Here is a 135,384-nt window from a genome sequence, read left to right as displayed (position 1 = left end):
AAGCCTGCTGAGGACTCAGCCCGCAGCTCTGTATCGTTTCGCCCACAGATCTTTTAAAAGATAATATTTTTGTGTCCATTTAAAGAAAAAGAAAAGCGAAATAGTCCCTGCTCACCCTCCCAGCGCCACGTCCCAGCCCCGGGGAGCAGTGTCTGCCCGCGCTCCCCAGCACAGCTCAGAACAGCGGGGTTGTGCGAGATGGGATGCGAATGGGCGCACAGGAGGGAGCTGAGGCAAAAGGGCAGCCCATGAATAACCGAACCCTTTCCTTGTACTTTTCTGGTGCCTAAAATAAAAGTCAAAGAGGCAGGCCGGCACCCATCGTGCTGGAGGAAATGCATTTACTTCCAGTCTTTGCTGCTTTTAGTTTTTTCATAAAATCTCTGTTCTCTCAGACCTCTGTTGTCACACACATCTCTCCTTCCATATGAGCTGTGCCCGGCAGGACGAGGGCTGCAGAGGACTCCCTGTCAGCACCAGCACATCCCCAGCTCTGCCCGTGTGGTTGTGCAGGTGGGCGTCTCTGGGGTTGCGTGTGCTCAAACACCACCGAGGACCCTCGGGAGATGCTGCCACAAACAAAATGCTCCATTCAGCTGCTGGAGCAGAGTTACTCCTTCCCAAACAGCTCAGCACGCTGCTGGCTCCGTGCAAGACATGTTACCCCATCTATGAATGACAGCGTTAAGTTTATCTCATCTCCCACAATGCCTAAATGCTGATGGATGCTCCACAATTCATTCTCTACTCCCACAGCCCTCCTCCCACACTCCACCTTTCCATTTCTCTCCTCCTACTCCTGCTCCCATTTTCTACTCCTCTACAATGCATTTTCTCCTCTCATCGTTTGCATCCACGTGTGTTTTTCCAAATGAAAGACCCGAAGATTGCCTTTTATCTTCAGTGGAAAATAGCAGAGCCTCTTATTCATACGCCGGGTTTGAGACAGCCAAAATAAAGGATCTGCTCTGCCTTTTTACTACTGTATGTCTAATTCACTTTCAGAGGTTTTGATCACGTTCAGCAGGGGATTGCATGAAGTTGCAGGCAGTGCTGTTCTGTGCAGAGCTCCTTTTGCTGTGCGTGTGTGCACGGTGAGCGAACACACGTGTAACACAGCAGTAAACCATGATGAAGGATCAGTTTTGTGCCAGGTATGACAGAAGCTGTTGTGCTGGGAGGAAGATGACTGCGGATGAAGACTAGGGGAGATCAGCACCCCCGTTTTCTTCCCTCCTCTCTCAGTGGGGTCTGACTTTACAGAACGTTTGATTGCATATGGGAAATGAATGAGGCCATTACCTCTCATGTTATCACTAGCTACCTATACTACTAAATTGTGTTATTTGAAGGAATCAGAATTTAATTTTTTTGTCTAAGATGAAAGTACTTGGATGCTTTTCCTGATGAAGAATGAAGAATAGAAATAATAATATGCTGTTATTGGCTTGTGTGTTTAATGTGGCTCAGATTCTCACCTAGCATGGTTAATAGGAGTCGGGCAAAATCATATTCCCTGAATAAGTCCCAGTGAGACGTACATAGAATCATAAAACCATAGAATCACAGAATGGCCCACGTTGGAAGGGACCTCAAGAATCATCAAGCTCCAACTCCCCCTGCTGCAGGCAGGGCCACCAATCTCCACACTGGGGCTGCCCAGGGCCCCATCCAACCTGGCCTTGAACACCTCCAGGGATGGGGCATCAACAACCTTTCTGGGCAGCCTGTTCCAGCACCTCACCACTCTCATAGTAAAGAATTTCCCCTGACATCAAACCTAAATCTTCCCTTCCTCAACTTAAAACCATTCCCTCTCGTTCTGCTGTTATCTACCCTTTCAAAAAGTTGGCTCCTCTCCTGTTTGTAGGCTCCCTTTAAGTACTGGAAGGCTGCAGTGAGGTCATTCACAGCCTTCTCTTCTCCAGGCTGAACAAGCCCAGCTCCCTCAGCCTGTCTCCATAAGGGAGGTGCTCCAGCCCCCTGATCATCTTTATGCCTCTTCTCTGGACCCTCTCCAATAGCTCTCTGTCTTTCTTGTACTGGGGGCTCCACACTTGGACACAGTACTGAGGATGGGGACTCATGAGGGCAGAGAAGAGAGGGACGATTATTGGGACCCACAAGTTGCCATCACACTCCCCAAGCAGAAAAGGAAGACGAGCCAAAGGAAATCCATAGCACAGCCCCTTATCTTAGGTAATCTGTCCAGGCTGAGCCCCAGCATTTCACCATGCCCAGCTCACACCCACGTGCAGCCATGCCGAGGTGAAAGACTGAAGTGCAGCGTGCCCAAGAAGTGATCCTCACTGGGATCAATACAATAAATACCAAAGGTAGTGCCCCAGCAGCTCTATCTGCTCCCACTGTGTCATGTGCAAGCACCGAGCGTGATGTAAAAACAGAAGGCAAGAGTTTATCGGGTTTCAGATTCAGCTGAATCACCCGACCCACCCCTATGCAAAGGCCAATGTGCCTGGAAGTAAACACAGTTCGAGCAGCACGTATGTTTTCCAGGGTGTTGGGTTTCTGTTTTGTCGTAAATACGATCCATTACAATATTCTCCCACATCCTCCAGTCAGCGGCTCGGCGCTTTCAGGTGCCTTTCTCGGTGGTTGTTTTCCTTTCTGTATCGCTTGAGGAAAAACTGACTGGCTCCGTCTGATAGCTTTTGTATATTAAATAATTTGATTGTGTTTGAGCAACAAACTAAAAACAGGATGTTTGACAGTTACGGTGTAATGCAGTGGTTTCTCTTGAACCCGCGTGAGGGAAAATTCATGGCGCAGCACAACGCGGTGCCTGACAACCAGAATCATAGAGCTGCTTCATCTCCTTCCCCTTTATTTCCCCAGAACAGTGATAGCTACCTGTCATCACCGAGAAGAATCACGTACACCCAAAATGGGCACAGAGGCGGTGGCACAAGGAAGGCTCACTTTTAAAAACAAACATATTTCTCCGTTGTTTGAATTCGTGCTTGAAAAGCATATTTATATCTGCATAAAAATGCATTTGCATACAAATGAGCGCATTATGCATACACTACACATATGCACGGTATCATTATATACATTCTACTCTAGATTTATATAGATGGAGACGTGGTTAGGCAATAATAGTAAGGCGGTGTTTTGACATATATGTATATATTCCTACTCTGCTGGTAAGTAAGGCATTAAAGAAGGCGGTGTTGGGACAGGATGCTCAGTAGGTAAGGTACATCCCACGCACGGATATGCTTATGGTAGGGCCACACCAGAAATGCAGCGAGGCCAAGGGGCTGCACCAGAAGGAAGACAACCCAGCTGTACTCTCCTGCTGCCATACCCGGTAGCTCTGTGCTTCTGTTTACCTCTCTGTAAAATGGGTATAAGTAATGCTTGTCTGCTGGGACCATGTTCATTAACAGTTTAAACACAGCCCTGCTCTGTGAGGAGGCTGGTTTCAAACCAGCTAGGTGCCAGCCTAGGATCTTCCTAAGAACAGAAGCACGCTTTGTAGCAGCATGGAAGCAGGTAAGAAGAGCCACCAGCAGTTGCAATTTTGCATTTGCCAAGCTCTGAAGACTGAACCTCGTCTAGGATCAGATGGAAGTAACCTCATTTCCATAGCCTCTGAGCTTACCCACGGTGCTCTCAGCAAAGCCAAGGGTCAGCCTTTACTTCTGAGGAAACGAGGAGGAAGCCAGGGACTCTGGGCAAGGTGAGGGGTTGGGCAGACAGCTGCTCTCCCATGACCCACAGAATGAAATGCCAAGGCCCCACTGCACCCCTTGCTAGTACTTTGCCTAGGAGCACTCAGGAAAGATGATGGCTATCGATGGCTACATTCAAACATGGCCTTGGGAGTCAAAAGAAAAACAAATTATATGTAATTCCTTAATGTACGTGGGTTTGTTAACAATTTGAGCCTTGTGCGGTTTGGTTGCAAAATGGCAACGTACATTTGAAATCTGGTGCAGAAAAGCAGGACAGATTGTTGTTTTTCTACATCTGCCAAATGTGTTTTCCTTTCAGTCAATATCTTCCTATACTTTTTTTTTTTTTTTTCAGTGAAACCTTTCTCACTACTTTTTGTTTCACTCTTACTTATTATCTTAGTCTTGGTAAAAGCTCTACAGTATACTGAAAATCCACTCTGAAAACTAGCAAGAAACGCACTTTTGTCACAAAACCCAACAGCAGTCTTCTCTCTGTGCATGAAACTTACTGCAAATTAAGACAGTAGACCCCTGTAACAGAAGACAAGAAAGGTAGCTCTGGATGCTGGAAGTGCTGTGTTAAGGCTTCAGTACAGCCAGTCAGAGCTGCCGTCACCACTGCTCCTGAACAAGTCTTTTCAGCCCCTCGTGATGTCAGGAGGCACTATTCAGGCAGATAACAGCAATCTGCATATCTCTGGATTCTCCTTAACCTCCATAAATAGGCACTTTCTTTGCTGCTTCATCATGTGAATCTAATGAGTTTGAGTTTCTTCATATTCAGACTAAATCAGGAGTGTAAAAGCAGACAACAGACAGACCTTATATAGACCCTTTCTCCTCAGTGTCCCCATAAGCAGTGGATTACCCATGATGTAAAGCCTCCTTGAAACCCGAAGCCCGGCACAGCAGCAGGCAACCCGCTCAGCCCATCCCTGAGGTTTTGTGCCTCAGCCCATCAAAAAGCAAGGAAGGGACTCATCCTTTCCAGAGGAACCAGCTCCAGGCTAAGAGATGACTGAGTTCATCTGGGTTTACCTCCTTGGAGACTGAATGATGGGCAATATACCTCTTTATACATCTTATCATAGAATCATTCAGGTTGGGTTAAGACCACTGAGATCATCTATTCTAGTCATCAACCCATCCCCCATGCCAATTAAACCATGCTCCTCAAATGTCACCCATGTTATCTTACAGTGTTGGCTCCTGCTTCAATCAGATCTCTCAAAGCACTGATTTTAACCCGTGCTGATCACTTGGAAGCTGGAGAAAGAGCAAAGGTGATGTTCAGTCATCCTATGGAGGTCACTGTGAAGGATGGAAGGGTGGCTCTGGGGATAACTGCTGAGATAAGAAGAGGAGAAGGACTTAGAAGACCAAAAATAGACCATCCCATTCCTCAAAAATGATCAAAGTTTGCAAGCAGAGATCATGCATCTTACCGGGAGCACAATGGATTTCGTAGCAGCTGACTGATCATCACAAATTGTAGTTTCCAGTGATCATCCAGTATTTCTGACCCACCAAAACACTTCCCATTTTTGTTCGTTCATTCTTCTGACAGATCTTCAGGAATGCACCTCCATTCTACTGCAGCTTGGCAGCATCCAGTGAGTTTGCATTAGAATCTATCCCCTCGAATCTTATTTCTCCAGGTACAGGAAAGTACTCTGCAGCCTGACACAACCCAGAGGAAAGTCCTGAAAGTCCCTTCAAGAGGAGCTGCCCAGATTGCCTCATCCTCACTTCAGCTTTCAGCATGAACTGGTTGCTGTGAAAGAAAGAAAGGTAAGAAAGGAGACTCGGCAGTCGCTGGTGCTGTGAAAGCAGTGGCCAAAGCAGTTCAGCAGCCAGATGGGTGGCTTGCAAAACATCAATTGTGGAGCACTGGCACACTGATTTCACAACCCTTAATCCCAAACCCCAGTGTTGCAGCACGAGTAGCAGTGACTCCTTCATGATCAAACAGAATTTTCCTACAGTGGTCAGAGAAAAACATCTATCTGACAAACTTCTCTGAAGTCGTGCAAACGGGCCTTCAAAAACATCTACGTCAATGGATTCTGTCTTTGATATTTTAAGCGAATTCATGTGCCAATGTCAGATGAAATCAGCACATCTCTTCCTCAGTGAGGTTACTGTCTTGCTGCCAGATTGCGTCTTGTGCAGCAGCATCGGAGCCAGCCAACGAGGTCTGCAGCTGAGCAAGGAAGTGGTAAGTGCCATGGGGGTAAATGCAAGGTCAAGGACGTGCCAAAGGTAAAAATGCTAAGCAGAGAAGTGACAAGCATCCAGAAGGGATTTTTTCACAAGCATGCTGGCACGCTGTCTCACACAGCTTGTGACGCTCCCATAGATTTCAAGCAATTGCAGTCTGTGACAAATATTTTGAGAGTGCTTCACAGGAATCGAAGCTGCGAGATGTTGAATCCTCAGTGGTGGAGCCAAGCACCAAAAGTGGTGAGTGAACTTCTTCCTCTGCAGACTGCATCACAGAACGACAGCTTCCTCATTTGCAGAAGCTTTTACACATCTTGTCATAGGCGACACTGCTATAAAAAAAGTACATGGAAAACTTGCAGGACTTGAGTGTCATATCTTTGAATCCATCTGGGGGCAGGGAAGATGGAAGGCAGAATTACTGAAGTGGCAGAAATGACCCAAGAACGCTGCAGAATGCTCACATTGGGCATCATCTTGTAGCAGGCACCATGAGCAGCCTGGCAGCTGCTGCGCTCAGCACGGTAGCAGCGCCGTATTGCTGCCTCGTAGATGATTCACGAGGGCTTGGTGAGGGAAAGAGGCAATTCGCAACAGGAATTTCTTCTAATGAAGCAAGTTTAGTTAGAAACCAAAAGAACAATCCAGGCCATTGGAAACAATTCAGGAGTACAATTTCCCTTCTGAAAAGACAGCTGCTTTCCTTAGCCCTATCACTGTAGGCACAGCAAGAACATGGGAGAAAAGCTCTATTTCTCAACATAGTGCATGTGGCTCACACAGTCTTTGCTCACCTTCACTGTGGGAAAATGGAGTTAATTAACTCATTATGGCAGTAAAACGGGCCTTTGCTGCCTTATAACAACATCCCCAGGCAGAGGGGAAAGTACCTGCAATCTTCAGTCATGAAGTGGAAGAGTGGCTTTCAAGCCATTTTTGTGCTGGCTGAGTCTTCTGGGGAGATGGGCACTGAGGAGCCTGCAAGCTGTTCCATTCAGCAGTTCAGTGTAGGCAAGGTTCACCAGCCATGACTCAGGCATCTGAAACTTAGTGTTTAGTTCCCTACTAATCACCCTCAGCTCCATTTGTACTTGAGGAAGAATAACCAGCAGAGAAAATTCACTTAAACAAATCCAGGAGACCCAAAGGATACCCTGATGGTGCCTCTGTCTGTTTTGACTTGAAGGGAACACAAAGAAAAGCTGGATCTGACCTGGACATGAATTACCTTCAAACCTCCACTGTTGGATGCAAAAATTACCAAAATGTTATTTGACTAAAAATACGTGCAGCTGCTTCAATAGCCAGTGATTTTTCTCCAAGGGCAATCCCAGTTCTCTCCATCTACACAAAATCAGATATCAGAGCACATCAAGGAGCGTGTTGGTAAGCCTTGGCTCTGGCTCAAACTTGAGAGCCACACAACTGCCAGGACAATGACCAAGAAAGATCTTCCTCAAAGCATTATTAAAAAAAAATTAACTGCCTTCACAGTTGTCAGTCAAGTGGCATTTCCTTAAAGGCCTGATGAATGCTGAATCCAGCCTATATCAATTGATAGTTTTGGGGCAACTTCTGTGCTTGAAGGCAACATGTTGGGTAGTGCCATCACCTCAGTTTCAGGTGAAAAGCCTTCACATATTGCTAAGTTTTGAGATTATTTGCTGGCGTCCGACAGCAATGAAGACAGAGAGAGCATTTGCTTTGTGCAAAGGTGAATTGTGATTCCAGGGAAGAAATGGCCCTTTCAGTACCTAAAGGGGGCCTACAAGAAAGCTGGGGAGAGACTTTTTATTAGGGAATTCAGTGGTAGGACAAGTCTTTAAATTAAAAGGGGATAGAGATTCAGGCTAGACATTGGGAAGAAATTCGTCACCATGAGGGTAATGAAGCACTGGCACAGGCTGCCCAGAGAAGCTGTGGGTGCCTCATTCCCACAGGAGTTAATGGCCAGAATGGATGGGGCCCTGAGCAACCAGGTACAGTGGGAGGTGTCTCTGCCAATTGCAGGGGACTTGGAACTGGATGGTCATAAAGGCCCCTTCCAACCCATGCCATTCCATAATTCTGTGAAATCAAAACCACGCCAAATACAACACCATTCTTTAACCAAGTAGATCTTTAGCTTCGACTGCAAACCATCTTCTTTTCTGTAAAATAAATTCACAGCTAAACTTAAAATTGCATGTTTGGTAGTGCTATGTAATAGCAGTATAGATGGTATTAACAAAAGACACTATTATTTAAAAGCATCTGTGCATGCTGCTGTGGCAAAACCTATGCTAATTAGAAACCTGCGAATATTGTTCAACCTCTGCTATTAATTTTACTTCAAAATACCATACCACTGTAACAGCCTTAATAGTGACTTAAAAACAGAAGCACGAACCTTGACTCGTCTGGTGTTCCTGAAAAGAGTGGGAAGATTGTAGTAATTTAGTCATCAGTAATAAATTATTAATCGTTCAACCTCTGCTACTAAATTTACTTTGAAATGCCATGTCAGTGTGGTAAGCCTAACAGCAACCTAAAAATAAAGGAGCTGACCTGAAAGTGGATTGATGTCAGTGAAAAGGGAGAGAAGACAGATTGATTTTAAAGCGTGATCCTCCTGCATAGGTTATAGTTAGAGTCACTGATGGCCTTAGGAGACCATACTGCTCCTGCCTGGAAGAGCTGCAGGTGCAGCCAGCTGGCCTCCATCTCTACAGAGTAAAGTAGGTTTTTCTCCCTCTCGAATTGCTCCTTTAACCTGTTATTATAATGATGATTAATCTACATCAGAAGCTCTGTCACAGAGCTCCCCTTACCTACCAGCTGAGAATGGTGACTTCTTCCAGCCACAGGACAAAAAACAGCCATGCAGCCAGTGGTGAGGAGTGAGAGCAACAGGCCGAGAGGGAATCTCACCCAGAAGGAAACAGAACCAAAGTATCCCAGAGATGTACTGCTCTGATGGCTGTGAGAGGATTGCTTTTGTCCTCTCATGAAGACAGGAAGAACTGCTTTGAAGTACTGTGCACAGAAAAGGGAAGCAGACTGAGGATTTGGGGAGACACCTGCGAGAAGCACCAAAAATGAACTTAAGGAAACTGTAAGAGATGGAAAGAAGCGCACATGCTAGCAGAGTCTGCCTCTTCAAAGAGCTATTTCATTTAAAAGCAGCAATATTTTTTGCAAGAATCTTCACACTGAGAACTAGAGCACGCAGAAACTGCACAGTCAAAAAGGGGAAGATTCAATAGGAGAAAGTGGGCTTTTCAGAAGATGGCTATGCTTAGTGCCTGAAGCACCACCTTGACTATAGCTGATCATCACTAGAAGCTGATTCACCAGGAGGCAGCAGGAAAGATTTTGAAGCACAAACTCAGTTTCGCGGAAAACAGCTTCTCGTGATCAGCTGAGTGAGAGGATCGTTCTGCCAGAGAATATTCATAAACTCAAATAGAAAGGGAGAACACAACCCCAAACATGCTAACAGTTATACTGTCTGTGGACATGGAGGAGTGATACCAGGATCAGACATCATAATTCCCATAGAGAACCTATGGGACAAGGGCTCAGAGGAGTAAGAACAAGCAAGTCAGGAAGTCTCTGTCATGAAGGAATATCTCTGGCATGAAGGGGTGAATATCTTCTGCAAGCCCATTCCCTCAGTTGGGTAACACCTCCTGACTGTAAAAATATGGAATTCCTACAAACATTATGAAAAATGAAGCAAAAATATTTGATGACAACACATGAACTGAAATTCTGGTATACACAGGACTGTGTGCATGCTTGTAGGGATGCGCCATGGACTCACAAAAGCATTAGGTGCTGGTGGAGGTGGTCTTGATTGCTTTCAGGTCAATATTAAATCTGAGGAAGCATATGTGGCTGTTCCACATTTACAGAAGGTCTTTTGCCACACAGAAACACTCCAGCTTGAAACAGTTCCAGCACACATCATCCTGCTAGTTCAGCTCCAAAACAGTAACAAATACAGGTAGATCTGCCCTCACTAGTTTCTTCCTCCTCAAGTATTTGCTCATTTATCGTTATAAAAAAAAAAAAGATGCAATTATCAGTTCAGCTGATCAATTTCCACACCACCAGCAGCATCACCAGCAGGAGGGCTTCTGGTGACAGATGGAACTGAAACTGGCAGGGAATGTGAAAAACAACAGGAAGGGATTCTACAGGTACATTACTCACAAAATAGAGTCCAAGGAGAGTATACCCCCTCTGATAAATGAGAAGGGAGAGCTGGCAACAACAGGCATGGAGAAGGCTGAGGTCCTCAAAGGGTTCTTTGACTCAAAACAGAAGTGTTCATGGACAGAAGGACAGTACTCTGGGCAGACTGATCTAGTGGGTGTACACCTTGTCCACAGAAAGGAAGTTGGAAATAGATGACCCTTAAGGGACCTTCCAACCCAAGCCATTCTATGGTTCCATGACTTCTGGCCAGAGCCACAGGAATGATGCTGCAGCAGATGGGACCAGAGGGAGAGTGGGGTGAACCATCCCACAGCAGAGCCAGCCACCCATATGGACACACTCCACTGAATCACATTTACCTCATTCCTGCTGCTGAGAAGCAACTGCATCAAGAAGCACCACTTTGCAGCAGCATCCTTCATGGAGATGTGCTGCACTGGACCCAGTCCTCTCTGGCCTTTGAGAGATGCTCTTACTGTATCGGGATATGGGAGCATCCTAACAAAGGCACTAATAATTCTTCCTGGCTGTGCAGCTGTGAAACCCCACTGTGATACTGCTGCTTGCCATGCTCCAGATGCAATTTACCATGACACAGCAGCTGGAGGAGGTGGCAACAGGCAGCTCAGAGGGTGGGCAAATTTTGTGCAGCACAGGTTTTCTTTCACTGAGCACCCTCATTCTGTGCAGAGGAGAGCTGCACAGTGCTCTCTTGCTACAAGGATACTGATGGGCTGAGTTAACCTCCTTTCTAAGAAGAAAAGAAAACATAGAATCATAGAATCACAGAATGGCCTGGGTTGAAAATGACCACAATGCTCATCCAGTTTCAACCCCCTGCTATGTGCAGGGTCACCAACCACCAGACCAGGCTGCCCAGAGCCACATCCAGCCTGGCCTTGAATGCCTCCAGGGATGGGGCATCCACAGCCTCCTTGGGCAACCTGTTCCAGTGCATCACCACCCTCTGGGTGGAAAACTTCCTCCTCATATCTAACCTAAACCTCCCCTGCATCAGTTTAAAATCATTCCCCTTTGTCCAGTCACTATCCATCTTCGTAAACAGCCGTTCCCCCTCCTGGTTATACACTCCCTTCAAGTACTGAAAGGCCACAATGAGGTCTCCCTGGAGCCTTCTAATGTGAGTTGGGGATAGATCCTAAAAAAACTTGTATTCACTGAACAATAACGTAATGGCCCTCAGGCTTGTGCATAGACATCTATGCTCATGCCTCCCTCCACACTCATCCATGCCTAGGGGAGATGCTATGTTCCATCTTCTGAGCATAACCCACCAGCTCTGTCAGCCACTCCTGGGTCCTAAGAAGATGGATATTACACATTATGCTTTATGGGAGCTTCCTCAGATGCTATCAGCCACAAATGCACCCCAGCAGCATGCGTTTCCTTCTGCTCCCACTCAGCACTGGCTGATGGTGGAACTTTGGCACCCCATTGCTCCTCTCTGCAGTTCCACGCCAGTAGGCTCTGTCCTGCCTCCTGAAACTTACTCTGAAGTTTGGTTCTCACCTTCTCCCAGCAAAGAGAAAGCAGCCTCAGGAAATGATGCATGGGAGACCCATGGTTTTATGGCTCCTGTACTCCATGTGAAATAAACACTGAGGTGGAGGAACAAGTAAATCATCACGGACAGGAAAGAACAATCCTTTGCTCGCAAAGGATTATAGGAGGTTATTGAAATACCAAACAGATGCCATCAGAGGAACTTTAAGAGCCTCAAAATACTTTAGTGAAGTATTCAAGAAAAGTTAAATATACACTGGATCACTTTATTCACAACTCGGTGGGAAGGAATAGCTCCTTGGCTGTGCACAGCAATAAGAGCACCAGCAGTTAGGCGCAGGAAGTTAAGAAGAATACCACAGACATATTACATGTGAAGAGATAAGTTAACTGCTCTGACAGCAGTTTTACCTGAGTCTGACAGACTTTACCTGAGTTGGGGTGTGACTGGTATACAAGGGACAGCTTCTAGAATCACAGAATTGCTCAGGTAGGAAAAGACCTTAAAGATCATTGAGTCCAACCACAAGCTGACCATCCTACCCTGACTAACAATCCTCTGCTAAATCATGTCCCTGAGCACCACATCCAAATGGTTTTTAAACATATCCAGGGATGGTGACTCAACCACTTCCCTGGGGAGCCTATTCCAGTGCTTAACAACAGACTTGACTGTCCATTCTTTCCCAGATAATTTTCCCTGTCTCCAGTCCTTCTGAGGAAACTTCCCCTGGGAAGGAAAAGTCATTTCTTGGGACACCAGCTTGAAGGAAAGCCTCCAAACACACTGGGTGAGCGGCTGGAACTGAGAACCACAACATAATTTTAAGACAATTTATAATTCATTAATGGAACTTCAAGAGAGATTTCAGGCCTTTAATCATGCAGGTCGATCACGAGTAGTAACAATCTGTTGCAGTGGTTTGTGGTGTGTTTCCTGATAATTCAGTTCAAGTACAAATCTGCCTTGACAGTTTCTGAATAAGGCAGATATCCTGTAAGAACTGTTCCTGTGAGAGCAACAGTCTGGATACTGTAACACTAATTCCCATTGTAAGAAGATTTTAAATAAATCAAAACCAACTGTTCGCACACAGGTTCTTGCATTGAGAAGGTAACTTCTTGCCCAGCTGCCAAGAAACTCCGGCCTCATTTCTAAACAGGCTGCTGGGCCAACAGAATTGCTACACAGGCTCTAAAGGAATGAGTGGTGACCAGCTTGTTGTAACACAACATTCATAACACCTCCAGGGAGCAGAGCAAACGGTTAAAAGGAAAGTTAGCTGACTCATTCCATAAGTAGCTGGTGTCAGTCGTAGCAGCTTGGAAGTTAACAGATAAAAATGTTATCACAGCCAGCAGTAATATAGCCCTAACAACGGCACAGACTTGTGTATGAACGAATCCCAATTAACTGCCTTAAATACGTGCCCAATTTGTACTTGGTAGTAATGTTTCAGTAATATACTGGAGGCCAACTGACAGCTGCTTTAGAAGAAGTGTCTTGCATTTCCATGCCTTCTGCAGGAGAGTAATTTTATTTGAAGACATGCAGAGACTTCAAAGTGCTACTCCCTTCTGGTAAGTAGGCCAAATTCTGTATTCAGTCACACTGGTGGTATAAACTGAGTTTACAGTAACTCCATTGACTTCATCAGCATAATTAGCCACTGGAACAACTTATCCAGCGATGCCACGGACTCTCCATCACTGGAAATTATTAAGTCCCAAATGTCTGGCTTGCTTGTTTGTTTTTCCGGAGGAAAAAAAATAGAATAAAAACTAAAAAATGATGTTCTAGTTGGAACTAATAAGCCAACTGGCTTGTGCTGTACGTGATATCAGATGAGTGGGCTGTACTTTGACTTCACACTTTGACTTCACAAGCCACAAACGAAAGGTCTCAGAACAGGAGCTCCGTGGTAGCACAGTGTGGTGTGAAAAGCCTTTCTCCCAGCACAGGCACCTTCTCACAGCATCACCAAGTCTTTTCAGGGCAATATTAACAGACAGTGAAGGAGATCCCTCTTGTAGACAAGCCCTTGGCAGGGACCTTTGAACCAACCTGAATCGGTCTGAGATGGCCTGAACTCAGCACTTCATCTCTGCTTCTGCTGAAAGCCAAAGCACGCAGCCCGATACTCACAGTTCATTTGTCACCAGCAAAAAAAACCAACCAACCAAGCAACCAAAAAAAAAAAAAAAAAACATTTGAGTGTCTTCCTACAAGTTTCTAAGCAATTATACACATGCGTCACCTGAATTATCAGATACCACGGGTTATTTGTTGATTTGTTATGTTTGGCTTCTGTGCAGTAAAAAATCATATGTCACCATTTGTGGGGGTGAGTAGGTCTCTCAAATGGTTCAGAAGGGTGTAATGTCTTTCCATAGCCCAATTAAAATATGTAACTGCTGCAAAGACGGTCTAAAGGGAGCCACAGAAACTATTCAAATTAGCAGCTGCTCTATATGGGCTAATTACGAGAATCTGAGTGAGGAGAGACATGTTAAGAGCCAGATTTAATTTTTTATCAGAGCCATTTCATCCTGGGCAGTGTCACCACGCTGGAGCAGGCTGCATGCAACCAATCCCACACCACACTGTTACACCAGATCCAGCAAATTAGGGAGGTTTTGCTGATAACAGGATAGGTCTGGAGCCAAAAGCCTAAGCTAAAGGCTTGCTGAAAGCCCCCAGGCCTCTGAGCTTCTCTTAGTATAAGGAGGGCAAAAGCAAGAGGGAAAATTTGCTTTGGGATTTTAATTTCTTCCCATGTTTCACATTTGATGGTTTTGCCTCCTCTTCCAGCAGCAACAATTCCTCCTGAGTGTATGTGATGTTGGCACAAAAAGGGAAGAAAACTGATCCAAGTACAACCACAGGCCATAGGTTACCTCCTCCACCACCAGCCCCAGTGTGGCATCCAGCACTGCCGCCATCGGCCACCTCCTCTACCACTAAGCTCCAAGAGGCACTTGCCTTGCTCCAGGCACTTCTGACACCACAAAATTAATATTTGGAGGTTTGGAGCTTTTTTAGATTTGGCAAGGATTCATCCATTCTCATCTCCACTTGTCCTCCACTCTGCCTTTCCCCTTCTTTTTAACAGCCATGTTCAGCTCTCAACTAAATCTTCTACATGCTGTCTTATCAACACCTCTGACGACCACCAGGTGGGACAGATTTTTCTCTGCGTCACCTTTCAGATTTGCCCTGCACAGTTCAGTCCACAACTGAATATCCAAGTTTTGGGTGCCACGCTGCAGGCTGCTGAACCTTGCGTGCCAGTTTCACGTTTCGGTGGAGCCCAGTGTGCTCATCAGTGGGAACAGCCTATGCCCTGAACTTCTCCTTTCTCCCTTTCCACATCCTCCTTTCTCCTCCTCCTCCTGGTTACATGGCAATGGAAAGTAAATACTGCTTCTCTTTCCCATCATAGACACATGAGGAGTGAAGCAGGCTTTCCCTTCTCCGTTTCCATGTGGTAGTGAGACCTGATGAATAGAACTTTCCCAGGGCACAGTGAGAGGGAAAGCAGAGGCACGTACTGTGCTGCTGGGTCTCAAGGTATGCCACTGGACCCTGGCGAGGACCACAGACACCCTCATCAGCCTCTGACCAAACATTACTCCAACTTTGGTATCTACAGAGCACGTCCCACCATGCTCACCCCCAAAATGATGTAACCTTATTAAAAAAAGTTCCAAATTACAGCCACATCAACTGCGTTTTAAGGTGGTAAGAGACTCCGGGTGGCCACCAGCCCTTCTCCAAATTGGCCATCTTTTCCTCATCTATTATTTCTCTCATGTCAGACTCCTCCACTATCATGACATTTGCCACCATGGCCTGCTGAAAGGAGTGGAATGCTGTGGGGTCATGCTTTGGGAATGGAAATATTCAACATGGAGAGAAGTTGTAAGCCAAAGTATCCCAGAGACAGAAAGATTTGGCCATTCCCAAACCTGCTTCCATCACCAAAGAAGCACCTGAATGAGTCCCAAAGGTGGTCCAGGGAGGGATGCAGAACCCCTTTTTAAACCACAGCGTGGTTTAAATATTTCAGGGCAGAGAATAGCACTGGTGAAAGCTGTCTGCTTGCTACATGTGCATCTAATTAAATGCCCATTTGAGGAAAGCCTTGCAGAAGGAGAAAAAGAACAAGTTATTGCCAACAGCTGGGGGGAATCAAAGCAAGCCTCACACAGCCTGCTTCAAACTCCAAGTGACGCTACTGCCAAAGAGAAACCCAATTTCCTTTCAAAATCTTGTGAAAAGCCAGGGCTGTGACTCAAGGAGCTGCATCTGCAAACCCACCTCACATGCACTCGGTGCCAGACTCAAACATGTTCCCTTCAACAGGTCAGAGACTTTTTATCGAAGCCTGGTTCAGTGCTCAGGGCTTGGTGTGCGCTCTGGACTTCATGACATCCCCCTCTCCTCAAGTGAACAACTGGGCAGCCCAGCCCAGGCAGAGGCTTCAGCAAGCCCGCCATCTGCAGCCCTTCATTTGGTAACGGCAAAACGTAAGAGCTGGGTATTTTAGCTACAGTTTTAGTCAGTCCTATTATCATCGCACTGCAGAAAAACTGCCTCAAGTGGCAGTTACCCTAAAACCAAACCTCTGCATTATATGGTATACATGTAGTAGAGAATCAATGCCTGTATGGAGGAGGCTCACCCCCTCCAACGCTTCTTTTTGTCGGATGTACAACCACAAGCTGTCCCAGACAAGCTGGCCACCACAGATGCTGCAAGTCGCCCAGACATTTCCTACAGCCCTGGTGAGCTTCCTATTATGTGAACTCAACTGAAACCTCTTCCAGCAGGAGCACAATAGCTGGGATACCCAAGCCTGAAATCCCCAGAGCTGGTATTGGTTATTTCTAGTCTTGGGACCGTTGCTGGGACCAACAACATCGGTGGCAAAGATCCTGTTAGAAGTAACCCAGGCCTCAGATGCCACCTCCAATACTTCACCAAGTAAGTAACAACCTATAGGGTTGGACTTCAGAGGAACAGAGAAGGCACACCAAGCACCTGGAAAGACCACCAGAGTGCTCTTGTAATACCAGGTCTTTAAAGATCACCAGATAAAGAAAGGAATCTGGCTTCATTTGTTAAAAATTTTCATACTTACAATCACCGTAGCGTGAGGATACAAGCTGTTCAGCCTCCAAAGCAGCATCTAAAGCTTGCAAAACAGTCCTAGGACATCTACAGGAATCACTCATTAAGGAGGAGACATTTGGGAACTGGGGAAGTAGACCACAGGTGGGTCCACTGCCTCCTGCAGCACACCAGAAGCCTCCTCACATCCCTGCTGCATCTTGGTGAGGTGCAGGGCAGCAGGACCACATCCCTCTGTACCAGCACACCAGATTGTGCCCCTTGGCTGGCTTTGGGCAGTCCTCATCCCTCTGGTTAGTAAGTTATAAAGCTTGTAACAACAGCAGAGACAACTCCACTGCAGCCACGGTTAATTCAGACAATTGACCTTTCACATGCCTGGCATACCATCTAGCCTGGCAACCCCTTTGGCTCTCAAAGCAATCTGAAACCCTAATTTACGCCCTAACAAGGCAGATACTGGCACAATCCGGGTCTGGATAGTGCTGCTCAGCATCACTGCCAATCTGAGTTAGCACTGCCACACTCTGGCCTGTGTATCTTGTGACTGTCCTAAAACAACCCCATAAAAGAAGTTGCAATATCAAATTCCTTTCAGGAGAGGAAAAAAAAAAGCAACTTCCAATAATTTCATCGCAGCCGTATTTCAGGTGAAACATCCAGAAATTGAGTTGGAAGTGATGTTGCTGTGATGTTCATTTACACCTTAAAACTGAGCTAAACTTAAAGCATTCGTTCCTTTTAGTTTCCTTCTTGCCTGATCATTTGTAGGAAGTGTGCATGATCAGATTTCTACATTTGTGTATCTGCTGATATCTTGTGGATTTCATATCTAACATTCATAGAGTGGAATAGCCCTGATCCAAGAGACTGGGAGAATTTTACAACCAGCTTTTGGTACGGGCTGTGAGCTCTGCTCTCCTCCTTGGAAAGCAGCCAGCAAACTTCCCCTCTCCAGGGAGGCTTAGACTGAGATCACAGTAAAATCTTCATATATCCAAAATGGCAATCTGCTTGAGCAATCGCTAATTTCAGCAAGCCCCTGGCTTTGCTCTAAAATCAGGACATCTGTACTGTTTGAACCTTTTCCCTCATACAGTGAGCTGCATATCAGGAGTTGTTCTATTGTTCTATTTAAAGATCAGCTCCAAAGATAAGATTATGCTTATCAGTGAACATCTCCAGGCTTTGCAGAGCATTCTCCATCCCAGGAGCACATCTCACTGGATCCCCCAAAAGTCCTAGCAGCCCACAAGGAGAACTTACACATCATACATGGAGGGGAGAGGGAGCTTCCACTCTGTCTCTAGCTGAGTGGCATCAAACCAACAGCAACAGGTAGACTGTGATGGACACTTAGCTGGCCATCAGAGATGGGCCCTAGAAGGACAGTGAGGCACTGCTTTTACAGTAGGTTTTCCACCCTCGCTGCGAGGTTGGGGAAGAGCACTGCTCTCCCTCCCACTGTCTCTCTGCTTGCCCACTGGAATCCAAAAGGCAGCTATTTCTGACCCTGCTGACAAATACTGTCCTCTTTTGCTGCTTCCCTCCCTGGTGGGTGATAGGGTGCAGCACTGGGGCCATAAATGAATCATCGCCACCCACAGCCAGGCAGCAACACGGGGCAGGAGCTGGTTGGGAAGGCAGCTCTAAAATTGCAAGGGATGCAAGTGAGGGTAGGTTTCCTGGCAGAGTCCCAGCTCATCGCTCACACTGCGAGGCCACTTGTTGTGTGGAACAGAATCACAGAATGGCCAGGGTTGGAAGGGACCTCGAGGATCATGGATCTTCAACCCCCTGCCACATGCAGGGCCACCAGCCTCCACATTTAATACCAGACCAGGCTGCTCAGAGCCCCATCCAACCTGGCCTTGAACACCTCCAGGGATGGGGCATCAACAACCTCTCTGTGCAGCCTGTTCCAGCACCTCACCACTCTCTCTGTAAAGAATTTCCCCCTGACATTCAACTTAAATCTCCCCTCCCTCAACTTGAAACCATTTCCTCTTGTCCTGCTGTTATCAACCTTTTCAAAGAGTTGATTCCCCTGCTGTTCATAGGCTCCCTTTAGGTACTGAAAGGCTGCAATGAGGTCACCCCACAGCCTTCTTTTCTCCAGGCTGAACAAGCCCAGCTCCCTCAGCCTGTCTTCATAGGGGAGGTGCTCCAGTCCCCTGATCATCTTTGTGGCTCTCCTCTGGACCCTCTCCAACAGCTCCCTGTCTTTCTTGTACTGGGGGCTCCACACCTGGACACAGTACTGCGGATGGGGCCTCACAAGAGCAGAGTAGAGGGGGACAATCACCTCCCTGTCCCTGCTGGCCACCCCTCTTCTGATGGAGCCAAGGACACCATTTGCCTTCTGAGCCGCAAGGTCACACTGCTGGCTTATGTTAAGTTTTTCATCCATCAAGACTCCCAGGTCCCTCTCCAGAGAGCTGCTCTCAAGGACCGCTCCTTCCAGTCTGTATGGATGCCTGGGATTCCCAATGAATCCCAACAAACCCAATGAGCTCTGGTGACCACGCACAGCTGTGCTCCTCCAACAAGCACCTTGATCCAATTGACCTTGGATCCTTCCTTTCACCCAAGCTGCCCTGCTTTTTTGCTCCCTCTTCCAGCTTTTCTTCAAAAACAGACTCATCCCCATTCAGCATTAGCCCAGTACGGCTCTGGCACCACAAATTTTGTGGAGTCCTTCTCCCAGTTTGGGGTGCCATTCACACTTCTCCCTGTAGGACAGTGCTGCCTCGCTCCTCCCCAGGCAATGCATTCCCGAGCACAATCAAACCGACTGTGTCTCCCTAAAACAAGTTCGGGCTTTAATTCGTCGAGGGAACAGCACAAGGATTTGCTATCTAATCCCATAAATCTACACTGACATCTTGTGGAGATCACGAGACCAGAATGGCTGTAGCCACCGAGAGACTGACTGACACGGCAGCTGAGACCAAGAGGAACCCGTGTCTGTCAGGCTGACATGTTGGGCACCCAGACTTCACCTTATGGGCAGCCAGGCTGCCCGGAGGGCCTCCAGTCTGTCTGCAGGGAAAACCAGTCCCCTCAACCTCAATCACCATCCTCTGTCTAAATCAGGAAAACAACTTTAGCCAAGAGATCCTTACAGTCCCACCTAAGATGAGACTATTTACTTTCAAATCATTACTGAAAGCAATGGTGTGGCTCCTCTTTCATAAAAGCCGCAATGCTTCAGGCTTCTCATCAAAGCACAAGCTCCTGAGGAGGAGCTATTTTCATGCTGGAATTTTATTATCTCTGTAAGCACTGGAAGAAAATGGACCTGAGTAGCGCTCCAGGACTCCTTTAATGCTCCTCTTTGTCTTAAAAATATATGGTTTAAGTACTCAGGGAAGTGTTTGTCTCTGTAGTCAAGGAGTACAGACTCCCATTAGGCACACAGCACACCAATGCCACGGTATGACTGGCCGGTATAGTAAGAGCTGAAGCTCCACCACAAAGTCCTGCAACCAAAGCATCATTCCTCCAGCTTCCTCTTAATACCACACTGGGGAGAAAGCGTTACATAGGTGGTAAAAATAAAAAATAAATAATAAAAATCCAATTTCTACCAAATCATTCATATAAAGTAAGTTTAAAAAGGCATGGCATGCCATCCAATGTCAAAGACAAGATTGGGGTGGCATCAACACCCCACTGCCATCTTCTGCGTTAAAACAGTCATCTGGCCTGTCATGGGTCTTTCATCCCCTCCCTTCAGGCATGGAACCATCCCTGAGAAGTTTGTTTTTTCCCAGCCCAACGTCTGACACATCAGCTGAAGTTGGAGAGACCCAGCACCAGGCTCCCAAGTACTGTAAGCAGATGGATGGCACCAAGAGCACAGCCACCCGACAGACCCACAAGTGCTCAGATGAAGGGATGCCTGATGAGAGGGAATACAAGTCTGTACAATGAAGTCAGCACCGCGCCGCTGCAACCCGGGCAGTCTGAGGTTCTGAACAAAGCAAGGCTTGTCAGGAGAAGGAATGTCTGATATTTCTGGAAAAATGAGGCAAACAAACCACCACAGAGTATCCATTTGGTACGCTACCCCCAAACCAGAGCAGCAAATTCAGCTAAGGACAACTTAAAAAAACAGCTAACCCTGAGTTGCAAACATATTGCTTTGCCTTTAAGCTCATTATGATTATCAATAAGACCACTGAGGGGGGCAGGGCAAGATCAGCATTTGGAAAGCAGAGATAAGGAAATTACAAGGGCAGAAAGAGAGTGTTAAGAAATTGTACGTGTTCAACCTTTTTCCACCTTCAATCCGTGGTTTCTGGAGGGGGTCGGGGGTGTTTGTGTTTGTTTTGTTTGGGGTTTTTTGTTTGTTTTGTCTTTGTGGTATCCACATCAAAATACAGAAGGGAACTGCCACACAACCCAAAATGCTTGCACCACCGACATCACACCTCATTTTCTGGCCAAAGGCCAGTTCACCAGCCCCAGCATGGGTTTGGTTCAGGGCTGGGAACAGGCACAGAGGGGAACAAGCTGTCCTGTTCTGAGCACTCACTGATCTGCTCTGCTCAGCCAGGCACATCTCAGAGCACCTCAGCCTGCCTCTGTCTCAGTTCTTGTGACACCAAACCATAACAGCAGTCTCCATTTCCTGTGAGGTGGCCAGAACCCTTCTGAAATCCTGCTAGAAAGTCCAACCACTCTATTTTACATCTGGATACAAGTTCCTGTAGCTCAGCCATCTCCTCTCAATAAGATGGCTTTGTTCCATTGCACAACCATTGCAGCTATAGCTGTGTACGATATATCACAGGAGTATTAGCACTACATTAAGTCCTCAGCTTCAGGCATAAAGAAGGAAATCTAAGCCTGCAGTATATAACAGATGCTATTTCTGTTTTTTATATGCTGAATATATTATGCTACACGTAATACTACCTAGCCAGTTACAAGAGGGAAAAACCACCATCATAAGAAATCCCCAAATGACCACAGTGAGGGAACCCATAGCTCCAGCACCAGCTGCATTCTGCTGCATCCACCAGCAGCCAGCGTTTGCCCTTTGGGCCACAAAAGAATGCTTATGCTTGCTTCTAAATGACTGATCTTAGCAACACTTTAAATTCCTCCGAGACCACTCCTCTGGGATGAACAAGAAGTGTGTGCACCCCTCTCCAATACATGTCCTCACCCCAAAAACAACAAGAAGAGGAAAAAAAAAAAGGAAAAAAACCACCATTAAATCCCTGCTGCTTAGGTTGTTAATGTACACTGAACAGCCCCACTAAGTGTATATACATACGTGTAGCTAGATCTGATTATTCAAATCCTGTTGTCTTGTATTAACTCCCAAATCTATATTTAAGCACCTAAGAAGGAATTACTGCAGCTTTCCAAAGATGCTAAGCACCAAGAGCTCTTGTTAAGAGCTTGTCGAAGTAGTGACCTCCTAATAAATAACTTTAAATGACAACATGCACCTCTGGTTCAAATGCTGTGAAGTTCACTGCTCAGATACACAACTGAGGCTCCTGAACCTCTTTTGTTGAGGGCACAACATGTGAGGGCACTCTATCTTTCATGCCAAAACACAGATTCACTGCAAAGAACATACATTCATGGGCAAACTTGAAATACAGCAACATGCAGGCTTTCAGGAGGGCCTCTTCAAGCAATTCCCAGCATCATTAGCATTTAGGAAGAATGGCATTTATTAAGCAAAATGCATCCAGGCATTAAACTGAAAGTTAAAACCGTTTTGGTATCGAATGGATAGACTTAGATATTGTTCTTGCTTTCTACTTTCCAAAGCCAGGAATTCTCTGAACAACTCTGCAGAAATCTGAACCTTGCTGCTCTTATAGCTAGAAAGTTGAAGAGCAGCTTATCCCTTCCACAAAATGTTTAAGTCATAGAAAAAGGCCACCTCTTATTTTTCATTTGTTTTGTGCGGTTCTGATTAAAAATCAGTTTGCATGTGAAGCCAGTGCTTCATCTTCATTACAAAACCTCCTGCGCTGACTACAAGGAAATAGGAATAACCCTCATAGGGTTATTAACTGCTGAAGTGGTTGTTGTAAATTGCAGAAAGCAAGCAAGAATTCAATGCATGAGGCTGGAAATGCCCTAGAGATCTAAGCAGTGAGATGTAATCCAGAATTCTCAACATCTGAGAAAATTCAACAAAAGACAACTGAGGACAAGTAAATATACTGCATTGCTTAAGAGATACAAAGAACCACATGCATTTAATTAGAGTAAGGCTCATATAGTTACTTCAGCATCACAGGACTAGACAGAAAATAGTAGCACAGTGCAGCCACAATCAGAGGGCAACAGCTCTCCTTGTGAGAGAACCAAGTCCTCTTTCTTGTCCAGCAGATACAGGAGATAAAGCCTCAGCTCCAGACTTCGCAGCAATCATAAGGAAGCTTGCTCTAATCATACATAATTTTGTGGACTTCTCAACAACCAGGCTATTCTTAAGCATTCTCTGATGAGAAGTTGGTCAAAGGCTTCAGAATTGCTGAAGGAATAGTAGAAGAGACTTGTGTTATTTTATGCAACTCACCACTATTATGCTGCACATACATCTCAAGAATACGATAGCATTTCACTGAGAAGGTGAACTAAGGATTCATTTCATATGACCTAATCAGTACCTACGTTTTAAAATGAACCAAGAGAGATGATTAATGAAAGGTGGAAAGTGAAAGGATTAATGAGATGGTATTCCAAGTATCATCCAAATACCTCTGTATTTAATGAACTAGCAAAATGAAGCGTTTGTTACTGTCTCAGTAACAGGTTTTAACAAATAAGGCTGCATTAGGAATTTTTAAAAATGAAAGCACTGCAAGTTGTCAAGAATGGGAAAGATGAACAAACCTGTCAAGATACACCAAACATGAATGCAGTAGGAACTGGAATCAGATTTAATATTTCCTATGGACAAAAGATTAAGTTTCAAGTTTAAAAGACAACGATTTTGATAAATTAAATCTTAAATGCACATTCTACAAAACCTAGACTTTTCAGTTCCTTCTTTTGTTGCTAAAAGAGATCTACACATACATGACATACACACACAGAAGTACAGCCTTTATTATTAAAAATGCAACTTTCAGATCACATGACTACTGCACATTTTCTTCACTTCAAGGTTAAGCACTTTCCCAAGTCTCAAATCTCTTGAAGAAATTCCTTCTTTTCCTCAAAATAATTCCGAAACCACTCAATATGTTCAATCTTCTGCTTAACACTGAGGTATGGGTTTTTTGAAAGCCCACAGATGACCAGTTCCATGAAGTGGCGAATAGGTCCTTGCTTGGGAAAGTCTTTGAGGTGTTTCTCCAGAAAGATATGTTCATGGAATTCAGCATCATCATCCATCCCTACCGGAAGGGACACAAAAAGGCAGGTCATTATCATCACGTAACAGAGAATTTAACAAAATAAAAAAGGGTAAAGCTTGTAAACAGACCTTTAATCAGAAAAATTAATGGTTATTGCTAAAGAATTAAAAAGCCCATAAACAAACAACGAAGAAGTGGAAGAAACTGCAGAACTCTAAGATATTAATTTCTCCCTCCATACAGAAAAGTCAGCATATATCCTACTCATCTGCCATGTTACCTTCATTTTATGCCCTACAAGAATATCTGAAGTAAACCTGCTGAAGGCTCATGCCAAAAATCTCCTAAAAAAAAAAGAAAAAGCTCAATACATGAAACCTTTATTGACTGTGTGAATTACATTTTAGATTCTCAACATTTTTAACACTTGAGGAAAACACTGACTGCCTAATTCTACACAGAATTAAGGAACACAAAGTAGTCTTGAATGAAGCAAAATCTTGAAGTATCTAATACAGAATAGTTAAGAAATACTTGCATGTTCATTACAAGTCACAGTTTTAGCACCCCTCTGCTATCAAATGGGCATGGGAATTTGTTTTTCTAATGTTTTTCAAATCTGTGGATGTATTCTGATGTAAAAACGTTGTCTGTCACAACAGCTGCTACTTGTAAGTAGTGACCAATGCACAAGACTTTGCATTCAAAAGCATTCAGCTGCACAGGAAAATGGCATAAGGGATTGTTTAGGTCTCTAACCAAATACAGCTCAGATCCTATAGTAGTTTTTGTCCTCCATCCCATGGATTTCATTTACAGTTGGTTCATATTTTAACACCACTGTACACAAGTTAGATTCAGAACACAAATTCCTATCTAAAGGAGAAAAAAAAAAGAGCTGATTTGCAGTTCCTAAATCTGAGATAAATTGTTTGCCAACATGAAATCTGCAATATTTAAAAACGAGCCATCTCAGTCCTAGGCTTCGTCCCATGTTACAGCTTCTTCAATTTCATATGCATAATACTGGGACAGTGAACACTCTCAGCCAGTATATTTGTTGAGTTTGTATTCTTTCCTTCCTATGTTAGGTAATGCAAAGCCTGAAGGAGATGGGAGATGCATCTATTTTTCCCTATGCATTTTTCCAAGAAATGTGTGCAGGGTCTATCAGTGCCAGCTACTTATCTCCCTTGTCTCTGAAATAGAAAGCCTATTTTCTTCTTCCATAAGCTCTCCTTTTCTGTTAAGTCAAAAAAGGAAAAAAAAAAAAAAAAAAAGACCTCACTCTAGAATGAGAATGCTTGAAAAACTACATCCACTTAGAGAAACACAGGGTTGGTATCTTACCATGCCATCTACACTGGCTTTTCTCTCCCCCATGAGCAAGTGGAATCTCACTGTACCTAGATGCTGACAGTTGACTTCAGAAGTTAACATCATTTCTAGATTTCATACTTCTGTTGGTCACAAAAATCCAAAAGAAATAAACCAATGAACCCACTACTGATAGAATCTGGATAGTGCTGCCAGGAAGTCTCGTCTTTTTGATGCTTCTCTTTTGGTGATAAAGGAAGAGAGTATGTCTATTAATAATTTCTCCAATTTTCATTTCTATCCTAAAAGAAATTGAATCATTTTTAGCCTTATGCAAAAATTCAGGCCAGGAGGAACAATTGAGTCATCTGTTTTGATCTCCCATTTGTAAAAGACAGGATGAGTGGTTTCAGGATGAAGTGCTAAGTCGAAATATCTCAGTTAGATCACATATTTCAGTCCTCAAAAAAGTAAAGCGTGCATCACAAGAAGAGACCAAAGCATCAGGGGCTGTAACTTCTGGCAGAAACCATGCATGATTCCTCCTCTCCCAGCAAGTCACACCTTCTGCTGCAGAGAAGGATCAAGCCTGTCCCTCACTCTCTCTCTCACCGTCATAAGAAACCTCTTCTGAAAGAACTGGCACAGCAGGAGCCTGAAGCAGAGCATTTTCTTTATCAACCTCAAAGCAAGGTCATCTACTCTCAATATCTTACCTCCAATCTGCTGCGTTCTACAAAAGCCTGGAAGAATTTCTCTAGCTAACACACTAACTCTTAAAGACGACCAGTCTACCCTTAAAGACAACATCTCAAATGTAGATGTCTATCCTTATAGTTTTGAAAGAGAGAATTTGAGCCCTTACAGTAGGTCCCTAAAAGAGATCAAAAATTAACAGAAGCCCTCCCTTCAAATGGCTGCATTAGATCTGTCAGCTCTCTTGGTAAACCTACCCAACATTAGGAACAGCACTACAACAGAACAACCAGAACAGGACTTTGTGCTCTTCTGCCTACAGAAGCCTTTGGAAGGAACTGGGACCTCAATTTGCTGAGTCTTCCACTAAGCCTATTGCTTATGCTGTAACAACCTCTGACATACTTGAAGCATCTGCTCCTCTGGATTGGAGTCATCAAGGTACAAATGCACAAAAATAATTTTAGGAAGTCACAAATGGACGTCTTCCTCAACTTTCTGCTATGGCAAATCATGGAGTAGAAGTAACACTACAAGAAGAAAAGACAAGCAGATGGAAGAGTGAGAATGATGTCACCTGAGCTATACTAATGGCTTGCTAATCTGGTAAAAATTAGAGGCAGGAGAGAAGGAAAAAAAAAGGTTTTCTTTTCTGCCTAGCAGTGACTTCAGCCGCATTTGAGAAGGGAAAGAACATCAAGAACATGCATGCAGGAACCAACAACAGGAAAAGGGGGTAGACTGCTACCAGCACTGCAGCAAGCCATTAAGTCTGGCCACATCTTCAGATGTCCCCATTAGGGCCAGACAAGTTTAAAAGTCATGTCCCTGCCTTGATGCCTCAAAGCAAGCACAGCGCCTCAGTAAAGCACTCAAACAAGAACACTGAAGATGCTCTGAAGCCAAGAAAAACAGTGACAAACTGTCTTCTTTATTTTCCATATTTTATTTACAACTTTAAAGGCTCCCATGATGCTAAAAGTTGAGCACACATGCTTCCTCTGTAGAAAATTTAATTACATAGATGTTTGTAAAACCACGTGCTTGTACATAAAAGATCTCTCATTTCTTGATACAAAACAAGGCGAGGAATGACTGTTGCCAAACAGCAAAATTAACAGTGGGAACAGGCATCTTTCTTTTGAAATTGGAGTATGCTGAAATAATTGGAGTGAGGTTCTGAAGTTTTTAAGTGTACTTTGACACACCTGGTCTGATTAACAGCCTGTGATAGAACTGGCAGTTCGAGAGGGCTGAATTTCCCGACCTGATATTTTAACCTGAGAGCTGATAGATTTTGGAACGCTCCACTGGAATTTTCCACACCACCAGTCATTGTAGACAAATCAATAAAGATTCTTGTTTAACTACATGTAAAGACTCTTTGTCCATCCGTCGTCGCATCCCAGACAGCACGGTTCCAGCCGCGCTGCCACAACAGAAAAACCATTGGCTGCCAAAGACACCTGGTCCACTAACAGCCCCAGACAGCAGGGTTCCAGCCACATTACAACAACAGAAAAACCACTGGCTGTGGTGTTAAGTTTGCAAAAACATGAGTAGAGTACACTTGGGATTTCTACCTGAACAGATAAATTCTGGGACCAGGGATTAAATTCTGTGAAGAAACTGTCAAAATAGGATGAGAATAAATATCAAGAAACAATGAACCAGATCACGCAATTTGCAATTCTGTAAAGGACAGCTTTTCAAAGACTCCCAGCTTCAGATACTAACCTGTTTTGCTTTCAGAATGATTTAAAAGTAATTCTGTTTGATGTCTTCAAATAAAAAAATCCACATTCAAGCCCTCCCTGAAGTTATGAATCTCTATTCCTAAAGCGTATGCTTGCTTCCTGTACTTCCTCTTCCCTTAACATTCTCTCCCTGTTGGCCTACCTTCACACAGAGTTTTGTTGTTGTTTGCTGCTGTTGTTTTAATAAATGGAAATAGGAGCAAATAGAAGCACAAAGATGTCAAGATAGATGCCCAGGATGAGTGAATACTGTGACTGTTTTTGCTGGGAAACTGATAGAGCAAAGGAAGCAAGTGACTGCTCAACGCCCAGCCAGTGCAGACAGGGAACTGGCAAATAGCTAGCAACTGTGCCTATGAACCACACCAAAGAACAGTATAGGCATTATAAAACACTCAGCAGTTTCAAGAGTCTCCTTCTTCTGCTAGAAGCTTTACTTAAAAGACATTTCCTAGTAAAAGATATTACGTAATAAGGCTCAAACAGCCTTACGGTGTCGAAAGCATCAGGACTGGGAGGCAGGGAGGGAGAGCATCCCTTTCCAGCAGAAGCCAACTGCCAGATCAGATCAGCCAAATCACTGGCAGGACTTCACCTGAAGAGAACCAGAATGAGTTCATCTGAAGAATCTCTCATTTGGTACAGTTGGAAAGTGACACTTGTTTGCTATCCTAATCCGAAACGCTATGTTTTAAAACAGTCCAAGTGTTACAGCACACCACAATTCTCAAAAATGATAAACACAAATAAATAATCAAAGTTAAAATGCACGTACCTGCTTCATTGTCAATTGGAAACTCCCACAGTATTCCTTCTTTTGTCCACTGGATCATCTCTTCAAAACCATTCCGGGGAGGCTGCTCAGTTACTGCTGCAATCTCCTTTGCAAATTCCACATCCCAAATTGTTGGTGAAGATACTAAATAAGAAATAGATACTAAATAAGAATACTTTTTTTTTTTTAATAAGATCTATCAGTATGGCAGATTTCTCCTTGGCTAAAACTATATACATATATACCCTTCAACACTGACCTTTACAGAGACTAGTACTTGAGTTGCGCAAGCTTTTCTATCTTAGATGCCATCATCATCTTTCTTCAGTGAGAATTCTGTTGAAGTGAAAATTCACTCTACGATCAAATATCCACTGAAAACAAATCTGAACTTTCAGAGGTCAGTTTATTTTTAAGTCTGTCAGAGCATGATTTTTTCATATTTTTTTTTCCCCCCTTTTTGTCTTTCACAAATTGTACACATGACAAACTCTGAACTTGGCTGGTACACTATACTAAAGCAATTTAGGAGTTGCTAACTAAAGCAACTAAAGGAGTTGTCAGGCACTTTACAACTGTGCTCTCTCCTTCAAGGGGCATCTCTTATTTACAAACTATAGCAACCCCTCTCCTGATCCTCTTAAGAGACCTGATTTTTTGCCTCTTGGGCTTGAGAAATCCTGGTCCTCTATTCTTCTCCCAAAGTCCAGCAGTTCCTTTAGGGATGCATTTATCCTGATGTTTACAAATTTGAATTTATTTATGTTTTAAATCCAAGTGCACTCATACAGCAGGAGCTACTCTCAATGAGTTCCTGCCCCTCTGCCCCAGGAGAATCAGTCATGAGCCCAGACTGAACCACATCACTGAAATGAAGGGAAAATGAAGGAAGCAAGCTGTTAACCTTCATGAACTGGTTCTTCCTCCTGTGGTTATCAATTCACCCTGAACTTCCTGGGACAGAAATTCTGGTGTGAATTCAAATGTTACACTTGATGTAGATCATGGTCAACCAGCTACTATATTACTACTCATAATTTTGAAACTAAGATACAATTTAATCTTTGGCTCAATGACTTACAATTCGAATTTAAAAGAGTCTCCCCCACCTTTTTAGGAAATGAAAGTGCAAACAGCATTTTATTCTGTGATTTACATGCTGAAAAGTGTTTTTAATTTTGCATTAAATCAGAAGATACTTTTTCAAATTATATCTGCAAATTTTCCTGCTAAGAACTATATTCCCCAGCTGCCCACCTTGATTTGAGGGCTAGAGGTAGTAAGAAGCAGATAAAAGACAACACAGAAAAATAGTGCTATAAGTATTATCCACATCTTAAAGAAGACCTTCTAATTATGTGCTAACACATCTTCTAATAGAATAGAAGTCATATTTTCAAGCTTACAATAAAGATTATGTATTTTCACCTCTGTGCAACTGTAAATAATGCTGATATTCTATGCTCTGATTTTTTTTTCCCAATTTGCTTTAAAGTTGATGGTTGTGTTTCAAAATAAATACTCAATACTTAACACAGAACTTGCTTCTCTGTCACCTATAAATAATATTTTAACTCATGATCTCCAGCAGCATGAGCCAAGAAAGTGAAAATGCAAGCCAATGGAACAAGGTATCAAGTAGCACCTTGGTATTTCCTAAGGCTTAGACTTTTAATTTTTGATTTATGATCATTAAGCTTAGTCAGTAAACCATTTCACAAGCCTTCTCTCTTAGAAGATATTATAGATTTTCTCAAGGCAACCTGGAATCAAAGAAGAAAATGCCATCTAAGCTGAAAGAACCTTATTTCTTTGTATCTGATACAAATGTGGTAACGTCCACTTGCTGCCTTACACCACTTTTGGCAAAACTTATGCATCCTAATTTCATATTTGGTGTGACTACCATTTTTGCCACCACATCTCTCCTGTGCCATCCAAGAAATACATAACTAAAAGCTGATTGTTTCACCTGAAGTAAGCGTTGCAACTCAAACATTCAACAAAACTTGAACATCCTTTTGGTTAAGATAGCTTAACCAAACAAAAAAAACCCCATCTTGCAGCATGCACTGTGGCTTCATACAAAAAACTGATGGACTTTGAAGTCAACTGCCTTAAAAATAGCAAATTCAATTCTATTTTAAAAAGCAACTTTCATAATTCAACATGGAGATAGCTGCATTCAGAAAGCTCACAGTTGCTTGAATCTACGCAAAGAGCACTGTCTGACATTTGACTGGAGAAAATAAACTCACTATTTTATCCCTGGAGTTTCAAGTGTTAAACAACAACAACAAAAAAATAGAAAACTACTACTAGTCTTGAAACAAAAAGAAATCAGTACCATTTTCTAAGATGCCAGAGAGGAATCATCTTTCTTCTATGGATGCTACCTTTAGGTACAGTTTTAAGTCATTACACTGCAATAACCCATTTTTTCCAAAGCAGCTCAGGAGAGTTTAGTGATATCAGTACACTAAGGATTAGTGCTAGGAATGGAGTTTCACTGTTCAGAAAGCAAAAGCAAGTGAGACTACTTTAAATGACCTGCCCATATTCACACACCCTCAGTCTGTAGTAAAGCTAAGTCATAATTCAATGCTAGTCTTCTTGTGTGAAATTCATCCTGTTTACATTGAAACTGAGGCTCTTCCTGCAGAACTGTGCCCTTCAGTGAATACAAAGGTGGATCATATCTGATCATATCCATTCCTCCACTTTTTGAGTTTAACTTGGTGTGTATTTTAAGTGTACACACATGAAGAATGAGCTACAGCAGGTAAAGCAAAGCATCTGTCAGGCACTACAGGATCTTTCAACACAAAGCAGCAGATGAAAGAAGCCCCCAGAGGAACAAAACATTCTATATAAACTATAAGACTATAGTTTGTTTCCACTGTGCTCTGGCCTAGCTATCTGTAGAGCAAACTTTTTGCTCTGAGATCACAGCTTTGAGTTTCTGTGTCATTAAATGAATGCAAGACGTCTTCGAAATAAATCCACCAGCAGAACCCACAAAACCATTCTCCAAAGTGGTTTAATACTGTCAAAAGGAGCCCAATCTAGTGACAAAAAGTCCGTTTTAGCCATCAAATCATAGAACCACAGAATGGCTTGGGTTGGAAGGGACCCTGAGGATCATCACGTTCCAACTCCCCTACCAAAGGCCACCAACCTCCAGATCTGGTACTAAACTCCGGAGGTCTGGTACTAAACCAGGTTGCCCAAGCTCAGTAACAGGCCATTCCAACTAGTACAGAAAACACTAACCCATGATACAGCGTGCTAAAAAGTAGAGTAATGTTAAAATTATTATTTCTCTTTTTACAGATCCAAAAGCAGGAAGTGAACAGGTCAGAGTCTCACTGAATTTCCACTAACCTGTTTTCAGCGCATTTTCCGTTTCTGGAGAAGCCTTGGTGAATATATTAAGCCTTTTTCCTGCTTTAAGACTTCTATAAACAAAAAAGAAAAGTGATATTCGGTATTTCACAACACTTCACAATATTGCCAGATAAAAAAAAATCTAAAAGCACAAAATATTCTCATGAACTAACAGATCTCTGGAGAAAAAAAATGAGATAGTGACTCTCACGAAATCCTCAGGCTTTTAACAGAGTGTTTATGACTGAATTATTACTCTGTAACAGAGCTTCCCAAAACACTTCGGCGTAAAAGAATAAGCATAAATCAAATATTATATTTGCAATCATTTTTTACTGAAATATTTAGGAATTGAATGCAGTTCAACAGTATCAAACTACAGTACTCAGTAACTTCACAAAGTTGTAACTAAAAAGAGAATTTGGTGATTGTTTTATTTTTAATGTAAATATTATTACACAATTTGGGAAGAGAAAAGGCAACAGTTTAATCAAACAATTCCTGCTTTCTGACATAAATAGCCTTTTTGGAAGATCACACAGCCACCTCCTGTGCCATATGGCAAACATATAAAGCATATCTGTATGATATATTTTAAACAGCATCACCCTGGTGCTCTCCCTTCTGAGTATGAAAATATTTTATTCTATCTATTTTTAAACAGGCAAGAGCCTATGCTAAAAAATATATATAAATTCCAAGAGCTCAATGACTAATCCAAATAAATTTTCATATAAACAGAAACTAAGGAAAACCAATGCCTTTACTGTAGAGCACACTGAACCTTAGGACAAATGATTCTTTTAATCATGCAGTTGTCCTTGGTTTTGTAGGCTCCCACTGAAATCTAACAGTTCCCACATAACGTTAATACATATCCACAGCTGCCCTGGCAACATCTGCTTTTCTTGACCTTAGAATTTCACCTCTTTGGTTTTACTGCAGATTTCTAATGCCAACAACTACTTCTGCAAACCTGCTCTTGTCATATCACATTTTACTGATGTAACTACCCTGGATCCACTTCAGCACAGAGCAATCTAATTACAAAGCCTTAAAAGAATGTTGATTTAGGATTATATTTTCCTACCTGTGTTAACTCCCCAAAACATTGGCTGAAGATAGAAGAATGACTTGGAAGAACAAGATGACTAGTTCAAATTACTAGTTCAAATTACTACAAAGCAAATCAGCCATGTCACTGAAATCTCCTAACCCAGTAAGTCTATTCTTCCTAATCCATTCTTTGCATATTATCAAACAATAAGTACACCTGTTAGACATTCAGGGATGCAGAAGGAAACCTACGACTGAAACTGGAGACAGTTACAGATATGTTAAAAATTATTTCAAGGTATTGTTCCTCAAGTTTTAAAGCACGTAAAATTTCATCATACAAAGAAGGCAAGAAGGGCTTCTCACAACCCTGCTGAGAAGGACCTGGGGTTCCTGATGGATGAAAAAACGAACACGAGCCAGCAGTGAGCTCTTGCAGCTTGGAAAGCAAATGGTATCCTGGGCTCCATCAGAAGAGGGGTGGCCAGCAGGGACAGGGAGGTGATTGTCCCCCTCTACTCTGCCCTCATGAGGTCCCATCTGGAGTACTGTGTCCAGGTCTGGGCACCCAATACAAGAAAGATAGGGAGCTGTTGGAGAGGGTCCAGAGGAGGGCCCAAGATGATCAGAGGGTTGGAGCACCTCCCCTGCAAAGACAGGATGAGGGAGCTGAGCTTTGTTCAGCCTGCAGAAGAGAAGGCTGCGGGGTGACCTCATTGCTGCCTGCCAGTACTTAAAAAGGATCCTACAAACAGGAGTGGAGTCAACTCTTAACAAAGGTAGATAACAGCAGGATGAGGGGAAATGGTTTTAAGTTGAGGGAGGGAAGATATAGGTTGGAGTCAGAGGAAAATTTTTTTTTTTTACAGAGTGGTGAGGTGCTGGAACAGCTGCCCAGAGAGGTTGTGGATGCCCCGTCCCTGGAGGTGTTCAAGGCCAGGTTGGATGGGGCCCTGGGCAGCCTGGAGGTTGGTGGCCCTGCATGTGGCAGGGGGTTGGATGATCCTTGAGGTCCCTCCCAACCTGGGCTGTTCTGTGTGATTCTGTGATACCATAAGTTTAGTAAACGTTCTTCAAATTTGCTTTACTTTGCCGTATATTAATAAATAAAAAAACACACACCATGTAAGCACGTAATAGCTCAGGTTTTTGGTATATTCTTATAGCTCACATTATTTCCATTCTTAAACTTTGAAAAACTTCTAATCCAACACCTTAAGACAAGTATTCCATCCAATTACCTAAGAATCATAGCCTAATAACAAAATCACTATCATCTGACTACCAACTCATCCGATAATTACCCCCAGATTAAAGATATCTTTTAAGCTATTATTCAGCAAGTGATAAGGAAGGCTGTTTCCTCACTCTGTAGGCTGACAGCTCGTGGCTGAATGAAAATTCCAAGAGAAAAACAGCAGAGCTGTGAAGGGCTTGGTCTAGAACCTCATTCCACTTCTCTTCAGCTCCCAACACAAGAACTCTTGCACTTTTACATGCTTTTTTATCAAGAAAGGCAAACACTGCTTGCCGGTCTTAAAACAAGTCCCAAGAGATAATTCCCTAACCTTAATGGCTTGGCATCTCAAGAAAAAAGAAGTTACATAGGAACATTTCAACTAGCAGGCCAAGTTATTCTAATGACTGGCTATAGAATCTTCTCTGAGGTTTTTGCATTATCTACATGGCCCAGTGCTTACGTTCCACTTTGTTCCTTGTGGAAGTCAGAACTCTGTTTACAAAATACTCAAATAGATGTCTCAGCCAAAGAGGGCAGAACAATGTACACCTACTCAGCTACAACTTTATGCTCATGCTGTTCTTAGGTCTCCACGTTTTTTCTCCAGCATTATCCACCTTTGCTCCCTTCCAATACCTGAAAGGTGCTTACAGCAAGAGTGGGGCTGGTCTGTTTTCGAGGGGAAATGACCTCAAGTTGTGCCAGGGTAAGCTTAGGTTGGATATTGGGAAACACTTCTTCACAGAAAGGGTTGTTAAGCAGTGGAATAGGCTGCCCAGGGAAGCGGTTGAGTCACCATCCCTGGGTGTGTTTAAAAACCATTTGGATGTGGTGCTCAGGGACATGATTTAGCAGAGGGTTGTTAGAGTTAGGGTAGGATGGTCAGGTTGTGGTTGGACTCAATGATCTTTAAGGTCTTTCCCCACCTGAGTGATTCCATGATTCTATGATTCTAAACACAAATGAATTCCTCAACTTCCAGATCTCCAAGAAAGTGAGGTTAATTTGCAAGGCCATGACTAAAGAAGTTAATCTTACTAAAAACAGAACTGCCACAGAAAGAATGTGCTGAAAAGAAATGCAATCATGAGTTACGATGGGAAAATAAAAAGAATGCAGGCACGGACTGAGAGATAGACTGGCCAGGTAAAAGAGCAGCAAGAGCTTACAGAGTAACCTGAAATCATCATGTAAATTGAGAAGTTCACTCTACAGACAATTACCATGTCATGGGCAATAAAGAAATTATCCACAGAATGACTTGCCAGTTGCAACATGGTAGTAAACATTGAAAACAAACAAAACAACAGCAACAAAAAAAACCCCACAACTCTAAAAAAAATATCTTTAAAACACAAACAGCTCATATCCAATCTGAACCTTCCTTCCTTGAGCTTAAAACCACTCCCCGTTGTCCTATCATTGTCTATCTGAGTAAAAAGTTGATTCCCCTATGTTATCCGTTAGTAATTTTTCACACGTTCCTCCTCTGAGAGATGGAAAGTAACACTACAAAAGTACCTTCCGGAGTCAAAGGAGAGAGATCTTCCAGGCTTGATTCTTTGACCATCTTCATCCATCTCCAAGGAGATGCGACTGGATATCCTCACACCTCTCTGAGCTGGGGATTGCCTCTTAACTGCCATTTCCGAAATAACATTGCTGAAATTAAAAATGTAAACATAAAAACCTCAACAAACTGACAGGGAAAAGAAGCTTATCACATTTATTAAGCAGAAAGTCTACTCTCCATTGGTTTAAAAGCCTCTGTAGGACAGAATTAATACATTCCTCACAAAATGCACCTATTTTTAAGTCATCCTAATATCGAGCATTACTTTTTAAACCATCTACATATAGAATGTAAGAACTGAAAGCGGTATTTTAGCCTACAATTAATACTTTCTTTGAAATTATCTCATTTCCAACTGCAAGAAAACTACCATTTCATAATCTGCATATCTGTTTTCACAGAGTGTACTAGGTACATTTTGCTCAAGTACATGAGAACGTTCTCAAGATACAAGGAATCTGCTGAAGCAGGGAGGTAAAAAAAAAAACTGGAGAGGAATCAACTCTGCCCAGGGACAGTGCTGTGCTGTTACACACTGAAAGGAAGCCTGCTTTCACACATCAGCTGACATGGGTCAATCATGCCACCCTAATAAGTAGGTCACCTTTCCTGATCCACTGCAATCTGCTGCATTGCATAATCACATTACAGCACTTGCAAACCTCATCTTCCTTTGTAATCCTGCAGCCAAGATCATATACGAAGAACAAACACTCTTATCTTTGCCAGTGCAGTTTGCAGTTTATAGTGAACATAAAGGCTAAAACATACAACATACCTGCCCCTGTCAAATAAGTCCCTTAACTGCTATGGCTGTTGGTTGGGAAAGACCAAGGAGATTATTCCTCACAGCTATCCCTTTCTCCCAACTGCTTCCAATAACGTGCAGGCAGCCAAAATTGCAGTGCTCAAGTTTCAATACACAAAGCCTAAGTAAAAAAATACTGCCCATTCACTGCCCCTTGCTGGTTTTGTTACCTTAAGTTAAAAGAGATTTTATTAACAAGAAATACTTCTAGGAAATCATAAAATCTAACTGCCACAGCAATGCAGTGGGATTTTATCTTCAGTCTTAGGTGCGGTTTTAAATATTAGACCAAGAGTAGCATAGCTCTTCAAGTACCTACTCTAAGGCATCAGGCAAAAAAGGGCTGAAATGTTCTTTTTCTTTAAGGTTAAAGTGAACTATCTCAGGTTACCTGTGTATCTCACACTACAAATTGTTCTATGAAACGTCTAGAGGTATCAGTGGGCTAGAGACCCAACACACTTCTGAGGGTCAAGCAGATATAGTTCCTAAGGTCACACACAGCTGAGGCCAACTGCTCAGTTTGGTTGTGGTATTCCCCATGCTACAGGGGGGATGAGGCATCCTCCAAGAAGCTCTCCTCGTGACAGAGGTTGATTTAGTGGCATTTTTGCACAGTGGCTCATACTTCCTTCTGCACAGACTACGCCACCAAACTATTTAGCACATGCAGTCAACGATCTCGTGTTTCTGATCAGAAAGTCCTAATGTCACCCCTTTGCTGGTACATGAACATTACTGGCTGCAGTGCTCATCACTCCGTAACTAATGATGCCCCTTTATTCCCTAAAAATAAATCTACAAAGATGTTTTTAATCACTGCCTATAATGAAAAACATCAGATAACAAATTCATACTCCAACCCGAGTATGTACAGTGGTTAGATATTACATGATAAAACCTCACGTCCCAGCATGAGGTTAAGAATCTAAATTCCCAGTTACCTCTGCCTTCCAGAGATGAGAAGAAATTGAGCTTTTATAATCAACACAGATTCTCCATCTTTCCTGACTACCATTAATTATAACACCAAAAACAAAGACTCAGGAAGCTTAACATCTGTTTTAGCCTTAAGTTCCAATTACTTATTTTCTTTAACCAGAACAGGAGCTGAAATTTCAACTTGTATTGCCACTGGTTTTATTTTGGTACAGTGCTATTGTAATTTCCATTGAGTGAAACTTCATTCCACACCAAGAAAAATAAATTCCTGTATCATTAATATTTTCCCCTTCTTGTGAACACGCTGTCCTCACACGTTTACACAACAAGACAACGAGACAGCTGTGTAACACTGACCTCTGGAGGTTAGGACACACACAAATCAAAAGATCCAGAAAATACACATCTTATACCCTCAAAAATCTCAATAGTCTCCCAATTTTTCCACAACTGGGCATTATGTGGTTCCTTCCAGTACCTAAACATCCTACAAACAGGAGGGGAGTCAACTCTTAACAAAGGTAGATAACAGCAGGACGAGGGGGGATGGTTTTAAGTTGAGGGAGGGAAGATTTAGACTGGATGACAGGGGGAAGTTTTTTTATACAGAGAGTGGTGAGGTGCTGGCACAGGCTGCGCAGAGAGGTTGTGGATGCCCCATCCCTGGAGGTGTTCCAGGCCAGGTTGGATGGGGCCCTGGGCAGCCTGGTCTGGTATTAAATAGGGAAGCTGGTGGCCCTGCCTGTGTCAGGAGGGCTGGAACTTGATGATCCTTGAGGTCCCTTCCAACCCAAGCTATTCAATGGCTCTATGACAACATTTGTAAAGGTATCTCATCTTAAAAATTGTTTTAAATAAAAGTGGAATTTTTTATTATTATTTTTTTTTAATTTGTCAGTATGCTGAATGCAAAATCTTATACTTTAAAAAAAAGTTCAATGGCCCACATTTCCTTTTGATTCAGACATGATTATTTTATATTGATTTTTATTTGGGAAAAACAAAGAAACACTTTCTGATATATTAAAAGGACTCCAGTGCTGTATGTGGACTGAGGCACTTTTGCAGAATGAACTCCTGCCCAAGAGGCACGAATGAAATCAACTGGACCTTTCAAATCAACGTTTTTAAAACTGACCAGATAGCTAAAAGTAACAAATGAGTCTCAGATTCCAACCACAAAAGGTTAGAATCAGTCGTGATAATCAGCAAGTTACTGATCTTTCTACACAATTCATCTACTGCTGGTTTCAGACTGTTACCTAACTATAAACAGAACCTTTCGTGTTTCCATGTGGAAAAAAAGTAATTCACCAAGCTGCCATCATGAGTAGAAGAAACTGCCAACCCAAAGCATAGCAAGCTCATCATGACCTTCCTAACCAACTAAAAACGCTCTATCCACATTTTTCTAACCTGAACAATTTATCCACAGGCTCACTGAAGGATAAATGTACGATCATATCTTAACGTATCCATCAACTACACAGAACAATGCAGGAACTCTGGCTGTTAAATGCTTGTAGAATTTAAACTCTCAGCAGGAGAAAAAGAAAAAAAAGAAAAGCCTCTTTGCTTAGACTACAGCTTCCTTAGACACCTTCTTTTTTCCACAGCAGTCACAGCTGGTATGTGCTTCAGGACAAGCATAGCGACTGGTGAGGACAGAGAGCCATTGTTGCCAGTAGGCAAAACAACCAAATTTAGAGTGCATGCCTCAATAAATAGGCACAGGTGCACTTGAGGTTAACCACTGCATTTATTAGCTTGGTCAGTAATAGCATGACCCTCCAACATCTTATCAGGAATTAATATTCTAATTACATTTAAATTGGTAAACTCACAGCCTAAGCCACTATTAATACATTTCTCTATCTTGCTTGTCTAAAATCCCTTGCAATAGAAATGGAATAACCCCACTGGTTATTATCAGTTTAACAAATACATTCTTTACACAAAACATTCCTCATTTATTCTTCATAATTAGGAAACGTCTCAGCTTTTTGCAACATTGCCCAAAAAACAAGCCAAAAAAAGAGCAGAAACACACTGATTTTACTTAAAACACTCATATTTCTGATCTCATTTTGGCTCCAAAAGCCCATGGAGATAACTTCTATCAAATTCTCAAGATTGCTTTCACTCAGCCTCAGGAGAGGTCATGAAAACATCATACACACAACTTTTGAAGGTGCTTGTGTACATTACCCAAAACCAATATGTCCACCTACAACATGGACTTCAAACACTTGAAGAGAATTCCATTCTACTCTTCACAACTAGCAATCTAGGTAGAAAATCCTGAATTCAGGCTGAAAGGAAATCTTGCCAAGTTTCTGCCCTTTCCTTCCGTAACCTCTAGAGTACACATTTTGTTTATCAGAGTTGTTCACTGAGCACTGTGCTTTCCAAATACACATCCTATTTGCAAACAGTTGTCGCATTCTCCCTTAGTTCTCCCTCACTAAAAAGGCAGCCATCTGTGGCAAACAGTGTTAGTTTCTTGGGTGCTGTTTGCAGTTCAGTGAGAAACACACAAAGTACAAACAAATCTTCTACAGATCCCTATAGCAACCTACAAATAATAGTACAAGGGCCAAACTTGAATCCTGGTTTGGGATAAATTCATTTCCCCAGAATCAATTAAAACTAAGACAATCAGCTCGTATCCCACCCTGCAAAAAGCCATAAAGATTTCATATTCCTCTTTTGCTGAAGATCCAGTTTTCTGTTTAGTTCAACATTTCACCCGGATTTAACGCCTCATTTTCTGAGCAGTTGTATTAATACAAGCCGAACAGATAAAAAAGACAACAGAAAGCCTATTTAGCTGTCACCCCAAAGAAGTGTAATACACACACAAGCATTCAGGTTTCCAAACAAATGTTTCTCATCTGTTTGAAAGCCACACTGGAAACGGAGCAGAGCCAAGTGATGAGTTTCTTGGGTTGACTGGAAAGTTTGGAAAGGAAGGGTGGGGCTATAAATAGAGCTGCACTGGTACAGTCCAGTTCTTCAAACCTGTCATGAAAACTCACTGGTCCAGACAGAATGTCTGAAACGTCCACAAGTCCCTCCATTGTGTGAAAATTTCGGAAGCTGAAAAAAAAAAACCCCACTGGCTTTGCTAACCTATCCAAGAAAATAATGATCCTGGGCAGGAAAACAATTCCGTTTCTGCAAAAACATTTTAGAACGAGGGTGCCAAAACTTAAGAGGTTTGGTATAACCAGACCAATGATATCTCCATTACTCATTAATTCCATGGATAATAGGTCCAAATTTATCTCCTAGGGCCATCTCTCCAAAAGAGAATCTAGTAACCTTCACGATGACACTGCAAAATCAGAATTTCAAGTATTATTGAAAATACCATTCGGTATACGGACCGTATGTTAATAGTTCCTCCCCTTCTCTGTTTATCTGTGGTCTCTTCATGTCTTCTAAGTTGTGCAAGTAATTCTGATTCTGCCTGTTCCTTGCTGCGTGGGAAAGAAGATGCAACGGCAGATGCAGCCTGCACCAGTTCTGGATTTAAAGGTTTGCTTCTGTAAGAGATACAACAAATAGGGAAACATATATTAAAAAAAAAAAAAAAAAAAAAAAAAAGCCATAATATATTAAAACTGCCATTTCTGTATTGTCATTTTATATCTTCCCATCTCAGCGATCACAGCTGCAAGTAATCCCAAAGGGGCCGTAGGTAAACAGAGGGAAGGTCTGATTTGTCTTACATTTCATTAATCTACTGCCAAATGAGACTGACAGGCTGCTCTTCTCAGTCTGGGGAAAACGGCAGCTATACCAACTGCAAAGCCTGTCAGAAGTGAAACATTGATGACCACAAGCAGCACTGACCTGCAGTGGAGGGGTTATTGTGGAGGGGTTCCATGCACAAAATCATGATGCTCTCCTTATTTTGTTCTTCCTTTTTCCTCATCACATTTTATCTAAACAATATTTCCTTCCTCCCATTAAAGAAACTTTCCACAGACAAATTCTAGTGCTTTCAAGAGCCTCAGCACAGAAGAATGCAGGATATTGTAAGAAGCACACATCTTTTGTCCAGATTCTCTCATGTGATTTACTGAAAACCACATTCATATACCACATTCTCTTACAAGATTCTTTTCCATATTTGGTAACAGCATTTGACACTTTATTTTGTCCTAGATAATGATAAAAAAAAAAAATGGTGGGGGAAAAAAAACTGTTCCAAGTGCACACGTTATACTTTACCGCTGAACGTCTTCTGCAGTATTTTGAAACGTGCCACTTTCACTGTCCAGGCCTTCCTGCTTGTTAGTGGCTTGCTTTTTGATCTCCTGTTCTTTTAATTCTTGTAATTTCCTCTTGGTGGTCACTTCTACTTTCATATCACCAATAATTTTTAGCAATTTTTGCTTTGGTGTTTCTGCTGCACCCTCCTTTGATGCCGCTTTGGTGGTGCTGTCTGTGGAAGCAGTAGATTCATCTTTTGTAGTAGAGAGCACACTACTAGTGCTGAAGAGTCTGCTAAATAACACAGAAAATTGAGGAAAAAAAAAATAGAAGTTATTAATACACTCCAAGGCTGGAAAAAAAAAAAAAAAAAAAACCATTACTTACAACTGTCTAGGCTTAATTGTGTGCAAACAAAGCGTGTCTATGTTAAGTACATATGAAACATATTTTTTTGTTCTTTGAGAAAGACCAAGGCACTATTTTCAACTCTTAGCAATTTATAGTTCCTTCAGCACAAAAAGCACGTAAATGATTTTATTCCCTTCACAAGTAAACTGTGCTTAATCTCTGAACGAAGTGTTGAGTATCTCTACATTAGGCTGCAGACAGTTTGTGGTTTCTACCTTCTACTATTGGTGTTGGCTTTATTCAGTGCTACAGATTGTGACCTTACAAACATGAATTTGAATGAATCACTTGCAGTTTTGTAAGCCTAAATTAAAATAATAATAAAATCACAGGCCTGTTAAAAAAAAAGCCAGAACAAAACAAAATTTTAAAAAAAAGCATGCCAATTACAAAAAGCAACTCATACCTAATATCTGAATTTATTACTACTAAACTTTTATTTATTTCTGTATTTATTACTCCTGACTCCCACCCCTCAGAAAAAGAGATTTGACAACATCAGTCTGTATATATACTGTATTTTTACTTTGTTTTGCATCTGCAGGACTGCTAAGGTTCATGTTAAACCTAGGATCTGCAACACAGCAGCCAAGCATTTATGCAGCTGTATTAGGAAATGCATCACAGAATCATTTGAGTTGGAAGTGACCTTTAAAGGCCATCTGGTCCAACTGCCCTGCAATGAACAGGGACACCTACAGCTCCATCAGGTCCTTAGAGCCCCATCCAGCCAGACCTTGGATGCTTCCAGGGATGGTGCATCCACCACCTCTCTGGGCAACCTGTGCCACTGCCTCACCACCCTTATTGTAAAAAGCTCTTCCTTCCATCTGATCTAAATGTCCCCTCCTTTAGTTTGAAACCATTCCCCCTTATCTTGTCACAGCACACCCTGCTAAAGTGTCTGTCCCCTTCCTTTTTACAGCCCCCTTTAGATACTGAAAGGCTGCTCTCAGGTCACCTCGCAGCCTTCTCTTCTCCATGCTGAACAGCCCCAGCTCTCTCAGCCTGTCCTGGTAGGAGAGGTGTTCCATCCCTGGGATCATTTTTGTGGCCCTCCCCTGGAACACACTCCAACAGGTCCAAGTCTCTCCTGTACCGAGGTCTCCATTCCATTACTACTTCACTCTGCACTGAGTAAATTACCCACAACAAACGATTAACGTTAAACCTTAAACGCTGATAGGAACAGGAAGATTCTCACAAAGCTTCAGAGCCACATTACAGGACAACAGGTTCCCTGCTGTTTTACACGGGGCTGCTCCCACAGATCTTTCTCCAAACGTGTTTTCCATTAACTCAGGCTGCATGCTCTTCACAACTATTTATCCATTCGGAGATCTCTGCCTTCAGCACTTGAACAAACTCAGGCACCAACACTGCGAAGCCCTCAATACACGGAGCCAGCGGCACCCCGCTTCTCTCCGTTCCTCCCGCCTGCCCGAACGCCGCGGGTAGCAGCCCGTAACCGGGCACGGGCACAGGCCCACGGCCGCAAGCCGACTGCCTTCACCGCAAGGCCCAGCTCAAGGCAGCAGCGCGGGCAGGCCGCCTACCCGCGATAACGCTGAGGCGACTCCCACTCCCCGGTACCTGTGAGGCCGCCCGCAGCGCCGCGCTGCCCCGGCGAGGAAGAGGAGGCGGCCGGAGCCGCGGAAGCGACCCCACATGGCGCCCTCGGCGCGGCGCTCACAGCCGCGTCGTCCGTTCAGCGCCGCCGGCCGGGAACGGGAGCTGCGCCGAGCGTTCCGCGCCACGGCGTTCCGCCCGGCCCCGCTGCCGTGCATGGGTGGGGTAACGTCGGGGTTGTGGTCTTGGGGTGTAAACCTCCACGTTACGTAGTTTTTCCCGTAGGGTTGGACTCCTGGTGGGCTAAGGGCACATAAAGCTTAGGATTTACCTCGGGATGAGCCTGCCCGCCCTTGCAGCACCTACCTCTAATTGGGTTTCGTGGAGAAAAAGTGGCTCCTTTATGTCAAGTTTGTGTCTCTATCAGATAGCTCGCATTACTTCCACCCCTGGGCAGTCATTACGTTGGCTCTGGATCCCCCAACCGTGCCACAATGGAAGAGTGGCCGCCAGTGCTGCTGTTAAGTATGTATTTCTTGATTGTTTTGCCAGCAGCTGATTTAAATTCCAAACAGCAGGTTATGGCTGCACCATCTCTGCAGGTGCTCAAGGCCAGCTCGAGGTGGCACTGCTCATGTCAGCAGGTTGGAACTCAATGACTTTATGGTCCCTTCCAACCTAAGCCATTCTATGGTTCTTTAATAACAGCTTTGGAGTGCCCAGCTCAGGGATGGACACATGCAGTAGATCTGACTTGAGGCCTTCTGCTGTTGCTGAGGAAAGATCCAGCTCTGAGCGCAAATGCTAACAAGAATCCTGATCTGACTGAAAAGGATCAGAGGAGCTTCAGATGTACCAGAAACTAAAAGAAAATATTGGGTCTGGCCTACATCTCAAAGAAACCAAACTGAAAACAAAAACCCAATGAACTGGGAGCTGCTGTTGTTGGCCAGTTTCCTCAAACTGTCTGACTGTTGGCAGTACTCACTTGTACGTGTGCTTTTTGTCCTCTTAAGTTTTGCTGTGCTTTTTTTTTTTTTTTTTCCTATTGTATGGAATAGCAAATTCCAGGTGACTTTTTCACCTTGGAACACAGAAGCCCTGTATTTCCACCACACCTCTCTTAACTGATTTACTGTGGCCTGATGGTATCTTTCTTGCTGCATGTTTTAGGCAAGAGCCATTCCATGTGCAAGTTGTCTGGGGAAAAAAATTGCCTAAAACTCTTTCCTTTCTTCCTTCAAAATTTAGAGATGTAGAAGAGAAGTAGAATAACTGGAAAAACTGTGGATGGCTACTAAAGGCAGATGATGAGTACTAGTAGAGGCACGAGAAACGTTATGCATTTTATGGTTAATATCAATATTAAGCAAACTAAGAAACCTGATTTATTTTGTGGTCAATGTACAGAAAATAAAATATGGAAAGACAGTTCTCTCACTGAAGATAAATGTTCCTCTGAAGACCTACTTGCACATTATTATTGGAACAGGCTGTCCAGGGAGGTGGTGGAGTCACCAGCTCTGGAGGTGTTCAAGAAATGTGTAGATGTGGTACTGAGGGGCAAGATTTAGTGGGCATGGTGGGATGGTGGACTAGATGATCTTCCAGGCTGAATGAGTCCATGATTCTACGATCCTATGATTGGAATCAGCAGTAATTTCACCCTAAATTAAGTAACATGACAGCAGTGTCTGTGTCATCAAATCTGATCCAAACTATTTTGGTGGTTTTCAGCTGCCCATTTACACGGTTCTGCATTATGTCCTGTTTACCCACCATTTACCCACATGTTCACTATTGCTTTAGAGTCACCGCAAGCAGATCCTGAATGACAAAATGCTGACTGCAGCCAGGTCCTCTGCTCACAGTGATCCTCTATAGCAACAATATGTACATTTTCCCCCATACTTGTGTTATTCCCCCAGCACAGTGCTTCCAGACAAACTTGTAGTGAGTCAGTCTCCATGCTTACTAGAAATATGCCTCAGTCCAGGCAACTCTGCAGTTCCCAAGGTGACAGGACTGCCTATGCTAATAATTAATTTGGTGCAGCAGAAATGGACTCACAGACTGAAATGTCTGTTACTGAGGATCCTCACCTCTGTCCCAGGAAGTCTATTTTGCTTTAGGTTCTGTCTAGTCCAGCAGACCAAACATCCCTGCTAAATACATGGTACAGAGTTGTTCCCAGACTTTCACTTCATCGATTGCAACCTACACTGGAAAGGCCAACTCTGTTCTTTTACTTGCAGCATTCCTTCAGTATTAAGATTGCCATCACCGGTATGAGGCCTGAGATGCAGAAACAATCTTACTTTTGCTCCTTGTGCAACCCCCATGTGGCATTGTATGGCTTGATTTACCTCTCATGTAACTTGGTGAGTTTTGGTGGTCTCACTTATGCAGCTTCTGCTGCTGTTCCAGGAGGACACTTTAGAAAAGCTGATGTTCGTCTTCTTGGATGAAAGGCAAATTGGTTTCTAGGGAATAAATGATCTTCCTGTGGTTGACTGGAGATGGGCCCACGAGCTGGGACACTGGGATCCTGCAGAATGGAAATGAGTGCATTTTGCAAGGAAACCCTCGCAGAAGTTACCGTTGGGCTTTATAAAAAGGAGTGCAAGTAACACAGAGAACCACATGGTGGCAATGTGCTCCTTGCAGCGCTGCATTTCACAGCTCTAAACTTTCCCACGCAACATCTCCAGTACTTTATACCTTTCATGCTGTATCTAAAGCACATCCCACCAGGACTAGGGGTCTGAACAATCATAAAATCACAGAATGGATCAGGATGGAAGGGACCTAAAGCCCACTCAGTCCCAACCCATGCCATGGGCAGTGCCACCCAGCAGCTCAGGCTGTCCAGGGCCCCATCCAATCTGGCCTTGAGTGCCAGCTGTGGGGCACCCACAGCTTCTCTGTGTAGCTGTGCCAGGGCCTCACCACCTCTGAGTAAAAAATGTATTCCTAACATCTAATCTAAATCTCCCTTCTTTAGTCTAAAGCCATTCTCCCTTGTCCTATCATTACCAGACCACACAAAAAGTCAGTCCTCCTGCTTGCAAGCTCCCTTTAAGTATTTGGAAGGCTACAGTGGGGTCTTTCCCAGAATAATCATCCTGAAACACCCAAGATCTGATGATGGAGCTGACAAACTGCAACTGCAGGCAACATGTATTTCTAATGGCAAATTAGTCACTGTCCCCACTGTGGTAGGCATTAGATATTTCTCACCAATTGGATCTCCCAACAGCACTTCAGTTCTACTAAAAATAAAAAGTCAACACAGCTGAAAATTCCTTGCAATTAAACAGTAATCTGTTGCAGATCATTTGAGATGCACAATTAACCTGCTGTCACTAATTAGTTACCAAAGACCCAGCTATTATTTCTACTCTCAAGTAAAAAATTCACAATTTGGTAAGTCTGCTCTTCTTTAATAATTGCCACATTTTGAAGATTAGCCCCAAGCCATTTTCTTTGCTTTGAGCTCTCAAAACGGGAGCAGTTTTATCGAGGAGAAAACGTTGTGTATCTAAGATGGAAGGTCTGTGTGTCTCAAGGCATGAAAATACACGTGGCCTATACTGTGTCCTGTTGTTTTCAGCTTGGCACAGCTTCGGAAGAGCCTGATTGTAGGCATTTCAATTAATTCTCAACCAAAAGGAGGAAAAGGAGCTTTGCATGGTTTCAGTAGAAGGAAGTGATGTTAGTCCTCCCCATGTTGCTTCAACCATTATATTCTACCTCAAATTGCCAAAAATTTAGAAGCATTAAAGGGACATCTTAGGAGGAGTCATTTGACCTGCAGCAAACTACTGATGGATGTCTGTCCATATTCAACATGCCACTGGCTTGCATGTGCAAGTATAGCCAGAGCTGTCAGCAAACTTCAGAGCAGGAGCACCTTTCAGCTTGTATTTCCACAATAATTTGTGCATTAACACATGTTAAGTGTATAGGGAATTTTGTATTTTAGCAGAGGTAACAGCCGTTTTTTTTGGTTTTTTTTTTCCATTAACTGTTATACAAACAAATGGCCACATGATAATTTCCCTTCTCCTGTACTGTTTCAATGATAAGCATGCCAAAAACTGCAATCAAGCAGGAAAGTAAACACGTCCTGTTCAAGCACGTGCCTGTTGTGGTTCCCAGGGAAATAACTCTGTCTTATCTCTGGGTGATTAATTCCTACCTCAGTGCCATTTTATTTTATTTTTTAAGGCAGATGGAATAAAGCTGACAGAAGATGAGTGGAGGATGACGCTCCGCGTGACCCAAATTGCAGGATGCTGCGTGGCGGTGCGCACACACCAGGAGCACAGCTCCACAAGGCCGCTTCCCTCCATCCTTCCTCACCACGTGGAGCCACGCGGCGTCCCGCAGCTCCCGGAACCGGGAGACGGCACGAGGGACGATGCTCCGGGACCCGCAACCTCCCCTGTGGGAGGCGCCCCCCGCCGTGCGCGCTCTCCCCGGCGACCACAAGGCCCCGTCCCCAGGCTCCACCGGTGCGTGAATCAGAGCCGCGAGCAAACGCAGCCACCGCCGCACGACAGAGGGCGCGGGGAAGGCCGCCGGGGACACCGCGTCCCGCCCACCGCCCGCCCGGCCCGTGCCTTCCCGGGGCCGCGGGGGGGGCCGCGCCGCCTTACCCCGTCGCCTAAATAAGGGCGGCGGCGGGGCGGTTGGGCGCTGCGGTGAGTGGCGGCGACTGGGGGGGTGGGCCGGCCTTGTCCGCTTCCCAGAGCTTGAGGCGGGAGGCGAAGGCGCGGAGCGGAGCGAGTCCTGGGCGGCAGCCGGCTCCCCGCGGCCTGCGGCGCCGGGCGGACCCGGGGCTCGGCTTGGAGCGGCGGGTGCGGGCTTCCTCCGTTCCTCCTTCGGTTCCTCCTTCGGTTCCTCCCCTCGTTCCGAGCGCGCCGGAGGTGGCCGTTCACGCGCACCCTTCTACGCCGGTTGGCTGGCGATGAGCAGCCGCCGCAGCCTGCCGGGACTGAGTACGGCGTGTCCCGCTGCACGTGGGGCCGCTCTGACCTTGGCAGCGGCGTCCCGATGTCACCTTCTGCCCTCGGAGCTCCTCCGGGTCGGGCGTGGGGAGGTGGCGCGTGTGGGGTTGGGGTGAAGGCCCTGCGGACCTGTTGAGCTCGCTGATGCTTCTGTGTTTGCAGGTCCGAGCTCAGGGTTTGCTGTAGAAGTGGCAGAACGGTCGTTAATTCGGCATGTCCACGAGCAGTTTGTAATAGGGTCGTGTAATCACAAAGACGACGCAGGAGTAGGTACGTGCATGTGTAATAACTGCAGTTTTGACTACTCTTAAGTCTTTTGAAAGTGGCAGCGTGCTCTTAGTAATCATGGGCTTGTGGAACTTTCATACTCTCACCTCCCTCTTTGTTCCTTTTGCTGCCAAGCATTCGGTGGCATGTGCTGCTCTGGTGAGTGGCACAAGCTGATAGCGCTCAGCATGATGCCTTCTGCTGAAGGCACGTGGTGGTTGCTGTTTGGTAATTCCCTTCATTCAGAGGCTGCCTCACTAATCTGCCTTTCTGCACTTTCTCCAAGTGAGAAGCAATGCTGTGGAGTGCTGTATGAACGCTAATGAGGTGTGAGGAATAATGAGTGCAGCTTGGTCCTAGAGCCTCTGCTTTGTACTGAACATCAAGTTTATTGTGTGATCAGAAGTGAAACAATTCATACAGAATGGCCCAGGTTGGAAGGGACCTCGAGGATCACGAAGCTCCAACCCCCTGCTGAATGCAGGGCCGCCAACCTGCACATTTAATACCAGACCAGGCTGCCCAGGGCCCCATCCGACCTGGCCTTGAGCACTTCCAGGGACGGGGCATCCACAACCTCTCTGGGCAGCCTGTGTCAGCACTAATCTGTAACCATAGAAATACTGAAATATTGGTGTCATTTATTACAAAATCAGGGGTTGTTGTTGTTGTTGTTTAACCCTTTTTTTGTGGATTCACGCAGTGCATCTAAACAGGTGAAATATGCGAATTCACTGAGTGACAGTATTTGCCCTACTTCTTTCTTAAGCTCCATGAATAACAAACACGTTCAGAGACAGATTTTCTTAAAGCCTTGTTTGTACTTGAATGCCCATGCTTGTAACAAAGAGGATGTAAAAACGATGTTTTGTACAGTGTCTTTTCTAAGTCTTGGAAGGTGACTTACAGGAAGTTGTATTTTCACTTTATATTTCTTAGGAATATGGTTTGGGTAACAACAGGCTTCAAAAGAAGCACCACAGTGGGTAGAAGAATAGAAAATACTGTTTACTCTGTGTGAAGACAAGCTCACCAGTCAATGAGGCACTGATTCATGTGTGTGCTGATTCGGAAACAGTGGGAGCTCTTTGGCTCACTGTTCTTACTCCGAATTACTCCAAATAAGCAGGCTTGTCTTAACAGCTCACCCAGCGAAATTACCTTGCTGCAAGCTTGAAAACTGAGTTCTTTTGAATGTTTTCTTTGAAACTGTTGCCTTTGTATTTCTGCTTTCCAGCTGCCTTCCTGAGAGATGAGCTATAATTCTTATTTTACTTTATAATATGTAGTTGTGTAAGAACTTGCACTGGGAACATGTCAGCTGGACCAGCTGGATGCAATTCTAGATATTCGTATTCAGTTTTCCACTTGTACCTTCTGAAAGCCACACAGAAATACTTGATGTGTGTGTATCTGTGTGATCATGCATATAGTTCTTGAGCTGCTGTTCACTGTGAGTGGAACAGTTTTGCAATCTATTTTGCTTTATAGCCAGGGAGCCAAGACAAGTAGTTATTCCTGCTGGTTGGCATTGGACACCTGATGGAGACGCTGCTTCTGTAATCAGTAGAAAGGTAATAGTCAACAGTGTTCCCTGGAGCTACTCTTTCTCTTTATGTGAGAGATCCAAGAGTTCTAGAAACTGGAAAGCAGAAATAAGCTGAAGCTGAGTGGCAATACTCCAGAGGGTTTGCCTAATATGGCAGAAGTAATCAGAATACAGGTTTGCTACGTTTTGGTTTAGCTCTGGGGACGGGCATTCTCTGTTCCCAACTACCATGAAACAAGCTGAGTGGAAACGAAAGCATTCATGTCATATTCTTGCTTGTCAATTATTGTTGTGAACTGGGTGTGCTTCGTCTCACTTTTACCTCAGGGGGAAAATATCTTGACGCCTTCCAGGAATCTGGAGACTTTTCACTCTGCAGTAATCAATAAACAAGTGTGAAGCATGAGGATCAACTCTGCTCTTCAGGCTGCTATTGATCTCACAGCAGGAGCTGCAGGTAATGCTGAGGGACAGTTTTAATACCTTTGATAAGTGCTTAAGCAATTTCCCACTGCTTAGAGAAGTGAGGGGGGGGGTGGAAAAACTCACCTTCTGTATTTTAGAATATGGAAGTAAAACAGCTGACCTTGGCTGGCAGAAGTTGCAGTGTCTCTGATGTTATGTGCTGGTGATGTCCATGGACTCATTTGTGGTGGAAGGGGCCTCTAAAGGTCATCTTGTCCAAATCCCTAGCAGTGAACAGGGACATCCACAGCTGCATCCATGGCTGAGGGATGAACATTTTTTAAATCACCAGGGAAAGCAGTCTTTGAGATTCTAAGTTTCATCTCTGGGTGACATGGAAAGAGCTATGTAGCAAAGCCTTTGTTTTTGGAGCAGGCTAAGTTACAGAGACACTAGTTTCTCGTAGAAGCTTATGTGATACCCAGGGCTGATTAAATATTGGGGTAGAATAGTTAATTTGATAATGTTCATAGGGAAAAGGCTGCAGGAGTTTATGTAAAGTGCTGTTATAACTGGTATCAACAAATTCATCTTTTTTTGGCCATACTTTATCTGTTGCAGTCATTCCTTTTATGACAGTGTTAATGGTGTTAAGTGTAGTTGTTAGAGGTCATCTGCCAGAGTGGAGTAAACCTCAGTCCACTGAGAAGGCAAAGAGTGACTTACAATAAGAGTTCAGTGTACCACCTTCATAAAGCATTTGACCTTCCAACGCATTTTGCCAGTGCTTTGTGAGTCTTTGCACAATGCTAAGGCAAAGTAACGCTCTGTTACACAGTTTCACTGTGAGGGAAGACTGTTTTTACTATTATTCCTTTATTGCCTCAGGAAAATCTATTTCTCTTAATCTATTCACTCTGTGTTCTATATTTTTGTTGTTTCAGGGTTTGCTTATTTTTGTTTTTGTAGGGAATGAGGGTGGAGGTGTCTTTTTAAAGAGTAGCTGACAGCTGCTTTATTTTCCATGGTAGCAACTTGTTATCTGTGCAGTTCTTGACAGTTTTACTGATGTTCCTTGGTTCTTAACCAGGTGATGCGATTGCTTTTCTTCCCAGGACTTCAGCTAGAGAATACTGTTCTTAATTAACATCCAGGGCAGTGGAGAATGCTGACTTCTTGAGTTGAAGCCTTGTTTGTCTCTTCTTGTCTACTACAAGAGCTGAAAGCTAGCGTTAGCTGAGCAATCTATTTGCCTGGTGGTGCTCTCATACAGGCAAAATGCATGCATGTGGGGTTTGCCCATTTTGTTGTTTGTTGTTGTTGTTGCTTTGATATATTTGTTTTGGGTTTTTTTCCCCAACAGAGATAAGAGAGTCTTAAAACTTTCAATGTCATTCTGTCTTATGGTATTGCTCTCCTTCTTTCAGATTTTTTTTCAATATGATTTCAGAGTTCTTAAATAATTGTTCTTGTTCTTTGTTTTTCTTTGCTACTTTTGTTGTAATAGATGGTTCTGCCTGAGTGTTTATTTGCCACATTCTTTGCACATACTAGCTCAGTATTGCCTGTGTTCACTGGCTGTGCCTGTTACTGTTACACGTGTCTTTGCTCCCTTTAGCAAGGGTATTTAACAAGGCAAACAGCTTGTTCCTGAGCAAATGCATTACCTGATTTTACCTTCCTCTACAAATAATTTTAACTAGCTGATAAGTAGGGCTGTTCTGAGGCAAGTAAATTGTGAGCAGTAATAAATCAGTCATTTATGTGCCTGTGAGTCATAGTCCTTTGGCTAGGATCTGAGCTGCCTCTAATCACTTCTTTAAAGCAGGACTCTTCTCACCACGCTGCTGTTACTCTTAGGACCACACTTGCCTAAGCTTTCAAGCAGGATATTTGCAAGTTTGTTTTTACAGACATTCTGCTGCTGACTGGAAGAATTTTTTTTCCTTAATATTTGAGATATTAACCAGGACTTTTTGCCTTGAGGTTCCAAAGTTCATTGCTGTACTTGATTGGGCTTCTCATGCCTTTTCCGAAGATGCTGTAAGAAGAGCACTTTCTCTTTTTAGAACAACCATTCAGTCAGCTCCCAATTTTCCAGCTTTGGATTCTCAAAGCCATTGCTGATTATCTTGGTCTTCTTCCAACAGCCATTATTTTATGACCTGTATATTTTAGGTCTACCCTTACACAGGAACCTAACACTTGTCCTGGAGATACCTTTCTTGGCTTTCCTGCAAGTGGCATTTGCTGAGCCTTTCCAGAGTTCTCATCATCTGAGGCATACATGGCTGTTACTTGGTTATCCCTCCCAGAGCAGGCAGCTCTTCATAATTCCCTGTGTAACTTACTCTAAAACTTGCAGTGATCCATGTGGTTGAGAATCAGGTTTTGTGAGAGCTGGGTTCCTGAATTCTTAGAGGCCCAAAACGCCTTTTTGCAGAGGAACAGCAAGAAGTGTGTTTACGAAGAGTAAAATGGGTTGAAAATAGCCCTGGTTAAACAACCATTTGCTTACACTTTGTCTCTCAGAAGAAAAATAACTGCTTACATGCACAGACTTGTTTTTACTTCAGTGTCTTGAGCTGGATTTACAGATAAATATTTCAGTTCAGCAATAAAGAAAAAAACACCATCTGCCTTCTTTAGGGCACGTTCGTGTCAATGGTACTATATAGAAAGGTCAGGTTCTGTTGTAGGATGTCCCTTCTTTTTAAAAGCAAAGCCCAGTAACAGACACCTTTCATGTGCTTCCTGTTAGCTGTCAGCTTCCAGCAGGTTGCTACCAATGTATTCCTGTAATTCTTATTGATAAGTTAAGTGTAACTTTTTCTGTAGACTACTGAATTGAGTTGAATTTCACAGAAGAATATTATAGTGGGGGTGAAGTGGTTATTGACAACACTGATGGAAGTATCTCACAAGTTTGTACAAGGGTATTGACCTTGCAATTCAGTTTGGAAAAGATAACAGCTTAGGAAACTTTGCCCTCTTGCCCTTTTTAACTTCTCCTGGATGCACTGTTCCAGTATATATGAATACAAGTAAAGAAACTTCATCTCAAGTTTTGAAGGGGAGGACCTAAAACTTTGGTTCTCAATTTATAATGTGTCATCAGTTTTTAGCAGTCTCAGTAGTGCTCCTCTTGTCCTGGAGGAATCTGCCTCTCTTGATTACAAATCATTCAGTTTTGTTATTGCTGGAACACAGTATCAGATAGCTTCTGATCCACCACATTAATAAGTGAAAACATTGCTTTTTAACTTATCACAAATGCCTTGATTGCCAAAGAATAGCTCTAATTCAGTACTCCTTTATAGAACTGATCAATGTAGATGCTTGCTTTTATTACAGTAGAGACATTCTTACTGAAAATCAAGCTATTAGTCTCTTTATGCATGATTTTTTGTCCTCAGGTGACTAAGTTCACCACTGACAATAGATGCTATTGTGCTAAATTTAGTGCAGTTGTCTTTTCCTGCAGAGAACTGATTCGTCTTTGCTTTCTGCATGACTTTTCTAGCAATGTTTGTGTGCAGACCCTTCAGTCACCCTCTTAACTTCCACTGCTTGCTTAGGTGGGACAGCCTGCGTGGTGACTGGCCAGCCCTTCGACACAGCAAAGGTGAAGATGCAGACGTTCCCTGACATGTACAAAGGAATTGTTGACTGTTTTGTGAAAACCTACAAACAAGTGGGATTTCGAGGCTTCTACAAGGGGACCACACCTGCTCTGGTAGCCAACGTTGCAGAGAACTCTGTTCTTTTCATGTGCTATGGGTTCTGCCAACAAATTGTGCGGAAAATTGTTGGAGTAGACAGGAAAACAAAGCTCAGGTTAGTAACAGCAGTCTGTTTTGTATTTAAAATGAACTTGGGTGGGGAAAAATTACAGAACTGCTACTTGCAGACATTTTCTAGGCGCAACTGGTATCCCAGGTATCTTTCTGCCAATAATGCAGCATAGTGTGTTTTGAAATGTAGGTCTTCATGCTAGGATATGGTGTCTTACTATGTCAGAGCCATCTCATGGCTGAAGCTGACTGGTTTAGATGTTCACAACTCAGCTGAAATGCTCAAGATCTGGAACGCTTTACCAAAGAACTGAGCATTGCAACTTACAATTCCCAAGCTGTTCTGATTGTACAGGGGAGATCACAGAATCACAGAATTGTAGGGGTTGGAAGAGACCTCCAGAGATCATTGTGTCCAACCCCCAGATAATGGTTCCTCTTACAGGGAAACATACTGAGGGGAAAGAATGCTCTGTTATTGAATGGTTTTATTGAATGTTATTTTTTTTCTCAAGTTTCAAAGGTACTTGAATTACTTCAACGTAATATTGATTAGACCAGAGGATCCTTTAAGCACAATGTGTTGTCTACAGTACTGGCAATAAGTGGTTGCCTAATGGATGAGAAAGAAGAGAGAAAATATTTAATGCTTCCTCTGAGTCCTGTCAGTTTGTGTTCTTAGTTCAGAAGATTTCTTGATCCCAATGTGATTTTTAATCAGTGACTTTGGATCTCTTTCAAAGCACTTGTTCAGTCTCCCCTTGAGTTCTTAGAAGGTCCTGCCCCAGGTGGTAATTATTAATTCTGTAACTGGAAGAGATGGGGAGCAGCTGGTGTTCCGCCACCTTCTCCGGATCATTTGGATCTCATAGATACCTGTCTGCATTTTCCAGATTTCTATTTCTCTGTGCCTCTCCTCTCACCCAAGTCTCTTTGTAGGTAGAAGCCTTCCTGGTGAGTGAACAATCAAAGCTGTTCCTTTAGCTGTCCTAGCTGCCTTTCTCTGAAACTACTGTAGTGCCAAAGCATCTGGGTTTTAAGCTCGTGAGACCAGAGCTGTGCAGAAAATTCACAGTGTGGACAAGCTGTGGATTTATGCACTGGCCTAATGATGATAATCTCCTTCTAGCTTGGATGGCTTTTCTCCAGTTGTCTCAATTCCAGCAGTCTGTGTGCCTCACTCTTAAGCATCCCTCAAGCTATGTTTTCAGTTCAGCAGTGAGAATAAGTGCACCTTCTCCATCTGTGTGCTGCCCCACTGTGTATAAGAGACTACTTACAGTTTTCCTAGCTCAGTTTATTCCAAGATGCAAGGCTGAGCCTCATTCAGCTTTTTTTAGTAGCTTTATTCTGACTCGTGTCAATTGGCATCTCCAGAAGTAGCTGGGGGAGGTCATGATTTTGTTTCAGATCTGACATGACATGGACAGCTACCTGAGTGAAGCCTCCCCCAGCTGTCTAAAAGTGGTGTTACATCTGGTGTTCCCTGCTGCCCGTGTTAAGTTGTGCTATATGGACATGGTTTAGTGGGAGCTATTGGGAATAGGTGAACGGTTGGACTGGATGATCTCTTAGGTCTTTTCCAACCTTGGTGATTCTATGATTCTATATCTTAATACTGAGGCCTGATAGGAGCAAATATGAGATGCTGAAACATATCTAATGTGTTGCCACCAATCCTCACTTTGGAAGAGCCAAGAAGAATTTGTAGTATGCCATTGGGATGGGGATGGGGGGGTAGAAGCTGAGGTGGATGTCTTTCAAATGAGACAACAACAACTCCTCCATTGCCTTTGCTGTTTAGAAAATGTTGTGCTGTCTTACCTTGAAACAGAAAACTTATAAAGGCACAAACTGAGGTGAACCTGACCTTACAGTTACCAAAGCAGTTGCTACCTTAGTTTGGTTTTGTTTTTGTTTAGATTTTTGGTAGTATGTCCAAATGGCTTGGAAGTAAGCTTTCCTCCCTCTGTTCAGGAATACCCTGGTCAAAACACTCTCAAGGACAGTTGCAAAATGACACTTTCTCCAGTTGAAGAAATACATGCCACTGATGCACAAGTCAAAAAGAAAACAAATAAAATGCTGAATTCCAGTTCTCTTTTGGTATCCATTAAGTCCAACCAAACTGATCTCATCCCATGCTAAAGTCTAAACTGAGGCACCTATTATTCTTGTTCACCTCAGTTTGACTTTCTCAGTACGTGACAAGTCATCTTAAGTAGATTGCTTTCTTTGCGAAACAAGGAAAAAAACCATTAGTAGAAGAAGCAGCAGTGTTAAAGAGTGGACAATTCTTGTTCCCATGCTGTGTATTCAAAACTTTCCAGAAAAAATAATTACTCGAGTTGAGAGTGAACTTGAACAGGATTGAAGTCTTACCACTTGTGCCTTGAGACTCTCTACGTTCAAGACCAAAGCCTAGACAGCAGGCCTCACTGACCTGTTGTATGTAGAATTAAATGTCAGGATAGGTAGAAGTGGAAGAGATCTGAGTTATGGTGAAGTCTTGTTCTAGCTCTTCACATATATCAGATCTCTCTTTAAGTCTGACAATGTCTAGGGTTTTTTTCCCCTTGAAAGAGGGGAAACTACTTTAGCATGCAGTTAGGAGGCACCTCTTCCATGTTTCCATATCCTGATTCTTTATTGTATAACTCTATTGCCTTGTTTTAGCTCCTCAATGAATACAGGGCTCAGCCACAGTTTGTTTTCACTCTGCCTTGCTCTGTCTTTTCCTGTAGTGGATTTCTTCTCAGGTCCCTGTTATATCAAACTGTGTGTGCTGCAGGAGGATTATGTGACCAGAGTTGTCATTCTGTATTTACTGCATATTACTTAATTGCTGCTCTGCAAAATTGACTTCTTCCAGTCTGATTGTTCTTGTCACTGCCATATCTGAATACGTCAGAAGCTTTATCTTATGTTGTGATTTAGGTTTCACAATGCTTCTGTGGGCTGAGAAGTTGCAGCTGTAATCTCTGATACTGTGGGTGTTTAAAACCACGCACAGGGCAGATGTCTCCTTTGCATGGGAAGAGGTTCTGTGCAGCAGTAATGCCAGTCCCTGCTGTACTGCTCCCCAGGTTCTGAAAGAAGGGAGAAGCCCTGCTTGTTTTTTCTGCACTGTCGTCCAAAAAATTCTTTAATCTCCTTGTCAGTGGTATTGACAGAGGGGTTGAGTGCACCCTCTGCAAGTCTGGGGATGGCACCAAGCTGTGGGGTGTGGTAGACAGCAGCAGAGAGACAAGATGCCATCCAGAGGGACCTAGGCAGGCTCCAACAGTGGGCCCAGGAGAACAACCTCATGAGGTTCAATGAATTCAAGTGCAGGATCTTGCACCTGGGTCAAGGCAACATCCGTTAACAGTACAAGCTTGGGGATGAGAGGATTGAGCACAGCCCTGCTGAAAAGGACCTGAGGGTACTGGTGGATGGGAAGCAGGACATGAGCCAGCAGTGTGCCCTCACAGCCCAGAAAGCCAACTGTATCCTGAGCTGCATCAAAAGCAGTGTGGCCAGCAGGATGAGGGAGCAGTCCTACCCTTCTGCTCTGCTCTGTGAGACCTCAGCTGGAGTACTGCATCCAGATGTGGAGTCCTCAGTGCAGCAGAGACATGAACCTGTTAGAGTGTGTCCTGGGGAGGGCCAAAAAATTATCCAAGAGATGGAACACCTCTCCTACAAGGGCAGGCTGAGGGAGCTGGGGCTGTTCAGACTGGAGAAGAGAAGGCTCTGGGGAGACCTGAGAGCAGCCTTTTGGTCACTAAAGGGGAGCTACGGAAAAGAAGGGAACAGACTCTTTATCAGGATCTGTGGTGACAGAACAAGGGCTTCAAGCTCAGAGAAGGTAGATATAGGTTGGATATAAGGAAAAAGTCTTTTACAGTGAGGGTGGTGAACAGATTACCCAGAGATGTGGTGGCTGCCTCGTCCCTGGAGACTTTCAGGTGTAGGCTGGATCAACCTGATGGAGCTGTGGTATCCCTGTTCCCTGCAGGGGAGTTGGACTAGGTGACCTTTAAAGATCCCTTTTAACTCTAAGGATTCTCTGGTTCTGTCTAGCATACCTTTGCAGGAGCCTGTTCAGATGTATTGTAAAGCAGTGCAATCCTGAAGTGCCAGCCTCTGATTCCTGGCAGCTCACCAGTGTTCTTTGCAGTATGGTTAAAATCACCAAGTCCCAAATGTGTAATGCTGTGAGTTCACAGTTTGCAGTGCTGTCTTATTCAACAGCATGGTTTATGTTTGTCTGCACTGTGTCCAGTTCACGTGGTTGCATTTGTGGCAGCACGTCTATTGTGGTCCACTCTGCCTTAGTTTCGGACTTGTAGCATCTCCCACCAAAATCCTTTATTGTTACTGCCAAGGTGAATTTGAGAACAGGGTGTCATGGTTCTCTGTTTTTCGTTTTTTTTGGGTTTCAGTATTCCACATCAAAACATCATGTATTGTATGGGGCATTAAAGTGTCACTGCCCCAATCCCAGGTACCTATCCCTGTACATTACAGCAGTCACAGGATCTGGCCCTTCCAGGTGGGGGGGACGCTCTCTTGCTGCATTGCAGTGGATGCTGGAGGTGCTTTCCTAGCCGTTCCAAGCTTTTCAGGTTTGACTCGGTCCCAGGAACTCTCTCTCTCTCATCTTGTCTGATTTATTAGTCTCAATTTCAATTAAATTGTATTATATTGTGTTATCTTGTATTCCGGTATCGTAGTAAAGTAAGTTTTCCTCCATAGATTGTTGCTGCTGTTTTTTTCCTCCCTTCCTTCCTTCCAATTTTGTGGGACTGGGATGGGGGGGAAGGGCAGAGGCCTACTGCCCCCCTGTCACAGGCATAGATTGATCTAGTCAACTCTGTGACAGATTTTGGTGGAGAATGCAGGCACAGCTGCTTTTTAGCTTTTAGTACGAATCTCTCTCTCTCTGCTCTTAGAGAGCTTCGTTAAGGAGCATTATCAGTACTTCAGGTTTCCATGCTGGAAAACCTGACCTTGTGTCATGGTTTTATGTTTTTCCTTTTGCCTTTCGCGATGGTGGTGGTTCTGAGGAGGGCCCCTCGCCTGGATCTTCCTCCTCCTCCTCCTCTTCTTCTCTTTTTCATTCAAGACGTGAAGACACTCGTTTCCATTTCTTGCCCTCCACAGGAGCAACTGGTATTGTTACTGGTGTCTCCTGTGATTGATTAGATTTGACTTGGGGATTTTCCCTTTTGGCTTGAACCTCAGCTTGGAAACTCTCTCTCTCCAGAATGGTATTATATAGGGCATGGTAAGCACAAGCCAAACCCCAAATAAGTTGTACCTCCTTAGATTTATGTAAGCTGCATCGTCCCTGACTCAAATACTGGCTTAGTTTCTCAGGATCCCACAGATGTTCAAGAGTAAAATCCCATGACACTGCGGGTCCCCATGCTTCTAAGACCTTTCCTAAACCTCTCCATATTCCCTGCCAGTCATCATTCTCTGGGTTTGGAGGAGACTCCTTCCCCTTATTATGAGTGTGTTGGAATATAATCAGGGAAATTAATAACATGCACACCAACATGACTATTAATTCAAGATTCAAAAAACGTGTGACAAACTGAGAAGAAAGCCTGGAGACTGGTCTGAACATTGTGTTGTTTGTAAGATCAGCTATTCCATTTGGGACGTAGTTGTTTGTAAAATTAGCCATTCTGTCTGTGATGTAAATATCAAATTACAAATCATAGCACATTGCATGTAGGTATAATACAGGTGTCTCCATCAGTGCCCTTAGGCAGTTATATACGAACACAATTCCACAAGTGGATAATCAATGTGATTGATTATTGGCCAGTAGGTTGTGAGTAACACCATTGCTTTTAATCCTTTACACAGCGCCCCCATGATAAAGAATGGGTTCATCGCTGGTGCCTGCTAAAAAGGGGTTAATGAATTGAAGCAAGGGAAGGGAAGGGAAGGGAAGGGAAGGGAAGGGAAGGGAAGGGAAGGGAAGGGCACGGCACTACCCAGACTAAGCAGTGCTCAAAGATTACAAATATCCCAGAACACTGGCAGTATGCCTAGTCTTTCAAGGTGTCATGGAGTTTACTAGATCAATCTATGTCCATGACAGGGGCAACAGGCCTCTGCCTTTCCCCCCCACCCCAGTCCCACAAAATGGGAAGGAAAGAAGGGAGGAAAAGAGCAGCGGCAGCAATCTAAGGAGGAAAACTTATTTTACTATGATATCGGAATACAAGATAACACAATATAATACAATTTAATTGAAATTGAGACTAATAAATCAGACAAGATGAGAGAGAGAGTTCCCGGGACCGAGTCAAACCTGAAAAGCTTGGAACGGCTAGGAAAGCACCTCCAGCACCCACTGCAAGGCAGCAAGAGAGCGCCCCCCCACCTGGAAGGGCCAGATCCCGTGACTGCTGTAATGTACAGGGATAGGTACCTGGGATTGGGGCAGTGACACTTTAATGCCCCATACAATACATGATGTTTTGATGTGGAATACTGAAACCCCAAAACAAAAAACATAGAACCATGACACAGGGATACCTACCTAAGGCAGTTATTGCTCATACTCTTTGCAGCAGTAAGAAGTCCCCAGATCTACGCAGCTCATAGGAATTCTTGTAAAAGTCAAGGGGAAGGTTTGGTTGTGTTAATTCCTCTGCTGTTGCTACATCAAAAAAGGGTAAAGGTTGCACTATGTCTTTTCAGGTGTCAAAAGGTTGTATTCAAGGTGGATATGAAAATGGGATGAGTTTTGTTATCTATCTCCATATTTCACACTGCCATTCTCCTCTATTGGGGCTCCTTCCCCAGGGCTGTCCTTCAGTCTGTCGGTAACATTTAGGATGCACGTTTGGATGCTGCCTGTCAGTAACGGCTGTGCACTCAGAGCTTTGTGCCTTCCTCTCTTGCAGTGACCTACAGAACGCTGCCGCGGGCTCCTTCGCCTCTGCCTTTGCCGCACTTGCCCTGTGCCCCACAGAGCTGGTGAAGTGCCGGCTGCAGGCCATGCACGAAATGCAGTTGTCGGGGAAGATAACGCAGGGGCAGAAGTAAGTGTTGCTCACGTTCAGTGCCTCTGAGTCCTCTGTGTGTGTGTTTATTGTTTTTAATTGCCGTCTCGGCAGTGCCACACTGGTAACACGCTGTTAGCCAGAGAAGAGCTGTGATGGGAAGGTCATGGCCCATGCTTGGAGACCCCACAGGCACTGGTAAAGATGGTGCCAAGGACAGACTGTAGGCAGAACCCAGTTCTGAGTTCTATGTGGGCCCTGTTCTCTGCACACTCGTCTAACACTTAATGGTTTCTTGTCCGTAATCTTGTTATTGAGTCACTGAGCATCACTAACTGGATCAATCTCTCCCTCAGTACAGTTTGGGCAGTAGTGAAGAGCGTTATCCAAAGGGATGGCCCCCTCGGGTTCTACCGCGGCCTGTCGAGCACCTTGCTGCGGGAAGTCCCCGGCTATTTCTTCTTCTTTGGGGGGTATGAACTGAGCCGGACGTTCTTTGCCTCTGGGAGATCGAAAGATGAATTGGGTATGGTGCCCTTTTCCAGGTGGATTCCAGCATGCTGTCATGGGGTTCGTAAGGGAGAGGGTGAATCTGCGAGGGATGATGCACAGCAGATATAAAACAAAGGGAACCAGATATACGGAATACAGAGATCTGCACTTTGTGCATAAACAGTAATCAATTACTGAAATCATCCTCTTCTAATGATGCAGGATGCACTGTAAATGGAAAACATATGCAGTAATGTAACAGTAATATTTACACCACTGTGTAACATCTCTGAACTGTTTCTTCTCAGCGGCTGTTTGGAATGAGATTTGAAGTCTTCTGCAGCACTGCATTGTACAAATAAATGTATGCTGACCCGTAGAGGTCATTAAAGTGACAGTAAGAGAACATATTAAAAATCAGACATTAAGAAATGAGATGCCAACAGAGAATAGACATTGTTTGTCTCCTTCTCAAAGACCGAACAATAATACTTTGTCTTGCTGGGAGGCTCTACTTCAGCTGTGTGTATTCTAAACCCTGTTGTTGTAAAATATTCATTAAAATGTGATCTGAAACACAAAGTGACTTTGCATCATGAACAATGATTGATCACATAATAATTTCACTGTGCCAAGTAAAACTCTGTAAGGTGATCAGTGTCACTATGTGGTGTTTCTCTTAACTGTTTCATAATTAACACTAGAAAGTGATTAAAGGTGTGAAGGGAGTGGAGTTAATTTGGTTAATAGTCAAAATAGAGCTCTGAGCTGTGCTTTCTTAGCATGGCCAATGAACTATAAAGCGTTCCTTTGTAACCTTTGATCTTCTGGCTAGACCTGCAATATAGCAGTGGCTTAAAATTAACTTAGAGCTTTCTGAGGAAGCACGAACTGCTCTTCTTTTGTGAGATCCTGTGTTCTCTTTGACTTCTGTAGTTGAAATAATGCAATGTGTATGTTGCAAATGTTTTGTGGTATGCCTAAAAGCTCGCTTCTTAACCCTAGGTCCCATTCCTTTGCTGCTCAGCGGAGGTTTTGGAGGCAGCTGTCTGTGGATTGCTGTGTATCCTGTGGACTGTGTCAAATCTAGAATTCAGGTTCTGTCAATGACTGGAAAGCAAGCGGGCTTCATGGGAACATTTGTAACTGTTGTGAGAACTGAAGGTAAGCGTGCAGGAGATGGAGAGAAGATCTAGGGCTACGTTTTCAAACCTATTCAGCACCAAAAGCAGCTTAATAAACCTTGTCCATTGATAATGTGTTAGAGACTTTCATTAACAGTTTCTAGCAGAACTATTGTTGCTTCTCCTAGTTTGAGAATCTTGGATTCTAGAAGTTGAGACCTACTTCATTCTGCTCTGCTTGTTGAGTCAGGAAGCAATTCCCTTAAAGCTAACAAAAGCTGATTAAGCATTAAAATCAGACAAGTAAATTTCATTACTTATGCATAAAACCTGAAGGAAGCAGTTAAAGAAGTGTGCTGAAGTTACCTCTAGAAGTTGATTTATGACTGACTGCAGGCTGTTTGATAAATTGGTCTGATCTGGACTGGCAACTTGGAGCTTCTACCTAAGCATGTCCTCTGTGGAAAAAGCCTGGAGCAGGCACTCCAGAAGTGGTGTAAGAACATAAATGGCAGTAGATGCGATTCCTGACCCTGATACTGAGGAAGATAGTCAGCAGAGCAGGGGTATTTTGTGGCTCAGGGGTAGCCTGCATCCTCTAGTGACAAAGGTAGCCTTCTGAAGACTCCATCATGCCTGAGATGTGTCTCATGTAAGCAAGAAAAGTTAAAAAGCTAAGCTCCTGTTAGTACTGTAAGATGCTCCTGTATCAGTATCCAGCAGCTCTCTAGTTAACTGCTACAGCAAGGACTTCAGTTGCGTGTGGCTGTGTGTACATGTGCAGAACCGTAACTTAAGTGCCCTTGAAAGGTGAAAGCATAGGAGTTGATGATAAAAGGCATTATAATGAATTGCTAACCAGCTGTAATTTCATTTCCAGGTGTACTTGCCTTGTATTCTGGACTAAAGCCAACTATGATCCGTGCATTCCTGGCCAATGGGGCACTGTTCCTTGCCTATGAGTACAGTCGGAAACTTATGATGAAACAGATAGATTCTTACTGATGCCTTCTAGGAAACAGATCAACCCTTTAAATAAACAATCAAAAAGGACTCATCATGATCTGAGAGCATTACCAGATCACTGACTTGATTTTAGGAACTCAATTCCAGTTTAGGATTTGTAATCTTTTAAATTCAGATGATTTTTATGGAGAGGTGTATATGCTTCTTGAATTGAGCTGGCAGGACTGTCTCCATCTTGCAGGTTCTGCACTGGGTATGCTGCACATCATAAATGCCTGCCTGTAATGGTGCTAAAAAGACACATTGGTTTTCAATGTTACAGACAGAACAGGCTGTGATTTAAGAGGAGCATTGCTTTAGAGCCTGTGCTGTGACTGCTGCATTTCCCATTTCTTGCTAGCAGTATCTGATTCCAAGTAATTCCAATCTTGTCTAATCTTACTGAGTGCGGCTGTCACTTTCTAGCTCCCTTCCACCCTATGACTGTCTATGATTGTTGCAGCTGGTTCCTGACTTCGTACTCTGACACACTGATGGCCTTAGAGAAGCTAGAAGCTTTCACCCCCTGCTTTTACAGTCCTATGATCTAGAGCTGAGGTAGGGTTGCATTTGAGGTGAAATATGAAGTTTCTGGGTGTAAGGAGACAAGGGAGCATTTGTGACAATTGTTTGCTGCAGGCAGTGCTAAAGTATTATAAATGTCACTGAACTAAACTAACATAGGAGGGCTACTGGAAACAGCTGCTTGTTCAAAGCATGGAGTTGTAATGTGCGAGCTCAGGGTTGGGTCACCTTGATGTAGATGAGCCTGTGCTGGAAGGAGAGGAAGCTGAAGAGGAAGAAAAAGCCGGAGCCAAGTTCTTGAAGACAGCTGATACCATGGGCTTCAATGTACGTCAACTGGAGTCCTGCCACATGTGCCACTTGCTGCAGCTCTTCAGTTAAGTGGAAAGCACTTGTCTCGGGCCATTCACATCACCCTCAGGACTGAAGGACACATATGCTTTCTCCTGGCATTTGCTTAAATGTGCAACTTAAGGCCAGTTAGTGTTACCCAAAATGAGATTGTAGCACCTACTTTTCTAGTTGCTTCCTTCCTTCTCTTTAAGAAAGCAGCCTACTGCCAAGCCTGGATGAAGACAAAGCAAATCTCAGTACAGTTCACAAATCAAACCTGGAGGTGCTGAGAGAGATGTTACCTATGTGATGGTGTGACATACTCACCCTTTGGACACAGCCACCTTCTTGGCTAGCAGCACTTTGACACATCACATAGAAATTAGCACCTAGAACATGCCAGTAAGTGGCAGTTTCATGCTACAGCCTGTTTCATATCCCCAGAAAGAGGAAAAAGCTGTAGACACAGAGAAAAACATCTCACTGCCTCTTGTGATGGAGTCCAAGTACAGTGGAAGGGGCTACTAGTCTCTGGTGGAAGGTGGTTACTGCAGGTCCACAGACCCTTTTTGTTTCTTCAGCCTTCAGGAGCAGCACAAACCACTCTCACCTGAGGAGCAGTTACAAACAGTGCATGGCTGAAGAGGCTGTAGTGTCTATTGCACAACTTTACCTCAACTCACTGGTACCTGTGGCAGTAACACTGCACAGTCAGTTCTTTAAAAAGGAGCTTGTGGCAAAGGCTTGAATAATTCAGGTACAAGGGTTGGATTTCAGGAGTCTTAAGCTTCCTGCTTTCTGAAGTTGTTTATCCAAGAGAAACAATATCAAATGTCATTATTATTACAACTGCATACAAAGATAACAGAATCCATACCAGGGGAATACTGAAATCTATGTCTTAGATTTGTCTTTGCTTTCATTGTATAAAGCTCAGTTGCAATATCTAATTACTAATAATAAAAAAAAAAAGCTTCAAGAGAAGCAGGAGTTTCAGAACCACTGACAGCAGGAAGTTGGTGACATGAACAGAGTTTACCTTTCAGGGTTGAACCAAGCAGTAACTTCTACAGCTGCAATTAAGCTGCACATGTGTATGGGTTGTTCAGCTGAGAACTTCATAATGTTGTTACAGGAATCCATAGCAATAAAGTTTGATTCAACTGAGCAGCAGGCTTTGCCCTTCAGTAACACTCAGCTTGTCAGCTTGTGTTATTTTCCTACCAGTAGTTCAGTACAGGGCAACTTGGGTCACATAAGACCCCCAGAAGCAAAGGATGAGTGTCCACTACGCTGAAGCCAGAGGTTACTGCTCTAGGAAGTTCAGAAACTACTGCTAGCAGTCTTTGGATCCCTGAAATGAGATGCAGCGCAGCACTTGTACTTATTTCGTTACTTGTTCCTGCTTTATAATAATGGAAGTGCATACTTCAGCTGGACAAAAACCCCTGACTTCTTGCTGTGAGAGCCTTCACGAGCAGGACAGAGATCCTTAAGTGCCCTGCAGCTGATTAGAAAGGACAGTTTAGGTGAATGCTATCTCACTGCCAGAGCTAAGCTAAAAGGAACTCAGTCATCAGACACTTCCAGCTGCAATAAAACAGCATTGGATTCCAGCTCCTAGTAAGCTCGGTCTGCACTGGAGGGCCCTGCCTGCTGCCTTACTCGGTCGCCCTCTAGCGAGGGAACTTTGGCCTCACGCCTTTATAAGGGGGAAATTTCGTTGCCATCAGACCAGTAGCAGAGCATTAACTCCACCGTCATCCCTTCACCTTCAGAAGCTCCAATAACATCTCACTACACACTTGCACGTGTTGTAACTAAGAGACCCAGGCCCACAGCATCCTGTTTATGGAAATGCTAAGCATTTGTAGAATGCACCTTCAAAATAAGTTCAGACCTCTGTACTTGAACCACAGTGCTCAGAGAAGCTGCTGCTGCCAACTAGATGGGAGCTTCAACACCACACTTACTAAACACCAGGCTATCATTCAGCAACAGCCAGACTCAGGTCTGTATACGTACCTCAGAGCATGCCACAACCCTCAGCTGAACATTTGGAAGGTCTGGGATCTCTGCTTACTTCATTATGGGTATTAGCTAAGGTAAGCACCCACCTGCCAGTGGCAGGTTATTATTCCCCCTCCCCTCAATATTACCTTAGTTCTGGTGACCTGATGCTGGGGGAAGTGTCTCAGTCTACTCCAACAGTGCCCTGCAGACTGCTGTTCTCCACCCAGCAATAAGTGAATGCTGTTGGTTAGTGCTCACAGCTTAGAGTAGGGATTACCTGCATGTAAACATATCTAGGCTCCAGCAGATCTATCAGCACATTCACATAAATCACAGTTACATGACATTAAATACTTCAGAGATGGATTGCTCTGCACAACAGAACTTCAGGTCAGTTTATTTGAGAAGCTGTATCTACATAGAAATACATTAAGTACAAAGTGAGACCGCTTCACTACACTGAAGCAGCAAGGCATCATCAGGACAGGAGATGAGTTAAAGTATTTTCCTTCTTTCAGCTTTCCCTTACAGCTCAGTAAAGTTCATCTCTACAGCAAACGTCTCACTGTAGACTTTCCATGTTTTTGACTTGTGAGGGTTATCCAGCTCGTTCCTGGGAAGGTACAGTCTGAAAGATAAAATCCAATAGTATTTCTTAGGGCCTGAGGAATGCTTTTCCATTAAGATTGTGGAGAAGTCTTGAAGCTTGGCTCAAGAGTATTAACTACAGGCCTAGATCTTAAATTCAGACAGACATTAGGTAATGGGGATGAAATAGGCATGGGGATTTGGACATGAAATAGCTCACAAATAGACAGCCAATCTGATGATTTGTGGTCTATTCCACCCAGGACACAACCATTACAGTAAAATTAGTGTTATGTCCAGCTCAGGGCCTTTCAAGGGAATAGACACCTGTTTAATAACTGACCTCAAGGCATGCACTTGATTCAGTATTCAGTCAAGCTCAGCCACCATGTTCTCCCCACCCCTTCTCCTTTAATGCTTACCAAATTCATTTCTAGCAATCACCAGATAGCACCTGCACTTCACCTTTTGTTATAACACTGCTGCAGAGCTACATGACCACAGGCACACATTCCTCCTGCTGCTAGATTGATGTAAATGACTCAGTTCAGGTACAAGGTGCATTGCTGCCTAGCAAATTAGGATTAGAGTTATAACTCATGGCTCCTCAGACTGACAGGAGAAATTCAGTAAGGTTTGTTCTTTTACAGTTGTGGAAAGAATTATACCTGACACTTTTAAGTTCATTGTTCTGCTGTCTAATCCTACCCATTTTAGTAGACAGGCCAGAAGGAGCTGAAGTCTCTTTACTTCTCTATCACTCCCCTAGCAAGACAGACAAGCCCAGCCTCTGCTGGCAGGAGCTCCCCCAGGAATTCTGGTCTCCACAACAAGCCCACAAAAGTTTTTAAACTTTTAACAAAAGCATGAGAACAAGTTAAGAGCTTTTTCAGGATCCAAAACATTGATATCTAACTTTTAACATTTGCCTCGCTTAGCTGCTAAATTCAAGTTCCAGCCTCAGTCAGTTGTGCTATTGACATTTGAATAGTTAACCACCTTGAACAAAAAGGTATTATTAACTATAGAATGCTGGGAAACAAACCAATGGATTAAGATAATTGACAGGACAAGGGGAATGGTTTTAAACTAAAGAGAGGAGAGATTCAGATTAGATATTATGAAGAAATTCTTTACTCAGAGGGTGGTAAAGCACTAGCACAGGCTACCCAGAGAAGCTGTGAGTGCCCCATCCCTGGAGGGTCTCAAGACTGGGTTTGATGGGGTTCTGGGCAGCCTGAGCTGCTGGGTGGCAACCCTGTCCACAGCAGGAGGTTAGAATGGCTTGGAAGGGACCTTAAAGCCCATCTAGTTCTATGATTCTATGTTTAATCCACTTAGCACAGTACAAGTGTGTGCCAAGTACCTGCTCACAAGTTAGAACTGGAAATCAGAAAGCCATACAGAAGCTAAAGACTGGCTTGGTTAGCACTCTATTTCAGCTCTCAGCACTGTGTTCAGTAACTGCCAGCTCTGTTCATACACCAGAAGTCAGCCACTGTGATCGCTTACCTGTTATTTTCAATAAAGGAAGTGTTGAACCAGAAGAAAAATGGGCAGTTATCATAGCCTTTTGGAAGATCCTGGAAGTAAATGCATCATTTAAGGAACAGTTTTTGCAGACATGAGTACCCATTTTGTCCTCAGTTTGACTTACAAAACTGGTGTGCTAGAATCAGTACATTTAACAAGACATATCACACCCAGATCACATTTTTCATTCAATTTGTTCCCAGCCACCCAAGCTTAACATAAGATCCATATCAGAAGCAGCAGGTGCTCAACTAAGATGCTTCAGTTGCTCTGTATGAACAGCCACCCCATCTGTACAAACTACTGCAGTAACACTTGCTATGTTCTCACTGCACTGTAGCAGCTCTTGTTTGGCTCATTAGGGTCCATTCCTACACAAAAGTAAGCAGGGGGGGAGAAAAATAAAAACAAAACAAAATCAGGCTTTGCCCCACAGAGCTAAGCCAGCCAAGACCCAGCTGGCATTTGCACTGCTGCCCTGCCTCAAATTGAAATGAGGATCTTAGTGCTGTTGTACTTACAGAGTTAGATTCAAATCTGACTTTCACATCACCACTTATAACAGGGCTGTCTTCCAAGCCAATGACTACAGAGTCACTTTCAGAATCAAAGAAGAGCTAGGTAACAGAGCAAAACATGACGTTTATGAAAACCCACCACAGAGACAGAAGGTCAACTGATGACAACAAAAGCTACAAATCATCACGTATAAATACAATAGCAGTGCTAGAATATTAGCCAACCATTTAAGCTTCCCAGGTCAGAGCGAGCCATTAAGTACATTCAAGTGTCTTCAAGGAAAGCTTTTTATACCTTACACTATTTTTCCTAAGGCTTAGCAAAGTTGCATCTTTTTGAAGTTCATACTGTCTATTTATTTAGATAGTTTTATGTCCAGTATGCAGCTTCTGTGACTCAGCTGACAGTTTCATACTCTCACCTTGCAGTTCCCTTGAGTGGCACACACACATTCCAACACAACTTGCTTTTTCATTATTATCTGCACCTTCATATCAGTTCCATTGCCTTTCCCAACTCCTAGAAAGAAAGAAGTTGCATTACACTGGAGCAAAACATCTGCTGAAAACTACGCAGAAATCAAAACCAAGTACAATCTTATTCAAAACTGCCTTGCTACAGACTTCAGAGAACTCAAACCCTGAAAGTAGCTTGAGCTGCAGAGTCTGAGCTTGATTTTGAAGCACCAGTGAATCCTACTAGTGGAGCAGGAACGTGTAGTTCTATCACTGAACAAGAACAGCAGTTCAGGCCCCCTAGAAAAAAAATAACACCAAACCTCTAGTACTAGTTACCAGTTCATACAGAAACTTCTGTATATCAAGCTGAGAAACTGCAGCTCCAGATGTTGAGTTGGATCCACTAATCCTACTTGATAATTGATTGCTTATCCAAAACAGCAGCTTGCACGTAAAGCACCGTTTGACCACATACCCAGGAAGTGACAAAACAAGGTAACTGCACTTCAGATTTTGTTTCCAAATCTGTGCCATTGAAATTCTCAAATCACAGTATGTCTGCATTCCTACCACAGGCTTAATAAGAGACAGAACAGAGATCAGCTGCCTGTGCTAAGAAACCATCACCAGATAGAAAGGCCCAAATTCAAAAGTTCTTACCATGTATAGAGTGGATTTTGAGGTTTTTTATTTTGAGTTGTCTCTCTGGTGGGAGTTTGAAGTTATACTTGTTTTTCAGGATCTCATAATACCCAACATACCTACTCTGTAATGCAAAAAACCCAGACACATTATGCAGTTTCTGTATCCCACACAGACTAATTCCAGGTAGAAGGATTAAGTTGGTCTGCACTGAGTTCTTCTCTCAAGTCCAAGGCTTAAAAGAAACTAAGCCATTTGCTTTTTCCTTCCACAATTGAAGCATGTTGTTGTTAAAGCTCTAAACAAGCTTTATATCTATCTCTAAACAGTATTTATACTTAGTGTTTTAAGAAGAAATCTCTAGAGATCAGCAAAAAGCATGGAACTTTGTGCTTAAACATTTTACCCCTTAAAAAGCTCTAGGAAGCTTTTACTTTGAAAAAGCACCAACTGGATGAGTAATTACCCTTCCATTCTATTTTATACCAGCAACTAGAGTACCTCTGCCAACAGCTTCATCTCACAGTACACAGCGAATCAGGATCTGTGGAGATGTTCTAAATCTAATCAGGAATGGTCCTGGGCAGCCTGCTCTGGCTCACCTTACTTAAACAGTGAGGCTGGATTAGATGGTCTCCTCGTCTTAGAAGGCTGGGAGCCCAGATACCATAATCACATTTAATACTGCACTCAGAAGCAGCATAAGAAATGGGCTGTAATAAGGGCATATAAGAAAGATGCAATGCAACCCTACTAGTTGATAGTCCAATCCCTAAAGAAAAGAGTACAGTAGTAGGAACCTACATCTCTGAAGCTGCTCCATCTCTGCCACCTTGTTTAAGTGCTCATAAGGCTAGGGTTAACTTGGCTCATTACAAAACCTGCTCAAACTTACCTGGGATGGAGTTTCAACTCCTTGAAATTTGGTACTTGTAGTTCTGTCAGTTCTTCTTTCCCCAAAGTAGTCCAAACTCTCCTATATAGGAAGATTTCAAGAGTGAAAAATACCTCACCACCATTTCCCCTCCCTGAGGATAACACAAAGCAGAGTTAAACTAACAAATTCCAAAGGAATACAGAAGATACACAAGTTTCTCTGTTACCTTCTAGCTAGAAGGTATTGTAGCTGACTTCCTAATGAGTAGCTTTAAGTCCACCATTCAGAAAGCAAGCTGGTAAAACTCTTTGAAAGAGGAAAGCAACATGCTTAAGCAGTTGTTGTAGAACCATACACATTTCTCAAGTTACCTGTGGCAGACAAAAGCTGAACACTGGTTTGTGGAGATCTACACTAAATTCAGAAAAGCAAGAGGCCAAACTGATACATGCTCCACACAAATCACCTACAGCAGACCTGAGCCTTCTGCAACCCAGGTTTCTGAGTCTACAGCAGAGATTTGGTACAGCAAAGCAGAAGAACATGGCTGCTCTGACTGCAGACTTGCTCATCTCCTTTTCCCCAGGATGTTCAGGAAGGCTTCTTGCTGTAACACTGGCAATCAAAATAAAACCACAAGCAGTTCTTGATGCCTTACACACCTTGGAAGGAGGGCAGGGAAGACAACTACACAAGGCTGCTTAAACAGAGACTGGCTTTAGTAGTGGATGCAAGGAAGCCACCTACAGTTTTGAAGAAGTTGCTTAAGATCCTAGTTTCTAAAGAAATGCTTTAGAGGCCACTCTCCCTGATCAGGAATAATCTCAAACAAAAAGTTCACACAGCTGTAAGACTTTCTTTTTTTTAAATACAGACTCACAATATTCTTAGTTTATAATATCAGTGCATTTCACTAAGTAAGCAGATTCTAACGAGGGTATTCTGACTACTGAAAGAAGCAGAAATAAAAGCTAGTTTTTACCTTTGCACTCTCAAATTGGTCACTGTGTATAAGCCAGGTACAGACCATTGTTCCAGTTCTACCTGTATTAGAAGTAAGAGAAACTGAGTTATATGAGCTCAAAGATTTGGGAGTTAGTTTTGTGGAAATTAATTCCTAACTTAAAATAGGGGTAACAGGAAATAAGTGGCACACAAGTAATCAAGAATCTGTATTTCTAAGAAGAAAAAAACACTGTGGTTTGTTACCTTGCTTACTGAAAGCAGTCCCTGTAATCTTTATGGTATTACTTAAGATATTTAATTGGGCAGTAACTGCATCCTCTGTTTAGCAGTGGAGAGAGTCAAGCACATCTTACCAAGTCCTTACACACAACAGCACCAGCCAGTGCCAGCTGAAGTCTCACAAGGTAACTTCTCCACTCCACCTTTCCCCCCTCAGCCCTACTAAAGCAGCACCAGGACTACTAGCACACAGTCTCCAGTACAATCTCGGTCTCAAATTCATGCCTGAAACCACATCATCCCTCCCTACCCTTGTTCTTCAAGCTGGTTTTGGCCTGCAGGTAGGTTCAGCTTTCAGTTTCATTAAGCCTTCTAAGCTAAGTTTTCAGCTGTGGAGAAAAAGCTTTTGTAGACATCTGGCTCAAGTGAACCAGAATTTGTAGTCACCTGATGCTACATCTAAAAAATGTGACAGAAGTTTTCAGGGCTTGTTCACACAGCCACTAATGCACTTCAACAACTCCTGCACTACTACAGATTACACACAGCACCCACAGGTCACCTTATGCAGGAGCTCACACAAAATCTTGTCCCCACAAATCTACCATGTACTCTTTCTCAATGCCTTGTGTGCCTTAAGGATCCAGCAATACTTTGGACAACCCCCCACAGAAATTCAGCAGCTCAAAGTATGTCGCAGTGCAAAATACTCAGTATGGATCACTGGCTGGCACAAAGCTAAAGCAGCAGCTTCACAATTGTAGCAGCAACATCAGTAGCTCCCTGTAGCTCAGTCCCTCCTACCAGGAGGGCCAGGACAGCAGGAACTTACAGAGGAATTCAGGTTAGTTCTTTCCATAAAATAGCAGCTGATTTCTTAAAACTACTTCAGAACACGTGTGCAACACTAAACAGCATTACACTGTTGCCAGTCACAGTGCCTGTAGAATCTGACAAATTAAACCATAGAATAGATGGGTTCAGAGTACCAGACCATCCTTAAGTCATGTTTAACAAAGAATGTGCAATTTGGGGCATACACAGGCTGTATACAAGAAGCCTTACCCTTGCCTCCTTTACAGTGAATTGCTATGATATTCTTCTCATCTTGACTCATCCATTCACTGACACTGGCAGTGAATTTCAGCATGTCCCTAGATGAGAAGAAAATTAGTGCAGACAAAGCAAAAGCAGGAAAAGTTACACTGGTGCAAGTACTCATTAACAAGACTCACTGTAATGCTGGAACATTGTGGTCATCAATAAAGATCCTTTCTACCCTGTAGTGGAAGTACTTAGGGTCATAGCCTTTTTCACCTACAAAGTAAGAGCTGGTGTTACACCAGGAACAGCAACAAAAGCTTGCAACAATGAAAGTAGCTTGTGATAAAGACTGCTGGTCTGAGCATAAAATAGTGTTGAAGTCCTTTTGATGCATTTTAAGTTCCTGAAGATCTGATAGCATCAACACCACACCTTGAAGTGATACTTTTCTTTTTAGCAGTCTTTCAATCGTCAGCAACAAAACACACTTACTGCAGAGATTGTAGACTTTATAGTGGTCTGCATGCTTGGTGTCCAAAAACCTTGCAACTTCCTGAAGTAACAAGAAACAAGTTCAAAGTAATTAGTGCTCTTGTCCTTGACCAAGAAGCCTTTTCATCAACCCAGTAGTTCAAATTCCTGTCTCAATTCTGAGACAGCATGACTGTGATTCAATTCCTTACTCTACATATTTATGTAAAGTTATCAGACAGCACAGCTCTACATGAACAATAAGCTTTTAAACATTGTCATGATTACATAGCTCATATTATTCACACTACCACTAGCCTGTGAGAGAATTTATTTGGTTCACTGAAAGATTCCTCAAGAGGTGAGACATCAGAACATCAGTCTGTCCACACTACAAGATGCATCTTATTAGGCTGAGACTAAAACACAGCAATGCAGCACAGGGGAGATCACTATTAAATCATTCTGACCAGCCAAGCTCAGGACTAGGATTTGATAGTGCAATCCACACACAAGTTAGTTCACATGCAAGTTCCAGTTCACCTAGAAGTGAAACAGCATTTAGAAATACTAAACCTGGTAATGAGAGATTCTTACCTCTATAGGATTCCTATAGAAAGACTGCTTCCCAGAAGATGGAAAAGACATTGCAATAACACGATCTGTGGAGAAAACAGCAATCAGAAGTAACAACATGGAGGCAGCCCCCCCTCCCTCCCCAAGTCCAAGAACAATTTGACTGAGATCATTACGAAATAATTGATTCCTACCCTATGAGTACACTATTTAAGAAAAGCACCTAATCATTTCCTAGAGTTTTTTCCCTCCACTCCCACAATTAGCACAGCTAGAGCAAGCTAATAGACCTTTCTGAAGGATTAGTTACCAGTAAGTGCCAGCCACCATGGACAAAAACCCTCCAGTGAGTTAGTCAGTAGTTACATGCTTCCCTAGGCCTCAGAACTGCTATCACTACCTATAGCACATACAAGCTCTCTCCCAGAAGGCTAACCCTTGAAAGCAGTAGTTACTTCAGTGTTAGTAGCCAATTTCATGCTGTGAAGTTTCATCTGTTACAGGATTTCTACCAACCAGTAACATAAGTGAGATCCAGATCAAAGCCATCTTTCATGTAACGCCTTTTGTTTTCAGAGACCTGTGAAAATGGAGCAGTCTCTCAAGAGAATGACACAGATCAACAAGTGTTGTCTATTACTAGGAAAAAAAATAAACCCTGACTCTGAAGCCAAGTCATGTTTCAGAACCTCATTTTATTTTTGCAGAGTTCACAGCATTACCTGAGAATGAGTTTGATTGTGTTATTTGAATGATCTCCTATTACCTATAATAATTTTTGCCTTGATGTACAGAAGTGAAAAACACTGTAGATTCTCCACAAGCTGCACATGAATGGGTCTTTGCTACTTCAGTGTTTGGGAACTGAACAAAAGGAGGAGAATGATTAGGGCAGAATATTTAGGTATTTACTGCTGTGTAAAGGGTTGAACTCAAAGCTTCAGATTTCACTTTAGTACCCTGATGAAAGTAAGAGGCATCTAAAACAGACAGGGCTTTAGTGCAGCTAACAGATGAGCTGCTTTAGCTTTCCACCAACCTCTCCTCAGCCAAGGAGGAACCTGCAGTCCATGCACCACACAAGCCAGCAATGACCAAGACACACCACAGTGTCACAACCACTGATATTCTGGCTCTGTAGGTCAAGGAGCTTCTTGCTCAACTAGAGGCAAGAATTGCTAGTTCTACTGCAGTCAAAGGCAGAACTGCAATACCCCATCAAGGACACAGAACAGGCATGTTGCTTCTGCTGTATTATCAGTTTCAGATCAATATGCTGCAGACAGATTTGTTGCTTGCTGTTTTTTTGACAGTTGCCTAGAGAAGGGAATAGTAACAGCTACCTAGATATACTACTAGGCCAGCTTACCATTCTTCTGGTTACCACTTCAAGTTGTTTCTTCTGTGAAGCCAGGCGAAATATTCTTATTAAGATGACAATTCTCAGAACTCGAAGGAGAGTAACCATTCTAGATGAAAGAGATGAATTGTAAAAAGAAGTGTTGAGCCTAAATGTAAAGCTCAAAATTATTTAAAAGCTGTTTCAGAGAATATTAAAAAAAAAAAAGCTTTGTTTCATGTAAAAAACCCAACGCCTGGAGTACCACAGTTTTATTGTTGATGGTGCTAGTGATGCACATTCTGAAGTAGTAACAGAACTAGAAAGTCCCAGAGTCTATTCTAGGAACTTTCTCAGTTATCTCCACCCAGCAAGAAACAAATTCCCTTAACACAGCCAATTACCCCTTGATACTGAAGTGTACAATTGAAGTGGAACCAGCCACCTGACAAACAAGCTGAAAAGAAGTTAAATAAGCTAGACATGCTTCAACAAGAAACATTTTCTTTAATCAGTCAACAATTTGACAAATTTGAGAAACTTTGAACTCCTACTGAACTTTGGATCAGGCAAGATGCTTATGTGAGTAACTACAGAAACAGGGGGAGTTGCTTCAGCACACCCTTAGGGATAAGGGCAAACAAGCACTCATTTCTTAAGGAGGTACACAAGCACACATTTTGAAGGAGTACATACATGTTTCAGGTCCTGTTATACCTAAGGTAAGAACTTCAGTAGATACCCACAGTTCTCCACCAACGGAGAGCTTGTGGAAGTCAACCACACACAGAGTTGTCCCAGAAGCTTCGTAAGTTTCAATTTCTCCCCAGCTCCTTCCTACTCCAAGATAACTCTGCTATTGTTTCAGAGGAATTCCCTTGAACTAGAAGCCAGACAAGGACATGAACTAACACTAGACTGAAGACACTAGAGCCCCCTCCTCTGCTTGAACCACAGCTTACATAAAGAGTTTGCCCTCTGCCCTTTTCAAAGGCAGCTAGTTAAGCAGTAGTTTGCAAGTAGATACCCAACTCAGACATCCTTTTATTGGTCAAGAGACACTTGCTCCAATCCACACTAGCTAGATCAGGTTCTAAATAGATACCCCTTGATGAAAGGATGTGATGTTGCCTCTCTGGACTGCCACTGAAATCTAACTTGTATGACAAGTTGTCACCCACAGAGAGCACTCGACAAATCTCCAAACAGCCTGAAGAGATTTTAAGACCGCTGTTCATATCTGAAGGAAGAGCCATGAGGAAAGAAAAGCAACAAAAGCTCAGGTAAGCTGCTGGGAATTAGTTTGATTGTGTGGCTGCAACTGGAGGATTAGGTGGGAAGACTCAAAATTGTCTCAAAATTTGATATTTGGCCACGTCTACGGCATCTGAGCAGGACTGAAGAGCTTTTAACAGAAGAAGTCTTACGGAGGGCCTCAGGAGTTGCATGGGTGAGATAGCAGGTCCCAGCTGAATACCCCAGCATGATTTTTTGTGTTGCACTAGGCAGTGCAAAAACTGAGCTTGTCCTACAAGCTCCATCAAGTCAGAATACAAGGTACTTGCACACCAACCCACAACAGCACAGAAACACCCCTCTGCCCCCCACCATTCGCTTCTAGTTACACCAGTAGGTGTTTAGATCGTATCTGCCTTTGAGACAGGGTCAAGCTACAACACAACTGTAAGCCTAAAGAACAAGACTACTTTCCTTTGAATTCTGTACTGTGAAATACTATCACAGCTATATCTGTCATCTAGCAGACACTCACCTAGCCTAGATATGCCAAGAACATTCTTTATTGCCCATCATGGAAAGCTCACACTTAACAGCTGTCATACCATTCTTACCTTGGCATCTGATCTGTGGCAGCAAGGTCAGAGAAGGAGTAGGTCATATTAATTAGCAGAGTGCCCACTACTATGAGTGCATCTAAAGTATTCAGTTTGGAGCGGAAATAGTTCTTGAAGCTGGAAAGAAAAAAAGAAAGCTTTTCTTCTTAGAAAGCTAAGCACAAAAGACCCACTATGAGAGCAGTCACAGCAAAACCAATGCCATTTCCAAGCACTTCAAAGCATTCTACAGATTAGCCTATGAAATAGTAACAGCCAGTGAGCACAGCCAAGAGAAGATGAGGCTCTTCTCTATGAGAAGTCAACCTGCCTACCGTTCCAAGCTTGAAGCATTGCTCTTACTGCTTGAGGTCTTGCCACACTGAATTCCTTTGCTTGTGTCTTACCCTTCAACAAACACTCTCATGAGAACATCAACGAGGAAGAAGAGTGCTATAGCCAGGGAAACACCTTCAAGAATCTCTCTAATGCCTCTTTTCTTCTCACTGATGGCCAGATCCACAATCACAACTCCGATGTCCACAATGATAAGCACAACCCCAAATACTCTGTGAGGGAAAAAAAATATACAAGTTAATTTTAGAAACAGCAAATAATTATTGGAATACACAAAATGGAGATTACAAATCTAGGTTTTTATTTTAAGCTTATACAGAGATTGAGTCCTGCTTGTGTTACAGCTGAAAGATTCAAATTGCATTTTTTAAGTGATCTACACAGAATATACCATCCACGTGGAACTGTATGTTTTTAGACTCAACAGTAGTTATTAATCAATAATCCCATATCTATCCATGTATGATGCCAACCTGAGTGCTTTAAGGCACAGAAGCATCAGTGCTGCTTTCCAGCTTACTCACTTTCCCTCCCACGTGTAAGGAAGAGCAGTCCCTCAGAAATAAGCATATTTAATGGTTCACCCTCTTGTAGCACCTAGATTGTATACAGCAGGCCAGCTGTCACAGGCTTTTATACAACATTAAGAACCCTTATTCAACAAATGACAGTAACACTTATAACTCCAGCTTCCCATTCTCTTTGGAGAACACAGACATCTGTGTAAGACATCCTTCTCAAAGAAACCTCCCCTTTGCTGGAGGGGATAGATTCAGTACTTCCCAGACAGAGGCTCAAGTCTCAGAGTTCCTACAATAAAAAGAACTACTTCTATCCTTCCCACATCATTACAAGCATAATCTTTTACCTGAATCCAAATGACATCACAAACGGGGAAATTTTTCTCCTAATGGTACTGCAAGAAAAGAGAATCAGCATCAAGACAATGACAATTTGCTACTGATTAAGCCAGAGCACCACTGTTACTGAAGTTCATTTTTTTATTTTCAGAACTGTGTCATTGATATAAGAATATTCAGCTGCATTCTTGAAGCAAATACATTAAGATAGTGTTTGGGGAAAAAAATAAAAAATAAAAAAAAATCTTTCATCACTCAAACAAGAGGTATTTTATCAGCTACATCCTTAAAAAAAAACAGTACTCTTCTGTCAGTACTGTTCACATATTTGCCCTGTTATGTATGGTTACTGTACTTCCCCATCACCACCCACACCATTGGAGACACTGTTAGAGGAAACGTTCAATTCAGTAATTTATATTGCACCTCAATCTCATCTAAACTACTCGTTTCCTTTAGGGCAGTTTGAGCACTACATTTCACTTGGTGACAGACCTTAAGTCCATTATCCAGTTTAAGACAAGGCTGAGTATCTTTGAAGTGAAGAGGAAGCATTTTGATGAGCACACTGAGTTAGTCCATACTCCTCATTATTAAGTTTAAAGTTCAAAATATGAACAAGTGAACAGCTACACCTTTGAGACAGAAAGATGCTGCATCCTTAACTTGGATGGGAAAACTGAGTACTGTAACTAAAGTAACAAGCTTTATTTCCAAGGCAACGTAGCATACAGAAGATTCTCCTTGCACTGATGAATGTCCAGGATGCAAGGAAAACAATGCAATTATTACATTATTTTGTGACTTTGTCTTTGTCCAGCTAACCCTATGATACAGGTATAGTATGTACAGGAAGACTTCAGCTTCCACAGCCCAAGGACAAGCACCTTTATTGGATGCACTATAAAGGTACTCTACTCTGGCCTGCCAACATCTTTGATCAGTTAAAAGCACAAGAGTTGCTTGCATATTTAGCTTAAGCCTTTATTAAATGCACTTCTAAGCACCTTGACCTTTATTCATACAATTTAGGACAATGGGAGAGGAACAGAGATAACAGGCTTAATCTTACTGTTCTTACTGATCACTAGCAGGTTCAGACAGTTCATTCTTGATGATGCTTACCATTTGCTCCAGATACTCATTCACCTGATTTTCTCACCAGCGTTTCCTCAGTGCTCTCCCAAGCCAATTCTTTCGGGAGAACACGTATGCAGTGCAGTATGAACTACCTATTTTCCACTCTGTGACAGATTTGTTGTTAATTGGTGAACTGAGCTTTCATCTCCATAGGTATTAAGAAGCTTCCTGAACTTGCATGCAGTTATACATTAGAGCAAATCTTGGTATCAAATGACGTACAGCTTCAAGGTATCAAGATAAGATCAGTGCACTGGTATCAAAATAATTAAGGCTTATCATTAACTTCAGCACACCACCTGCCTTCTCATTTTGGCTCAGGCATTCTCACTTCGGGGGGGGGGGGGGGGGGGTAAAAAAAAGGCACTTAGTCTCTCATTAGCTTACTTGGAACAGCTGTCCTGTTCATTATCCTCATCACGACCATCATCAATCTTTATCGTGGGCTCATTTGCTTTTGGAGAGCTGGCAAAGGAACAGCACCAAAAAAAATAATCACATACCAGTACAGACATCAACTTCATATATTGCTACCCTTCATTATTTCAGATAAAGTAGCATTAACTACTGTCAGCTGAGCAGCAAGGAGCAACCTGGGCAAGAGCACAGTAGTAGTACCAGGGGAAGAAAGACTTTCCATATGTTGGCACAACAGAAGCCTTTGGTTTGTATTGACCTAGTTCCACTTAACTATCCACCTACCAAAGTTCTCTTCTGGGGAAGGAAGGGAAGATATTTTATTAAGTAATAAGACAAAGGACTTTGAAGTAAAGCATCCAAAAGTCTGTCAAGAACTTGAGACAAGTCCAGACTCTGGAAATGCTGGAAACATGCATATGCAAAAGAGTGGGAAAAAAAAAAACCCAAAAGTTCAACCCTACTACAGTAAAGTACTTGTTCATAGAATGCTTGCTAGGAGAAGCCTTAGCACAGCAATGTTTTTGTGCTGAGCAGGATACCAGACCGGAAACTGGAAGACCAGGGCAGCAGCGGCTGCTGAAAACTTGTGCAGTTGCTGCTCACCAGAACTTCCTCAGAAGAGTCTCCTTAAATCAGGATTTTGTTTAGCCACCTAAATGCTTTGAATACCACAAGATGACTTCATAGAAAGTCAAATGTAATAGGCAAATCCAATGATTTGCATTTTTAACCTACTGTGCAGAAATAGTGTATTGCATAATAGCACAGCCACAGTGTTTGCTGCGGTTCTGTCTCTGGCATCACTGCTACTCACACAGAAACAACCATATACACAGTATTTTCCAGCTCCAGTATCTCCAGGCATTGGCAAGCTTGCACTGTTCCCAAAACTGAAGGGTCTGGAGGTATGTGACCATTCAGCTCTGTTTCCAAGCTGTTCTCACAGGACATTCATTTCAGAGTTATCTGCTTAGCGTGGGCTGAAACATTTATAAGGATGTGTTACTGCTACTATAGCACTCCAGCTGCAGATCACTTGCTTGTACTTGTATACAAGTGAAGGGAACTTAAAGCCAGCTTTTTATCCTCTACTCTGAGAGAAATAAGATAAGAACGAGCTACAACAGTGTGTTGGGCTAACATAAGAAGAAAATAGAAGCCAACTCCAAGGACACTATTTACACTGTGCTCTCACACAGTAATTCAGATCTGAATAATGCTCCCCTAGCAGACAGTTTTACTTTAAATCTAACTGTTGCCCAAACTAGAAAAAGCTTTCTGCTACAAGATCCTACATCTAGTCTTCAAACACAAGGAAGAAGACAAGAAAATGAAGGCATACTACAACCTATTTCCTGCCTATGTACTGTCTAAAGAGTACACAAGTTTTTCCTCACAGAATGGCCAGGGTTGGAAGGGACCTCAAGGATCATGAAGCTTCAACCTTCCTGCCACATGCAGGGCCACCAACCTCCACATTTAATACTAGACCAGGCTGTCCAGGACTCCATCCAACCTAGCCTTGAACACCTCCAGGGATGTGGCATCAACAACCTCTCTGGGCAGCCTATTCCAGCATCTCACCTCTCTCTGTAAAGAATTTCCCCCTAACATCCAACCTAAATCTCCCTCTCTCAACTTAAAACCATTCCCCCTTGTCCTGCTGTTATCTACCCTTTCAAAAAGTTGATTCCCCTCCCCTCTATAGGCTCCCTTTAGGTACTGAAATGCTGCAGTGGTCACCCCGCAGCCTTATTTTCTGCAGGCTGAACAAGCCCAGCTCCCTCAGCCTGTCTTCACAGGGGAATGACAACTTCAACTGCTCACAGTTAGAGCGAACATCAGACTGGAAGACTGTAAGGAGAGCAGAGCAATGCACTAACTACAGAACAACTTGACAGTGGCTCCCAAAAGCTAGAAGAAAGCAGACTTACTGCCCTCAACTTAGCACACCAGGGCAGGTTAGTTGTACCTCCTCATTACAGTTCTCAACCACTTGTAAGAAGCCCAGCACAAAAGCACATTCCTATCAGAGATATCACTCCTCAAGAAGCACTGTTCTCAGGGTAGAAGAAAAAAGAAAAAAAGAGAGACTGTGTATGAAGTGCTTGAAGTTTATACAACATATCTCCTCTTTGTTATGTTCAACTAAGTAAGGAATGCTAGGCAGAAGGCTGCATGCAGCACACTTCAGCTCTGAACTCGTGCACCACTGCAGTTCATTCCACTCACCTCGAAGCTTCAGTGAGCTCTGACCCCTGTTCATACCTCACAGTCGTCATTGTGGTTTTTCTTGCTCTGCTGGTGTTAAGAGAAGCACATGCAGTTAGATAGCAGTACAAGCAGCAAGGAGCATTCACATTTTTGCCTATAGTAGCTCTATGCACTATGAGAGGGCAGGCCTGTGCTCCCTTCTCAAGCCCCTTCCCTCACAGGAGAGGACCGAGGAGCCACCGCTCAGCACCACAACCCAGCACATCCAGCACGCACAAGAGACGACAGCTTTGTTATCGGCACCATCCTTTCCCCGCTTCCAGCCCGTCCCCTGTTCCGGCTGGCAAAGCCAGGAACCCGGGTAGCAGCGCAGCGTGACGCCCACACCTCACCCCCGGCTGCTGCACCCAGCTCGTCCGATCCCGGGCTCCGAAACCCCGCCCGGCACAGCCTCACCCGCAGGGCTGAGGAGAGAGGCGGCTCCAAGGCGGGCTGCGGGCCGGCCCCGCTCAGCCCCCGGCACTCCCCGCCCAGCAGAGCCCCGCGGGCCGAACCCCGGTCGTCGCCAGCTACGGCCCCGGCCACCTCCGGCGGTGCCGGCCCGGGAACTTCCCCGAGCACCCTCACCTCGGCACGGCCACCCGCCTCCGAGCTCAAAGTCGAGCCCGGACACCCGCCCCCGGCGCCCCGCGAACTCAGCGGAAAATTGCGTTAAACTTCCTGAGGACAGCCTGCCCACCTCCCGAGCGAAGCCCCGCTCACCCGCCGAGCCGAAGCGGAACCGCGAGGCAAGAAAGCGCTGCGGCCCGCAAATCGGGACGCGGTTAAAAGGGCCGCGGGGCCGCACCTGGGCCGGGCCGGGCCCGACCGCTGCCATGGCGACGGCCTCGCTCCGCCGCCCGCCTCTGCCCTCCGCTACGGCCGGGAGCACCTCCTGTACGAGAAAGGCTGCGAGCCCTAGGGCTGTTCAGCCTGGGGAACAGAAGGCTGAGCGGGTATGCTGTCCAGCTGGATGTGGCTCTGGGCAGCCCGCTCTGGTGGTTGGCAACCCTGACTGTGGCAGGGGGGCTGAAACTACATGATCATTAAGGTCCTTCTCAACCCAGGCCTTTCTGTGATTCTGTGATCTTGCCAATGCTTATGAGTATCTACTGGGTGGGAGTCAAGTGGATGAGATCTGGCTCTTTTCAGCAGTGCTCAGTGACAGAACAAGGGGCAATGGGCACAGGCTGGGACACAGGAATTTCCATATGAATGTGAAGAACTTTACTGTCAGACTGGCAGAGCACTGAACAGGCTGCCCAGAGAGGTTGTCTGTCACCTTCACAGAATCACAGAATGGCCCGGGTTGAAAGGGACCTCAAGGATCATGGATCTCCAACCCCCTGCCACATGCAGGGCCACCAACCTCCACATTTAATACTAGACCAGGCTGCCCAGGGCCCCATCCAACCTGGCCTTGAACACCTCCAGGGACGAGGCATCCACAACCTCCCTGGGCAGCCTGTGCCAGCACCTCACCAGTCTCCTAGTAAAGAACTTCCCCCTGACATCCAACCTAAATCTTCTCTCTCTCAACTTAAAACCATTTCCCCTTATCCTGCACTTATCAACCCTTTCAAAGAGTTGACTCCCCTTCTGTTCATAGGCTCCCTTTAGGTACTGAAAGGCAGCAATGAGGTCACCCTGCGGCCTTCTTTTCTGCAGGCTGAACAAGCCCAGCTCCCTCAGCCTGTCTTTGTAAGGGAGGTGCTCCAGCCCCCTGATCATCTTTGTGGCTTTCCTCTGCACCCGCTCCAACAGCTCCCTGTCTTTCTTGTACTGGGGACTTCAGACCTGGACACAGTACTCCAGATGGGGCCTCGCAAGAGCAGAGAGGGACAATCACCTCCCTGTGCCTGCTGGCCACCCCTCTTCTGATGGAGCCCAGGATACCATTTGCTTTCTGAGCTTCAAAGGAGATATTCAAGACCTGTCTGAACTTCTATCTCTGTGGCCTGCTGTAAGGAACCTGCTTTAGAAGGGTGTTGGATTCCATGATCTGCAGAGATCTCTTCCAACACCAACAATTCTGTTATTCTGTGACATTCAGCCCGTGCAGTTGGGCTGAATCAGTCCTCCCCTGAGAAGCCTGCGAAGCAGCACGTGGTACACGGCTGCTCCGTTACCATATATCAAGTAATCTACAAACTGCCCGTTAGCATGAGCACTCTGTGGCAGAAACCTGCTTCTCACTAACGCTGGGGCCAGCTCTGCCCTTTTCCAGCGTTTTGCAGCACGCTCAGCAGCAGAGGGAGCTCCAGGAGAGCGCTTGGGGCCTGCTTCCACAGCTGCAAGGTTGGGCAGGCAGGTGGGGCAGGGAGCAGCAGCCTTTGCCGAAGGAAATAACATTTTCAAGGCGAGCACTGAGTAAGGGACTGCTGGACAAGCTTTTCTTGAAGGCTTCAGTATTTTTGTTTTCAGTATTTTGCCTGAATTATGTCGCTCTCCTGTAACACTTATAGATAAAAAACAGAAAGAGCAACTCTTTGAAAGGGTAGATCACAGCAGAACAAGGGGAAATGGTCTTAAGTTGAGGAAGGGAAGATTTAGGTTGGATGTCAGGGGGAAATTCTTTACAGAGAGAGTGGTGAGGTGCTGGAACAGCTGCCCAGAGAGGTTGTGGATGCCCCGTCCCTGGAGGTGTTCAAGGCCAGGTTGGATGGGGCCCTGGGCAGCCTGGTCTGGTATCAAATGTGGAGGTTGGTGGCCCTGCCTGTGGCAAGGAGACTGGGGATTCGTGATCCTTGAGATCCCTTCCAACCTGGACCATTCTGTGATTCTGTGAGAAATGAGGCAGTGGCACAGACTGCCCAGGGAGGTGGTAGAGTCACCGTCCCTGGAAATGCTCAAGAACTGTGCTGATGTGGCACTGAGGGACACAAATCAGTGAGCATGGTGGGATGGGCTGATGGTTGGAATAGATGATTTTGGTGATATTTTCCAACCTTAATGAAAATAAGTCTATGAAAGTGGAACATTTCTGGACATCAGAATAAGTAGTTTCCCCTTCAGGTCTATTAATATATGAAAAAGTAGTTATTACAGACAGTGCTAGTCAGCGATGAGCTAAATACATTTTGGCTATTCAAATAATTAGAGAAACAGCTAAACATGGATCAAAGCTAAGCTGGATGATGAGAAGAAGCATTAGATTAACTTCTTAATACGGCAGGTCATTTGGTACAGGTTTGATCCTGCGGACCCTGTGGGATTCTGTACATTCCTTTCAGCAGGATCTTGTGGCTGTGGGACACCTTTGTGGGGAGGACTGTATCACAGAAGAGTGTGCAGATGTGGGAATTTGGTATCCTCTCTCCTGGGCCTTGTAAGCACCAAACTGTGAAGGCTGTTGAAGTGGATTTTACACTAACAACCTACAACGATCAATCCAAGCAGGGGCTGGAGGCTGGCAGGCTTCCAGTTTGGCACTCAGGCTGAATGCGAAGGCCAAAAATACAACAACTTCCTAGAGGATGCAGATGCACTTAGAATAAAAATCAATCAAACAAACAAACAGTTTTTCTCATTTATTGCCAGTGATTGTACCATAACTTGCTTTCAGTACAGCTAATCCAAAGGCTCTAGCAGGTTTGCCAGCTCTGATGTATCTTCATGAGTTTCCTGATGGTCAATTTGTTTTCTTAAAACCATGACTTCTGAAGTGAGAGGGCTAAAGTAAAAACACCACATTTAGATTCTAATAAAATTGATTTTCAAGCTCTCAGCTGGTGGAGAAAGATGTATAAATATGACCCAAGGTTCATGAAACAGAAAATAAAAAAGAAGCATTTATAGTATTCTGTTTTTTAAATTCAAGTCTTGTAAATCAGTTTTGTTGTATTACGTTGTTTAATTCGTGATACTGACATTTAAAAACCCCTCAGAATCCAGTTCTGATCCCTGGATGATTACTCATAGGTGTAAAACAGCAGAATTGACAATAAAATACAAAAAAAGATTGAAATGTTCAGTAAATAATCCAGTTATACTGGGTAGGAGCAAGATGAAGTGTGTGTATCTCAGAGAGGTGATGACATATTTTAAATTCCAAAAATAACAGAGAAGCATGATAAACAGAATCTCTGAACTTGACAGACGTCAAGATAAGTAGGTACAGATCATTTATATCTGATACCTGTAAGAGAGAGAGCCAAGCAAAATAACGAGCTTTTTATTCTGTTTTGGGATAACAGAAGTACGGAGATAAGGAGAGGGGAAGGGGGATCAACTCTGTGCCAGTATCCAAAGCAGAGAGATGGAATGGCCTAATGGTGCTAGCTCCGTTGGTTTGGCTCTCAGAAAATCAGAGAAGAGTAGACAGAGGCTTCAATTGATAGAATATTGAAGAAGCTCAGTGATAGTAATAATAATTAATGCCAGTCAACGTGGGATTATGAAAAATAATTCCTGTCAAATTAATTGGTATTTCAAAAACAAGATTGCAACTTTTACTGATAAAACACAGGTATTTTGTTGCTTCTGTGAACAACTGTCTGGCTAGAATATTGTATTTGTTTACAGAGCTTGAAGGGCATGAAATCAATGTGGTTCACACGACTTTAATGAAAACCTTGCACACTAATCTTAAAATAAATGTAAAAGGAGAACGATCCTTAAGCAGTTCATTCCCAAAGAGATTCTGCAGGGACTGGGTGTTGTCTACTGTTTAACACTGTGTTGGGCTGTTTTGTTTTGAACCGTGCCCCCAAATAAAACCTCCACTGATAAAGTTTTCAGCTGACACAGAGCTTGGAGAAGCGGTCAGTTACAAGAACTGCTGCCAAGCACTGATTAATTGTAACATTTGGTAAGAGAAGATGAATGAAGAGCTTGCATTCCATACATCCACTGTCAGTCTCGCAACAAAGGACCTCAGGGTGGTGCAGCCTGCAGACCTGAAGGAACAATGCAACATCTTTCAGAAAACAAAAGTCCTGGTCATCTTGTAGTCTCACTGTCACTGAGAGACATTAGCCACCTGAATGGGGAATGTGTGAATCTGTCATAAAGCTCATGAGCATTTCTAGATTAACCTCTCATGTGTTGCAAATCGCAGCCATCCTGACTTCAGTGATCAAGACCAAGGCAGATCAGACTTAGAGCACCAGTGATCGTGCTGTGAAAACAAGTAACTGAAAAGATCTGGCTTAGCAGTAGGGAGTAATCAGCTGCAGGTTGTCTTTCCATATGTGGCAAAATGCATAACAAGATTCTTAGATCCACAAACAGGAAAGATGTGAGGCTGAGGGCATTGCTGGAGCTACTTGGCTCCTGTGTTCTCTCAGTTCTCTAGTCCTGATAGCCATAACTCTAAAAAGAAAAAGAACCATGATGAGAACAAACGACCAAAGTGTAGCTCATCACATCTGAGTCTAAGAGCTCAAAGCTGTGCAACTTATCCAAGGTAAGGGATGACTTAGCACTGTTGGTCAGGCTAGTTCCAGAAAAACATCTAGGGAACCAAAAGGGGATGAAGGCAGATGTAAAAAGATCCACCTGCTTAATCCTGCAGGATATGAAGCTTTTTTGGGCACTTTGCTGTTGGACTGCAGAGGTCCTCAGAACTTGCTGTTCTGCTTCTGGCATGCCTTGGGCTGTTCTGGCCTTCTGTGTCTGCTCCTAATGGGGCAGATCAGAGCAGGTTCCCAAATGTAGGCAGAGAAGTACTGCGTTACCCGCTCAGTAAAGCCCCTGAGTCCACCATAGACCAGCCAAAGCTCTTTGAAGCTTTCTGTACGAGTTCTGCATTAAGCAACTCTGAATCAGCCCAGGAGTAGAACTTGCTCTTGCTTTTCCCAATTGGAGGCAGGCACAGAACTCATAGTTGCTTGGCTTTAAGCAGAGAAAAACAAATTTGACACAAGAAGGCTCACAGAGTAAGGCATCATGAGAATAAAAGGCTGGAGGATGGGCCTCGGCAGATTCTGACTCAGGGCAAATAACAATAATAATAGTAATAATAATAATAATAACAATAAACAATGAGAGTAATTAAGCACTGAAAGATCATGCAGAGGTCTGTGGTTTGTTGTTCAACACGGAATATTTAACAACAAAATATCTTTTTCTCAAAGAGATGCTTCCGTTCCAATGGGAATGAGTTAGGTCAGGGGAGTTCTCTGACCCGAGGTAGGTAGGAGATCACACAGATTATCCACATGTTCCCTCTGGCCTTGTGACTAATTCGCTTTTGTACAGCTATTCCTGATGTAAATGAGATGGGCTCAGACCTGTGCTTGCCCTCAGGGGCTTAGGAACTAATTATGTTTGTTGTATCAACCCATTAGATACTCATAGGCTGCATATAGGCTTCTTAGACTGAATTATGTCTTTGCTCTTTGAACGTTATCAAAACATTCAGATCTGGCATGTTTCAAGGCCTGCCACCATTATTCCTTTGTGCACAGATTTCTGTGGTTATCCCTTGCTAACAAACCACAAACTTTTCATACGTATGTCCCGGTTTCGGTTATTTCATAGATTGAAACTGCAGTGGCTGACGTCATCAGGATGTTTTAAATTTATCATACTGAAGTCCTTTATTGTTAGATTTAAAAAACAAAACAAAACTGCTTCAAACCTCATAAATTAACTTTGTTAAAAAACAAAACCAAAAACCCTAGCAGCCCACATTCCTCCAGAAAATGCATAGCAGCTGGCTCACTGAGAGCCTGCAGGCTGCTGCTGCCTCCACACCTGCAGGGCCTGCAAAGAACACTGGTTTGTTGTCTCTTCCAGTGAGCAAGATATTCATGGAAGGTGGGAAGTGGTGGAGAGGCACAGAAATAATGGCAAATGCATAGAGCACCTGGGTTCAGTGCAAATGAGCTGTTTTGCTTGGAGCTGGCTCTGGACTGCTCTGAATTTTCCTAGGGAGCGGGTAGGTAGCCAGACTCTTGCTGTGAAAACCTCAAGTCTGTAACTCCTTTGAAGCCTTGGAGCAGCTGGCTCATTTCTTCCTTACTGCTTTAAGAACAAACAAACAGCCAGGAACTTGTTTGGGAGAAAAACTTGTCCTGAGAGTCTGGGGATGCCACCTCTGTCTTCCAGCAGCAATGATGTTCTATTAATGCCTAGGGGGAGGTGAGTGTCCTTTGGGTATCATCTTCATGTCTTCATGCTGAGCAGCTCTGGGGAAGCCCAGCAAACCACAGCTGCAGGAATATCCAGAGCTGTCCCAGAGCCCCTCTGTTCACTTTTGTCCACTGCTTTCCATTCTTGCTGTGCTGGCTGTGCATTTAATGCATGAATAGTAGTTTTTTTACGAGTGTTATTCAGCACCTACGTACTTTTGCTGGGAGCAGGGAAGAAGAAAGCAGGGTGGGGAAGTTTTTATTTAATGAAATGGTTATTATTTGCTGACAAGATCACTGAGTGTCTTGTGAAGAGAGAACTTGGTCTCCTTCCAAGTAACCAAACAGGAATTTGCACTGCAGTACGTGTGTGAAGCACGTGTATTTCAGACCCAAAAAAAAAGTACAGCCCCATTGCCTAGAGACTTCAACATCTGTGAGGACGCTTTATTGCTCACACTGTCCGCGTTCTGCACGATGACTTGGTCGTTTCACCTCAGGGCTAGTGAAGCGGTGCAGGAACATGTCTCCCTGCTGGAGCTGCCTCATGGGAACTCAACCTCGTGGCAGCCTCTCTCCAGTACTTCAGGTATTCCTGACTCTTCTTCTAGCCTGGGCAAATAAATTCATCATGAAATAGATATGCAAGGAACATGTTCCAGCTGACTGGGATTTTCCCCATGCAGACACTGTCGAGGCTATCACCACTGCAGCCCTGAACAGAACATGGGCGTTCCGGGCCTCTGGGCTCTGAGAGGCATTTGGAGGTCCCTGAAGAAGGGTTGGACTTTGAGTTCTCACTCCTACAAAGTGGCAGTCACTTAACATACATGCAGGGGTTGTTCCCCAACCAGGTTTGCAGCCCCACTGCCCCATTCTACCAGGGACCAGCTGGAGTTGGAGATGTGGGGTCTGATGGCCACCATGGGATGCTGCAAACACCCATGGCTGACCATATTGCTCTAATGCTGCTGCTGCTGCTGGCTGGAATCCATTGTGCTTCTCTATCCAGAATCAAGATACGTCCATGGGTTGAGAGGACATGCATGCTGGCCAGGTAGGCAAGAGCATAGTTTGGTGTGTGTCATCTCAAGCACTGTCTGACTTGCTCAAGCTGAGAAAGGGACAACGTGGATAAAAGCAAGAGAAGAGCTGAGTGACACGGCCCCAGGGAACAGCAGGCAGACTCCATGTGCTCAGGGGCATCCAAAACAGTCTCAAAAGCCTGCCTCAAAACAAGGGTAGTGAATAAGTGGTGAGAAGAGCACTGCTGTCACGGATTTGACCAGATCAATCTATGTCCGTGACAGGGGCGACAGGCCTCTGCCCTCCCCCCCCCCACCCCAGTCCCACAAAATGGGAAGGAAGGAAGGGAGGAAAAGAACAGCGGCAACAATCTATGGAGGAAAACTTATTTTACTATAATATCGGAATACAAGATAACACAATAGATACAATTTAATTGCAATTGAGATTAATAAATCAGACAAGATGAGAGAGAGAGAGTTCCCGGGACCGATTCAAACCTGAAAAGCTTGGAACGGCTAGGAAAGCACCTCCAGCACCCACTGCAAGGCAGCAAGAGAGCGCCCCCCCCACCCGGAAGGGCCAGATCCCGTGACTGCTGTAATGTACAGGGATAGGTACTTGGAATTGGGGCAGTGACACTTTAATGCCCCGTACACTACATGATGTTTTGATGTGGAATACTGAAACCCAAAAACAAAAACAAAAGCAAAAAACATAGAACCATGACAACTGCTTACATAACCCTTTTGTGATGAGATGGGTCAGCAGTTCCTGATGAAGAAGACAAATTGAATTTTTAAGAAATAAACATCACTGCTGTGCTTTGTAAGAGCTGTAAAGTCCTGTTTAGTGAAGAGTAATAGAAAAGTTTATGAAGGGCTCACTTATATACCTTGTCTTTTGGCTCCACAGCCCCTCCTCTGACCTCAGCCCTGTAAAATGGAGCATTCCTGCTATTATATTTGAAATAATCTGTAATTCCTTGGCCATAATGCAACTGGATGCACTCATCTGTTTGCTTTTTTCTCTCTTCCACAAATGTCCTTGTTTGTGTTAACTAGCAAATCCCATCATCCAGCTCCGAGGAGTTACACAACTGTAAACCCTCTGAGATTTCAGCTGAGTATCAAATCTTGCTCAACACCCCTGCATTCACCTCTTGGTTCAAACTTTCAGCTCTTTCGGCGTTACGGCTGCACTGTGCTTTTTACATATAAACCAGATCAAACAGCTAAAGAAACACCCAACCACAAAAGCTGCATTCGTTCCACCTTGCGGGGCTTACTGAAATGAGCCTGGCCGTATTAAATATGAGATAAAACTCCCACGGGGAGCATTAGTCTGAGTGATTCATATACACACTTCAGCAAGTCAGTCTTGTTTGAGCTCCATGGTCAGATAAGGTGGGTAATGGTGCACAACCAGCACAGTCACTCTCATCTGGAGAGCACCACATAACTGTTCCTTATTCTATGTGAGGCAGCAGGGTAAGAGCAGTATTGGGTAACAACAGATACATCAGGGTTAGTGTAAAACTGCACGTGTTTTGTGTGCAGCTGCCTGTTGCAGTGAAGCATTTTCCTGAGCCCTTGATGTGGGCCATCTGGAAAGGAAAATCTACTCAGCCTTTAGAAAGAAAGCCAGGATTATGATCACTTTATTTTGCAGTTGACTTTCAAGAGAGATATTCGTATCAGGAGGAGGTCTGAAGGAAAGGCGAGTTGCAGGTATGTGGATTTAATATATGTTGATAAAGGCATAGCCAAAATCACTTTTTTTTCCACTCCAGACTTCACTACCTATTTTTCAGGAGTCATTGCTCCAATCCATCCTTCCTGTTACCTTTTTGCTTCCACCCTCATTCTCTGCACTGGGCCTGATCCTGACCTCAGTGCCAGAATGTCAGCATGCTGCAGGGCAACGGGAAGGAGAAGTACCAGCAATCCTGGGCTCAGGGGGAACCATTCTATAACTCTGAACTCTTTTCTCTGTCATCTGAAAAAATGCCATGTGCCAGAGCTCACACCTGCATGTCTCTTATCAGTGACTTCCACAGGGCAGTTCTCTTGGTTTGCCTTGGCCCTGCTTCCAGGCAGCTCCCCTGTCACAGCAGCTTTGCCAGCTCTATATGCAGCTGCTGCAGCGATGCTGCTAGAGTTGCAGCTGAAGCAAAGCAAGTCTTGGGAGTGCAGATCTGGGGAGCCAACTTTTTTGCAGCACTTCCAGATATGAAGAGGGGGAGTTGCTTTATCCCATTTCTCAGATTTTGTTTTATTCTTTTACGATTGTTTTGTTTTTTGTTTTTTAAGTGCACCACGCAGGCACACTATGAACAATCTGTACTGTTTGCTTGCACTCAGCTGCATGTTCCCAGTGGTGGTTGTTTATGTGTTTTTTTATAGCTGAGCCTCAGCCCAAAGCCCTGTCTGTGTGCTGGGGCAAAGAACAGCAACAGAGGTTTTTTTTCCCACTTCCCCACTGAAAAACTGAAAACTCCACTGAAAACCATCCTGTGCCTTATCTGTGCTCACTCTGCAGCTCCCCTACTAATAGACAGCTCTGTGGAGCTCAGAAGGGAAAATCCATATGCTCACTGAACCAGGAGGCAAAATTCCTGTTATCTGTGGGGAGAAAGGACTGCATGGGGACTATTTAGTTTTGATAATCTATTCTGACAAGGAGCACTCTGGTGAGATGCTGAGTAACTTCCCATGTGTGTGAGCACCAGAGAGAGGGGGCAGAGCTGCTGGAGCATCACATGGGGGGTTTGTTCCTCCAGTGCAGCAGAAGCTTGGATCAAACCCTCGGCCTCCATGTCAGCACACTGCACTGATGTTTCAGCTTCTCCCTTGCATGCACCTTTTCTCCCATTCTTTCCTGTCTGTGGCTTCAAGTTACCTCCTTAACAAATAGAATAGAATTACAGAATTGTTAAGGTTGAAAAAGACCACTAAGACCACCTAGTCCAACCACCAACCCATCCCATCATGCCCACTGATCCTGTCCCTCAGTGCCACATCTACACGGTTCCTGAACACCTTCAAGGACAGTGACTCCACTTTGCCTGGGCAGCCTGTGCCAGTGCTCACCACTCTCTGTGAAAACATATCCATTCCTGCAGCATTTACTGGGGAGTTAAATGTGATTGTGATGTAGGGGTGAAGGGGTAAGCTGAGAGAGAAACAGTGCAGTCTGTCAATGCTTCTTTTCAGGTGATAAGAGATGAGTGTGTTGATGTCCTGGTGGCTGCTGCTCCTTCTGGTCAACTTTGGCTCATCTGCACCCAGGTTTTCGGTGCGTATGCCTCAACCAGTGTCTGTACAGCCTCTCTGTGATATGCCAGTGGTTATCATTTCCAGTCACATAGGGATGGGTGTCCCCTGCAGACAACGTGGGACTGCAGGAGCTTACGACTAAGTGAAGGTTACTCCTGCTGCTGATAACAAGAGTTTCACAGCATTAGGGGCTGTGCAACCCTCCACATGGCTGGACTGACATTGCTAAGAATTGCAAGCAACAACAAAAAAGCCCTTTCAAGGGAAAAAAGAAAAAAAAGATGGGAAAAAAAAAAAGATTTTACGGCCAGCAAAGAAATACTCCATTCCATTTCCTCAGGGAAAACTGTCTTCTTTTTATTCATTGCAATTTAAGAAGCAGGGAAAGAGGAGCTAGACATAGTCTGAAGCAATCCGTTTTCATCTGATGAGCAAATTACTCTTGGGCCAGCCCAAAGAGGTACAGAGTTTGGCAGAGGTGAGCCCAGAGCTGTCTGCAGCAAGTTCCTGTGTGGCTCCAACCTGGCAACACTCCTCTGCAGGGGAAAACAAACAAGTGGAGGAAAAGAAGCAGGCAGCTGGGCAACCATGTGTTGGCACACAAGGCAATCTGCTGTCCTGCTTGTTTCTCTCATGCCTAGAATTGGGCCTGCTCTGGTGTTGCTCCAACCAGCTTGCTCAGAGCAAAACCAGCAGCCGGTTCTTATGCACACCTTTTCTTGGAAGATAATTTGCTCTGTTCTGTTGATGTAACTAATGGAGTAACATCAGCCACAGACTGCTGAAAGTCCCAGCCACAGCGGGCTGATTCTGGTCTTGATTATATTAATGCAGCTCTGAAGTTACTCCACTTATCCCAGTAGGCCCACTGCTTTTCAGCTCTTTCATCTTCCAGTTTTACAAGATGTTTTTGTACCTCACTGGTTTAGTCTGGCTGCAGTGCAAGAGCAAGGATTTTCTGCTCTTATTACCCTGAGCAGTTTCATAGTCTGCAAAATTCCCTTTGATTTCCTTAAATGAGCTGAATGACTTTTGTCCAAAGTAATTTTCCACATATCTGATGATATTCTGCAATGCTCAGATAGTGGAAAGACCATTGCAAGAAATCACTTTTCATTGGGTTCAACTCAACAGCCCATGCTGCAGGACTCACACTTCTTAGAGAGGGACTGCTATCATAGAATCATCTTGATCCATAGAGGCAGAGCAATGTGCTAAGGTCAAGAGGAGACACGCACTCATTCCCTCTCTGCCCCTCTGTTCCTATCACTGATTGAAGTGTGTTTCTTGTTCTTTCTTTTCATTTATTTTTTCCCCCCCACAGGAAAATGATATTTGTTTCCTAGACAACAGTAAATTGAGGCAAAGGTTAAAACATCTTCAAGATCTGCTTTACTTATATGAACTGCAGCTGAAGGACATCCTGGAGAACAGTTATCATAGGACAAAAAGTGGGCTCTTCTCAGGCAATGGGAGCATACAGCTTGAGACTCCTTTACCCACAACCAGTGGAAATTTGATAGTCTATGACCAAGGTACATTTTGCATTAGTCTGTGTGGAAATGTCAGCTTGCAAAAAAGTTTAGTTCTTCCTGCAGTGTCCCTTGTATCACATTTTATTCCTGCTAAAAAATGTTCAAGTGGAATGTGTTTTAACACGCAGTCAGGTACGTGGAAGGAGAAGGGCAAGCTGTGACCTTGGTGCCAGGAGGCTTCCCTGGGGCAGGATTCACCTGGCCCAGCTTTAGGCAGCCAGCACCCAGCTACCACCCAGCTATCTGCAGCTAGGTTTTCACCCACAGACTCTGGTGCAAAGGAAAAAGCATGGTGCAGCTCTTTTCCATCAGACCTGCTTTAGACATGTGCTGCAGGAGAAGATGGGATGCAGGCACTGCAACCTGTCTGAAAGAAACCAGCATTCCTGTTCTGTTGCATGGTAATGCACAGGCATGCTCTGCCTCTTGCTGTCACTTTGATAATGCTGTCATAACTTGAATCATGGACTGTGGCCGTGATTTCATCCCTGATGGGCTTTACTCTAAAAGTATGAATCCCTGCTGGAGGCGGTCACACAAACTCACCTCTAGCTTTAGAAATTTTAGGCCTTTATCCAGTTCAAAGTACAGCTGAGGTTAAGTTTCCACGTGGAAATTTAATACCACTTGCAGTGATGCTAGATCTGTATTGTTCTGGGAGTCTGAAGTATGCACAACAGCTGGGCCCAGCCAGCTGCCCACGCCATTCCCTGGTCTCTGCACGGTACCTGCTGACAGAGCCAGCCCTGCTCCCACATTCCATGTGCTGTAGCCCCACCTGAGCTGCACCTGTCCCCTTCTCACTGCATATTTGGGAATGACTCCCAAGGCTCCAAAGCCCTGCTCGGAAAGTCAGCATTGCTAACACCTTTCTGACCTGTCTGCTTTGTCTCTGCAGGCCTTGCAGAGCCAGCCAAGGTTCCATGTCCTATTTCTCTCAGTGATCCCCTCTCTCAGCTGCACGCACCCCCTTGCGTTCCCTCATGTAACAAACTGATTCCATTCTGCCCAGATTGTTCTGCAGTGTATAACAGGAAGAAGACCAGAAGTGGCTACTATCGAGTCAGGCCCAGGGCAGACCAAGAGCCTTTCCTGGTGTACTGTGACATGTCTGATGGTGGTGGGTGGACTGTAATTCAGCGGCGGAGTAACGGCAGAGAGAATTTCAACAGGTAGGTGCCTTGAGGTGCCACCAACAGAACCTTCAGTGAGACCCCCAGCGCCCAACGGGTGGCAGGACCCAAGGATTGGGAAGCAGGATATGCAAGATAATAATGATGGTAACTCTTTGCATTAGGGCAATGTGTGGGTATATATTGGTAACAGGAGGCCACTTTGAAGATGGATTTATAATACCTGTTCCATGGTCGTCTGCATTTGAGAGTGTATGTGCATGCATGTTTGTATGAAGCAGTTCAGTTGGAAGGGGCCTATAAAGATCATCCAGCTGCCTGGCCACCTCAGGGCTAACCAAGAGTCAAAGTGCATTAGGAGCAGGACTATCCAAATGCCCCTTACCCTGTTCCTGTGTTTGATGACCCTTATGGAAAAAGCTTTTTACCTGGAAAAAAATGTCCCCATGAAGATTAATTATAGCTCACAGAGTTTTAGGGCATGTCTAATGTCTCTTAAATCAAGTGCAACCCATTGTAAAGCTACATCAACTGGCTCTAAGCTAGCCTACCCAGAGGAGGGTAGCTATCTAGCCATAGTGATTCAACTTTTAGCAGAGTGAAAAACATTTTGAGGAGTAGCACTGACAAGTAAGTAGGTCAGGCAGATTTGAAATCCCCACAAACAACCTGAGAGAGGGAATAAAGGCAGGGTTAATTAAATTAGAAATATCAGTACACAGGAAGTATATGTGAATATCAAAGACAGCACAGAAATAACAGGAGGTTTTAAGTTACTGAAATGATTAGAAGAATGTAATAACATAAGATTTATCTTAAGAACAACAAAGCTACAGGATTCTGGGGAAAAATAAGTATGTATCCTTAAAGGACAAGTTGCCACAAGCAGTGACTTCGCAAAGAAACAGAAGTGAGAGTGGTCAGTGAATTAAAAATAGGTTTAAGTGGAACAGGAACACAAAGCAGATCCAGATATCTTCCTTCCAGCTTCATCCAGAAGCTTTTGTATGCAGCTTTTGCTCATTTTCAGATTCTTCACTATATCACTTTATTCATCCAAGACTGTTATATCTATGAGACTGCAAGTATCACCAAGTGACACTTGTTGCCCCCATATGCTGAAATTCATATTTGTATCTACTGCAGGAAGTGGAATGATTACAAACTGGGATTTGGGAAGTTCCAGGGCAAGAATGATGAATACTGGCTGGGCAACGACCACATCTATGACCTGCTTGCTAGAGGTGCAAGTATTCTCCCTCTGCTGATTTTTCCAATTCACCTGAGATAGTTCCTCTAACAGGAGCCCACTTTGTGCTTAGGAGAGAGCTCATTAAAGATTGACCTGATGGACTGGCATGGGGAACGACGTTACGCAGTGTATGAAAACTTCCAGCTCACCAGTGAACAGGTAAGAAATGGGGAGAGCAATGACTTCTTGTTTTATCCACACAGCGTCAGCCTTCAGCATCAATCCTCTACTAAGTGCCACAGGCAGAGAAAGAGACAAGCAGATCTTTCATGTACTTCCATGTTTGCATTCTATCTGTAGACAGCAAACTACTGAGTGCAGGGGCTGCACCTCTGAACCCCATGTGTAAGTACCCCACATACCCTGCGTGGACCAGTTCTAGTCCCACCTCCATCACTGCTCCAGAAATGCATGCACTGCGTTTCATTTGCAATTAGAGCTTACTTATGAAAAGTTTTGAAAATAACCATTCTCCTTTTTTTTTCCCCATAAATAGAATTGGAATGTGATATGAGGAAAATTCCACATCACAGAAGTAATCATCCACCTCATATCAAATGTTTCTCAGAAATGTTAGCTGCACACAGACAGTTCTATCAAGAATTCTTAAGAGGACAGGTCTGTTAAACTAAAAATCAGATGACTTGTAGGTCTTAGAGGAGAGAAAATGCTACAGGACTTGTTGTAGTTGAACCATGACCAGTTTATGAAAACATCTGCTTGGCACAGTTTCCTGCAACAGGTGTTGTGACCAATGAGCCAGGCAGAGCTTTCCAGCTTGTTGCATAGTGTGTCAAATGATTCATGGCAATCAATAAAACCTGAAGCCCTTTGTGTCAATGCTAGTATAATAGAAGGGCTACTAAAATGATGAAGAGACTGGAACACTGCTCATATGAGGCAAGGCTGGGGGAGCTGGGCCTGCTCAGCTTAGAGGAGAGAGGGCTCGGGAGGGAACTAATCCATATGTATAAATACCTGGAAGGAGGGTGCCAGGAGGATGGGGTGAACTCTTGTCAGTTGTTCCTAGCGATAGAACGAGAGGCAGTGGACAGAAACTGAAACATGGGAAGCTCCATCAGTACACAAGGAAAAACTTCTTACTGCATGGCTGACAGAGCACTGGTACAAGTTGCCCAGAATGTATGTGGGGTCTCCTTACCTAAAGATATTCGGAAGCTGTGTGGACACACATAACATGCCATAGGGAGCGTGCTTGAGCAGGGACCAGATGGTCTCCAGATGCCTCTTTCTACCTCAACCATTCTGATATTCTGTAAATCATAAAGCCAAAAGTCACCTGTGGCTTCAACAGCCACTTATTTGACAGGGGATACAATGGAGAAAATTTGATATCTCAAAAATAAGAGCTGATATCAAAGACACATTTCACATCCCGTTGCAGGACAACTACAGGTTGTGGTTTGGCACCTACTCTGGTAATGCTGGTGACGCTCTGTCTGGTGGAAGCAGTTTTGAAGATCAGTGGTCAGCCTCTCACAGAGGAATGCAGTTCACCACATCTGACGAGGATCACGATCGATTCCTGGCAGGCAACTGTGCATTGGAAAGCAGTGGTGGTTGGTGGTTTAACAGGTATGGAAAACAGTTGATTCTACTCAGCCTTTGGGAGTACGAACAGGGTGTGGGTGGCAGTTCTGCCAAGAGTACCTGCCTGCCTTGCAGCAGATGGAGGTTGCTGTTGGCACACGCCACCTCTCACAGCTAAATCTGACATGTTCATACCAACAGGAAAACAATCTGCTACTTTTGTTATGAAGCCAAGCAGGTCAGTTGCATTCATTTTAAGAAAATAGGCCAGAATAAAAGTACAGGGGGAATGACTTGGAAGAAGAGCCTGACTGAAAATTCCTTGGAAGTGCTTTGGGTTATATCCTAAGAAAGAAAATAGTCATAGACACTGCAAGAGGAAGAATGCAAAAGTATTTTTATGGCACTTGTAAAGGGGGACATGCTGCTCCTTACTTTTCCTGGTGATATGTTTTCCATTTGGGTATGCCCACAAAAAGCAGATAGAGTTCACCAGCCTCAGGAGCATAGACATCCCACCATCGGGAGTTTTCCTACACTTTGGCACAGGACAAACCTCTTCTTTGTTTAGTCTAAGCCCCCATTGCATACAATTTGAAGTCAGTGGGGCTACAAAAGTGTGCATCAATACCTAGATTCAAAGACATCTGCATTTTTAGGTGTTAATACATAGTTACCCACACTTGAGCTGAAGCATACCACAGACCTCTCTGCGTTCAGGGAAATGAATCACGTCCCTGGTCAGTACATTCAAAGCAGCCAGCAGGTTGTGTTATCTGACCAGAGTTGTTGTTTACTTTAGGATGACCCGCATACTTCTCTTGGCTCCACTGACTGCATTAACCAGTTCTCCATAGGTAGCAGTAGGATATCAGACATCTAGTTTATCACAGGTGTGTCCAGTGTCTGAACCTGTCAATGAATCCCACCCATGGTATTTCCAAACGTCTGTTGTGTGAAAGTTGTACCTTGTTATAACAACGCAACGTCTTCCCAGGCTCAACACGATCTCCTTTTTCCCTCCCCTACATTATTGTTCCAAGGTGCCACGCTGTAAATCTCAATGGACATTTCTACACAACAGGGAGGTACAGCGGATCCCATGACGACGGCATTGTTTGGGCTACGTGGCACGGGATGTGGTACTCGCTCAAATTCTCGGCCATGAAAATCAGGTCTCCGTTCTTTGTTGACGGCGAGAGCGGAGATGGTGAGGATGGTCAGGGCAGCTGAAATCTGCTGCTTTGAAAAGTGAAAAAGTATGGGATGAGTTTTGTACAGTAATAGCCAACTTGCTGCTGCTGCCAACTGTCAAAACGGCACTGCAGTAACTGTAGTTGCAGCTGTTTCTACTAGCTGAGTTGAGTTGTTTGAGCACAGCCAGCCAACAATCAAATGAAAAATGTAGAGAAGAACACAGCTTCCTTTTTCAGCAGTTTTTGGGACCTCACTGCAGAGTGTTCTGAAAAGCTCTCTGGATCCTGAATGATCAAGCACGTTCTTTTAGCTAGCTGTACTCCTCAAGGGTAAGTCTTTCTCATCTTGTGATGGTCAGTGCCTGAGAACATGGTAACAGAAATAATGAAGTGATAAGGAATTGGACTTCATCGGGTGTGCCCTCATTAGAGCTTGGATTTGGATTAGCAGCATGTTTTTAAGCAACTCTCTATGGTCACCAATTGCTACACTTCAGTTTCAGAACACACCTAGAATGTGAAACCAAGCCAGCAGATGGATGTGCTCCAACAGCTGATCAGCAACCTGACTACTTTCAAGTAAGACTACTTCAAAGTAAGCCCCCACAGCATGGGCAGCGTTGATGCTGCATTTCACTGCCCCCAGCTTTGCTCTGCAGAGACACTTCTACAGCATATGGGGCATGCTAATGCAATCATAGACAATGCTGGCAACTATAGTTAAGTCTAGATTTAAATGAGGCAGATTTTACTAAATTTAAGATTAGAACAGATACCCTTGGGAGTTCATAAAACGCAATCATAATCCATCTCTATGGTCTCATGCAATTTACCAGACCACTTTAGAATTACTGAATCATAGAACTGTTAGAGTTGGAAGGGACCCCCAATGGCCATCTGGGCCAACTCCCCTGCAATGAACAGGGACACCTACAGCTCCATCAGGTGCTCAGAGCTCCGTCCAGCTTCACCTTGGGTGTCTCCAGGGATGGGGCATCCACCACCTCTCTGGGCAACCTGTGCCACTGCCTCACTAAACCTATTGTAAGACTTTTTCTTTAGCAAAGGGGAATTAGAATGCAGAAAGGGATTGAAACATAAGGCACAGTGCATTCATTATCTCATCTGACTGAAATAAAAGAGCATAAATGACTGAAACAGAATACTGAAAATTTATTTTCCACAAGTTGTTGAGAACAACAAGTCAAAATGAACAGTATTGTCACGTTGATGCAAATCATTTAACTACTGTGTTGTAGGATGAGCCTTTTTGGTTTTTTTCTGAACTACAATTTTTTTAAACAGGTTATTTTTCATTTATTTGCTTTTAGAACAATACATGTTATAATTTGTATTATATAGCCATAAGTGTGAAATAAAACCATCTGAGTAGCACTTAACACTTTGTATCTGTTTTTAAACAGTAGGAAATTGAACAGAAGTTTGGATGAGAAAGCACATAATGCAGGAATTTCATTATTTTGTTATCTCTGGCACTTAGATACCTCCTGTCCTGGGTAGTTCAGAGGGGTCTGCAAAGTAAATCTAATTTTTATGTCTCAGGCTGTCCTGGAGACAATGCAGAGACGTATGAATAGTCAGTGTATCATTTGGTTTGATTCCCCTGCTTTTTCAGGAGGTAAATCCTGTTCTCACTTGTTCTAGACACCCCAATGATTGCAGAAGTGAATGCCTATGTGCAGTGGGCTGGTGCTGCAGGGAGACGTTCTCCTGAAGTCCATGCCTTGATGACACCACATCACTGTCCTCTTCCCAAGAACTGGTGTGGGTCCACGTGGAAAAACCTGCACCTGTATGTCTGCAGTGAGCTTGCCCTTGTGAAGAAGGACCTGCTAACAACCAGCAGTCAGTATATCATTTTAGGGAATCATGGAATCATAGAATGGTTTGATCCTTAAAGATCATCTATTCCAACTCCTCAACTGATCCCTTCTGCATTTTACAATGGTAAAATCAGTGTAAAGCCTTAACTGTATGTTGAGAACATAAGAAATCCCTTTGCATGTCATATAATGAGGCAGCAAGTGATATGGTACCAAGAGCAGGAAGGACAATTTTTGTTTAGGCAGAAGACACAGAGAAATGTGAACAACTTCAGGTTTTGTTAAGGCCTTCTAGCAGGCATATGATGCTCAGCCTTCATTCTTCAGGTCTAGGGAAGCAGAGTAAAGACTCAGCTGGTGAAACTCAACTCTGCATGCTGGAAATCAGCAACGCTACCAAAGGGCCAGCATTAGTGGTTTGACAGATTGCTGAGCAGCCAATAACCCATCTGATGCCAAACCACCAAGCAGAAGCCGTCAACAGGGCTTACTCTGACAGCTGTTACCCAGTCCAACCCTCCAATAGCCATAAAGCCTCAGGAGTCCATTATCCAAAGCCATTACAGTTGGACTGCCTTCAGTCTGCACCGGTATTTTGCTGCTTTTCTCAGACAGAAAATGGGGTCAAGATCTGTCAGCTTGGGATGGAAGGGAGTCTGATTCATTCACTGGTGCTTTAGGTTTGTGATGTCCACCTCATGCACTGCAGTCACCGGAGGGAGCCTGACGTTGAGAAGAGGCTGCAGAAAGCCTTAAGGCCAAGTTGGTTGGGGCCCTGGGCAAACTGATCTGCTACTTGGTCTAGTGGCTGGCAGCCCTGCCTGTGGCAGGCCTGTTGGAACTTACTGATCCTTGAGTTCCCTTCTAACCCAAGCCATTCTGTGATTCTATGAAAGCAGCAACTGGCTTAGAGCAGAGCTGCCTCTTTCTTGTGCTGCGAGCCCCTTGGAGACACAAGAGTCACAAGGCTTTGGGCAGGACCCCACAGCACCTAAAGCAAACCCTACTGAGTGTTTCAGAACCCTTTTAATCTTAATAAATACCATAAAGTGACACTAGACAAGTACTAGTTTGATCTGAGGACTACTGTCAAGCTCAAATACCTCCCACTGAAGGTTTTATTAAGGCTTCCTGAATGTCTTTATGCAGTACATTTGATCATCCATTTCTCCAGGGTCTCCTGCCTCACGAGACTGTAAATATGTCTCGCAGCACTGTAGCTCTGAAGCTGATGGATCACTGCTTCAGGGCAAATGCGCTTCGCACAGCCAAGTTTACCTTAGCACAGGGGTGGTAAGTGAGCTAAGAGGTAATTGCTCTAGAGATCTGGTTTCCAGCTCATTTAAGTCAATTTAAAGACCAGTTACGTTTGATTAGCTTTGGATTGGTCCTCAAGTGCGGACATGTTCTGAGCTGCTGTAAGCAGCACACTGAGCTGACAGCTGATGGGAACACGTCGCCGTGCTGGAGCAGCTCTGGGAAGAGGCTGCACTCAGCACGCTGACACTCAGGCCCCGAGCTCCAGCAGCAGCTGCAAAATGTTCCATCGGCTGTAGAGCCCAACTCCGGCGGCCAAATGCTGACATCCTGCCTCCTCCCAGCACAGCGAGCCCTGCCATACAGATCAGGCTGCTTATGGGGGTGTTTGAAGACTGACAGTTCTCTGCCTGAACCCACCTTCTCTCATCCCATCCTCTGCTGCCAGCATCTTTTCTTTCCTTGCTTACGCCCAGCAGTGCTCCCCTTGTCCCTGCAGACTCTGAAGAGGCGGCTGCTCCAACGAACGCCAAGCAAACACCCTGAGTCATTCTCGCTGGCCCGAGCTCTGTCTCTGCTGTCAGTCAGGGTTTCGACCCAGCTCTGAATTCCTGCAACACTGTGTAATCACAATTTATAATTCCTGATTTTAAAGCATGAAAAAGAAAACACCAATGTAACTTTTGCATTTCACCTCCAGGTTCTCTGGGAATCGACAGATGTTGACAAGCCTTTTTCCTTTTGATTTGCAAACCAGGTATTTACCAAATAAATGTGTTCTTTGCAGGGTTTGTCCATAATTTATTTTGAACTTGCTGCAGTAGTATTACTGTCATTTAATCGACACAGAAAATAAACCGCTCAATAAAGGCAATGATGGTCACAGAATGGGCGGGTGGTCAGACGGCTCCCACTGCCCACTATGGCTATCCAAGCACTCCACTAAGGTTTCTGAGGGCTACAACTTAATACTTTTCTTTGCCCCTCCCATCAGCATGCTCTTTTTTACTATCTCCTGCAAATATCTGCACATCACTGTATTTTTTTGCTATAAATACTGGCAGAAAGAGAACATCAAAGCGCCGAATGATGAAAAATACCCCCTCCATTTTCTCTCCAAATGTGCAGTATGCACTGCTTGCACTTTCACCCAACCAGCAAAGAGAAGCACCAACACATGACATATTTCAGCAATTACAACCAATCAACACAGCTCAATAATGACCACAAAAAATGATGGAAATCGCTCGCAGCTTGGGGTTTGTGCTTCCTAAATGGGAAATGATTCACTAATTAGGACAGATGTTTGGAAAACGGATCTCTTAGGACATCATCATCTACTAGTAGAAGGTTTTCATGAGACGAAAATGTCTAGATCAATGGGGTTCATGATGTCTGAAGCATGGAAGGTGACTGCTTTATGCAACAAAACCCAGTGGATCGCTCCTGTGTCACGCCTTCACTGACACGAGCTTTCCCAGGGTATCATGTGTGTATTTTTAGACACACACATGCAAAAAATAATTATATGAAAGCACTTTCTAGTCATTATATAGGAATGCGTTCCCACAAGTCAGACTTTGGGATTTCCCTCCTTCTCCAAGAGGAAGAACATAATTCCCACTGCTCCTCTCAGCAGAATCCAGCAGATGTTGCAGACCCGCTCCCGCACACGCCCCTCCTATGCGGTTGCACTGAGTCCCTCAGATCACAAGCTTCTCAATACTTAAAGTACTCCTTTCATCCTCTTCGTTTGAGCCAAAATACCCAGGGAGATCGATCATTTGCTGCTCCGCCTCCGTTAAGCCAAAGGTGGTATTATCGTAGAAGGCAAATTCAGGGTCCACCGGGAAGCTCTGGCACTTGTCCTTTCTGTACTGGGCAGGGCTTACAGCGAGGCCTCTCTGGTAACTCTCTTTGCCAGCAGAGCTCGTTTCCTTCCGCCAGGCACCTTTGGGGTTAGGTGAAGAGCCCCGCTTACTCCTGCTGGGCTCAGGCTTTTCAGGGGCCCTGTCCTGACTGGCATGTTGGCGATCGGCGATCAGATCCAGCTTCTTCACAGGCGGACATGGCCTGTGGTGGCCTTTTGTGCCATGTTCACACATCGGCGCGGCGCCGTGGGGTTGATCCAGCTTTTCAGGGGTTGGGTTTGGGTTCCTCGGTTTTGGCCGCGTCCTGTCTTCCAAGCACTGGTCCCACATCCTGCTCCTGGAGGTATACAGAGGAGTCTGCCGGGGGGTGAGGGTGGACATGCTTCTCTCTCTGAAAGGCCTGGCCTTCTTTGTTTCATGAAAGCTGGCTGTTCTTCTAAACTGAGGGTTTCTGTGGCAGCCCCTCTCGGACAACTCACCTCTGTTATCCGGGTGTTTGAAATGAGCTCTTCTTGTCAAGGTCTGCGTGGGGCTCAATGCAGCACCGGCCTGGGAGAACGGAAAATCCAGCCTCGGGTTACAGCCTTCTCCTAGGAATTTGGGCTGACCGGCCGGCTGGTCCAGAAACGGAGATTTGATCCTGAATTTGTTGGCCACTCCCTCCTCTTGGGTTTCTGCACTCAGGGGAAGCATCGTGGTGGCACCAACAACCGTGTCCGTGAGGGGGTTCTGAGAGACGTGGTACACCTTGGTGGTCTCAGTCAGGCCCTTCTTCTTCATCTCTTTCAGCTGCTGCTGTGCGAGGCGGTAGCTGAATATCGGAGGGATTATTTTTTGGGCGTTTGGCTGAAAGTTCTCGCTTCCAGAGGCATCGTCTTCTTGGGCAAACTGAAGGCTCCGCCTGTAGGTCAGAGGAATGTGAACAGGGGCATCCCCTACTTCGGTGAAGCTGTCCCGCTGCTTGTTGCCCTGGCAGATGTTCTCCTCGTCAGAGTTTTTTCGGAAGCCAGGGGAATGGACGGAGTTCCGATGCACGGCCGTGCTGCACTTCTGAGCTCTGCAGAGCTTTCTCCACAGGGTGATGAGAACAGTGGCAAAGATGATGAACAGGCACAAGGAGATACCTGTGATGGTGACTATGTTGTTTGCTTTCTGGTCCTCTCCTGGCTGGACAGAAGGTGGGGTGGGAGGCTTGACAGCTGTAACAAAGAGCACAGTCTGTCACCAGAGTTACATTTGTCAACAGAAGTTGGTATTTTAGAATGGATACTTCAATAGAGTAACTAATTAATACAGTACAGTAAGTGGTCTGCCTATACGATTTGCTCACTGCAGATGACTGACTGCAGATGGCTCACTTCAAAGTGGCAGGAACAGATCTACTTACTTTAAATCAAGGGACCCACAGATCATTCAAATGTAATTGTCACCTTTGCCTGTTCTGCTCTTTCCAAAAGACACTCCTAAATAAGTGTAAAACAGGATGATAATACTTGCCCTCTTTTATAAAGTACATCAAGATCCCCTGCTGAAAAGTAATGCAAAGGAGTAAAAATAACAGGAGAGTAGTACAGGTATCACTTTAACATTATTTTTAGGGTGACTGAAGGGGTGTGAAAATTATCAACTTGTGAGCCCTGCAGATTGAAGAGAGACAGCACTAACTTTGCAGGTGCTTCTTCCACTTCCCAGTGTTGTCAACCACACAAGACAAAGCCTTCCCCCTACACGGCAGGTTCCTAAATGAGGTTCCATTGCTCTGCTGCCATGGCTATACTGGCATTAAAACTTCTGTTGTGAACTGGAGATGGATCTTCAAAAAGTGAAAAATACTAACTGAAATACGAACATCTCAAAGATTTCCATAGCATTTAAACCTCCCTCCTGAAGGTTACATCACAACACTGAACCACTGAGAGAGAAGTAACTCTTGTTTTGGACAAGGTCTCCAGCATTTCAGTGGCATCCCCAAGCAGAAAACAGCGTAACTGAAAGCATGTAAGCTGTTCCAGCAGACAGCACTCATTTCCTAATTCGTTACAGCCAAACATCTTCATAAGGCCATGAAAATGCTGCTGGAGGACAAAGCTGCTCCGTTGTGGTGGTCAAGAGCTGGCCATGAAGCTGTGAACACAGAATGAACCACTTAAAGTTGTGCCCCAGTTTCTAGTTTGATCCAGGACCCAGAGCCTTGCATCAAAGCCATGGACAGTCTGTTGTAAATCTGGCCATGCCTGCTTCGCAGTGACTGTCCACCATGCAAAACGTGTGTAGAATAATGAGAGGCAGACACCAGTCTGAATGTACTGCCTAAAACCCAGAAAAGCGCTCATTCAGCAGCAAGCTATTAAGTGTGCAAGATGTACAAATGCACAGGCAAACACAGCCTAGAAGGTCTCAGGCTGCTACAATAATGGATGTGCAGGGTGCTGGAGGCCCATTTCTTTGACTCAGAGCTGCAATGGCAGCCCGAAAACCTTTGAAAAATCCCTCTGTGAACTAAACTTTGATCTTCATACCACACTGAGAGCTTAATATCAGCACGAGGAACAGCAGCACTGCCTGTTGAATGTTTCTGAGGATCCCTAAAACCTACACTCAGCCCAGCACCACCACACCCAGGGCACAGAGCACTGCTGTTCTGATCCCAGCAGAGAAAGCAGGACCTGCATTTGACCTGGTCATTAGCACTGTTGCAGAGTAATTCATCTATTGCTCATCCTTTTCTCAGTTTCATTTTGCTCAGCTTCTAAATACTCCGTTTTCTATCTGCAATGTGCATTGTGCTATAACATTTGGATTATGCAACTAACAGGTAGCAAACAGTGACATTTGAAACAGGGTTAAGTTACCAGGGTTTGCTTCTCTCTCCACTTATTCAGCCATTTGCTCCATCTGCTGGACTGCTGACTGCAGACACGGTCAGGCTGGAATTGCTCTGGGCAAGTGTGGGCAGCAGAGGGAGAGACGATCCCAGGCTGAGATCAGACAGCTTTAGAAGACAAGCTAGCCCCTGGTATCACTACTGCCCTCAGCAGTCTGAAGGAGATGGACACAGAGAAGGTGACCGCCCCTAGAGCAGGCCATTAGCTTCAAACTGTGGCCCTCTGAGTTGTTCCCCTCTTCTTACACTTGCAGCTTTACAATATAAGAAAGTCCACAGAGACAGCCTTATCTGGTGATTAAAAACATTAGAAACCTTAACAACAAACTCCTAAAATGAAGACTGACAAAATGCAAAACCTGGCTATATGGAATACCATTTGTAATGATATTTATATTTTAATATTTTCCTTTTCCTTTCACCTGACCTTTTGCTCAACACCATTTCTTACAATGCTCCACAATGCATTTCTTTCCTACCTTCTAGAAACAATATAGTAATGTTCAACAAACCTTCTGAAGCTGGTTCAAGCCAATGCTCTCATCGAAAGAGCAGTCCTGCATTTTCCTGCTGTGGCTACATGTTTTCTCCCTCTGCTGCTCTTCCATCTTCAGTGGCACAAGCACTGCAATGTCCATGTGCTATGCAACTTACAAAAACCCCAGACTACCCACTTTTTAGCTGGATCCACTCCAGTTCTCCACACTACATTTCTGCCAGCAGAAGGGATTAAGTGGCACGGAAGCAGCCAAGGCAAGCAGTAAGGCATTGCTCGCTTTATAATAGCACAGAGATAGATAGTTTATAGCTGTAATCTGTTAAATTATAGCCTAAGAGCCCAGGAGCTTGCATGGCCCTGTGAGCCCCTCTTTACCCATCCCTGCCAGGCAGTGGCACCTATGGGACACGAGGACATTGTATCTCCTACATCAGCCAGGTTCTGAGCAGACAGACCTCCAATCTCACCCATCAAAGCAGAGACAATTTGAAAGTTGATTATGAAGCAGCACAAGAAACAGAAATATGGCAGAGTTCCATACTCTGTTAAAACCACGAGGTCCCATGCAGGTGGCACTGGAGAACTTCCCAACACCCACTACTGCAGGTTCATGAATCCCAGCATACTGCACATTTTACGCATTACATACATCTCCAGCTCTTTTACAGTAGAGTTGTGGCAGTAGATTTTTCCACACCTTTCCAAAGGACTTAAAAAATAAATAATTCCTCCAGTTGCAAGCCAGAAAATTACCTTTTTAATAGATTTCCATTACCTACAGTCTTTGAGATATTGTACCAGATACAGAATCATAGAATTGCTCAGGTTGGAAAAGACCTTTATGATCATCAAGTCCAACCACAACCATACTACCCTAACTACCAACCCTCCACTAAATCATGTCCCTGAGCACCACATCCAAATGTTTTTTAAACCATCCAGGGATGGTGACTCAACCACTTCCCTGGGGAGCCTATTCCAGTGCTTAACCCTTTCTCTAAAGAAATGTTTCCTGATATCCAACCTAGAAACCAATCTCCCCTGGCTGCTGCTCCCCTTGCACAACTTGAGGCCATCTCCCCTCGTCCTGTCATCTGTCACCAGTGAGAAGAGACCAACCCCACTCTTGCTTCTCTGTTCCCCTGGCCCTGAGATCTTTCCTGCAGTCCTTCCCTAAACCCTCAGCCATGTGGAGATTTTCATAGAATCACAGTGTCTTTATGGCTGGAAAAGACCACTGAGGTCATCCAGTCCAACCATCAACCCATCACCACCATGCCCACTAAACATGTCCCTAAAACTCACATTTTAAACCACTTCCACAGCATCCCCAGCACGCAGAAGTCTTGGAGCCCTATCTCCAGCTGTCCCACAAACACAGGTATGCTCCTGTCAACCACAGAAATGTGACATCCCTCCATAAATCAGTAGGACTGAAGGAGAGTTTGGACACTTTCATTTTACAAAGCCGTCCTAACTATACGTTGCTGGCTTTTGCAACATGAGGCCACGGGAAGAGGAGAGCAGAGCTACGTACTCAGACACTCCTCTAGCGAGCACAAGGAGGTCTCCTTTGGGGAGCCAGCACAGCCTGGTTTCACAGGTGAGGAGGTGAGGCACTCTCGGAAGCGCTCCCGGATGCCGTCTCCGCAGGTGACGCTGCAGGGGCTCCAGGGCTGCCACGGGCTCCATGTTTCTGCAAACACACAAGCTCACAGCAATGAGAAACACATCTACCTCCTTGTCCGTATGGAGAAAGGCATTTAACTATCCTCTGTTATTTAAGAAGAGCAATAAATAACCAAACAGTGCAAACTGCAACACCAAAAGAGCAGGCAGCATCCAGGGACTTGCTCCCGTTCCCACCAGCTTGGGGCAAAGCTCCCATTTTTGCTTTCCTTTCTTTGCCCCATGCTATGCAGCACTCAGCTAACTGAGGCTGGCAAGAGCTGTCTGGAACAACAGCAAATAGAAATTAATCCACAAATCTTTTTAATGGCTTAGTAATTTATATATTCATGAGTCCAATTCCTACCTGGCAAATACTGCTTTTACAGCAGGATAACTTCATTGACTTAAGTGTAGTTACTCCTGATTTATGTAATTGTGAAAGGACAAGAAGCCTATGAGGCCTAATGAAAAGGCAATATTGTTTTTCCTCTTTATGATCCTCTTCGCACACAAACATGTTATTGAATCACTCATCTGACAGCTTTACAGATCCCTGTTGTTTTATTTCTCGTGCTTCAGCCATTAACGCAAGATGAGATTTTGCAGGTTTATTTATTTTGTTTAAGTGGAGGCAGGCTCAGGTTCTAATGCTAACTCAATACTTAAATGCAATCCCTTTCTTGCTAAGGTAACATCCTCATCCAGTGCTCAACACCCAAACTTTATAGCAGTGAGGACCCCGAGACAGAAAGGGACCATTTCTGACTTCCAGTTCCAAAATAACAGATGAGTCCAAGTGCAGTCCTTAAGGATAAGTACTCTGGGGACTGTCTGATTGGTCAGTTGACTCAATACCTGTCTTTAAAATGCATTAGGAAGAAAAACAACAGAGCAATTACTCCATCTCCCTGCTCAGAGATAAAACAGAAAATCAGATAAATTACAAAAAGCAAATTGGATTTGTTAAAGCTTGCTCTTTTAAATAATTTATGGTTGCTAGTGCCAACCCAGGTCATGATATTTAATTTTCTTACACAGTTGCTCTGCTGCTGGAATGCCTCAGCGCTCCTCATCAGTGAACAACATCCAGTGCTGCACAGCTGTCATGCTTTGTGACTGGAAATGGCTTTGTGATTTCATGCTATATCCATGCATGCTGCAGTACATCTGCATGGCCTTGTGGAGCACGGGGGGGAACACTAAGGGGCCTGGTGGCACTGTGCTCCAGGTCCATGTGAAGTCAAAGGATCTCTGCATTTGCCTCCAACCCTACAGCAGCAATGAGAAATTCACGGTCCAAAGCTTGAACAAACACACCCTGGCCCCACCAGCTATGAGCTGGTATCAGTGAAGGAAGCAGGAAAGCATGGCCATCATCAATAGTCAAACAGTCCCTCCTCCAATGCACTTCATGGTGTCATAGTACCTTGGGGTCTCAGGACGTTTTTCTTGATGTCAGTGTCACGAAGGACCCCAGCAGTGTCCCACCACTGGCAGAAGAAGAGGGACGAGCAGGAGAAGCACAAAGTTCCTTGCAGATCAATTTATGTAAGCAGCTTGATAAATCAGTCCCATCATTTCCAGTGCATGAGCTCGCTTGTTTCCCTATTTCCATACTCCCTGCTCGTTTTAGCTTCTGCTAATAACAGTCAGATAGAGGGCCAGATCCAGAAAGGTTCTGGCTGCTTCCAGTGCTGCCACTTGTTATACTGGAGGGTGCTCAACATTTGAGGCCTCGCTCAACTGGAGGGGCCTCTACATTTGAGCCGGCGAGCTTCAATGTACATAACATTTAGGATGGGTAATTTTCTAATTCTAATGTCAAACCCAGGACGTGCCCATTGCTTTCAGGCTCTTTTCACAGAGTTCAGCTTCAGCTGAGGGCATGGAGTTCCTAGCTGGAACACTTGGCATCCATAGCTCTAGGGCTACGAATGTGTGCCTGCAGCAGAGCAGGAGAGCAGGAAGCGCTCCAGCCCCTGTGAGAGACAGAGAGTTAAACCCTGCAACTTGCTCTGCAACCTCCTGCAATTACCAGAATGCAAAAGAAAATGAAGCAGAGTTTATTCTCCCCCAAGGAAACAAAATAATTAACCTCCATTTAAGACAAACAGATCCAAAGCGCCAGGGGAAAAACCAGAAGGTATGCAGTGCAAACTAGCGCTAATAAGTGTGAATTCTTTCTATACGCATTTGAGGAATCAATTATCAACATGAAGACATCTCATTGATGAGTTAGTTTGAAATAGCTGACAGTTGGCAGATCTGTCGACATGAAAGATAAACTCAATTAACTGTGTTAATTGTTGCTCTGCTGAAGTATTTCCCCTCCAACTTCTGTATTTCATCCTCATTCTGTGAGACTGTGTGTCTGTGATGCTATCCAACAGCAGAGCCAGCAAGGAATGCTCTGCATCACCTTCCCAGCCTCCCGTGTATGACTGTCCTAAGCTCTCCAGCAAGACCAGTAATATGGGATAAAATCACTATTTACAGGTTCACGCAAATGCCTCTGCTAGCGTGGGGGAGTGCAGGCTACTTGTGAAAGCTGAGATCAGTTTCCAGGTCGTGAGACCAGGTGCAGTGATGTTTGGATGAGACCTGGGAAAACATTCCTCTCACCCATCCTGTGCTTTTCTATGGGAATAAAACCCAGGTGAGCTGACATGGTGGCATGCTCCAACAAGCTTCTAATTTGGACAATGAAAGGACGATGATCCCTGTAAAAGAAGAAAACCTAGACTGTGCCTGGGCTAATTACAGACTTTTCCCCACAAACCAGCACCTTTAAGAACTGCAGGAGCATTGCCTAAAATCTTTTCTCAGAAGCTCAGAGCTATCCCTGTGACTCCACAACACCTGACGTATTCTTAAAATGCTGGGGATATGGAGATGTAGAACTCAATGGCGTAAGAGAAGTCGACTGGGGCACAAACTGTGCTTCCCCAAATTAGTCAGTTTCTAAATAAATGCAAACCAAAGAGCAATTCAGGCAACAGAGCTAATTGGTTCCCAGATCTTCCTACAGATAACTGGCAGGTCTGATTCATACTACTTTACTCAGGGAGCAAGAAGTTGATGGGAGTCTTGTATCCTTGCCTGACTCCTGGATACTCCACTTACTCCCTGTTTACCAACTACTGCTCCCTTCACAAGGTCTTTTCCCACCTTCTGCTTTCCCTTTGAGAGCAACATCTGTACTTCTTGTGTACAGCAGCTTCTTTGGATAGTTGGAAGAAGTCAGATGCCAGAGAAGGTAACAAAACTCATCCCAATAAAGGCAATAAGCTCCACTAGGACTTAGATCAGAGTTGAAACTGGCCTCAGAAGTGTAGCTAAGAGCTGTAAAAAAAATTAATTAACACTGGAAATACACAAAAAGTGTGTCCCTTTCTATGCTGCAGCACTACTGATTAATTTTATCAGGCATCCCAAACGACTCCAGCTTGACAATGGCTAGGATCTAGGATGTCTTCCTAAGGAGAGCAGAAGTCTCACTGCTGGGGGCTCAGAGTCTAAGCATGTAAAGCACAGGATAACACACTGAAATGAATGAGCCTACAGCACTTCTGCTGCTGGGTAAAATCATCTAGCACTTTTCTTTCTCAGACATTCAGACGATTCCGTCAGATGCAGGGAACTCTGCATGGCTCTCTCTAAGTCATCTGTGGGAAACAGTTAGCACCCCACTGAGATGAATTAAGTGACTCACATCTCTCCTATTTTTTCACAGGTTCTCCAGCTGGAGTCTACAGAAAGTTACACAAGCACTGGCTCACATCTGATAGACATTCTCCCCACATCTAATAGGTAAGATTCAGAGTCTTGGAAAGCAGAGGCTTTTTTGTGACACTTGCTCTGAAGCTGACGGCTCCTGCTGGGAGAGCTGTTGCTCTCTACGGGTCATCAGGAACCTTGTCCCTACTGCAGGCACAAAGCAGACAGACTCCTGCTCCATGGGCTGCCCGAGCCCTGCCAAGGATGAGGAGTAATGAGATGGATGGAAGAAGGGTCAGGAACACAACTGATGCCTGACCTATGGAAAATGGGTAGTTGCAAAATAAACTATATCTCATCTTCTGCGGTTTGGATGAAGATAGCTTTAATGATTTCAGATACTTCATCTTTTACAAGACGATACCTTTGTTTCATAATAATAGACTGTATTCTAAATGGAGTAAGAACTGGCTGAGTGACAGATTTGATATGCAGTTGTCAACAGAAAATCATCACCGAGTGGGAATGCATTTGGAGAGATTTCAAAGGAATTAGTATAATGCTTTGTTCTGTACAACGCTTGCCTCAGTGACAGGAAAGTAAATATAAAATCGTTAATGAGAAAATATGTCACTACTGTGATGACATAAGTACATAGTGCATGGGGCAATGGAGGTTGCCAGCTAAGTTGTAAAATCAGCAAAATGCAAAACGTAGGCAGAAAGCACAGAGATTGTAGAATGGTAGATTGTAACTAAGAGGTCACATGCAAGAGCAGCTCGGGAGGCGTTTGTAGGGTCAAAGCCAATGCCATCTGTGGAATTAAAAACTGAGGAGCAATAAGTCAGGGTAGGGAGAGTGTTGCTGCTCAAACAGCATCGGTGAGGAGGATGTTAGAAGGCACCAAAGTCGGTGTCTGTGTAGTGAAATTAAAAGTACTGTTAAAAAAAAAAGAAAAAAAAAAGGAAATAGAGGCAGATAGAGCCAGAAAATTAATTAAATCCTGAAGAAAATGTGTTCCAATTAAAGACTCAATCTTTTCAGCTTATTAAAAAGAACACTGAGATTATCTGGAAGGACTGACACAATTTGGACGTGCAAATGCTTCTGAAGGGGAACACAATGGATAGGAAACAGCTGTCTAGTCTAGCAGAGAGACTAGCAGAAGAGCCAGTCACTAGAGGATGAAGCTAGATGAGCTTCGTTACAAACTGCATGCCACATCCTTTCTTCTTTTACATCAGAGCACAGTGTTGAGAGAAATTACCAGAAGGGTCTCTGTTTGGTGGTGCCTTCAGCAAAACACTGGATGGCTGCGGAGGATGAGCAGCAGTTGCATGCAAAGACCGGCTGTGGGCTCCTTACCAGCTTAACTGGATGACTGCAATGGCCCACGCCGCACAGGAGACCACAATCAACGATTTAACTGCCCTTAACCTGAGCAAGCTCAGAAGCACAAGGCAGAAGAATATCAGCGATCTGAGCAGAGAAGCACTTTTTACATGGAGAGCCATCAGGGGTGCAGGTCTACCTACAGTGCAGTGAGGCACGGTGAGGGGCTCTGGAGAAGGCCTTGTGAAGCAGCTGGCTGCCATCACTGGGAGCGGAGGCTCACTGCACCTCCCTTAGGGCCAGAGGCTCAGGACAGGGCCTTGTGAGGCGGTCAGAGGCCGGCAGCCATCTCTGGCTCCGCAGGCTCGCTCTGCGTGCCCGGCTTCAGGCTGACGCGCTCCTCCAAGCGCAGCCCGCTCCTCTCAACGCTGCCTGGAGGCTTTGAAGTTGCACAGACACAAAGACAGATGTGCTGCCGCCTAATTAATTTCAGTTTGACGTTTTATTTACGGCTACGCGATGTGGTTACGCTTTCATCGGCTTTGTGGATGTGACACCTCTAACTTGCCAGCTATTGACTTCAAGCTGTTCCGCACGCAGGTAGCCTGATTCTTTCGACTGCAGTCACAAGGATGGTGCTACCGCGCAGCCCAGGAAACAGCAAATTGCAGGGAGTTGTTGCCTAGGGTGGATTTCACCAATTAAAACGGTCAAATATTGGACACAGAAACACAGCTATGTCATATCCTGCATATTCATCTCTCTGGGTAATTAGCTAGATAGTATCAGCGTGACATAAAAATACCACCCAAGCACAGAAGAAGAATTAGAATTCTCTCTTCCTTTTTCCTTGAGAATTACCTTGATTAAGGAAAAACGCTTTCATTTTTAGGCGGACTTTCTTGTGCCAAAGAGAGAGAGTGCCAACAGAGAATACAGTTGGAAAGTTAAGCAAAAGAGAACTACGTACCACGTTTGGCATGTGGTGAAAATAGAGGTCATTCTTAGTACAGATTGTTAATTAAAGGGCTAACAGTTTTAAAATTTGTGAGATAGCCTGAAGTAAAACCACACAACGCTAGAAGCCTTGTTAAAGTAGGTTGTGCCTGGACCACGTGCTATAGAACATGTTCCATGCTCCTGGCCCCAATGATCTCCTCAGAGACCTGCCCAGGAAGTGCAGTGACCCTTTTTTGGCTTCAGACCTGCACTTCCTTCTCAGGAAGACCAAGGGTGGGGAGGTATAGAATATATCTCCAGCCTTTCAAGCCAAGCTCTTTGAAGTGTGCTCATGGGAAAGATTAATTCATTACCTATGGACGCAAGCCTGCACCAAGCCTTCGGAACATTTACTCTTCTGTTCCAGGATGTGGGAAACACAGCCTAACCCAACTCCTATCCCCTCATGTACATGCAGCCCATCCCTCGCTATGGCTGCCGTCTACAAATTAGGGAAAAAAATGCATTTGTCTTACTCTGCTATGTTACTGGGGTTTGTGGACAATGCCAAACCTTGGACTCCTACCCCTGAATGACCATGAGGGTCCATCTATGTGCGTTGTAGAGATATAAACAGATGCATGGATATTCCTTAGACAGGACTGAGGAACGGCCCAAGTTCATCCCCATTTACGATCACTCCTTAACTGTGACCACTTACACTCCATGGTTTTGGCTTCTGCCAACCAGCACTATCCTGAAGAATGCCCAGTCATGGCCAAAAGACTACACAGACTACAGACCGTCCCCAGCTAGTTGTATGCATCTAGTGTTTGCTTGGAAGAAGAGAACTTAGATGTGCAGATGTGACTCATGATTGTCAGGTGGCCTTACTGATCATAAAATGTGCCATGATCGCTTTTAAGCAGCAGCTGAGACATGGTTGGAAGGGTGATAGAAAAACCCACAAGTGTCTGTTGCTATAGCCGGACCTTGATTCATGTGACCAAAATTTATGTATCTAGTAGGTAGGTTTTTAATCTCCCACAGCAAATGGTAGAGAAAAAGATAGCCAGACATGGACTCAGCCCATTTATCTGCTATACCTATTTTTATATGGGACGAATCACCCTTGTGAGATGTCTGTCTCTCTTGACTAAATAGGTAGATGGGTTCTCAATGTTGGACACTTGACTTCCAGACACATAAATGTAGTATCTCTGTATGTACAGAGATTAGATTTAATGTTTCCAATGGGTCTGATCTACTGTTGTGCCTTCTTAAATCACTGTGAAGGCCAAGTTTCAGTTTTACTGAAACTAGATAGATACATCATTTTAAATATCCCAAACTGCTTTGGTTTAAGTAGTTTCAAGCTACCACTGTGGCTTTTGTTACTAAATGTATGCCCTTACACAGGTCTAATCCAATTTGTTTCCATTTACCTCTCCAACTCTTTTTCTCATGCAGGAGACCCAAAAAATAGTTATGCAATAGAGACAATACAGTCAAACCCATTTATCATTATCCACGTTGGCTGGAAAGAATGCTGATATTTGATAAAAGAAGACAAACATTGGTACAAACCCAGATTCCTTTCGATCATCATACACTGCTTAACTCTTGTTGGGAAAAGGCTTCGGTTTGAGAAATTATAGAGGTCAAAGCAGTATTTGTTCTTTCCCACATCGAACAAAGTGCAGTTAAATTCTGTCCTGTTGTCTCCTGGGTGAAGGGTGTTCTCATACAGCCAAGCTGTTCTCAAACTAGGATGCCTGAGAGCCTCTTTATAGACAACAACTTTTCCACTGACAGAAGTGCATGGTGGTGAGACTATGAAGACCTGAACCAAGGTTCTGCACACTGCTTCTGGTGCCACAACCAGTCTGTATCCAAATTTGTGGAGATCTATGGGTCCCATAGAGGCAATCACAGAACGTGTTTCTAATGATTTCAGTAACACAGTGATGTACATTTCTTGACCAACATGTGGGCAGTCAAACTCTACCCACTGGGATCTAGAGAGTGGGATTCCTTTGCTAGTTCTAATGCCCAGCATCTCATCAGAGCTTACTCTTCCTAGTTCATAAAGTGTGCTGGTGAATATCACATCTAGTGAAACCAATGTCTTGTTCATGGCACACAGCTGCTCATTTGTAAAAACTCCAACCTGAAGGGAGCTCCCAAGCACCTCTGAAGTCTTGTTCAAATCAATGTGAAATACAGGCCATTCCACATGGAGGGTGGATGTTCTTCCTCTGCTTGCAGCAGCACTGCTATTATCACTGGGAGAGATCATTCTGAACAAAAAGTCTCCAGCACTTGTGAAATAGGAACATTCAAACTCTACCATCCCCCGGGACTGATTTGCTGGAAGCTGTTTTCTTGCAATGATCTTGTTGGTGTTGGCATCCAGCAGTAGGATGGACAGGTTCTCTGCTGTCTCATTACCACTGTAGTAGTGGTATTCCACAGAAACTGTGTCGTTGCTGAAGGCTACATGACCTGGGTGCTTCAACAGGAGGTCCTCCACTTCACCAAGAACTGAAATGAAAACAGGTTAACAACAGCATTAAGAATCAAAGCAGCAGCCAACTGCTTATGAAACATAAAGAAGAAAATATGTATTTATGAAGTGGATATTTAAGAAATGGCTGTTAAACTCTTAAATGTGAATGAATCAGTTCACTAAAAAAAAGGTCCTAGCTAGAGCAGTTATAGCTCACCTTTCCTTTGTGCAGGGACATGATCTGCAAAAGCTCAAAGTCCACTGTAGCAACATGTTTAGGAAGGAAGGTTAAAAGAAGGTTTCTCAAATAAAAACAAAAGATGTACAAAAAACTTCAGTTCTAAGGATAGACCATGAAAATCCTCAACTTCCCTTCACTTGTAGACTCTTATAGTCCATTTCACCATGGTCAGCTGTTCTACCTTCTTTAGTGGTAATGCAGTAAAAAAACATAGTAGTTTCTTAATACAGAAGCATGAAAAATATCCCTCAAATTAAATAAGATAGTAAATCTGCATGATGCTTTTTGAAGCCTCTTCTCTTGCTCTGTCTTATGAATCTTTCATTTTGCTCATTTGCATCACAGACACATGAGTGAAAGGGCTGAAAATAACAGTGATGGTGACTGCAGCACTTTTCTTGTCTCAGATGTGGTGCAACATGTCTAAATGACATCATTTCATAATAAATGGCACAGTCTTTTTAGATGCACTTCTTGCATGGCCATGTTTGTGCAAGTTGCCAAATTATCCCGAGACATGCTGTAACTAGTGGGGATAGATGATATCTAAAGCATTGGATTGGGAAGATCACATTCCTGCTCTCAGCTCAGCTAGTTTTTCTGTGTTGCCTGAAACTTAAGGATTTCAGACATTGACAGGTTACCTGAAACATGGGAACTACATACACCTATCCCAGATACAGAATGTGCTGTGAGACATCTCTATATAATAAAGTGTCTGGTAAAGGGCTTCTGAGTCTTGGATGGAAGGTGCTCTGGGAGCATAAAACCTCAGTTAAAGCAATCCTTTCATAAGTAGTATCAACTAACAGTACTTCAACTTGTTAAATCTGTTACATATGTCTTAAGATTACCTCAAAGAAAGCTTTGCTGGAAAAACACTGCAAGTGCCAAAGCAAGCACTCGGCATTTAGGAGCAGCAGGACTCATCTTACAGAATACTAGACAGCTACTACTGTAAGCTTCAGTTTGAGTTTGTCACCTTGGATTCACTTTCCTGTCTACAGAAAATGAGTTTCAGGAAGAAATTCATCTGACCAGCTAAGGCCATTTACGTCAGGGTGAGGCACAGCGTACACTACTAAGACCCACCAGCTATAATGTGGTTAAAATGACCAGCTCTAACCACATCCATAATGTCTGAATGAAGACTGTATGCACAGCCTACATACATAAATCACGTATATACTCTTACATACATGTATTGTAAGTCAGTCTTTCATCTGAGTGACTCAATACTACTTTTTTGCACAAGATTCTGCCTCATTTGGCAGATGGATAATGCTTGTTACCAGAGGGTCTTTTATTCTCGTTCTTCCTTGGGTGGTCCCATGTATTATTGACTGTGCATCGTTCAAAATTCACCTTGATAACACAGAATTATTCATTTTCCCCATGGATCCTGCTATTGTGCTCTTATCATAGTATATTAGTGTATTAGAAATATTAATGAGTTTATCCCTGCAATGTTCCAGAAAGATGAGTAAATGTCACTATTCTTGTTTAGAGTGTTAGGAACCAAGGCAAAGACATAAAGGTGAAAACTGTCAAACATTAACTAAACAACCATCTTTTAACACAAGAATGTGTGAGTGGAGAGCCCAGTATATGCAACTCGAGGACCTGTTACTATAAGCATGGGGAAATCTGCTGGCCTGGGCTGAAGCATGCACAGTATCGTGTGGGGCTGGCAAGAGGAACTGAAAGGACATGGAACATGTTTGACCCTTTGGAGAACTTCATTGCAAACTCATCTGCAAGGACTTAGATATGGACCAAGTCCAAGCAAACCTCCATATGGGGAACAAAAAGTATGTCCCAGAGCATCATGAAGTTTTGACAGCTGTGTTACAGTTTCCCAGTGAAATGCTTACAAATTGCTGGGTTTTTCTTGATTTGAACATGAGCAAACCTACATATTTCTCTATAAAGGACTTGATCAGATTCAACTTGGCTGAAGTGTTTTAAGAGAAAAACGAATCAGACCATAACAAAACCTCAACATGAAAAATTTCAACATCAAGCTTCAAATTTTCAAGAAAAACATTTGTGTGATAGTAATGAAAAGCACTGAGAGAAAGACCAGGGGTCTGCCATGTAGCTCTCATCAACCCTCATATGGATTGTTGGAAAGTGAGGAAAGCAAGTATTACTGGAGGACGCCTTTACAGCACTGCAGAGTTCTGCCTGGTGCACTGCAGGTCACAGAATCATTCTCCCATCTTCATTTAATAGCAAAATTTGCACTTCTAGGTGCCCCATGTAACAGTTTTCTGCAAAAGGCCACTCACAGTCAGCAAAAGTGAGCTTCCACTGTATGCTCCTTCAACTGCCCTCCAGCCTACTGCATGTGAACATCTCTGCCATAAGCCAAACCTCGGCCCCAGGGGCAGTTTTCAATTTGTATATTTTTAGTTGTCACTACAGTTTTCTCCCATTGAATGGAGCCTGGCTGTGGCACCAACCAAATGCCACAGTGGTCTTTGCAGGAGCTCCCTCTTAGAAAGATCAAAAGGAAAACCCTGTTTTGTTGAAGAGTGAGTGGCATGCTGTTCTGGTATTTATTTATTTTTAATTATATTTAAGCCAACTTGGGTTGTGATGTTGGCTTGTCAGCAACCAGTAGCACAGGGCTATGAAGAAAAAGCACCAGAAGCACCAGAAAAGCCAGTAAGAAATGAGAATACAGTTTTGTTGTATGCCTGTTTTGGTTTGGTTTGGTTGTTGTTTTTATTTTATAGCATTGCGGTCATTTATATTAAATCGTTTAAAACACATTTGAAACAGTCTTGGTGTAATACAGATAAGCATATGAAGGAAACAGTTATCTAAGAAGTGATTTGTATACACAAAACTAGAAGTTATTTTCTGAAGTATGGACTACTCTTCTTTAGAAACAAGGGAAAATATAATACAGCTAAAGTTTGCAACAGAGCTGTTCAACTGCACCTTTTAGCTACTCACTCACCTTTTAACTACACACCCTCTATAAAGTTCTGGAATAATAGCTTTTACCTCTGAATCAACTAGTTGTGAATGCCTACAGGACTGGCACACCAAGAAGTGGATATAACAATCATTCACCTCCCTTCTTGGGTTAAGTGAATTTAATGTTATGGAACTATAGAATCACCAAGGTTGGAAAGGCCTCCAAGACCATCCAGTCCAACTGTTCACCTATCACCAAAATTTCCCCATTAAGCCGTGTCCCTTAGTGCAACATCTAGACATTTCTTCAACACCTCCAGGGATGTTAACTCAATCACCTGCTTTGGGCAGCCCAGTCCAGTGCCTGATCACTCTTTCAGAGAAGAAATTTTTCTTAACATCCAATCTGAATCTCCCCTGGTGCAACTTGTGGCCATTCCCTCTAGTTCTATCGCTGGGAGAAGAAGCCAACCTCCACCTTGCTGCAACCTCCCTTCAGGTAGTTGTAGAGAACTATAAGGTCTCCCCTGAGCCTCTTCTTCAGGCTGAACAACCCCTGTTCCCTTAGCCACTTCTCACAACACTTGTGCTCCAGACACCTCCATAGCCTTGCTGCTCTTCTCTGGTCACGCTCCAAGGCCTGACTGTCTTTCCTGAAGAGAAGGACCTAAAACTGAACAAAGTACTTGAGGTGTGGCCACACCAGTGCAGAATTCAGAGGTATGATCACCTCCAGCTCCTGCTGGCTGCACTGTTTCTGATACAAGCCAGGATGCCATTGGCCTTCTTGGCCACCTGGGCACACTCACTGGTTCATGTTTAGCTGAGTGTCGATCATCATTTCCAGGTCCATTTCTTCCAGACAATCTTTCAGCCACTCTGCCCCAACCTTGTAGCTTTACCTGGGGTTGTTGTGGCCCAAGTGCAGGACCCAGCGCATGGTCTTGCTAAATTTCATCCCATTGGCCTCAGCCCAGCGATCCAGCTTGTCCAGATTCCCCTGTAGCACCTTGCTACCCTCAGGCATATTGACACTTCCTCCGACCTTGGTGTAATCTGCAGCCTTACTGAGGGTGCACTGAATCCCCTCATCCAGGTCATCAATAAAGATATTAATCAGGATGGGCTGCAATACTGACCCCTGGGAAACACCATTCATGATTGGCTGCCACCCGGATTTAACTCCATTCACCACCACTTCTGTGCCCAGCCATCCAGCCAGTTCTTAACCCAGCAAAGGGTGCACCTGTCCAAGCCACAGCCTGCCAGCTTCTCTAGAATACCACTGGAGACAGTGCTGAAGGCTCTTCTGAAGTCTAGGTAGACTACGTCAACAGCCTTTATCTTCACTGTATTTCCCATTCAGTGCACCATTCTTAGCTTTGCTAGTCAACTCTGTCTTGTTAAAATAACACATAGTACTAAAAGCAAGTGTCTTCTGTTAGACTTGAGTTCATCTAAAAGAGGGCAGTCCTAAGTTCTTTATGTCTTCTCATGATCCCTTGTTCTAGAGTGGAGGTGGAACAGACACCAAGGTGTCTGTTTTCTCACATACACAGGAAGAGCAAACTGCACACTTTCTTGGTCCATTTCTCTCCTTTGTAAGACATCTTCAGCCTTTTGATGCATGACCTACCTACTATCACAGCTCATGTCATAACTGGGAACTAAAACAGTCCTTTTTCCAGTTTCCCATGCTATAGATATTTCAGCAATGCATGACTTCATTCTTTATCATGGTTTGACAACGTACTTCAACTGGGAGGTTAACAACTTTTAAGTTATGAATGTAATTTTTGAAAATATATGTATTATTTATAAACTAAGGATCTTACTTTCAAAATTTCTAAACTGCATGTTGACTCACTTTACAAATCTACCTTCTATGCAGTGCATTCTTAGAAAAGATAGATGCCATGCATAGCATGCCCCTCAGCTTGCAACCACTTTATAGCTAACCCAAACTAGATGTCCAGCTTCCATTGGCAGCTGAAGGTGAGAAGGAGGTGCTTTCTCATCCTTAGAATCTCAGGCTGTGGTTAGGTTGTAACTGTCCTCCAAACGTGCTGATCTGTGTGTGAACTACTCAAACAACACTCAGACTAATTTTACATGACCAAAATGGAACGAATATGAATCCCATCCTTTGGATTCCTACACAGTCAGAGGAGGCAATACCCTTCCTGTCCTCAAAAGTTTTCTCTGAACTGGTGGGTGAAGTCCATCACATGGGGTCTCACTCAACCATAGGAAGTGACCTGCACTACAGATGGTCACATTTCATCCAACCACTGTAAGCTACTTTCATAGAAATGGGCAGTTGTACGCTGTGGTTCCTCCCACCTTGGTACAGACACTTAACTGATCTCTGATCTATCATCTGCCATGCATTAAATGTTACCAAATACAAATCTCAGAAGAGAGCAGAGCTCCTGCTACTGCTTCTAACACTTGCTTACTGCTTACTTGCAGTACTTGCTTACTTACTTGCTTACTGCTTCTAGTCCCTTGATGAGGCCCACAGAAATCTGCTCACTTATCCTGCTTCCTTCACAGAGCAAATTCATAGCAGGAAATGTTCCTGCCACTTTGACACAGAGGAGCAACTCATGAAAGCTGTCTCTTCCACCTACATATTACATAAGGCCTTGACTACATCCTGGGCATATCACTGCTGGCTTGTGTGAGCAGTGATTTTTTGTGATTTTATATCAGCAGACAAAATGAAAACAGCACTATCCAAAACCACTTTATGAATATGCAACTCACAGTTCTCCCTTGTAAGCTCCAATACTCACCGTAGTCACAGAGCACTACTAACAATAGATTTGAAAAATCTTTCAACATCTGTTTCATTCTGACCAGTGAGATCCCAGGTCCTTTTACTCCTCATGTCCTTCTTCAGCTCCAAAGTTCTAAAGTGCAGGCACTTTTTTCAAGAACACCTGAAAGATAAAAAATTACAGCTGCATTGACTTTGTTTCATAAAATACAAGGAGGAAGACTACATCTGGAAAGAAAGAAAGAAAGAAAATAAAAAGCATTGATTAACATTTTTCTCCCATTTATCCAACCACTATTAATATTGGATCAATGGATAAGTGCAACTATATTTCATCACAGAATAAATTTTCCCTCAGGATACGTCAGCCCTTGAGTCACAACAACAAAGATAGGCCACAAGAATTTACCTCTGTACTGCAGAAACTGCTTTTGTGCATGTCTTATATTAAGATCAAGACTCCTTCCAATACTTGAAGGGAGAGTATAAACAAAAGGGGGAACAACTGTTTACATGGGTTGATAGTGATAGGACAAGGGGAATGGTCTTAAACTGAGACAGGGGAGGTTTAGGTTGGATATTAGGAGGAAGTTTTTCACACAGAGGTGGTGATGCACTGGAACAGGTTGCCCAAGGAGGCTGTGGATGCCCCATCCCTGGAGGCATTCAAGGCCAGGCTGGATGTGGCTCTGGGCAGCCTGGTCTGCTGGTTGGTGACCCTGCACATAGCAGGGGGTTGAAACTGGATGAGCATTGTGGTCCTTTTCAACCCAGGCCATTCTGCGATTCATGACAGCAAAGTAACAAGTATTCTGTACAAAATGTAACTCACCTCAGCACGTGTAGACACTAGAGTTTATTGCTGCTACATAATTCAAACTGTTTTCAGTAATCTATTGTTATCTCACTGGCTCTATATAACACATTAAGTTATCTGCCTGGCTCTATAAAAGACCCATAACTGCTTTCTCTGTCTTTCAGATCGCTCAGCTGTGTGATCCCACGTGCCAGTCTGTATATTTTTAGCTATCTTCTCCACAATTTTTTAAGTTCACAATTCCTGTAGCATCGTCTATGCAAACAAAAATAGAGATCCTTTTGGAAAGTTTCAGGATCTTACTTCAATGTGCTCTAAAGCAGTCATCAGAGTCTCATAACAATCACATAAAACAGGTTGGAAGAGAAGGACTGCAGCAAAACCAACAGCATGCTACAGAAACAGAAGTCACAGAGTATCTACAAAGAGAAAATCTAGCTCAAAGCAGCCACTCTCAAAACATGAGAATTGCTCTCTTTTGCATTGCAAAGGAGTGTCAGAAAGTCAGACTCACTGCACTCACCATCACTCAAACAAGCAGGAAAGTTCTTGTTCAGTGGAGTTTACAACCTAATTTTATGAGAGAAAACTGGCACGGCAGCAGGCATGGTGGAACGTAAACATGAAACACAGGGCTGTGGCAAAGATGAGGTGCATCTTCAGGAATCACAAAAATAATGAGGTATTTCAACAGTAACACTGTTAGCGCTGCTGACCTACGACACAGCCGATGTGTTCTTTGAAAGCTTGTAAAATTGTTTTAGCTTCTTCTCCTGTCTTCTCTATGCCAATTTGCTCTCTGATTTCTCTCATGCACATAATTCCAGTGGCTGGAGAGAATAATTTCTGTAGCTTGCTCAGCACAGGCCCATTGTAGCAATAGCTGTACCCATCTGACGAGGAATATCATCGCCTGCCCACAGGCCTGACAAGGCTCCAGAATTAGATAGCAGCAGCGATACCCCAAACACCCACATCTGATACACTGTAAATTACCAGAAGACAAACCTCCTGCCTCCACACAGGGGCAGGCTGCTGGCAGAGCCACGGCACAATCACTTAAGGAAAACAGAAGAAATTAAGCAGCTCTGCTTGAAATTTCACTGCACTAAAGAGGGCAGAAAGATGCTTTGTGGGCAACAATCACAGCCGTGCTGAAAGCTTCAACGGGTCCTTTCCATCTCCAGCTTTCCCAGCTATGTATTTTTCCAATGTGTTTTACAAATACCGTTTCTAGACCATCGCATACCGGCAGGTAAAATCCACATAATCCTAATTGCAGCCTCACAAGTGACACGCTGCAGGAAGAAACAAAGCGACAGAAGAAAGAACACATCCTAGGGAAGAAAGAAAGAAGGCTGAGCGGGAGAATTCTCCTGAGACAGCGGCCATACATTTTAATTCACACATGTCAGGCTGACAGATGGAAGAGCAGCGTGGTTCACGAGATGGGGCACTGGAGGGAGACACAGGAGACCTGACTTCTGCTCCTCTTCCTGCCTCGGTCAGATGCACCATGTTAGCAAACCGCAGCTTTAATCCGCTCTTCTCCTCCCATTCCCCTGTGCTGTATTTATACCAGAAACTGTGCAGGGTGGAAGCTTTTTCTGATGTCTGTGGACGCAGCCCAGCACCTCTGGGCGTTCCGTTCACCAGACCATAAGCCCTCTTCCCTTTTACTCTTTCATCTGTGTTATCTGAGTTTGCTTAGGAAAAGGCTCTGGCAGGGTGCACAGGCAACACCCAAGCTTAGACGAGTGTTTGAACCAGCACCAAGACTGACTTCCAGGGACTTCACCCAGGTGCCTGGGAAAGCCTATGCTGGGGCTGAGCCCTGTGTAGCCCTGCAGCCCTGCAAGGCCCTGGAGCCCTGATCTGCACAAAGCTGGCTGCCCACCCATCCCTAGCACTGCATTCCCCCTCTCCCTTCACTCTTTTTTCCCCTATGTTTGCTCCTCTCAGACTTTCTCTCCCTCCCCATCTCGGTTTTGTGCACACTGACCTCTGCACTTGATTCACGTTTCTCCCTTTCAGCCTTCCCTCAGCCATCTTCTCCCTTGCACTCTTTTCTCCTTCGCTTAAAAATTCCCCATCCTTGCCTCCTGCCCCCTGCTCCACTATTGCTCCCTTTCTAGTACTCACATAAAATCTTGCTTTTCAAGACAGACAGCGTATCTTAAATAGTTTCTTCTCTATGCAGATCTTTTTACCTCGAGTTCATTAGCTTGATGAGATGAAAAATGATGGAACAGAGAAGACTATCAGACTTTGAATAATTGGCTTTTTTAATTTATTACTCTGGTGGACCAGCAGGGACTGAGGCTCCATTGTGTGAGACGCAGCAGAGGGACAGCAGCACAAAAAGATGCTTTCTGCTCCAAGAGACGGTGAAGGGGGCCAACTGGAAATAGAAGACTTCCTCTCCAAAAGGAATTGGAAATGGCAGATAAGGAGAGCATAAGCCATAAAAGCCTTGGAGATGAAGAGCAAGAGGTCTGCGTGTAGCACAAATGCCAGGAAAACACTGAGTCCTTCCTCTGCCACAAATACCTTTTAGATGTCCCTGTTCCTTGCTGGGAAGCTGTACTAGACGACCTTTAAGGGTCCCCTCCAATTCAAATGATTCCCTGATCCTACTCTACTCTACTCTACTCTGTTCTACCCTAGCCTAGCCTATTCTATGTTATTCTATGTTATTCTATGTTATTCTATTCTATGTTATTCTATTCTATTCTATTCTATTCTATTCTATTCTATTCTATTCTATTCTATTCTATTCTATTCTATTCTATTCATGTGGTCTTAGTCTCATCACTTAGCTTTCCTCTGGCACAGGCTCTTGCTGGAAGCTGCACCCTGCTGCCTGACAGGTTTTAGGAGAACAAATCCACTGCACGTGGGCACTGCAGTATCAGGAACCGTGCAAGAACCAAAGTCACACTATTTTATTTTCGCTTTGGATGGCAGATAGCTTTTACAACAACAACAACAAAACCTACTGGATTTATGACTTCCTGTGCATTTTCCACGAGTTGGTACATCAAAAGGCCAGAGAGCAGACTGGTTGTTGAGCAGGCTGGATGGTGCTATCACTGCTAGTGTGCACAGCTAACAAGTGTGCAGCTTCACCAACATATCCCCCAGCAACTACATCCTCTTCATAGGGCAGACAAAAGACAAATCAGTGCTGTAGTTAAGAAGGGGGCTGTAGTTAATGAGGAATCAATCACCCACCCCACAAACAAGCCTCAGGCTTTGAGATGACATGTGCATCAGACAAAGCCTGTATTCTCCCTATGTGTACTCTGCAGATCCCTGGCAGAGCAGCCCCTGCCCTCACTCCACCCTCCTGCAGTAGGCCTGTTCTCGCCCACCTCATCCCATCATAGCTCAGATGCCTTCTCCCAGTCACCTTGAGGAACCCAGCCAGGAGCTGTCAGGTAAATAAAGTTACTGTCTGAAACAAAATGAGCAAAACATTACAATATCACAGAATCACAGAATGGCCAGGGTTGGAAAGGACCTCAAGGATCATGAATCTCCAACCCTCCTGCCACATGCAGGGCCACCAACCTCCCACATTTAATACCAGACCAGGCTGCCCAGGGCCCCATCCAACCTGGCCTTGAACACCTCCAGGGATGGGGCATCCACAACCTCCCTGGGCAGCCTGTTCCAGCACCTCACCACTCTCATAGTAAACAATTTCCCCCTGACATCCAACCTAAATCTTCTCTCCTTCAACTTAAAACCATTTCCCCTCGTCCTGCAGTTATCAACCCTTTCAAAGAGTTGATTCCCCTCCTGTTCGTAGGCTCCCTTTAGGTACTGAAAGGTTGTACTGAGGTCAACCTTGCCAGAATGTAAGAGGGAAAACAAAGTCCCAGATGAAAAACAAGTCTCCTTAACTGCTGTCTGTTAGTAAAAGTATTGCAGTCCTATTTGCACAGTTGTATTATGCATGAGAGTGGCTGACAGTGAAGCAGCCCAGCGAAATAGATCCTGGAAGTCATAGAATCAGAATTACAGAACCATCTGAGTTGGAAGAGACCCTTAAAGGCCATCTGCTCCAACTCCCTTGCAACAAACAGGGACACCTACAGCTCGATCAGGTGCTCAGAGTTGCACCAGCCTAAGTCAGATTGCCCTTCCTGCTTTTCACTTGAGGAAGCTCGCTAGCAGCACAAAAAACAAGCGTCCATCTGCCACGTTTCTGCAAACGTGAGATACTTCATCTGTCTGTAGGGAAAGAGATTAATTATTTTCGCTATTGCGCCGTGGCATTAGGCAGCCATTGAAGTGTCACCACCTGCTGGGAATTTCAAAACTTCTCACCAAATCCTCCTCCCCGTCACAAATGCGGGAGCACCTCAGGTGCACATCACCTCGCTGACATCCCACTGCTGCTGGCCATACACACGCCTGCTGGCCGGCAGCTGCGCTCTGAGACTGGAGCTGGGCTCGGGGAAACGCACATACGGCTGTGTGCCGCAGCAGGGGGCCGGGGCTGCCAGCCTCAAAGGCATCGCTCTTTCTTATTTACACATCAGACAATTCGACGTCGTTATCAGATAATGGCCGTATTGAAATTAGGCATCTAAATTCACCGGGCTGAAAATGACAGCGCTTTTGCGAGGTTAAAAAATAATAATAATTAGCTGGTAAAGCATACAGCTATCAGTATTTGGGGCTGATGCTCAGAAATGCTGGGATTTGTCAGCTCTTATTGGTATTGGCTCAGCAGTATGAGAGCTGCCAGCACTCCCCATCCTACAGCAGAGTGAATAGATGGATGAGGTTTGCTGTGGAAAACGTACAGTGACAATAAGTTTATTAAGCATAAGGAGGGTCAGCAAAACATCCAAGCAATAATGAATCACCTCCGTGCAGAATTAAATGCATCGGATCGACCCTCGTGGCGTAAGGTGGACGCAGCCATCCGCTCCTCCGCTCTCCTCCAGATTTTGCTGGCATTCTCTGTATCGCCCATCGTTTCTGGGATCCCCCACTTACGGAAGTTTATCGTAAGGATCGTGACACGCATCACACAGCTGAAACAATTAGGAATCAGCTCCGAAATGCCACCAACCGCCGATACGAGCAGGAGAAAGCCTCCCCGGCGCCTGCACCGCGCACTGTGCCCGGCGCACGACGGCCAGCAGCAGCAACGCCGCGCACGGCAGGACGCAGCGCGGTCTCTCCCGTCCGCGCTTCGGGGCAGCGGGCTGCAGCCCGGAGCCCGAAGTTACTCCGCGCCTCCTCACACGCAGCGCGGTCCCGCGCCCCCGGCACAGCAAACCCCGCGCCGCCTCCCCCCGGCCCCGCGTTCACTCCCTACCGCGACCGCGAGACCCCCGAGTTCCGGAGAGCCGCCTGCCGCGGGGCCGCGGCGCTCGCTCACCTCAGGCAGCGGCCGGGGTAAATGGCGGGGCGGCTGTCAGCGGGCGCCGCGCGAGGGGAACCCGCGCCCCTGGCGGCGAGGCGAAGCGAAGAGACGCGAGGCGAGGCGAAGCGCCGCACCGCCCGCCCCGCTCCCGCCGGGGGCGCGCCGCCCTCGCCCGCCCGCCGCCAGGGTGTGGCGGCGCCCCCGCCCCGCGCCCACGGCCGGACTGGGCCGAGCGCCTCGGTGACACGGCGCGGCCGCTGGGACGGAGGCACCTGAGGCCCCGTGACAGCTCCAGTGGGCCCGCGGCGGTGGAGGCTTCGGAGGCTTCAACCCTCCGCTCTCCAGTGCCCGTCTGCTGCCCAACTTGGTGTGTGCATGGGTGTTCCTGTCATGAGTAAATTCAGGGACTGCTGCGGCAGGACATGCTGATAAGGAATGGAAATGTCTTCTAGAGGGGCTTCTTAAAAGAGAAATCCATGTATTTTTACACAAGAGCGACTGATTTATCTCAAACCACTGTTACCTGTATTTCCCAGACGTGCAGTCTGTGCTTTAAATATGCACCCTGTCTCCCACAAAATGATGCCCTGTCCCTGAAGGTGTTCAAGGCCAGGTTGGATGGGGCTCTGAGCAGCCTGGTCTGGTATTAAATGGGGAGGTTGGTGGCCCTGCATGTGGCAGGGGGTTGGAGCTTCACGATCCTTGAGGTCCCTTCCAACCCTGGCCATTCTGTGATTCTGTGAAAACAACAGAAGGATCTGAAGAGGGCTTTGTGTTAACTGCTGCCACGCAGAGAATCTCCCTGCTTTCCAGAGGCATGGCCTACAGAAGACCAAGAGGAAGCAATTGTCAGTTTTTTGGTTTTTTTTAAGTCCAAAATTCAAAGCACTGTTCCTAGTTACCATCTGTGTGACCATGAAAATAAGCCTTCCATGCAGCACAGACCTCTGCCCCACTGGCATGCCGAGGCCAAGCAGCAGGCTGCAGCCCCATGCCACTGCCATTCCCACTGTGGCCCTGTTTGAATCCACACGTGCCGGGTTACTCTCCCATACACCGGCTGTGGTGCATGGTGTGAAAGCTCCGAAGGCAGAGTGCCATCTGGAGTGCTGCTGGGAAGGTTCAGGGAAGTAAGGTAAATGCCTGCTGAGGAGCTTGTAACACAACATACAGAGAAGGAGTATGCATGTGCGTGTGTCTAAGAATGATCACAGCTTGTCACCATTAGGACACCACGGAAGATGTGGCTGTGCAATCTGTGCTGTGTCATGGAATCATAGAATGATAGGATCACAGAATGGCTTGAGTTTGGAGGGACCTTAAAATCCATGGCTTCCCCTGCCATGGGCAGTGCTAGCCAGTAGTTCAGGCTGCCCAAGGCCCCATCCAACCTGGCTTCGACTGCCTTCAGGGATGGGGAACCTACAGCTTCTCTGGGCAGCTGTGCCAGGGCCTCACCCTGATGGGTTCCTGTGATGACATGGGGCAAGAGGCAATGGCCTTAAGTTGCATCTGAAGAAGTTTAGGTTGGATATTGGGAAAAAAAACATTCTCACAAAGAGCAGTGAGGCATTGGCACAGGCTGCCCAGGGAGGTGGTGGAATCACAGTTCCTGGAAGTGTTCAAGAACTGTGTAGGTTTGGCACTGAGGCACATGGTTAGTGGGCATGGTGGAGATGGGTTGGCAGTTGGACTGGATGAACTCGGTGATCTTTCCAACCTTAATGGTTCTGTGATTCTATGACATCACTCAGCCCTTGCTTTGAATGCTGAGCAGCTCCCAGTGTATGCAAGTAGCCTGGCCACAGGAGTTCAGCTCCAAGCAGCACCACTATGGAGGAACTTGTGCACAGATATGTGGATGTGCCAGAAGCTCATTGTGTGCTGACCATTTCGGGTGCCAGCTAACGAGTGGATGTGTCACAGTTGTGGATTTGGTGAAGGAAATTGTTAATAAATCATGTTTGTTAATAAAATAATACTACAAAGAGATTGTTGGTGATGGGGAAGAGTGTTTGCAATGCACTGAAAGTTCTACCAAGTGCCCAGGACTGAAACTCAAGTCTCACTTATTGCCTATGTTTAACATCTGACAAACTTACATAGGTGAGTGTTTTGCCATGCTTTTTTCCTTTAGAAACACAATTTTAAAAAATTTAATCACTGAGAAAAAATGTATTTCCTCTGTTGTAATGCAGAGGAGTAAATAAATTCACTAAACAGGAAAGAGCCTGAAACGTGGTGATATGCTTTCCTCATACCTGAGTGTTTTGCACTTACTATACTGCCTTTGATCCAACAGCTTTCAAGTATTTTACAAGTTATTTGTGATCTTTGGTCTTTTTGTTTCTCACTCCTGATGAAAAAAGCTTTGTCTTCATCTTTATGCCAGAGTAAACTGAGGTTATATTCAGATTGTAAAGCCAGAAACAAAATGAAGGCTGCAGCTCAGGTGGCTGTGTTCATAGAATCACAGAATCGTTTGGGTTGGAAGGGACCCCTGAAGGCCATCTGGTCCAACTGCCCTGCAGGGAGCAGGGACACCTACAGCTCCATCAGGTGCTCAGAGCCCCATCCAGACCATCCCCTGACCTTGGGTGTCTGCAGGGATGGGGCATCCACCACTTTATGGGCAACCTGTGCCACTGCTTCACCAGCCTTGTTGTAAAAAACTTCTTCCTTACATCTGATGTATATTTCCCTTCTTTTAGTGTGACACCATTTCCCCTTGTCCCATCACAACAGATCTGTTAAAGAGTGTCCCCTTATTTCTTAGAGTCCCCTTTGGACTCTAAGACTCTTCATGGCTGCTTCAGACCCATCTCCCCTTTGCATCAGCATTTCCAAAAGGGAGTGCAGTCCAAAAGATAATGATTAAAAAACACAGATTGTCAGTTTGATTACATGATGGAAGTTGTAACGAAGCCAGAGAGCAGAAGGATGAGCACAGGATAAATACACCGGCTGCATTATTAAACCTTTTGAAGCATACAGGATTATGTTTGCACTTAGCACACCTGCTGTGATGCTAGGGACTGAGATCTGTCTTTGTTTATGTGCTGTCCAAATTTCATCAAGATCACATTTTTCATTACAACACGTCTGGTTAACAGCAGGTAGAAATGCGTCTTTCCTTGCCACTCAACTTGGTTTCCTT

The 135,384-nt window shown here is 44.3% G+C and overlaps 5 protein-coding genes across 18 annotated transcripts; 2 read left to right on the top strand and 3 right to left on the bottom strand.

Moving 5' to 3' along the window:
- Positions 1-23,853: 23,853 nt before the first annotated feature.
- On the bottom strand, positions 23,854-44,133 carry MRPS31 (mitochondrial ribosomal protein S31). The gene is made up of 7 exons (XM_048967858.1): positions 43,905-44,133; positions 41,919-42,191; positions 41,069-41,227; positions 35,878-36,018; positions 32,058-32,131; positions 28,674-28,817; positions 23,854-24,167 (listed from the first exon to the last, which is right to left on the bottom strand). The coding sequence occupies exons 1-7, from the start codon at positions 44,096-44,098 to the stop codon at positions 23,956-23,958; spliced, it is 1,197 nt and encodes a 398-aa protein (XP_048823815.1). The 5' UTR covers positions 44,099-44,133; the 3' UTR covers positions 23,854-23,955.
- Positions 44,134-48,434: 4,301 nt separating this feature from the next.
- On the top strand, positions 48,435-66,583 carry SLC25A15 (solute carrier family 25 member 15). Of its 2 annotated transcripts, none has more exons than XM_048956478.1 (8): positions 48,435-48,586; positions 49,055-49,162; positions 51,036-51,165; positions 54,692-54,950; positions 61,819-61,956; positions 62,274-62,443; positions 63,415-63,573; positions 64,414-66,583. In XM_048956478.1, exons 3-8 carry the CDS (start codon positions 51,111-51,113, stop codon positions 64,536-64,538), a joined length of 906 nt encoding a protein of 301 aa, XP_048812435.1. In that variant the 5' UTR covers positions 48,435-48,586; positions 49,055-49,162; positions 51,036-51,110; the 3' UTR covers positions 64,539-66,583. The 2 variants fall into 2 exon arrangements, with proteins under 2 accessions (XP_048812435.1, XP_048812426.1); XM_048956469.1 differs by lacking the exon at positions 48,435-48,586 and adding an exon at positions 48,593-48,742.
- Positions 66,584-67,790: 1,207 nt separating this feature from the next.
- LOC125698261 (phosphatidylinositol 3,4,5-trisphosphate 3-phosphatase TPTE2-like) lies at positions 67,791-84,372 on the bottom strand. Of its 11 annotated transcripts, none has more exons than XM_048956456.1 (19): positions 84,223-84,372; positions 83,483-83,548; positions 81,218-81,295; positions 79,699-79,746; positions 78,881-79,042; positions 78,492-78,611; positions 76,672-76,771; positions 75,819-75,882; positions 75,324-75,388; positions 74,748-74,808; positions 74,447-74,528; positions 74,277-74,365; positions 73,009-73,070; positions 72,045-72,125; positions 71,168-71,273; positions 70,471-70,568; positions 70,052-70,147; positions 69,510-69,580; positions 67,791-68,037 (listed from the first exon to the last, which is right to left on the bottom strand). In XM_048956456.1, exons 1-19 carry the CDS (start codon positions 84,339-84,341, stop codon positions 67,935-67,937), a joined length of 1,671 nt encoding a protein of 556 aa, XP_048812413.1. In that variant the 5' UTR covers positions 84,342-84,372; the 3' UTR covers positions 67,791-67,934. The 11 variants fall into 11 exon arrangements, with proteins under 11 accessions (XP_048812413.1, XP_048812336.1, XP_048812325.1 ...); XM_048956379.1 differs by having other exon boundaries at positions 84,227-84,315; XM_048956368.1 differs by having other exon boundaries at positions 83,483-83,551; positions 84,227-84,308.
- An 8,828-nt stretch (positions 84,373-93,200) lies between these two features.
- LOC125702111 (fibrinogen-like protein 1) lies at positions 93,201-101,590 on the top strand. The gene is made up of 8 exons (XM_048965012.1): positions 93,201-93,335; positions 94,821-94,902; positions 96,208-96,418; positions 97,431-97,590; positions 98,698-98,795; positions 98,874-98,962; positions 100,209-100,399; positions 101,398-101,590. Exons 2-8 carry the CDS (start codon positions 94,831-94,833, stop codon positions 101,585-101,587), a joined length of 1,011 nt encoding a protein of 336 aa, XP_048820969.1. The 5' UTR covers positions 93,201-93,335; positions 94,821-94,830; the 3' UTR covers positions 101,588-101,590.
- A 21-nt stretch (positions 101,591-101,611) lies between these two features.
- THSD1 (thrombospondin type 1 domain containing 1) lies at positions 101,612-132,340 on the bottom strand. 3 transcript variants are annotated; one of them, XM_048964998.1, is made up of 6 exons: positions 132,243-132,329; positions 131,722-131,892; positions 126,041-126,187; positions 119,152-120,108; positions 111,443-111,601; positions 101,613-107,721 (listed from the first exon to the last, which is right to left on the bottom strand). In XM_048964998.1, exons 3-6 carry the CDS (start codon positions 126,096-126,098, stop codon positions 106,355-106,357), a joined length of 2,541 nt encoding a protein of 846 aa, XP_048820955.1. In that variant the 5' UTR covers positions 126,099-126,187; positions 131,722-131,892; positions 132,243-132,329; the 3' UTR covers positions 101,613-106,354. The 3 variants fall into 3 exon arrangements, with proteins under 3 accessions (XP_048820963.1, XP_048820955.1, XP_048820946.1); XM_048964989.1 differs by lacking the exon at positions 131,722-131,892 and having other exon boundaries at positions 132,243-132,340; XM_048965006.1 differs by lacking the exons at positions 111,443-111,601; positions 131,722-131,892 and having other exon boundaries at positions 101,612-107,721; positions 132,243-132,340.
- Between the last annotated feature and the right edge of the window lie 3,044 nt (positions 132,341-135,384).

This window comes from Lagopus muta, chromosome 1 (genome assembly GCF_023343835.1).
Source record: "Lagopus muta isolate bLagMut1 chromosome 1, bLagMut1 primary, whole genome shotgun sequence".
NCBI classification, from domain to species: Eukaryota; Metazoa; Chordata; class Aves; order Galliformes; family Phasianidae; genus Lagopus; species Lagopus muta.
This window is presented reverse-complemented; position numbering and strand designations above follow the sequence as displayed.

Excerpts from the sequence above, each read along its gene's own strand:
- SLC25A15 (XM_048956478.1), top strand. The coding sequence starts at position 51,111 with ATGAGGATCAACTCTGCTCTTCAGGCTGCTATTGATCTCACAGCAGGA. Across the intron at positions 51,166-54,691 it reads TCTCACAGCAGGAGCTGCAG|GTGGGACAGCCTGCGTGGTG; the intron begins GTAATGCTGAGG and ends CTGCTTGCTTAG. Across the intron at positions 54,951-61,818 it reads GACAGGAAAACAAAGCTCAG|TGACCTACAGAACGCTGCCG; the intron begins GTTAGTAACAGC and ends CCTCTCTTGCAG.
- MRPS31 (XM_048967858.1), bottom strand. The coding sequence starts at position 44,098 with ATGCACGGCAGCGGGGCCGGGCGGAACGCCGTGGCGCGGAACGCTCGG. Across the intron at positions 41,228-41,918 it reads ACTGCAGAAGACGTTCAGCG|AAGCAAACCTTTAAATCCAG; the intron begins GTAAAGTATAAC and ends TATCTCTTACAG. Across the intron at positions 24,168-28,673 it reads TCCAATTGACAATGAAGCAG|GGATGGATGATGATGCTGAA; the intron begins GTACGTGCATTT and ends CCCTTCCGGTAG.
- LOC125702111 (XM_048965012.1), top strand. The coding sequence starts at position 94,831 with ATGAGTGTGTTGATGTCCTGGTGGCTGCTGCTCCTTCTGGTCAACTTT. Across the intron at positions 94,903-96,207 it reads CATCTGCACCCAGGTTTTCG|GAAAATGATATTTGTTTCCT; the intron begins GTGCGTATGCCT and ends TCCCCCCCACAG. Across the intron at positions 98,963-100,208 it reads TCCAGCTCACCAGTGAACAG|GACAACTACAGGTTGTGGTT; the intron begins GTAAGAAATGGG and ends ATCCCGTTGCAG.
- LOC125698261 (XM_048956456.1), bottom strand. The coding sequence starts at position 84,341 with ATGGCAGCGGTCGGGCCCGGCCCGGCCCAGGTGCGGCCCCGCGGCCCT. Across the intron at positions 81,296-83,482 it reads GAGCTCACTGAAGCTTCGAG|CTCTCCAAAAGCAAATGAGC; the intron begins GTGAGTGGAATG and ends TTCCTTTGCCAG. Across the intron at positions 68,038-69,509 it reads TCCTTTATTGAAAATAACAG|ACTGTACCTTCCCAGGAACG; the intron begins GTAAGCGATCAC and ends TTTATCTTTCAG.
- THSD1 (XM_048964989.1), bottom strand. The coding sequence starts at position 126,098 with ATGAAACAGATGTTGAAAGATTTTTCAAATCTATTGTTAGTAGTGCTC. Across the intron at positions 111,602-119,151 it reads GATGATCGAAAGGAATCTGG|AAACATGGAGCCCGTGGCAG; the intron begins GTTTGTACCAAT and ends GTGTGTTTGCAG. Across the intron at positions 107,722-111,442 it reads CTCGCTAGAGGAGTGTCTGA|CTGTCAAGCCTCCCACCCCA; the intron begins GTACGTAGCTCT and ends TCTTTGTTACAG.